Source organism: Cibotium barometz, chromosome 33 (genome assembly GCF_041138505.1).
Source record: "Cibotium barometz isolate CiBa-2024 chromosome 33, ASM4113850v1, whole genome shotgun sequence".
NCBI classification, from domain to species: Eukaryota; Viridiplantae; Streptophyta; class Polypodiopsida; order Cyatheales; family Cibotiaceae; genus Cibotium; species Cibotium barometz.
In genome coordinates this window covers 50,846,685-50,990,863 of record NC_141078.1, presented here as the reverse complement: position 1 = coordinate 50,990,863, position 144,179 = coordinate 50,846,685, and the positions used below count along the sequence as shown (strand labels likewise).

General features: G+C 44.8%; 1 protein-coding gene across 4 annotated transcripts; it reads right to left on the bottom strand.

The window, feature by feature from the left end:
- Positions 1–49,424: 49,424 nt before the first annotated feature.
- LOC147619691 (Acyl-CoA N-acyltransferases (NAT) superfamily protein) lies at positions 49,425–130,789 on the bottom strand. Of its 4 annotated transcripts, none has more exons than XM_086773381.1 (5): positions 130,398–130,789; positions 129,207–129,359; positions 102,121–102,228; positions 70,282–70,402; positions 49,425–49,838 (listed from the first exon to the last, which is right to left on the bottom strand). In XM_086773381.1, exons 1-5 carry the CDS (start codon positions 130,764–130,766, stop codon positions 49,663–49,665), a joined length of 927 nt encoding a protein of 308 aa, XP_086629507.1. In that variant the 5' UTR covers positions 130,767–130,789; the 3' UTR covers positions 49,425–49,662. The 4 variants fall into 4 exon arrangements, with proteins under 4 accessions (XP_086629507.1, XP_086629510.1, XP_086629511.1 ...); XM_086773384.1 differs by having other exon boundaries at positions 129,207–129,368; positions 129,607–130,781; XM_086773385.1 differs by having other exon boundaries at positions 129,207–129,368; positions 130,398–130,535.
- Positions 130,790–144,179: the final 13,390 nt, after the last annotated feature.

The following is a 144,179-nucleotide window of genomic DNA, read 5'->3' as shown; positions in this document are numbered from 1 at the left end:
GGATAGTCCAATTTGAACTCACCGAGTTGGGCTAGTACGCACCCAATAGCATAGTTTGATGCATCGATATGCATATGAAATATGAGGTCTCAATTGGGAGGGTTGTATTATTGGCGCGCTAGCCAATGTCTGCTTCAATCGATCATATGCTTTTTGGCATTCCTCAGTCCATTCAAAGACAATGAGTAGCTTGTACAATGGTCTGGCAATTTTTGCATAGAAAATTATAAAGTGGCGATAATACCCAATGTGGCCCATAAATCTTTGCACTCCTTTGTAATTAGTGGGCCGTGGCAGCTCCAATATCAACTTGACCTTGCTATCATCCTGGATATACCGTTCCTTGAGATAATGTGTCCCACAATATCACGCCATGTTTGACCCAAAATTGGCATTTTAAAGGGTTTAGGGATATACGATATAATCGACATCGCTCAAACACCTTCCTTAAGTAAGCTAAATTGTATGCCCACCATTGAGAGTGTGCACACAGATCATTAATGAATACCTCCAACCACTTTTGCAAGTAGTATTTGAAGGCTGTGCACATCAATCGTTGGAATGTTGTTGGGGCATTGGGAGACCGAAGGGTATGACTTTGTATACAAATGTCCCCCACATTGTATTTAAAGTTGTCTTATATTGGTCTTCTGGTGCTATTGACACCTGATTGTAGCCTGAAAATCCATCCAAGAAGCTGTAACCTTCTTCACCAGAGCCACTCTCTCCAAAACATATTCCGTATAGGGTAATGGATAATGGTCTTTCCTAGTAGCTGCATTGACCTTTTTAAGATCGACACATACCCTATGTTTTCCATTCTTTTTTGGCACTATTATGATTGGCGACAACCAATCCGTGTGTTCTATCTCATAGATGAAATCCATAGCAATAAGTTTATCTATTTCCTCCTTTATAGTTGCTGCATACTTATGATTCATCTGGTATGGTTTTTGCTTGGTTGGTCTTGATCCTTCCATGATGGGAATCGTATGTTGTACTACCTCAGGTGGTACACCCTTCATCTCCTTGTAATTCCAGGGAAAACAGCCCTTAAATTCCTTAAGAAGGGTAACAAGGTCATTACTTAGGATTCATCTGGTATGGTTTCTGCCTGGTTAGTCTTGATCCTTCCATGATGGGAATCGTATGCTGTACTACCTCAGGTGGTACACCCTTCATCTCCTTGTAATTCCAGGGAAAACAGCCCTTAAATTCCTTAAGAAGGTTAACAAGCTCATCTTCTTCAGCTAAAGTCAAGTCCTTAGCAATATATACGGATCTGGCTTCCTCCCCTGGTCCTGCAATATAAACTTCCTTGACTTTCGCTTGGCCATCGTATAATGTGGACATCCCATCCTCCTTAACCCTTGTTGCCATCAGTCGGACCACTTTCCTTTCTGTCAACAGTGTAGGTTTTGAAAGTGGTCTGGTAATGAGAGTAGATATGGTTTATTCTCATTCTCATTTTTTGTTCATAACTTTTCTAGCCTCATGCTCGGCTTCTGTCAAAGCCTTGTTCCGTTTTCGACGCCCAGCTTTTGTAAGCTTAGGTGTTTCTGGTTCTTGAAGGGTGACTTTCTCCTTGTGTTTTCCATCTAGTGATATCTTACTCAATTCCTCACCCCAATCCTTAGAAAACTCATCGTGTACCTTAGTGGTTCAAGGTATCTCCTTGTGTTTTCCATCTAGTGATATCTTACTCAATTCCTCACCCCAATCCTTAGAAAACTCATCGTGTACCTTAGTGGTTCAAGATATCTCAGCCATTGGGCATCTATGGGTTTTCTTCGTAATAGGGCATTTCGCCTGGCAATATATCGTTCCTATTTTTGCCATCTTCTTCTGAGGCGTTGAGCGTTGGTATGGCCTTGTGTTACGGTCCCTTCTATGCTAGAGGCCTCCTCTTCTAATAATTCATCAATGATTTGCCAATTAACCATACAGACAAATGTCATAGAGACAATTTCAGATTCCACATATTGGGCCCCCTAGGTTGCATCACATCTATGGTAGCTAGCACATGCATCCAGTTTTCACTGAAGTTCGGAGGAGGAAGTGATGCATACATTTCCGTTTCCTCTTCTTCCTTGGAATTTTCCACCGTGGGCTAGCATATTTGTATGGATGTGGTTAGCTCCGTTGTGACCGAATCATTACCGAGCAGTTACCCTTCCATGGGGTGTGCTCTCCGTTGTGACCGAATCATTACCGAGCAGTTACCCTTCCATGGGGTGTGCTCTCCACGTTCTCAGATCTATCTTTAAAATTTGTGAATTCCTACGCACATACATGTGAGCTAATGCCCAATCATGCACCAATTTTGATTCCCTCATGAAGGGTCTCCCCAATATTATGTCATATGAGTGAGGTTGGCGCAGGAAGTCCATTACCACAAATGTATGATGGTAGTGAAATGTAAAGAGTTTGAGTTTCACATTCTCCAAAAGTTCAATGGGTCTTGAATATGTATCGTCTACCATATTAATGATTAGATTTTCTCTTTTTAGATCAGGGTTTTCCCAGTTTTCCCAGTAGCATTTTGTGATGATACTAACCCTCGTCCCACCATCCAGAATAGCCATTGCCTGGTACCCGTCATGTGATGAATCGAGATTGTAGCATTTGTGTCGTCACTTTCGTAATAACGTCCCAATTGATTAACTGGTATCTTTTGCTGACTCAGGTTGCCCCTATGTATTTTAGGGTTCTTTTTGCCACCAGAGGTGGTAGAACCTCCTTTGTAGTGTCGGCTAGCCTTAGTCCATCGACCATTCCTTTATGTCTGTCCATAGGGTTGGTGAATTGCATAGCAGTTTCCCCAATGGCATTTGCACAAGCATGGACAATACATCCCGCGAGACTTTTTATGTCTCTAGGTTCTCTAGAGATTGAAGGTTCTCCCCAGGTGGGTATCTCATATTCATTCCCGAAGGAATGGATGGACTCACCCTGCGCATTTTCTTCAAACATCCTAGACATTGTGTTTGCTTCAGATACCTCTTCTGTTTCTTCTGGAATTGGAGTAGGTATGTCCAATTCCCTTTCCCTTGTTGGCTCGTTTCTTGGATTCATTGTATCCCTGACCCAGTTAGCCCTTAGCTTGGCTTCATGAAGCCGTTGACATTCTTCTACTAAGGCCCTGGCATCTTCGAGCTTCCTTATCTCCTCTTCAAAATTTGGGTACTCACTGACTCCTTTAGGAGTTGATGGTCTCTCCCTTTGCTCCTCTAGGTCCGGCTCTTAGTGGTGGTTGATCCCTTGATTCCCTTCTTCCCTCGATTGGGTGGATCCGGGTTTGATCCTATCCTTTTTGGATCCATCTTGGATTGTGACCTTGGTGTCACCCTTACCTACTTTTTTCACTCTTCTCTTGTGACCAATTCTAGAAATGGCCGCCTCTGCTCGGTTCTTCCCCTTGTCTCCCAATTGGGCTTGGGCTCGTGTCAGGACATTGAGTGGTGTGATATTTCCAGGCTGTACACTAATGGTTTGGATGGTGGCCTGATTAGAAGTGGAAGTCAAACCACTTGTGCGGTATGGAAAATCCTTGATCAAATGATCAATACCACATTTAGTATAAGTGAGTACTGGCATGTCATTAGGCAAAGTAGTCAATTGTTGGGGTTGGTGCGTATGAACCACATTGTTGTTTGGGCACTCAGTGATTTGATGCCATAGCCAAAACATTGTAGCGGTCCTCTCCTCATGTTCGAGTTCATGTCCTTACCCTTCCACTGTACTGTGGTTTGAAACAAAGGTACTGGTGTGTTATTCTGTAGGACATAGAATTCAGGTGTGACCTCCGCAGCTTCCTCATAGTACTCTTCACGCTAGGTTCTGTACCAAGAAACATCCCCCTAGGCAAATAGGAAGAGTTGGGTTGTCTTGTAGCTATAGTGGTTTGTCCAGGTGGTGCAGGTAAAGCCAATGGATCTCTAGGTGCCAGCAGCTGTGCAACTATTTAGAACCTTGGATATCTGCACATTGAGGTATCATGATTCCCTAATTTTACATAGTGTGCACAATAGAGTAATGGCCTTGCTCTTAATTGTGTACATTCGGTGGTAGTGTGATTCAATCTGCACATAGAGCACCACACCAATTCCCTACGGGGGTAAAGATGGTTATGCCCATGCCCAGATGTTTCTCTTCCCCTACTTTACCTTCAATTTCTCTAGTATTGCATTATTGAGCTCATCCACAGTCATGTTTTTGACATGCTTGCTCTAAGTTCCAATCTCTTGGTAACTTGAAACATGCGAAGTCGTTGTTGCCAAAGATACTCTAACATCTTTTGGTTGTGTAGCAATTCCAACATATTATCTTCATATTCAATTGCCAGTTTGCAACACGCAGAGTGGCTGGTCGGGCTAGTACTAGATAATCATGCATCTTGTGGTCTCTAACTCCTCTCTCCGAAAGCAAGGCAAAACTGATCATCAGTTAACCTCTCTCGTAGTTTGCATGTTGAATTTAAGTGCTTAAGTTGAGACACATAGTCTCTTATCTATTCCATTTCCTTTTGTTTAATATTGTGCAGCTGTGCCACATGGCTCCATCTGTCACCACTTTTGGCAAAGTTGGTGGGTACAAACACATTCTTGAGTCATGTGAAGTTAACTTTATCCTCGGGTTTGAGGGTTCGAAACCATTGATGCACTTTCCCTTCTAGGGTCAGTGAGAAAGCATGAATCATTGTCACATCATTGACAGGCCCGCAGGTTTTGCATGTGGATTCAAAAATCTCTACATGTTGGATAGGATCTCCGTCTCCCGAGAGAATTTTCGGACGAGTTTGGAAATGATGTGTGGCTTCATCTGGGAGGGTTGGGATTCTAGAGCAGTGCCTAGTTCCCTGACCATTCCTCGGCCCATTTCTGTGGCCATATTCAACAAGTTCATCCTTGTGGTTGCATTAAGATCAATGGTTGGATCCACCCTTGGTCTTTGGGGAATCCCCCCCCCCCACCGCCTAGACCTTGTCCTCTTCCTGCGTTGGCTCTTCTAGGTATCTCTGGTTCATGGAATGGTCTTGCCATTGCACCTTAGAGTGGCTCATCATTAGTTACCTCTTTACGCCTTTGAAGAATTAAAAGTTCCATGTCCTGTAGGAACGTAGGATGATTGATTATCTACTCAATGTCTTTTTTGGTGTATAGACGATCATCCACTTCACCCACTGCTTTTGCTAGATTATCCTCTTCTTCTAGGGTTACAAACCCTTTCTCAGCTCTGGGCTCTTCATTTATGGGTTCTAAGTTTGGAATTTCTCCCTCACTTCTTCCATAACTAATTCCGGCTCCTTACCTCATTGATTGGAGTAAGTTTAAACCTCCCAGCTCTTTTTGTTAAGCTCTAGCCCTTCGAGTATCGAGTTCTTATTTCCTTAAGCTCAACTCTCATAGTTGTCGTTCTACCTCGATCCATTTTAGATCTAACTCTACTTCCTTTGAGGTGGGGAAGAATACTTGACCCGTCCTGGCTGCACTTTCCATGTCCCGTCTCATTCGGGGGGTGTCGGTGCTCAACAGCCTTGAATTTGATGTTTGGATGGGCACTTCTTGCCTTGGACCAAGTCCAGCGCTGGTTGACGGACCCATGTCCGCAGATTGCGCTTCTTCGTTTATATGACTGGTTTGGAGACCAAAAAATCCCCAGGCGATATCAAGGATACCATTGGATCTGGTTGGGGAGGGTGGTTTCTCCTCTTCCCTAAACCCACAGTACCTCAGCCCTTCTTCCATGGACTCTTCACTACTAGTTTCAACGGTGGTCAGATTCCTTAAGACACTCAAGTGAGTGCTTACTGAGTGGCCTGAACACACACTTTTTTAATAGGAATATCTTGGGTGATTTGATGCATTATCGTTAGGTGTAAGATCATCTCTGATGAGCTTTTCAGACCTTAAGTGCATGTATGTATGATTTGATAAGATATTTTGTTGTCCCAATTAAGTTTTAATCAAATTCTGTCAACCCGTTCCTGAGGCCGAAAGATAATTCTTATTTCCAAAAATTTTGCCATAACCTCCTTTGTATGGCTGACCATTTTTCAATTTTTCTTACTTAATTTTGTCTTAAAAATTAACTCTAATTGATTTAGAGTAATCTATACTAATCAAAATTCACTTATAAAAGAGAACATTATAAAAAGTTTAATTCCAACAATTTTCACTTAACATAAGGGTTGATTCTAAGAAGAGAGAGGGGAAAAGCCTTTCGATCAAGGCATAACATCCATTTATCACTTCAAACAATCATAAACATTAGAAAAACATAAAATCAATAAAGAAAAATACAAGAATATCTACGTACATAATTTCTTGGAGCTTCCTTTGGCTTGATGGTTTGAGGGTTCAACTCTTGTTTGTAACAAGAGTGGCCACCAATCTTTGGAAGAGGGAAATGTCAAAAACTAGTGAATTATTAATAAATTCACAGTTCTTGGCTTGGGAGGAGCAGAGTAACAGTGCATAAAACACTATTAAGTTTCAACAAAGGGGATGGCTTCTATTTATAGGAAAAAGTGAGCCTCTAACCAAGCCAACTGATTCTAGAAATTTTCAGATCACTTTGGTCAATTTTTGACCATTTTTGGGTCAGTTTTGGTCACCTTTTGGATCTAGTTGAAACAGGAGAGAGGAGAGATGAAAATATCTCATTATTTGGGAGTTTAAAACTCATTCAAGCATGTGAAATAGGCGCCCTCTTCATGAGGGGAATTTTCCCATGCAGAGGTGTCAAAAATGCATCATTACTTCTAAATATCTCCCTTTTTTAACTATTAACCTTGTCCTTAGTCAACTCTTCATCTTATGTGAGTATTTACTCATTTTTGGGAGATTTTTCTTTTATTTCTTCATTTATCTCCTCCCTACATTTGGATGAATCTTATTGGTCCATAGGAACCTTAATTTAAAATTTCAAAAAAATCTTCACTCCCAGGATAATGCCTCTTGAACAGATTATACTTAATTTCTAATGCACCTTCTGGAAATCTTTTTGAACTTCTGTTTCAGGGAAACTTATTTTAATAAGATGAGGTATTTTTCTATCCAAAAATATTTAAAATTTGAATATTCTCTTTCTAGAACATTTTCTCTCTCTAGGCCAAAACTGGTAGAAACAAGATCTTTTATATTTCTGAAGAGGGATTTGATTACAGGGGAAGATACTGGACATCCTGAGAGGCTGGGGGAGGAATCTTACAAGAGGTTCCAATGCAAGTAAAATTCCAATTTGAGATTGGTTCCAAAAATCCTTTTTCCATAATTCCTAATGAGGATCCTTGATCTCTCGTCAGGGTAATCTACCCATCATTCAGTTTGATTGTCCAACTAGATTCTTGGTGAGTTCGGTCAAGAAAAACTAGTTTAGTTCCGGTAGACTATTCTTTGTGATTAGAAACTGGAATTGGTCCAAGAAGTTTTTACTTGATTCAGATTATCAAGAGATGGACAAGTAGGTTTACTGTCTATCCCTCTCTCGTAGTCTAACCAAATTTATTCAGTTTAGTTCTACAAGGATTCCCTTCAGATAAACATCTAGTTCTACAAGGATTCCCTTCAGATAAACATCTAGTTTTGGATAAATATCCATTTAGTGATTTTACCAATTCAAATATCCAAAGATATTCCTTCTATCACATAATTTCCCAACCATAATTCATTAGGTAGAATTATGGTGGAAATTCATTTTCTGACACTAAAATTTAATTCAAATCCATCTTTTCTTAATTATCATAAAAATTCTTCTTTTTAACTAAATATCATACCTTTTTTTTGGAGTAAACTTGAAATCTCTCTTTTTCTCATTTTAATGAGTGCAATCCAATTATCATGGGAATTCCTCTTTTACCATAAATTAAATCTATTTAAATTTCTTCTTAAAAATTACATAAAAATATCCATTAATTCCATTAAGCTAAAAATTCCACTTTTCTCATTTAAATATTTGAATTCTAATATGGTGGGAATTCCTCTTTCATCATTTAAACTTATCTATACAAAAAGATAAATTTAACTAAGTTTTCTCTTAAAATTTAAATAAAAATCTCCATTAATTCCTTTACACTAGAAATTACACTTTTCTCATTTAAATATTTGAATTCCAATATGGTGGAAATTCCTCTTTCATCATTTAAACTTATCTATGCAAAAAGATAAATTTAACTAAGTTTTCTCTTAAAATTTAAATAAAAATCTCCGTTAATTCCTTTACACTAGGAATTACACTTTCCTCATTTAAATATTTGAATTCCAATATGGTGGGAATTCCTCTTTCATCATTTAAACTTACCTATGCAAAAAGATAAATTTAACTAAATTTTCTCCTAAAATTTAAATAAAAATCTCCATTAATTCCTTTACACTAGGAATTACACTTTCCTCATTTAAATATTTAAATTCCAATATGGTGGGAATTCCTCTTTCATCATTTAAACTTATCTATGCAAAAAGATAAATTTAACTAAAATTCTTCTTTAATTTTTAAATAAAATATACATTATTTTAGCATCACAATTTTTCTCTTACTTCATTGGAATACATGGATTTCCATTGTCATGGGGATTACTCTTTTAACATAAAAATGGATTACTAGAAATTCCTCTTTTTGCTAATTAACTATTTATGCATAAACATAAAAATTAAATTTTCTATGATTATAATGAGAATCATTCAATTAATCTAGGATGATTAATCCTAGAATATGGTAGGAAGTCCTCTTTTTATATTATGAATGAAAATGATTCATGTGTTAATTTTTTAAAAATTTTACCATAGCTCCGCTGTGCTATTACTGATAATTTTCAATAATTTGAAAGCATAAAGTTTAGTAATATCTCTATGATTAGAACAACCATTAATTGGATCAATATCCAATTATGGACTTGATTCTTAATTTTTCCATAAATTAAATAGCATAAAAGCATTAAAAAGCCACTTATTTGGCCTCTAATTCGACAAGCATAGAAATTACTTTTAGATTAGAGAATTGCTTCATGAGAAGCTTCATTTGCATATAGAATAGGTCATAGGAATGACCATTCTTTGGGGGAGAGAGAGAAATGCTTAAAAAACATTATAATTTAAGCATAATGGAAATTTATGTGTTTTATCACTACAGGTCATTAAATAACTTCAATTGTATTCAAAAGCCATTCAATTGAATGCTTCTTAAGCTTGAGAGGGGTTGAGAAGAGAGAATCATTTGGAGATTAAAGAAAAAAGACCATAAACCACATTTTACTTAGATTGCTTGATTCTTTGATCAAAGTAGAGGCCCCCAACCAATCAATTGGTTTGGTACGTTGATGAAGTTTCCAAGGAAGATTGAAGAGAGAGAGAAGCTCCAATCTCTTCAATTTGTAGAGGGTTTTTAGAGGATAATGAAAAATAAGCTTATCTTAGAGTAATACTACCGGCATAGTTTAGTTTCACAGATGAGAATACAAAAGAATGAGGGTCTATTTATAGGTGAGCGAGGCCACTAACTGAGTCCAATTGAGTTCTAGAATTTCTCGCTTCAGTTGGTTGAATTTGGACAAGTTTTGGACCAGTTTGGCTCCCCTTTTGATTTGGTTTGATCTAGGAGAGAGGAGAGATAAAAATATCCTATTATTTTTGAGTTTAAAACTCATCCACACATGTATAGGCGCCTCCTTGAAGGGCCCCCTTCTCCTTACCAATGTGTCAAAAATGAATGATTACTCTAAAATATCTCATTTTTTATTAATACTTCATAATTTTTAACTAATAAATCTAGTACTTAGTCAACTCTTCATCTTATGTGGGCATTTACTTATTTTTGGGTATTTTCTTTTATTCTTTGGATTTATCTTATCCCAACACTTGGATTAATCTTATTGGTCCATAGGAACCTTAATCCAAATTTTTTAGAAAATCTTGACCCTTAGGCTAAGGTCTTCTAAATCATTTTTAATTAATTCCAATTGCATCTTGGAAAATCTATTTTGATTTTCTATTTCAGGGAAATATTTTTTTGATATTTGTAGAATTTATTTATCCAAAAATATCCCAATATTGATTTACCACTCTCTAGAAAATTTTATCTCACTAGGCCAAACAAGGAAAAATAATGTTTTCTTGTATTCAGAAACATAGAATGATTACAAGGGATTGAAGTAGAGGCTTATTTGTTATTCAGGCTGAGGAGGAATCTTACAAGGGTGTAAGGTGTATCATTAAAAGGTTGACTTTTTTTATTCCTACTTACCTTTTTAGGAAAATGCCCATACCCTTTTCATTTTAAATTCAAAAATATTCCTCCCCAAAAAGGAAAATTTGTATTTTCCACTCAACTCCAAAGAAAGAAGAAGAGAAGGAGGCGTGAAAAGCCAGGCTGTGAAAGACCAAGCCGTCAAAAGCCAGGCGTGAAAAGCCAGGCTGTGAAAGACCAAGCCGTGAAAAGGTCCGGCGTGAAAGTGGAGGACGTGAATGGCTTGGGACGTGAAAGGCTTGGCCCGTGAAAAGGTCTGCAAAAAAAATAAAAAATATATTAAAAAAAATCAAATTTAATATTTTGTGGAGTCCGGTTTACGGTGTGAACCATTTTCCTGGTGTTTCATGATGTGAAAGCCTAAGGTTTGACGTGAAAAAAAAAACTGTGATTGCTCATTAAGAAGCATTTAGGCACTTTGACATGGCCACCACAATAGAGGGATTGCCAGGGATTACACACAAGGACTGAACCCAATGGCTGACATTTTCGAGCCATTGAGATCTATGCCGCAAATTCACCTCCCAATATGCCGTTGGCCATGCCTATAACAAGCCTGTTATCGGGTTTTACATCCCCTATGACTTCGATCCCACTGAGCTTTGGTCCCTTGCCTAACATTTCGCAAGTCCTATAAGTACCAACCCTTTCTTGGATACCCACACCTTGGACATACTAACTAGTCTAGGAAGGGGGGTGGCCCAAGGACTCACTCAGTCTCTTCCAACAAGAGCACTCACATTACGGCCTCAATGATTCATACAGAAATATGGCCGTATGAATTTCCAAAATTATGGGCCAACATGACGGAACAACAGACCCTGTTCAATTTATTCAAATGTTTGAACAGAGATGTGAAGCCTTTGGAAATCCCAACTTCCCCACTAAGGTACATGCATTGAACTTATGCTTAGACATCATCGCATTGACGCGACGATCAAGACCAACTTCAAAACCTTGAAATCAGCCTTTATACATGGCTTTTCTAGACAAGGTGATCGGTGGAGTGCAGCAACAGAACTCTATTTAATTGAGCGTCAACCCAATGAATCAATTGGAGATTTTATCCTTTGGATAAAACTCTTGGACTCACATTGTGAGTCATGGGAAAAATTAAACGATGTTCAATTGAAGAGATGTTTCATGATAGGCTTAAAGAATAACAACTTACACAACTTGATCATTGTAACCAATCCGGAAACATTCGATCAATGTTGTAAAGAAACAATACATTTAGATGACAACATGGTAGAAGATGAGCATGCTACGAGGTGTTCCTTATCTAAACCAAGTGAAGCAATGGCAAAAGAAAGATTGATCTCAGAATTGACATTCCCAGAATTTTATGCAACCTTGCTTAAAACCTTACAGCCAACATCTCTACTAAGAGAGGATGAAAACCTTCAAAACCAAACATCCTTAATGCCTCTAAAAGTGAGGAGCGAAATGCCTTGTGTTGAATGTAATCACTACGACCATCCGAATCCTTATTGTGCATACAAGGCACCTGTCCTTCTATACTGCGTATATTGTAAAACCTTTGACCATGATACTAAAAAGTGTCCCGCTTCATCCACAATGGACTCAAAACCTCCATCTCCTGTGCACCAAACAAAAATAGTCCAAAGGGTAGAAATTGCTCACAGGAAGTAGTTGATCAGACACTTCAGTGTTTCTATTATCGTGGACCTCACAAGGTGGTAGACTGCACAGTTTGGAATACTTCCATGCCCATAGTCACTGACACCTTACGACCAATGTGTGAACGATGTGGCATTGATCACATGTTCCAAGATTACCCAGGACGAGTTGCTTTAATGCAACTTGTCTTACAAAATACAACTCTTAACATCTTAAGTGTACAAAACCGGCAACTGGCCACAGTACCATTGAATGTGCTTACATGCTTACAAGCCAAGGTATGACAAACACTCAAAAAGAATGTAAAAAACAACACCTCAACATGGGTAGAAGAAAATGCTTCAAAACAGAACCCAAAAGAGAAAACAAAACCTTCTAAACCCAAGAAAGACAAGGGACAAAAAACTATCGAAACCAAGGTCGAATTAAAAGACAAGGAAAAGGAGCCTGGAAAAGGACATAAACCCAAAAAGCGACATAAACACAAAAGAGCCAAAAGCTATACATGATGCAAAAGCATCCACCTCAAAGACCACCACACAAACCTCGACGCCCATATGTGCGACACAGAATACAAAAACCCAAAAGAAAAATCGATCTCTTCGCATGGGTAAACATAATGAAAAACTAACAAACCAAAGAGAAAGTTAGAGAATGAAACAAGTTCTAGTACATCATTAAGTGAGGATGAAACAAGTTCTTACTCTTCTCGCTCAGTGCACCATATAGACCAATCAAGAAACTAGAACCCACCCAACCACCCCAAATGGATAATGATAATCACATGACATATGTGAAACGCAAAAAGTAAGCTCAGGAGAGCATGCTTAGCTTGGTTGAATGTCTTACAGGGTCACCGATTGTGATTGAGACTCATAATGCCAATCCTAAAAGAGCAACCAAGATTCAAAGCCTAGAAGAGTACCACTTTCCCTTTCAAGAGGAAGACATACTCTCTACAGAAGAGTCATTTGAGATAGATTGTACGAACTATAGGCTTGAGAAAGCATGTGAGGAATTCGATAATTCCCTTACAAGATTAAAACAGTCTCTCAAAACCTCATTTGGAAGGAATGCTCTTCTCTCATTTAATAAAGCCAACATCACATTAGCACTTGCAACTTTAATGGCTCAACCTGAGTTATACAAGGACATAATGAACTACATAAAATAGGACTATGAGGATTCACAAGTTTCCAAACAGCGCTCATTAAGAATCGTCAGAGGGCCTAGTGTGCCACTGTACACATTGGGTACTCTTGAAAAAGCTGAGACCCAAACCGTGAGAATGAAAGTGAATGGGAATATGAAACAGACACAGGATCTAAAGTTGAAACAATAACCGAAACACCCATGGTTCCTTTGGAAGATTCTATCATTGTATGGTTGGATTTCCCTACCACCAGGAAATGATGTTTAGTGCAAACACGCATTCATTAGCCCTCGAGCAAGTCATAACATCATGACAATAGACACTTGGGTGTCATTGGGAAAACCTAAACTCATCCCTACAAGCAATAGTCTTGGAAGAGGAGACAATAGACAAAACATTGAAGTTCTAGGTTCCTTTAGATACACTACTCGAACAATCGATGTGACGATATGGAATTTACATTCCATGTTACCCTAGAATCCCTTGAGTATGATGTCGTATTTGGTGGACCTTGGATAAGTGAATCGTTGTATTCCCTAGATGAATCCATGCAAATAGTCACCTTGAACACTCCTGCAGGCAATGTACAATTGCTTTACGGGAGGAAGAAACCTTGCACGACCTGGAGCTTCCAACATACCTTACTGAAAAGATCCCTAGGATTTTGGTTGGATTGGAAATTTCAAATAAAATCACCATAGCGCAAGTGTTGGAATTAGGGTTGCAGGAATGCACACACAACTTCAAGAAGATGAGGAAGCTTGAGCACAACACAGTAGTGTATTATGAGTGCCAAAAATGAAAGATAACAAGCCCTAGAAGATAATGGGCGTATATACAATGCACGGGGGAAAAAACCTCCTAGTGAGGGAAAAAGTGCCCCGGCGGTCCTAAGTGTGTTCACACACATCAATACTATAATATGGTAACAAATCCCCCCTGGAGTGATGCGGTGAACAAGAGCTAGCACTCATGTATAGGGAAGTGTCTAGCTATGTGGACGAATCCACAAAAGGGAGTAAGCCCAAAGCTTTGCGAAAAGCTTCGAACTTCTCACGAGGCAGAGCCTTTGTGAAAAGGTCTGCAAGGTTATCCTGTGTTGGCACATAAGCCAAACTGATCTCTCCTGCAGAGAGTCTCTCCCTGACATAATGGTAGTGCACCTCAATGTGCTTCGTACGAGCATGGAACACTGGGTTCCGCGCAACTGCCAATGCGCTCTGACTGTCAGTGAAGATGGTGGTGGCAGATGGCTGCCCAACACCCAAATCAGCCATAAGGCGTCTGAGCCACACACACTCAACCGTAGCTGTGAAAGCTGCCCTGTACTCAGCTTCACAACTAGAAGTGGCCATAGTAGGCTGCTTCTTGCTCAACCATGATATGCATGAGCTTCCAAGCATGAAGCAAAAACCACTCGTGGACACGCGTGTGTCATAACAACCAGCCCAGTCAGAATCTGAAAAAGCATGTAAATCTGGCGGCAATGATCCCCCCTTGGGATAAAACAACCCAAGATGCCGAGTACCACTCAAATAGCGAAAGATACGCTTCACTGCCTGCCAATGCTTAATGCCTGGGCTATGCATAAATCTGCTCACCTGTGAGACTGCAAACTGAATGTCTGGCCTCGTAATGCATACATAAATGAGGCAACCAACAGCTGTCTGATAGAGTGTGACATCAAAGTGATCTCCAGCATCATGAAGACTCAACTTCAAACCTGTCTCCATTGGAGTAGCAATAGGCTTGCAGTCTTCAAGGCCAAATCTCCGCAACAATGTTTCAATATACTTTGTCTGACACAAAGCAATACCTCCATCACACTGCTTAAATTGTATCCCCAAATAATGATGCAAATGCCCCAAATCTGACATCTCAAAAGAGGCATTCAAATCAGCCTTAAAATCAGCAATATGACTCTTATTTGGTCCTGTGAGCAGCATGTCATCGACATAGAGAGCAATGATTAGATGTACACCATCCACACGTTTAACATACAAAGTGCTTTCTGTTGGACTATTCTGAAACCCATGTGCAGTCAAATATGCATGTATTTTTTCATACCAAGCTCGTGGAGCTTGCTTTAAACCATATAAAGCCTTTTTTAACCTGCACACTTTGTTTTCCTGCCCTCTTTGAACAAAACCACGAGGCTGCGATACATACACCTCCTCATGCAAATCTCCATTTAAGAACGCAGTCTTTATGTCCAGCTGATGTACATTCCAACCATTATGAGCTGCTAATGCACAGATGCTACGAACAGTGGTCATACGACATGTGGGAGCAAAAGTCTCATCAAAATCAATGCCCTTCTCTTGAGCATAACCTTTTGCAACAAGCCTAGCCTTATGGCGATCCACTGTGCCATCAGGCTTACGCTTCAATTTGTATACCCACTTAGTGCCAATGGCCTTCTTGCCAGGGGGCAAGTCACATAAAGACCATGTACCATTCTTCATAATAGCATCGTATTCTGCTTGCATAGCAGCCATCCAATTTTCTGAACTTTGTGCCTCATCAAATGAAACAGGCTCACTTTCATCGCACATACTAGAAACAGCCAATGCATAACAATCTGACGCATAAGAGGCACCATGAGAGCCAGAACGAGTGCGACTAGACAAAGGGGCATCCAACTTGCTGTCACGCAAAGTCTGCACCAGCCATCTAGGCATATTCCTAGAGCCCTCAATCTCTTGTCTCTCATCCTCAAGTGCATCATGCACATCTGCATCAGATATAGGCTGATCTGTGCCATCATTTAAAACCTGCATAGGCTGAAAAACTGCCTCATGAGGTATTGCACTTGACTGTGCACCACTGAAAAGAGGCAACAATGTATCATAGACATCACGTGAGCTGATATCTGTCTCCTTAGTACATGAAACCAAGGGCTGAACTGCATCTTCCACAAATACAACATCACGGCTAACCAAAATGCGCTTTGTCTGTGGATGATACAAACGATAGCCTTTGCTCTCAGCACTATATCCAACAAAAATACATTTGACAGCTTTGTCATCCAATTTTCTGCGATGTTGCACAGGCACTAATGCATATGCCAGGCAACCAAAAACACGTAAATGGCCAACAGATGGCTTGCGGCCATGCCAAGCCTCATATGGAGTGACAACCTGTAATGCTTTGGTGGGACACCTGTTTAGTACATAAGTGGCACACATGACAGCCTCAAGCCAAAAACCATGTGGTAGACTTTGACTCTTAACCATACATCTTGCCATTTCCATGAGAGACCTGTTTTTTCTCTCAGCCACACCATTTTGCTGTGGTGTATACGGCACTGTACATTGGTGTTTTATCCCACGCTCAGCCAGAAATGCATTAAATTCTGAAGACATATACTCCCCCCCTCGATCTGAACGGAGGGTGCCCATCTTACTTTCTGACACATTTTCAGCCATAACCAAAAACTGTTTGAAGCACAAAAACACTTCGGACTTTGCCTTCAAAGGATATACCCATGCATGCCTGGTAAAATCATCAATGAAAGTCACGAAGTAAAGGTAGTTTCCAAATGATGGAGTTTGCATGGGACCACAAACATCACTGTGAACAAGCTGCAATCTGCGTTCAGCTCTCACTGATCCATCTTTGGGAAAGGAAGCACGCTGCATTTTACCCAATATGCAGCCCTCACAAACATGCTTGACAGGTGCCTCAAGCTTAGGCAAAGAAGACACCATTTCAGATTTCTGCAGGCGCAGCAAACTTGCAAAATTCAGATGACCAAAACGTGCATGCCACAGTTTTGCATTTGAAATAGCCTGCGTATCCATAATAGCACATGCTGAATCCTCTACACATTTGCCATCCATATTGAGCTTATACAGCCCTCGACATAGTGAACCAGATGCTACAATGATGTCACCACAAGAGAGATCATGAACAGTACATCTGTCATCCACAAATTTTACAACCAAACCTGTTTTGGCAAATGCGGAGACTGACAGCAGATTCTTTTTGATCCCTGGCACATACAATGCATCAAAAAGTGTAAAGGTGTTGCCATTTGCAACATTCAGCACAATCTGTCCAACTCCTTTAACGGGATAAGAGGAGTTATTGGCACAAGTGACAGTATTCCCTGTGGGAGCAGACTCAAGGAAAGTGAATAAACTGCGCTGCGAGGTGATATGCTTAGTGGCACCACTATCAAAGTACCATACATCTGAATCTACTGCAGACATACATGTGTCATGCAAAGATGGGTCATAACTGCACTGCGCATTGAATGCCCATTCTGTATCTAGCACAACATTAGCAGATTCATTGTTAGAAGGAGAGGCATCTGCAACAGCCATACCAGCCTCTTTCTTCTTAGCCTCTTTCGCAGCCAGCTTAGGACACGCTTTGATGACATGATCATTTCCCTTACAGTACTTGCAAAATGTCTTCTGTTTGTCACCCTTCTTCTCATCTTTGTCTTCCTTCTTTGGTTGCGCAGCATTTGCAGATTTCTGCTTACTAGAAGAAAAGCCAGCTTTACCTTTCCCGCTTCTCTGACTAGCACCGAAAGCTTGATCTGCGACACGCATACTATTCCTGTTTTGCCTTGACTGGTCTTCTTGCAGCAAAACAGAAACTAACTCCTCAAATGATAAGGCATTGGGATTGCCTTTCATCATCAAGCGAAGAGTGGAAGCAAAACCCTGATAAGAATCTGGTAGACCATTCAAAACAGTCTGCACAAGTGAACTGTCTGACAGGATTTCATCTGCAGAAATGAGCTGCTCTTTGAAATCCTTGATCTTTGTCAAAAAGCTATCCATAGAATCACCTTCGTTCATATGCTCATTCTCCAACTGTTTTCGGAGATAAGCAACACGAGCCTCATTTCTTGCCTGATACAATGTGGCAAGTACATCCCAAGCATCCTTAGAAGTCCTGCAGGAGCGAATATGTGGGATAATGGTACGTTTGACAGACAGCGCAATCAAGGCATGAGCCTGCGCATCTCTACCATCCCAACGAATCTGCTCTGCTGAAAGTGGTGGTTCCCGAACAGCTGCTACAGCACTTGTGCCTGCACCATCATCAACAGTACCTGTTTCTGATGTGTTTGCAGCATTCCCAGCCACAATAGGACGTGCATCAATACCCTGCACAATGTTCCATAACCCCTTTGCTACCAATACATGTCGCATCATATATGCCCACAATGGATAGTTGGTGCCATCCAACTTATCCTCAGCAGCCAACATGCGGAATACATCATTGTTGTCAGCCATGGCCAATGACTGTACTACTAGATGTAAATGCTGTCTGTAAGAGGTAAACCTGTATAAAATCGACCTGTGCTATGCAGCACAGCCCAAAACAGACGAATGGGCACCTGTCCTGCAGATTTTAATCTTGACAGAAAATCTGCACAGTAGGACGATTTTGCCTGCGCAGTACTTGGAATGCAAAAACGGAGGGCGAAATGACTTCAGATCAAAATTCTGAAACGACCAAGCCCTACGGGCTCTCCCACGGCATATACTAACCTGCAGACGCTCGTGAAACCTCGTTGCAATCGGAGGAGATGAAGCGGCAGGTGCCGGTGATGCTGCCCGGGAGGAGGAAGCCTGCTCTGATACCAATTGTTGGAATTAGGGTTGCAGGAATGCACACACAACTTCAAGAAGATGAGGAAGCTTGAGCACAACACAGTAGTGTATTATGAGTGCCAAAAATGAAAGATAACAAGCCCTAGAAGATAATGGGCGTATATACAATGCACGGGGGAAAAAACCTCCTAGTGAGGGAAAAAGTGCCCCGGCGGTCCTAAGTGTGTTCACACACATCACTACTATAATATGGTAACAGCAAGCACAACTTTATCTAACACGAAAACACAATCTCATAACCCTCGAGCTACGGGATTTGTTAGGTCAACCAACACTCATGGCACATCCTGAAAGGATTAACTTTACACAAGACTTGAACATGCCATGTTTGGGGTACTTTGAACATACAATGTATATTGAAACTAACCCCCTCACTTGCAAGTTTTTGTGGTTAAGTATGTGTTGGAAGCAAATTTGATCTTGGGGCATAAATGGACTGTTGCTGCCCAAGCACCACTGTGCCTTGCTAGTGATAGAGTCATCATGATGGTCAACGACAAAAAGTTGACAATGCGATACTGCCAGGAAGAGTATCCAACTTTAATGGATATCTATGATGTTGAATGCAAAAGGATACAAGCCTCTTCCACAAAAGCCCCACTACATAATGACCTACCATCTGTATCAACAACCAACTCTGATAAAGCCTCTGCTCCTTCAACCCCATCCTCACCTACTACGAAGTTCAATGCCAAAACCTCGCAATCAACAACTATTCCTGAAGAAGTTCCCAAAGCCCAACCATCTATCTCTAACAAGGAACTCAAAGGAAAGACACCGGAGCCTATGCATCTTCATTCGACAAACCTCAACAAAGGAGACAACCATATGCTCAAAGGCCTCGTCATCGACATCCACTCCACAAGAGACTCTAATCTCATCATCAACAATGCCCATGAGTCTCAAACGTGGAGCCTCAGTGCTAACCAAAATCAAGGAGGGCCCTAAACATTCCACATCAGCCCTAAAGAAAACCCCACCAAGACTCCCACAATCACGATATCTTAATAGTATCAAAATGTGGGTGTGGAGAAGCAGCTACTTGTAGCTGAAGGCTACTATGAAGTTGCCAATCAAATTTGGGTGCCTTAACAGTCAAAACCTCTTCCTCAACGTAGCACCTAGAGGCTAAGGACGAAGAAGAGTACTCCACAACACCGTCCACAAAAGCCTATGCGAGTTCCTCAAAGAACTCCACCAATGCAACAAGTGTGGGTACCAAAAACACTGCTGCAAGCACAAGGGTCTACCAAAGAAATACCAAAGCTTGGGTCCCCAAGCGCATCACAAAGTCCCCTAAGCTTGCACAAAGAAGAAATCCTCAACACCAAGCACATCGGCCACCAAATTACAGTTTCCGTCTCAAAGATGGGTGCCTGTGCATGTACTTTAACAACAAGGATACTATGATGGTAATTCCATCATATGAGTGCCAAAATTGAACAATGTGAAGAAAATCTCACCCCCGACTTGAACCCCAATAACTTCACCTAAAGCTCGACAAGAATGGAGGCCTAAGCAATAGCAAGCAAATCACTCAACCACTCTCATGCATTCAGCACCAACATAAGAGCTTGTCTGTTCAAGCAAACAATCAACAATCTTTCCTATTGCCTCAACATCATTTTAGCAACAAAATTAAGAATCAATACAGAGACTTAGGAGCACATCAACAACAAAATAACAATGCTCTTGTCACCCCTCTAGAAGTGAGAAATTAGCGCACAAGAAGCTGTTGCTTGTAAATCATGACCTAGATGACCCATAAAATAAAATAAAAACCTCGAGATCAAAACTTGCAAATTCACGGAATTCCATCTCACAGAATTACAATTCACGGAGTTCCATCTCACGGGGTTAAGAACCTGCACTTTCATGATTTAAGCCCCATCACGGATTAAGCCATATCACACAATAGCCACTATATATTTGTTAAGCTTATTGCTTACTATTCTTTTGGCTAAATTAATGTAGTAGCTGCTCCATGAGTACGTACACATACTCATGCACTGGATAACATTTGCACCAAAGCCTCACCATCGGCAACTTCTAGGTACATCTCTGGATAGTGGGGCCATGGTGAGCGAAATCTTGGTCAATGGTACAACCCATCGCCTGGAATTTTCCTTCAAATTACAAATCTCTCCAAACGATGCCACCATCTTCACAAATCAATGATCTTCAATCCTTAGTGAAAATATCTATATTAGCCTCGCAAGTCAACATAATTCTTTCAATCATCACCAACAAGTAGCTACTTCAACACAGAGCAGTTCAATAAGAGTCTATATGACTTAATTCTTGTACTTCATGTAAATCTTCTTCATAAAAGCACTTAAATATACATAAAAACATAAAAAGCACATGGATAGAAGAAGACAGGATCACATCATACTCAACAACATTTCACAAGAATCCTGCCACAAAGGGACATCATCACAAGACAAATGATGAATGTTGCTTCAATGAATCAAATAAGGAACTGAGAATCACCATCTCGTTCTGATGATTAAGTCTACGTTCCTCCGGATCCTTCTCTCTCTTCTCTCCCATTATTAACATCTCTTAGTATCCCCACTAACAAAAATCACATGTAACCTTGCCGATGATTGCCAAAAACAAATTGAGCAAAAAAAAAGACACACAAATATAAAAATGCAATCATTCGCAAAAATCCCCACCTCCCAAACACCCTGTTAGGAATTCCCAATACTACACAACTAACCTCTTCATTCATTAACTAGCTTTTCTTATTCCTTCCGGAGGAACAAAGACTATTGAATGTCATTCAATATCAAAGCCATCGACAAAGCTTGTTCATTCTCCCCACACAAAGGTCTTCACTCAACGCGTTTACGCGGACATGATTGCCATCAAGAAGGGGGGAATGTTAATCCAATTCTAGGATTAACAAGAGCTACCGCCATTATCTTACATTAAGGAGACATGGTAGATACACCAAAGGGTCATACATTCAAGATATGAAGCAATAGTGTCCAAAGCTACAACTTGGACGGGCACCCGTAATGGTGCGACGGAGTATTTATGGCAATTCTCGCTTCAAGAGCGTGTGGTAGCAAGTTAGGATGATGTCCTAAGTGATATACCTCATGGATATATTATGAGAGTAGTCATTGTAATAGCATTAGGCCTCTTATGAGCCTAAAGTGCCCGGTCGGCCACAATTCAAGTGAGTGTGAACACTTATGGCCATGTATATAAGTGAATTTCTCTCATAATACAACATACTCTCCCATTGTGCAGTTGAGTCTTGCTCTTGCTAATCTCTCTCCCTAATGCATGCTAGTGAGTGTGTGTGAGTAAAGGGAGGTGAGAGGAGGGACGAGGACCCATAGTGCAACGCGACGGTGTGACAACAATCGCGGGGGGAGACAAGGTGGAATTGCTTCTCAAGGAGTTCTAGAGCTTGGAGACCTCAAGGGTTACGAGATCGGCCATTGGAAAGATCCTCATCATTACGACAGTTGCAGTTTACTAGGTAATCTCTTTTTGGATATGTTTCAAAGAGGGTTGGGGTGAGCCATAACATGAGTGTCCCCGTGGCCACTCTAGAGTTGGTGTTCGAATCCAGAAGCTCTGGTGGTGGCGGGTGGCTACATGTATCCCATGGCATTACATGACTGGTCTGATACCCTAGATTGTTGTCTTGCCATTCCACTGAGAGGAAAAATCAGCGAGAGAAACAGTGACACAAGGGCACATTTAAACATTAAAAAAACTAGTGGGAATAGAGAATAAGAAATAATAGGTCTACCTTAAGGCAGCATTGCAAATTCGATGACACTAATAAGCAAACCATGGGCTACATCTGCTCATTTGGCTGTTGTTTGAATGTTACCAAAGTGAGGAACGAAAGCAATCACTAGCCAAGGTTGTCAATCTCCTCACCCTTAGGACTAACTCCCGATTATCACCACTAACAACTTCTATCTTTTAACTAGCCTTCCCTATTCCTCAGGGGGGAATAATGACATTAATGTTCTAGTTGAGTGCATCTATAATGACATCAACTAGCAAGCTTCTTCACTAGCTTCCACCACTCTCATACATATATGTCATTTGATCCCAAGGACGAGATTGACAGGAAGTATGTTCACTACATTGGTTAACATGGTTCCTGCTGCTAAACCACTTTGATTAAGATGGTGATTAATAAGGTTTCACTCACCTATCCAACCATAAGGCCTACCATAACGTGCTTTGCCATTATGAAAGTCTAATTTTTTGTAAGATGGGATTGGAATCTATATAAAGCAGCCTTACCTTGTGCTTAATGCCAAATAGGGAAGTCACATACTTGTTTATATACTTGCTAAAGGCTAAAAATAGTGGCCTTGGACCATTTTTAAGTTATGGTCAACCAAGTGCAAACATTAGCTGTTTGTATATAGGTCAATTTTAACATTAAGCAATACATTTATTCCCTTACAATATAATTCTTGTGAGCTCTCTTCCCTCTTCTCCCTACTCTCTTGCATCGTGACTTCTATTGTATCTTTACATAGCTTGATGGATGCATGCTTAGATAGGTTTGATTGTGGAATCTCTCTTCCATAAGCTTCCCCTCTCCTTCCACCACTTGCAAGATTAATCAATGGTGTGAACAACCTTTTAGTGATCATCAAGGTGATTGAATCTCTACCTTTATTCCCATATCCATGGAAGCTCTCTAGTGTGGTTATGGGGAGAGGATACAAAAGACATGCTAGTGCACTCACACAAGAAGTTGCCTCTTGCACCTCTATGGCAAAGTACCCAACGATACATGTTTTGACATAGGCAAGGTAAGCTCTTGACTTGAACATATTTGGTGCCACCCCCAAGGATTAGCCTAAGACTTAGCTCCAATTTCCATCCATTCCTAGCTATTGGGTTCACCCAGCATCACTCGATGTTGAGTAAGGTGTCATACTTCAAAAAATATTAAGCTTTAGAGTCTTGGATGCATTTGACTTTGATGTTTTTTAAAGCTTGTTTTGTATACATTTAGACATTCTAATTGCATTTGATTTTGATGTTTTTTAAAGCTTGTTTTGTATACATTTAGACATTCTAATTGCAAATTAAAAATGAGAAACCCTAATGTTATGGCTATTTACATGATGTTTAACCCTACCAAGAGGCTTGGATTTAGCTATATGGAGCCAAGAGGTTGTACTTAAAAATTATGATTAGGAGTGTCATCCACTCTAAAAAAATTAGCTACAAGATCCAATTGTGTGGATTAGGGTTTGGAAGTTAGTTTCTTTTTGTTGTTCATGGATTGTTTGCAATCGGTAACATTAGAGAATATAAAATCAACTAAAAACAACCATTAAACATTCAATCACTTGCATAAACCCTCTTAAATAGGATTAGGAATATTAAAACTCCTCATTAAGTCCAAGAAACCTAAAAAACTAGGCCCAAACAACTCTCGGGTTGTTGGAGACATGAACCCATAATCACGTAAAAATCAGACGTAACATGAGATGTGACATGAAACCAACGAGATGTGACATGGAAAATCATTGAGACATGAAGTGGAACCAATAAGACACGACTTGAAACCAACGAGACATGATGTGAAACTCGTAAGACATGATGTGAAACTAGTGAGATGTGATGTGAAACCTGCTAGATGTGACATGAAACCTACAAGACATGAGGTGATCCTAAGGGTAGATGCACCTAATATTGTATCGAGTGATTTAAACCACCTTAAAGACTTGTAAGGTCATACCTACCCATATCTCAAGAAGATTTTCTTGTCATAAAATCTATACCAACCTCAATTTCCAAGGAAAATTCTTATCCTTTTCAACAATCGAGCATAAAGATTTGATTATTGCTTACCAACCCTATCTCGCAAGCCTCCCCTCCCCCACTGGACCCCAATCCATGCCCTCCACACTTGTCGGCGGCATCACCCTCATCACAGCTCGTAGTGCACACACCCCTCCCCCTAAATGGCCTTTTGTCATGTTTAAGAGTCAATCATTAAAGTTAGGCCTTTGATTGTTTTAATGGGTTTCTTTTTGTGATTCTGTCAAATACATATTTCTCTTGTGGGTGAGCCAAAGCGGTGGATCTGGCTGTGCAATATAAGGAACATTTTCTTTTACAAGAGGGGGACTTTGTGCAGGAGCAACTTCTTGCAGGACGGGGACTTTTGTTGAACCTCCTTCTCTCTTCTCTCTTCCCTCTCTCTCTCTTCTTTGTCTCTGTGTGTGTCTCAAATTTTCTTTGGGGTTTTTAATTTTGAGTGTTGGTATCACTAAAAGTAGGATGCATAATGGTTGTGTCTGATAATTTCCATAAAAGGTTTCCATGAGGAAAGAAACATCGTGTTGTTGTTACATGACAACCTACTATGCTAGTGTAGTAATGTTTATGTGTGTGTTACACTTCTATTATATTTAGACAAATTATTTGATATATATATATGTATATATATATATTCAGACAAATTATTTGATATGTATTAAACAACCTTAGAACATGAGTTCCTCCCACCCCCTCCTTCTCTTCCTTCTCTCTCTCCCTCCCTCTACTCATTGATGAGTGAACCCTTTGAGGCTTTTTTTAATTATCAATAATTATATATATATTAACTTATAAATTATCCAGAACCTGCAGTACAACCAAGTAAAATCTAAACTATTGATATTTACAAATCATTTCTGTCTTCGTTTAGAATTTTACACAGAAAATCCCATCTCTCCTCCTCCATAAAAAACAAGACTGCTCCCAAGATACCTGATACCCCAGCAGGATGCTAGCCTCCACCATTGCTTATGTGTAGTGCATTTATGAGGGGATTGTTTTTCCAACATTCCCCCCTTCTTATACCAAATCTTGACAGTCGGTCTGATTCCCACAGGGTTTTCTAAAAAGGCAACGAAAGTATGATCAGCCTGCTTTACTTTACGGTACCACCTTTGAGTTCTTGGTCCAAATTTGGGAGGTCTCTTCTTCCCTTCCCAATACCTCACCTGCAGACATACAAATCAACATTAGGAACTTACTCCTAGTATGTTTAAAGCTCCACCAAACCTTGGGTAGGACTCAGATGACATTCCTTTGCAGATTCAGTATCAGCATATCCAGCTCAATGCACCTCATCTTATTCACATTGCATACAGACTAGCACATGCACACACACTTATGCATCAAGTCTAACTCTTGCAAGCCAGTACATAAAACCTTCATAAACACAATGGCATTCTTGTTAGACCAGATTTCCCACAAAATGCAAGCTCTGATGATATTAAAAAGCAAACCAATATGTTCATCAATAAAGGACCATTTACCCAAGATCCAATCCCCTAGAATGTTTGAATGCCCAAGCTCTTCTCAATCCATTTTGATAGCTTGGACAAGGTTCCTCTGATTGCTTGGCAGTCCCAAAACACATGTTTACCATCTTCAAGTGATGACCTGCACCACCTAGGACAAATACCACTAGAGATATTTCTCTTTTGAAGTTTGGAGCCAATAGGCAATTCCCACATACATACCTTCCACATAAAGACCTGCAATTTCTTAGGAATTTGGCTATCCCAAAGGAGTTTCCACCTCTTTTTCCAATTGGGGAGGCTTCAATTGACTTTTTAAATTTTATTGCAATACACCACATTGGTATCCCCCTTTATTGCAATACACCACATTGGTATCCCCCTTTATTGCAATAGTATCCCCCTTTGTCATTAGTGAGTACAATTCTCTGGTTTTGCCATCCTTTAGCTTGATACCATTAAGCCAAGCCCAATCTTTAATCCAGGCTGAAACATCAGTAGCAGTAGAGCATAGCTCTCTTTGAGTCAGATCTAATACTACCTGGGCTACGAGATTTGAGGACATTAATAAGTGTCATGAAAAGGCACTATAAAGGTTGTACATTATGAGATATTGGCCACCCAAGGCCTAGTGAGTAAGTTTTGGGCGCCCAAGTGTTAATAAGGGCCAATTGTATATAAGGCATTTTCTCATAAAAGACACAATCCCCTTTATGCTATTGAGAGCTATCCCCTTGTGATTTAAGAGAGAGACTGAGGCGTGAGAGCATTCTAGCATTGTGGCTCTTTCATGCTTGTGTACTTATGCTTGTATGAGAGAGCGAGAGAGAATGTGATTGGTCTATGTGATGGTGTGAGCGACTCCACAATGACAGTGTGGAGGTGGGGCTTGGAGTTTGGAGCTTGACAAGCGAACTTGGAGGCCTCAAGTGACTCGAGATTGAAGCATTGGTAAGTACCCCATGACGGTTATGATTTATTGCTCATCCATTAAGTGAATGTGTAGAGTTCCCTCTTGGAGGTATGGTAGCCCATATGTGATGGTGTGAGCGACTCCACAGTGTGACAGTGTGGAGGTGGAGCTTGGAGTTTGGAGCTTGACAAGTGAACTTGGAGGCCTCAAGGGATTCGAGATCGAAGCATTGGTAAGTACCCCATGACGGTTGTGATTTATTGCTCATCCATTAGGTGAATGTGTAGAGTTCAGTCCAATCACGAGGAAAAGAACTTGAATTTGTTACAGGTAGAAGTGAGGGAGAAATTCTGAACTTGGAACCCATCAACCAAAGAAGAAGAGGGTAACCTAGCTAACATGGCTGTAGAAGTAGAGGACCGGCTCTATACCAAAAATGATATTGAGCTAATGATCAGTAACCCTACATTCTTGCAAGACATGGAGCTCTTAATTACACAAAGACGCATAGAGGTGACTAATGGGGAATCCCACCCGGGTACAACAACTGGACCATTCCATGAACTCGAGATACCTAGAAGAGCCAATACTACAGGCAGGGGACGAGGTCTAGGAAGGGGGGGGAGAAATTCCCCAAAGGCTTAGAAACGATCCAGCCATGGACCTTAATGTGGCCCCACAAGGGTAGACCTGTTAAATATGGCAGCAGAGATGGGCTGGGGGATGGTCAGGGAACTAAGCTCTACTCTAGAACCCCGACCTTCCCAGATGAAACCCCATATCATTTCAAAACTTGTCCAAAAGTTCTCTGGGAACGGGGATCCTATCCATGTAGAGATTTTTGAATCCACATGTGAAACCTGCGGATCGGTCAATGATGTGACAATGATACATGCCTTCTCACTGACCTAAGAGGGAAAAGCTCATCAGTGGTTTCGAACCCTTAAGCCTAAGAGGAGGATAAGGAGAGGAGGATAAGGTAAACTGCACAAGGTTAAAGAATATTTTTGTGCTCAGTTTTGCCCACAGTGGTGGTGACAGATGGAGCCCTGTGGCACAGTTACATAACATCAAACAAAAGGAAGATGAGTCGATGAGAGATTATGTCTCTCGTCTGAAGCACTTAAATTCAAGGTGCAAACTCCGGAAAAGGTTGACAGATGATCAATTGTTTCCTTGTTTCCGGAGAGGGGTTAGAGACCATAAAATGCATGATTACCTGCTGCTGGTACTAGCCCGACCAGCTACTCTTGATGCATGCCGTAAATTGGCAATCGAATATGAAGATAATATGTTAGAATTGCCACAACCCGAAGATGTTAAAACATCTTTAGCAAACATGACTTCGCGTTGTCGTGCCACAGCACGTCTATGGTGTGAAACCATGCATGTGAGGCTATTAAATGCAAATCCAGATGCATGGGATTAAGTGCCTGTGTACATATGGATGTATGGCGTGTGGAGGGTTTTGCTTTTGAGGGCGTCGCCAGGTGTACAGGTGAAATGGTTTGGTGTTGAGCTTGTTACAAGCCTGTTCGGAATATGGTTGGATGGAGGTGGTTTTAGCTGTTTGGTCGCCTTGAATTGTGTGCACATCCAAGAAATGAGTGGACACTTGCAGATTGCATTTGAAAGTGTGGGAAGTGGGGAGCAATTAATATTGGTGTTGCCTTTGCTTTGGTGTGAAAAGAAGCATATTGGGGTGGCCATCTTAGGCAAAATAATATATATATATATATATATAATATTAAGTGGCAAGGGGGGACGTGGAGGTTCTGGAGGCGGCCAGCACAGACATCTCGAAGGGTGACGGCCTCCAGAAGGTTGGCGGGGGGATTCTGCAGAAGAAAAAGCGGACGAGCAGCAGCAGATATACGGGGGGGAAGACTCTCTGCACAGGGGAGATATACACAAGAGGGCCGCTTCTGGACAAAAAAGTGCTGGGTGGAGCAAGTAGGGGGTATGATCACCTTGCAGAAGAGCGGCAGATGCAGAGGTATGGGGCCCCGTGTGTGTGGCTGTGATTAGCTGCAGCCACAAGCGTAGAGGATGATGGGCGAAGGAACCGCCGTGTGAAGAATCGGAAAAAAGGTGCTGCTGTGTGTGCAGCCGGGAGTGTGTGCAGTGGTGGAGGCTCTCTGGCGCAGCTGAGGAACGCAGAGTGTGGTAGCTGCAGGCGTGAGAGCAGGTGGGCGCAGCACGCAAGCACAGAGAGAGTGAGAGAAGGCTCCGTGTGAAGGGAGTGTGGAGTACGGGGGCTCGGATCGAACTGCAGAAGAAGTCGGCAGGGGAGCCGCCATGCTGCAACCAGAGAAAGGCAACTGGCTCCCGTGTGAAGAGCAGCGCAGCTGCTGACTGAGAAGGCCAAAGGGAAGACAACAAGCGTGGTGGAGTAGCCGACTGAAGGGTTGGTGCAGTAGACAGAGGCGTGAAGAAAGGAGCATAGCCGCCTTGTATGACTGAGAGCCGCCTGGGGGTCATTCTGAAGGAAGCCGCCTGACGGAGATTAGCTTGAACTGTGAGAGAAGGAACCTGCTGCTGTACCATTCAAGAAGAAGCTCAATTGTGCATCATGATAGAAATCGGGCTTGGGAAGAGCTGTACATCGCACTGTCGTGTCTGAGAAGAAGTGCTGCAACCATTGAAGACTTTGGTGTGATCGTGGGCATGAAAGAGTTGCAGCTGGGAATGAAGGGGAAACACTGCTGAAATCACGCTGTATACCATAGAGAGAGAAAGCAAAGGATTGATGAGTAAAACATTTCCAAGGTGAGTTTGAGGTTTGTTGCCAGGGCTCGCAGCTGAGTATGCCAATGTCTGGTTGGAATGAGTTGAAAGCTATCTCAAAGGAATATGATTATGACAAGGGTTTTAACATTTGTTGGCTGCACATGTGTGTGAAGCTTGGAATCTAACTCTTGGCAAATATTGTTGATGTGTCTATGATCCAAGGAATGCAAAGTGAATGCATAAGCCTTGAAGGCTCAGTATTGTGAATATGATGTGATGGTTCATAAAGCTGAGGTCCTATGTTATGACATGCTATGATGATGTCAGCCTTGTCTTGATATGAACTATGGTGACAATGCTGGCCGTGAATCTTGGATGTATATACCTATGAGATGTTTTTCTGGGGTTTGATGTGTTGAGTTTTATGAATCAAGCTATGTTAATGCCAGTTTTTGGCTTGGATCATGAGGCTTTCGTTTGCTCTGACTACCCATGTATGGTTGAGTCTTAAATTTATGATGGTTCTAGCTTTTGCTGGTGATGTCCCTTGAAGTTCAACCACTTACTCTCACAGCCAGAAGCCCCGCGCTTTCCCAGCGACACCGCACACGTCATGACAGCGTGTCTCGAGTCACCAAGAAATTAGAGCTCGAAGTAAGAAAGTCAGAAACATGACTGTTGATGAGCTCAGCAATGCCATATTAGAAAACTTAAAAGTCAGGGAGGGAAGAGAGACATCTGGGCATGGGCATAACCACCTTCACCCCTGCAGGGAATTGGTGTGGTACTCTATGTGCAGATTAAATCATACCACCACCGAATGTCCATAGTTAAGAGCAAGGCCATTACTTTATTGTGCTCACTGTGTAAAATTGGAAAATCATGACACTTCAATGTGTAGATATCCAAGGTTTTAAAAAGTGGGAGCCCCATCGGCTTTGCCGACACCACCTATGCAGATCACCGCCCACCACTGCTGGACAACCCAACTCTTCCTACTTACCTAGGGGATGTTCCGGGTACAAGACGCTTCACCCGGACCTTTACAATGCTATGGTTGCAATGGGCCACATCAAGTAGTCGAGTGCCCAAACAAGAATATGAATCATACACACCAACCACAACAAGTGACGGCTACACCCAATGACATGCACCAATGACATGCCAGTGCTCACCTATACCAAATGTGGAATTGATCACTTGATCAAAGATTATCCCTACCGAGCAAGTGGCTCTACTTCTACTGCTAATTAGGCCACCATCCGAACCATTAGTGTACAATCTGGGAAGATCACACTGCTTAATGTCCTAACACGAGCTCAAGCTCAATTGGGAGAAAAGGGAAGAAACCGGGCAGATGTGACTATTTCCAAATCTGGCAGGAGAAGAGTGAAGAAAGTAGGAAAGGGGGACACACAGGTTACAATCCAAGATGAATCCAAAGAAGATACAATTGATACCGGGTCCACCCAATAAAAGGAAGAGGGGGGTCAAGGGATCAATCTTGGAGGATTAGACCAGGAAAACCAAGGAGAACAACTAGCAACTCCTAAGGAGGGGTTGGTGAATATCCCAATGCTGACGAAGTAATAAGAAAGCTCGAAGAGGCCAAGGCCTTAGTCTAAGAGTACCAATGACTTCATGAAACTAAGCTAAGGACTAGCCGAGTAAGGGATACCATCTATCCATGAGATGAACCAACCCGGAATAGGGTATTGAACCTGGCAACCCCGATTCTAAAAGAAATAGAAGAGGACTCCCAAACAAACACAATGTCTAGAATGTTTGAGGAAAATGATTTGGGGGGGTCTATCCATTCCTTCCCCATGGAAGAATATGAGACACCTACATGGGAAGAACCCTCTATATCCAAAGAACCCAGGGATATAGGAAGCCTCGCGGGCGGTACTATCCACGCTTGTCCAGATGCCATTGGGACAATTGTTACGCAATTCACCAACCTTATGGACAGATGTAAAAGAATGGGTCGAGGCCAGCCGATACTATGGATGAGACTCTGCCACCTTGGCAGAAAGAACCTTGAAACATACAAAGGAAACCCGAGTCGTTGAGATACCAGTTAACCAACTGGGACGCTACTATGAAAGCGACAACGTTGAGCATCGGTGAGAAGGTCATGTCCGTACCATTATGGAACTCAGCAAACCAAGGGAAACAAATCAATGCAGAGGCAACACCTCGGCAAATAGAATCTGCACCCATTTTGCTGAGTTTGCCTACACAATACCCAACATACAAGGGTACACATAAATGGGTGCTCAAGAATCAACTTAAGGATCAACCAGATAGAAAAGGACACAATGAGTACTGAAAGGATTGAGGGGAAAACACAATTCAAAAGTCTGGCCTTGCCAACACCTACCAAGTGGCAGAACTCCAAGCATCCGAAGAGTCCTTATGAATGTCGTTAGCAATGGGTCTGAAAGGATCTATTGCGAGCACAAGGCTACTATCAAGGCAATGTAGCAATATGGGTACCCAAACCCAAGTCCATGGCCAAAACCACAAACGGTTTGAGTCAACAAACAAAGAGATGTGATGGCTTATAGCATCAACTTCCCGGTCGAGAGCCAACACCACACCTGGACGAGAAAGAAAATTCAGCCAACTGAATTGAGAATGACCAAGGCAACACCAATACCTACTCTGACTGCTGCAGAATTGAACAAGAAATGTGAAGACAGAAGCAAAGAGGTTCCAAATGGAATCCATCCACAACCAGACACAATAACAAAATTGTTTAGTTGGGTGGAAGGAACAATAAGGAGCTCCCTTATGGAGCTAAAAGGACTGCATCAGCAAATGCCCAAAAGTACCCAGGTGAACCCTTGGTTTTCATGGTGATAGCAAAGGGACAAGGTAAGTAATGCATCATCATATGCATGTGTGAGTGTTTGAGCACAGTAAGAAAAAAAAATAAAAAATAAAAAATATTTGATCTTATGCACTCCACGTGAAACTGTAGAAAAATGGTTCATGCCATGAACCACACTATAGTCGTTCACGTCGTTGATTAGCGTTTCATGCCATGAAAGAGTCTGAAGAGTTTCACGCCGTGAAACGATAAAAACTTCGACAGCCAATTATGCAATGACATGTGGCTTTCTTCATTAAACGTAGCCACCCTGTCCAACGGCTGCGTTATAAAATCAAATTTGCTTCTTTCTCCATGGTCATTTTGCATCGTGTGAGAGCTCTGTGAGTTGTTTTCGATTCATCACTGTTAAAACCGTAAGATCTCTCTAGATAATCAACATGCATAAACATGCATAAATCAGGCCTGAACTCTACCACACACCCAACCACCCCCGAGCCCAAGGGTTGCACACATGAAATATAATGAAGTACCACATACCTTAACCTTGGTGTCCCATACCACCAAGAGGTATGACTCCAATACAACATCACTCAGCTCTATAGTGAAATGGCAAGAATGTAGATACAATCCTCTACACAAGAGAACATCCCTTGAGTGTGCCCCATGCCCCTATTATATAGGAGGGCCCTCAAGTGACTCTTCACTCTCCATTTCCCATGTGTGACCTTTGGATGCCTGACCTTAACCTTAACCCTTAAGGTTAGTCCTAACCCATGCTCCACTAGAGCTTGTTCCCATGCTTCCATGCTCACAAGCCTAATGTGGGTTAGCCTCCTAGTATATAATTAAGGTCTAATTAAACATGTATTAATCATAATTAAGTTTAATTATGATAAATATTTAATTAAATTATCCTATTAAAATGCGTTCACATGCACGAGAGAGAAATAGAAGATAAAAATTCAGATTTTGGGAAAGAGAAGAACTTTACGAACACGGGAGGGAACCCAATGCATCAATTAACTGCCCCACACTGCTCATCAGCAAAAAATTGGCAGAAAATCGAAAAGATACCCGCGAAAAATCCACAAAATGCATTAAAAACACATTTTTAACCATAAAAATGCTCAAAATGTTTCTTAAAAATTAGAAAAAAATTCTTAAAAATTCTAAAAATTTAGGGAATCCATTCTACCAAAAATATCCACAATAAAATACGTGGTATTTTGGTAAAAATTTCTATTAATGCTTATTTTAAACCACAAAAATAGGAAAAAATAGCATTAAACTCACGAAATTCTCCCGCAACATCGATTCATCCATTGAGTAGTAGTAACACGCGTTCCAATCACCATATCGACGATCCACGTGTAAAATCACCAAAACAAACTAATAAAATAATATTTTTATTTAGTAAATATAAAAATTTACTTTTAAAAAAATACCAAAAATTGAAATAAGACAGAAAAAACAACAACAATTAACTAGAGATTGCTTTGATACCAATGTTAAAACCCTAAGATCTCTCTAGATAATCAACATGCATAAATCAGGCATAAACTCTACCACACCCAATCACCCCCAAGCCCAAGGGTTGCACACATGAAATATAATGAAGTACCACATACCTTAACCTTGGTGTCCCATACCACCAAGAGGTATGACTCCAATACAACAGCACTCAGCTCTATAGTGAAATGGCAAAAATGTAGATACAATCCTCTACACAAGAGAACATCCCTTGAGTGTGCCCCATGCCCCTATTATATAGGAGGGCCTTCAAGTGACTCTTCACTCTTCATTTCCCATGTGTGACCTTTGGATGCCTGACCCTAACCTTAACCCTTAAGGTTAGTCCTAACCCATGCTCCACTAGAGCTTGTTCCCATGCTTCCATGCTCACAAGCCTAATGTGGGTTAGCCTCCTAGTATATAATTAAGGTCTAATTAAATATGTATTAATCATAATTAAGTTTAATTATGATAAATATTTAATTAAATTATCTTATTAAAATGCGTTCACATGCACAAGAGAGAAATAGAAGATAAAAATTCAGATTTTGGGAAAGAGAAGAACTTTACGCACACGGGAGGGAACCCAATGCACCAATTAACTGCCCCACACTGCTCATCAGCAAAAAATTGGCAGAAAATTGAAAACATACCCATGAAAAATCCACAAAATGCATTAAAAACACATTTTTAACCATAAAAATGCTCAAAATTTTTCTTAAAAATTAGAAAAAAATTCTTAAAAATTTTAGAAATTTAGGGAATCCATTCTACCAAAAATGTCCATAATAAAATATGTGGTATTTTGGTAAAAATTTCCATTAATGCTTATTTTGAACCACAAAAAATAGAAAAAAAATAGCATTAAACTCACGGAATTCCCCCGCAATGTCGATTCGTCCATTGAGTAGTAGTAACACGCGTTCCAATCACCATATCGATGATCCACGTGTAAAATTACCAAAACAAACCAATAAAATAACATTTTTATTTAGTAAATATAAAAATTTACTTTTAAAAAAAATACTAAAAATTAAAATAAGAAAGAAAAAACAACAACAATTAACTAGAGATTGCTCCGATACCACTGTTAAAACCCTAAGATCTCTCTAGATAATCAACATGCATAAATCAGGCATAAACTCTACCACACCCAACCACCCCCGACGAGCCCAAGGGTTGCACACATGAAATATAATGAAGTACCAGATACCTTAACCTTGGTGTCCCATACCACCAAGAGGTATGATTCTAATACAACAGCACTTAGCTCTATAATGAAATGGCAAGAATGTAGATACAATCCTCTACACAAGAGAACATCCCTTGAGTGTGTCCCATGCCCCTATTATATAGGAGGGCCCTCAAGTGACGCTTGACTCTCCATTTCCTATGTGTGACCTTTGGATGCCTGACCCTAACCTTAACCCTTAAGGTTAGTCCTAACCCATGCTCCACTAGAGCTTGTTCCCATGCTCCCATGCTCACAAGCCTGGGTTAGCCTCCTAGTATATGCACATATAATGTGCACATAACAATCACGCATCTTCGCGCCTAACTTCAAACCGCCTACCCAAGCCCTTTGAGGTGGGAGCTTAATCTTTTTTCTTTCTTTTCTTTCCTTTTTTCTCTTTTCTCTGATGATATCAATTGATTGTATGATTCAAATCATGTTCTCTTGCGTTTGAATGAATGATGATATCAATTGATTGTATGAGTCAAATCATGTTCTCTTGCGTTTGAAATGAATCAATTGAATGAATGATGACTGTCATCTTGTGTTTGATATGAATCAAATTCATGCATCAAAACATGTCATCTTTCAATATATGAAAAACTCCAATTCACGGCCCATGTCAGTCCCTACAGTTTCACATCTGCAGATTCACGCCTGCACAACCATGTCACAGTGTTTCATGTCCCATTGTTTCACGTGGATATGTTTCACGTCGCACAGTCTCAAGTCCAACTGTTTCACGTCTATAGTTTCACGTCTACACAATCACAACATAGTGTTTCATGTTCCAGAGTTTCATGTCTGCAGATTCACATCCCACTGTTTCACGTGGATGTGTTTCACGTCCCACTATTTCACGTCTGCACAATCACGTCACAGTGTTTCACGTTCGAGAGTTTCACGTCTGTAGATTCACATCCCACTGTTTCACGTGGATGTGTTTCACGTCACACAATCTCACGTCCCACAATTTCACATTTGTATAATCATGTCACAGTGTTTCACGTTCCAGGGTTTCACGTCTGCAAATTCACGTCCCAATGTTTCACATGGATGTGTTTCACGTCGCACAGTCTCACGTCTAAGTGTTTCATGCCCCACTGTTTCACGTCTGCACAATCACGTCATGGAGATTCATGTCCCACTGTTTCATGCATATGTTTTTCACCTCTGCATATTCACGTGGATGTGTTTCACGTTATATTGTTTCATGTGTAAATGTTCATGTCTGCATATTCACGCCTCAGTGTTTCACGTCATAATCCTGCAGTTTCACGTCTAGTAACTAATCACTAAAATACTAATACACTAACATTCTCTTCATCCAAACTAACCTACTTCCACTAAATTACTAACCCAAAAAAATAAAAAGAAAGAAAAAAGAAAAAAGAAAAAAGAAAAAAGAAAGAAACAGAAAAAGAAAGAGACAATTACCCACCAGTCATTCGACTGATTGTATATGCCTGATAACAGATGTCGGTCTCAAAATCTGAAGTCCGCGAGCAACCATCCACAACTCAAGCAAGCAATGCTACGGGGTCCCCAGCCAACCACCGACAACAAGGATCAAGTAAGCTGAAGACAAATTACTTGGGCCCTTATGCCCAATCATTCCAGAGGGCACCCTTCGAAAGGAAATCATCACACCCCACGGGAAGGTGACTCTCCACCAGTGCCACAGCCGAGAGTGTCTCCACTTATTAGAAGATGCGGCAGTAAAGGCCAAACTCGACAAAGTAGGCCTTGGCAAAATGGTGGAGGTACTTCCCCGCACAATTGACACAGACCTCTTCGCGGAGTACTTGAAGACATACGATAAACAAACAAAGAGAGGAAAGATTACAAAGGTTGATGGCACCACACACAACAACTCCTCATCACAAAGGGACTTAATCAGAAACGCCTTACAACTCCCAGCTGTAATGAAAGCCCACAAGCACAACATTGGTACGATGCCCATAAATGATATGCTCAAGAAAGATTCTTATAATTCCAATGGAGTAGAATACGACAATATTAGAGAGGAAGCTACCAAAAAAGCATGAAGAGCAATGTCCCTCATGATGCAAATAAAGCCTGTAGACAGATACAACAGAGTGGGCTTAAACAGGATCGCCAAGGCTTATGAAGAAAAGGAGGAGGATTGGGCTTTCTATCTGCATAAAGAGATGGAAATTACTTGAAGGCCCATCAATCAAAGATCGGCAATCCATACCTCCTCACACAGGTACTTAACCATGTAGCAAAGAGTGTCTCCACTTATAAGAAGATGCGGCAGTAAAGGCCAAACTCGACAAAGTAGGCCTTGGCAAAATGGTGGAGGTACTTCCCCGCACAATTGACACAGACCTCTGCGCGGAGTGCTTGAAGACATACGATAAACAAACAAAGAGAGGAAAGATTACAAAGGCTGATGGCACCACATAACAATTCCTCATCAAAGGGACTTAATCAGAGACGCCTTACAACTCCCAGCTGTAATGAAAGCCCACAAGAGCAACATTGGTACGATGCCCATAAATGATATGCTCAAGAAAGATTCTTATAATTCCAATGGAGTAGAATACGAACAATATCAAAGAGGAAGCTACCAAAAAAGCATGCAGAGAAATGTCCCTCATGATGCAAATAAAGCATGTAGACAATACAACAGAGTGGGCTTAAACAGGATCGCCAAGGCTTATGAAGAAAAGGAGGATTGGGCTTTCTATCTGCATAAAGAGATGGAAATTACTTGAAGGCCAATCAATCAAAGATCGGCAATCCATGCCTCCTCACACAGGTACTTAACAATGTAGCAAAGAGTGTCTCCACTTATAAGAAGATGCGGCAGTAAAGGCCAAACTCGACAAAGTAGGCCTTGGCAAAATGGTGGAGGTACTTCCCCGCAAAATTGACATAGATCTCTGCGCCGAGTACTTGAAGACATACGATAAACAAACAAAGAGAGGAAAGATTACAAAGGCTGATGGCACCACATAACTCCTCCTCATCACAAAGGGACTTAATCAGAGACGCCTTACAACTCCCAGCTGTAATGAAAGCCCACAAGCACAACATTGGTACGATGCCCATAAATGATATGCTAAAGAAAGATTCTTATAATTTCAATGGAGTAGAATACGACAATATCAGAGAGAAAGCTACCAAAAAAGCATGCAGAGCAATGTCCCTCATGATGCAAATACAAGCATAATCACAATTAGTAAGACTAAGAAGACGATGATGCACAAGGTGTATGCATGATAAGATGGTACACTTTTTGGCCTAGTTAGTGGTCTCTCAATAGTGTCATATTAGGGGCCAAATAGTGGATGTGAAAATGTTACGCTGCCCAAAAGGTTCATGTCCTCGGGAACCGCGCGCGCAAAAAAAATCCCTTGAAGGCTGTCAGCGTGAAAAGGGATCCGTCGGTAAAAAAATAATAATAATTTATAAATCTCATGAAGGCCGTCGGCGTGAAAAGGGGTCCATCGGCAAAAAAAAGAAAAAAAAGAAAGAAAGAAGACTCTAGAAAACACCCCTGTTTAGAGGCCCGTATCTCCTGTACCATATATCTGATGAAGACGCTTTAGGGCTCATTAGAAAGCTGACATCGAGCTCTATAACTTTGGAATTGGCTGTCCGAAGTCAAAATCGACCATTTTGGCCTCTGACCAATAGCCTCAAAATTCGTGCTGAAAATCGAGGCCAAGAACAGCCCAAAAATCACGAAAAATCATAAAAAATAGCGGGAAAACGAAGACGAGCCATATTCAGGCTACTTTTTGAAGGTCTAAACGAAAAAATCACGATGACTTAGGGAAACAAAGTTGTAGTACTCCAAAAATACTACAACTCCCTCATACAGAGTTTTTCAAAATTCCTTTTGGAACACCCTAAAAAACGTGTTGCGAAACAGGGAAAAAACTCTCGGAAAATGTTTTTGTCTTGAGACAATGATGGAAAATAGGTTTTAGGACCTCCTCTTCCATTTGGGAAGTTACTAGCATATGCTTTTTCTGGAAAATTATCTCTAAGTGATCGTTCATGTGTATAGCACCTAGCTAATTAGGGCAAACGGACACCCGTTTGACCCAACGAAGAGTACGCCAAGCCTCTTGAGGCTGTAAAAATAGACTGTGGGAGAATATAAAAAGCAAAAAAAGAAAAAAAAATGTGATTACTCATTAAGAAGCATTTAGGCACTCCGACATGGCCACGATAGAGGGATTACCAGGGATCACACAAGGACTGAACCCAATCGCTGACATCTTCGAGCCATTGAGATCTATGTCGCAAATTCATCTCCCAATACCATTGGCCATGCCTATAACAAGCGTGTCATCAGGTTTTTTTTCCCCCTATCACTTCGATCCCACCGGTCTTTGATCGCTTACCTACTGACGTCTCCAAAAATCTTATAAGTACCAACCCTTTCTTGGATGCCCACACCTTGGACATGCTGACTAGTTTAGGAAGGGGGGTAGTCCAAGGACTCACTGAGTCTCTTCCAACAAGAGCACTCATTTTGGTTGTCCCGCCACCACACTGAGAGCGATCCCACACGTGTTCCTCCCACAAACGCTTGGTACGTGCCTTCCAGCGGCAAGACGCCATCAGGGTGGTTTCTTGGCCATCAGGGGGGGTTGGTTGTAGGCATTGCAATCCTCAATATGTCCATTGCAAAGTTTGATAATCAAAACTTCAAACTTACTTTCCTTTGTTTTTTCAAAGAGAAACCATACCATAATTTCCCTATGGCTATTCAAGCTTTGAATCAAAATAATATAACAAAAAGATGAAGAAGATCACATTATCCTCTTACTAAAAAGATCAAAAGATAACTTATTCATTTGTTGTGTTTATCTCACGAGAAGCATAAAGAGTCCCTCGAGATTGAACACACTAGCTTTGATACCAATGTAATACTCCTTGCATTATAAGCTTGAGGACTTGTAAGACTAGAGCCTTGATTCTCCACCCAACCATATCCCAAATAGTCCCTTACCTCATGCTTATATAAGCCTAAGTGGTGCATGACCTTCCAACTTCAGCCCCTTAACCTTTCATTGGCTAGACATTGCCTTTTCCTTGTCCAATGCCTCTTCAACTACCCCTATGTCCCTTAGGCTTCCATTGTGCACCATCTATTTCTCGTTTTACTTTAACTTTAATGCATATTAACCATTGTGTACCATCTACTTCCCTTTTTACTTAACTTTAATGCCTATTAACCACTGCTTAGGTATTTCCTATTTGAAATCCCCTGAACCTTATTTATATGCAACTTTTTACATATAAATAATCTTTCATAGTCTTACCTTTTGGTGTTACTTGTCAGTCTCATAACAATTAGGGTCATCATATGAAGCGTATGGCTCTTTGAATGTGCTTCTTTGACGTCGACGGGGGCGTCATATAATGCATGTGGCTCTACGTCTGGGCTTCTTTGAGCCTTCTCGTCTCGCTGAGTACCACTATGTCCCTGAGGTTGTACTAAATAAAGTACTCGAACACTTTCCTCAAATCTTCCTCTTGAGGCTCGGTAATCTCTTTGAGTTTTTCTTCCTTCTCTACCTTGGTTCAAAGTTTCAGTTGGCTCCCTAAACGAATGCTGCACTTAGCATGAACAAGGAGATTGTTCATCTTATAGTGCAAAAGATTTTGTTCCAAGCTTGGTTATTTCCGTCCCATCACACAAACCTTATTCCAAGTTTTTGTGGAAGAGTGTTCATGGTTGCCAAGAAATGGATCCAATCCTCAGAGTCCTCAAGCTCTAGGAGAGGCTCGTAGTCCTGGTTCTCATCTTCACTATCCAACAACTTGTTGCAAGATTTACACATGCTGAGACCGAAACGGTTCGGACAGCTGTGTCAGACTCATTGGTGAGAATGCCTTGACCCATGGGATAAGTCTTCCTAGTCTTCATGTTTATCTTCAAGGACTGGTAGTTTACCTTTGCATATATAAAAGTGATTGCTTTCCCAATCATGTACCAACCTTATTTCTCCCATGTAAGGACTTCCAAGGATCATCATGTATGATCCTCTTCTCTAAAAATGTTGTGCCAACTATGATGACCCATGGAAGGCTAACTTTCACCTCCCACTTAGTCCTTCTTCACTGCATCTAGGAATGGAGGGCTTGGTTGGATTGGTTCCAAAGATAAGGGCTTCGAAACTAGTTTTGTTTGTGACATCTTAAGAAAGGTATTCGATTGGCTCTAGCATAGGATTTGGGATATGCTCAAGCAAGGTCAGTGGTTCGTACTCAACCACTTGCTCTAGCTTCTTCTTTCATACCTCTAGCTTTGAGTCATTAGCCTTTTTAGAGGCTTTTGCAGCCTTTGGTCCTCAAAGTCTTTTGTTGCTTTGGTTCGAAAGTTGAAGCATGGGCTTTTTGCATATTGATAGCCTAGGATGTTCCTTCGACTAATGTCCTTGACTTGGCTTGCAGCCTTGTTATAGCATTTAGAGGGACTATGTGAATAAGTCCTCCTTCTACACTCAACAAGTTAAGACTCATTTTTTGAAGACCCAATAGAATGCTAATCATGGAGGTGATTGTCATTCTATTAGGATAATCCTTATAAGCATGGTCGAATCCACATTTACAACATGTACCTCTGTAAAGAATCACATTGCAGTTTGGCACGAGATTCAGAGTGCTTGGAGCTCCATGGATTTGGTGCAAGGTCTTTGTGATGGCACTTCGCAATATGGTGTAGACATTTCCATTGAAAGAATTGCATCGCTAGCCTACATAAAGAGGCATAGTTTGTATGTAAAGCCTATTCATGATACCCATAGGGATCATAATGTTGCTGCTTATATGACTCTTGTGTAACTGTCATGTTCCTAGGTTTTTGTTTCTGGGGACAAGTTTACCGAGTACTGTTAATCCTACTCCTACTCCTTCATTGGAGCTTCACCCAAAAAAGAGTGCAGTTCAATGCTCTCTTCACAAAATTTATGGCATTGTTTACAGAGCTAGCTATTGAATTTGAAGCTAGGAGGACCATGGTGGCTCTTGTTTACAAGTGCTCCATTGTTCCTCCCCTCATGTCTACGTTCTGTTGGCTCATTTCTTCCCAAAGCTCCTCGCTTGATGTGAATCGAGAGGAGTCTAGCCTTCTTTACATGGGAGCACTCTACTTAGTGTATTGATCATTGTTTGTTGGATTAAACTTAGAAGGGCATTTATGCAACGAGTGGGATGTAGTCCTCAGAGGATGAGAAGAGAGAAAAATTCAGTCAAGGTTGCATACTATCATCCAACACAGTCTAGAAGTGTACGCTAATTAGGCAATTCAACACTTAATGCATTAGCAATAGTAGCCGAGAACCTACACATGAAATGGCCCACAAACAAGCAATTTTGAAGGTCATAATAAGGGTAAATCAAAGGCTGGTTATGACCGAAAAAAGGGTGGACAACCACCTAAGAATGTGCCCAAGGATGCCTGAGATGCAACGATGACTCAACTAGTAAGCCAAGGGGAAAACACCATAACTTTGGGCTATCCAAACAGCAATTTGAGGATTATATACGTGATGGGAAATGCTTTAAATGTCACAATAAAAATCATTGTCAAATGCTTAGAAAACCCCAAGAATATGGAGGCTAATGTAAAAAAGCCTCATATTAATGTGGTGGCTAGTATACATGGCAATACAAAGCACACACCCAAAAGCAAGGTGATATGTAGCACAGAGCAAAATTGAAGGATCATTCCATTTTGTTTCTATTTGATGATGCCTCCATGGATAGAGTTATGTATGTGCAAACGGTTGTTGCCATAGGCTTTACTACTATGGAGGATATTGGCATGCAAATCAATGCAAATGCAACCTTTGAGGACAAAGAGGTGGATGTGATATCTATAATTGAAAAACTTCACATACAAAATAGGACTATCTTATAAATTATTGGCCACTCTCCTCACGTGTTGTGATGTGGCATTTGTTGGGAATGCCTTGGCGTCACCACCTAGAGCCAAAGAAGGCTTTCAAGGAGGAAAAAACTGACTCTGTACATAAGGTTGTGGGCGCTCTATTAATAGACGTACGACGGGGGTACCAACAATTAGTCCAAATCGGGTTTGAATCAAAGATCTTTAGTTCCGTTGAATCAAAACAAAAGCTGATTTTTTGTTTTACTAGGCGCACACCTCCAAGTTCTTGCCTTTAGACTCACGCCCACAAGTTCACGTTTGCACATTCACATCTCCGAGTTCATGCTTCTAGCCTTGTGTACGTAGGTTCAAGTATGCACGCTCACGTATCCAGGCTCCTGTAGTATCCACGTTCATACCTCAAGACTCTCCTCTACAAGAAGGAGTACCTTTCTCTCATCCCCGTGATAGGTGGTGCTATCGGGAGAGTGATGGAATCCCCCTCCACCGCCACTTTGGTTCTTGCTCGAGTCATCGGGATTCCATCCCTAGGTATCTACATAGCCTCTCCGAGGACAATGCCACATGCCATATCTCTTCCTTGCCTCCGGGGAGCCCCTATTCTGCAGAGAGTGGAGTACTCTCACCTCACAAGCCAATGCCTCATATGCACGTAGACGGGACATCTCACTAGAGCTTGTCCTCACCGTTAGTCCAAGAGACCGTCCCTAGTGGTTTCCTCCCCAGCCCCAACTTAGATCCTCTTCAGGGAGGTGGGAGGGAAGCTGGACCATAGGTAGCCAAGCACCAAGATCCAGCCACGACCGCCACTCATGCAAGATAGTGGTAGACCGTTGGCCTGAGACGGAGCCACCAGCCAACTTCCAGAGCTGAGCGAGTGCACCAGACTGGCAGGGCACAGGAGGATACGGTTTCGTCAGAGAACCATTTATCTCAACAGCAAACCCCCCCCCTCTTCAAAGTCACCTCAAGGAGCCCACCTCCAGCCCTACCTATTTGGAGATTGTTACCTCACCAAGATCCCTCTCCGGGTTTCCAAATTCCCATGAGACCCTCTCGCCCCACCGAGCCTTCGGCGGACCCTTCCTCACATCCCCAGCCTCCCCCTCCCTCCTAGGCGGATTCCTCCCTTTCTTTTCCTCATACTCACAGGGGACAGAAGGGACGAGGGCTTGGAAAACGGAGGGACGCCGAAACCGAACGGACCGGTGACGGGGACGGCAGGGGACGGACGGACGTCCTTTAGGAATCGTCACTCACAGGGGACGGGGATGCCTTCAGGAACGGGGACGCCGGTGGGGGACGGCTCTATGGGGGGACGGGGCAAGGAGCCGTTGCACGATTTTTTACCCGTTTCTAGCCGTTTCGTTCGCCGTTTATGGCTGTTGGCTTGGCCGTTTGGGGATGGCTTGGGCCTTGGCCCTTGAGCCTTGAGGCTTGGCCCTCTCTCTCTCTCTCTTGCCCTTGAGGCTTGCCTCTCTCTCTTGCCTATCTATATAAGAACAAGCCTCTACAAGGCTACAAGCACACACAACTTTCAAGCTTTCAAGCTTCTTCTAGCTTCCAACTTGCAAGTTCCAAGTCTCTCCACAAGGCCTGCAGGCCGCCGCCCTACTATTTAGACTCTCTCTCTCTCTCTCTCTCTCTCTCTCTCTCTCTCTCACCTCTCCCTCAAGCCTCTTGAGTCTTCCAACTTCCAAGCCTCTAAGCTCTAGGCCTCTCTCTCTCTCTCTCTCCCTTTTTCATTCCTCAAGGCTCAAGAGTCAAGCCATCTTCAACCATGGCATCCTCCTCACGTGCCGGGGATTCCCGTAGAAGGACAACGGGATGGACATGGTAGGAGGAGGTTAACTACACCCCATCCGCTCATGGAGGCGGTTCTTGGCCATGGGCATGCAAGTTTTGTCCGTACCGGCCAACGGGTGGCGCCGACAAAGTGCGAGTCCACCTCTTGCATGAGAGTGGGCATGAGGTGAGGTTTTGCACGAATGTCACGCCGGAGAAGAGACGGGAACTTCTAGACAAGCTTAGCATCTACGAGGCGGTCAAAGCGACAAGGGCACCACGAGTGGCCGTGGATCCCGCGACGATGGGGAGAGGAACTCAAGCCTCTACAATGGAGTCATGTGGTGGATCGGGATCATGCACACCATCACCTTCACCATCAAGTCGAAATGTTACTCCATCCATGACGCCGGCACCCTCCATCTCCACGGCCTCTCAACCATTACATGGCCCATGACGACAATCTACACTTGGGGAGAATTGGAACCCCAAGTTGAAGGAGGAGGTGGATATGGCAGTGGCCCGCTTCTTCCACGACCACATCGCCTTTCAAGTGGCTAGGTAAGTGCAATCGATCATTGCCAATTCATCATTTATGTTTTCATCATCCTAGTCCCCTTCTCATTAGTAAATTACTTTCTTGAATAGGTCGGAATACTTCAAGGTCATAGTTAAGAAGATTAGGGAGTATGGCTCAACCTATACGCCCCCCTCATCCGAGAGCTTGCGCACTACATTGCTCGAGAAGGAGAAGCGCATTGTAGAGCAAGCGGCCGACAACACAAAGTGGCAATGGGAGAGGAACGGAGTCTCCCTCATTGTGGATGGATGGAGTCACCCGCAAGAGGAGTATTCACGGCGTGATTTCATATTCCCGCAAAGAGATGTACTTCATCTCATCTCATGATGCATCCAGCACCACCGGGAAGAGCGCGGATGTGCTTGCGACGGAGTGCGCTACCACCATGGAGATCGTTGGCCCCGAGCATGTAGTGGGCTTTGTTGCAGATAGGAAGCCTTCCAATAGGGCGGCGGGAGCTATTCTCCAAGGTATGTATGGACATGTCACGGTGTCCTTTTATATGGCTCATTGCCTAAACAACCTCCTCAAGGACATCGGGGCATTACCATGGATCAGCCCGCTCATTGAGAAGGCCAACACCATGGTCTCCTTTGTCCTCAACCACCAAAGACTTCGGCATGAGTTCAACAAGAGGTCCTGTCTCTCTCTCCTCAAATATTAGAACACCCAGTTTGCCTACAACTCTCTCATGCTGGGCTCGTTGAAAGATTGTAGCGATGCTTTGAGGGGGCTTTTCCTTAGCGACGAGTTTGTGGCCATGCAAGAGTCTCATACAAACACTGGCCAAGAGTATAGGCTACGAGCGGATGACGCCTCTTGGTGGGAGCGTGTGAAGACCACAGATGCTATGGTGAGGCCCATAGTCCACCTATTGAGGATTGTAGACGCTATGCATAGGCAAGGTCTACGAGGCCATGGATCGCATGATAGAGAAGTTGAAAGACTTCGTTCCGCCTCACGAAGACAGATACGAGGAGATCCATGCCTTGTGTCTAGGAAGGTGGAATTCCTACTACTCTCCATTGCATGCAGCAGCTTATGTGGTGGACCCACAATTCCAAGGCAACAAGCAGGAGAGCGACCGGGAGGTGAGCGCGGGATGGAGGATCATCTTGGATCGCCTTGTGCCTAATGCATTGGTTAGGCGCAAGATCAGGGACCAGCTTTCGATGTAAAGGTCATTTCATGGCTCCTATGGCTGTCATGATGCACAAGTTGACCGCTCCAAAGTTGGTGCTACTCTATGGTGGGAGGACTTTGGTTCGGATGGACCAGAGCTGCAACAGCTTGCCATCCGCATACTCAGCCAGGCCGTCAGCTCCTCTTGCTTGGAGCAACTTTGGAGTACCTACAACCACATTGCCTCTAGGAAGAGGAACCGACTCGGGGTAGAGCGTGCCAATGACCTTGTCTTCGTCAGCGCGAACTTGCGAATGCTTTGCAAGAGCGTGACCAAGAAGGCAGATTCTTCGAGTGGGAGATGAGTCAACAAGAAGAGCAACAAGAGGATGAGGTGCAGGAGTAGCATGCCATTGAGGATGAGCTTGATGCTTCTTTGGCACAAGCTACCCGTGACCAAGAAGGCAGATTCCTTCACCGAGTGGGAGATGAGTCAACAAGAAGAGCAACAAGAGGATGAGGTGCAGGAGTAGCATGCCATTGAGGATGAGCTTGATGCTTCTTTGGCACAAGCTACCCATGACCATGAGGCGAGCACTCCACCTGGATGATCATTCATGGATCATGATTCATGGGCCTTACTACTTAGCACTAGATGGATCTTCACAGAGATGCGGGCTCATGGCTTTAGTCCAAATTTTGAGGACAGATTTGTTGACATATTATTACAAGCTTGGAATCATCTCAAGACAACCCTTCAACAATCTATTCCAGTAGCCTCCAAGGAGCGTCTCTCACAACCCTTGATCTAAAAAGCCCTAATATGTTTACCTAATGGTCACATGTTAGGGGCTCGCCCTCACATGTCCTGGGGAGCTTTGAGCATGGGCCTTGATAGGTCCCTTGGAGATTGACTTACATTCAAACACCTATTCCCAGTGGTCCAGGAGCAAGGCAGCAGTGTTCAAGTGTCCAAGGAGTGGTCGCCCTGATTGTGCAGGTCACGCATAGCAATTAAGTAGTTCCAATTGGGTAGGCAGCTTGTGTACATCAGGGTGGACAGCAGGTGTGGGCATACCAGCTGAGGGTGCCCACAAGTATGAAGTCATGTGAGGGCAAAAGGACAAAAGGACCAGATATACGAGAGATCAGAGCAAATCAACACAGCATGAAATGGATGAGTGAGTGTATGTATAATGATGAATAAAATCCAGTACAAGAGACCCTCTGAAGTGAGGAGACTTTGAGTAGAAGACCGTTGAAAGAATCAAAGACGAGGTCGGAGTTGAACCATGGTTAGTGTCGAATGTGCAGAGAGGGCTGCCGTCCTGATGTCGAATGATAATGAAAAGCAGAGAGGGTTGCTGTCCCAATGTACCTGCTCCCTACAGGAGGCCTACAAATCGGAAGACAAAATACACATTTTTAGATCACCTAACTAATATCAAGTGTCACCAGCCTGAAAATTTCCCAATATGAAAGGGGTCTAGTGGACTCCAGGATGTCTAAATATTTGGAAAGTACAAGCTTTGGGAATGGGGGATTATCCTAGAATACAAAGGACCACACTCCTAAAATTTAGGAGAGTTGCTATTTTTGGCTGGACTCCGATGGAAATTCTATTCGCGTCATTACATCTCGAATTGAGCAGATACTAAGAGTTGGCAAAGTGCCTATGACAGAATGTCTACCAGTTGGGATATTTTTAGAGAGAGTTTATGGAAGGACCCATCTCTTAGATTGGGATATGTGGCAAGAAAGTGGACCAAAGTGAGACAAGTGGCCTGACACTTGTTAGAAAGTGGACCAAAGTGAGACAAGTGGCCTGACACTTGTTAGAAAGTGGATCAAAGTGAGACAAGTGGCCTCACTCTTGTCACTTCAGCTATTGTGTGGCTCTCCACTTGTCATTGTAGCCTTCTTCTACTAGTCACTTGACTCTTGATTCCAGCCAGAGACGAAAGATTTGAAGTAGCATTGCCACATGGTACATCTAGTGAGCACGATCTAGCGAAGCCATCGAATGCACCCACAACCCGCTTGCGGAGTCCATCAGGAGCATCTCGCTCAACATCATTCATACCCTCCGCGGCTAGTGGGGGAAGCTTCAAGGTGGTTCTAACCGTATGCAAAAGCGTCCGGAAGCCTTCATGAGGATCTGGTCCTTTTCTCACAGATGGTAATGGTGAGCCCCACTTGGCCCTATAGACCACCTGTGTGGTTAAACCCCCCCCCCCCCCCCCCCCCCCCCCCCCCCCACCCATTGTATGAGATAGGCTTCTCCTCATAGAGCAGCCAGCTGGAGGAGAGGTGCTTCTTTCCCCCTTTTTTGTTCTTTGATCCTCGCTCCGTACATGGAGGTGAGTTTGTACTTAGTCTTTTAAGGCTGTTTTTGTTAACTAATAGAAGGATCTTGTTTCCGCGGGAAAAAAAAAGAAGGCAAAGCGCCTCGGGCGGGCGAAACCATGTTAACCTATGGAGTGGTTGACATGCATCTTAGAAAATGCATGTCACTGTTTATTGTATTAATAGCGTGAAATGGAAAACTTACAACAAGTCACTATCCTTGTTTAAATAAATCAAGGGACACCCCAATAAGATGAGCATTTGGTGCAGTGTATCTTCCAAATCAGTGAGTTTTCAATGACCTGCATGCAAACAAGCAACTTCCCTACCATTATTAATTGTAATGGATTCGACATGACCAGAAAGTCATTAGCTATCAAAGTCATTGCTTACCGTGTAGACACACAGGCCTATATTGCACATGTACGTACATGCTAATGGTGTAACCATGCTAGTAAGATGGGTTCGTCTCTTGGCTGCGCATGAGTGGTAATGGTTCTAATAGCTCACCCATCAGTAGTATACATAGTGATGCCAAATGTATGGCCTCGTCTTTTGTCAAGTCCATCCAAAACTGAAATACATAACGTGGATGTACACTTGACGTACACGAGAAAGCAATCATGAATTGACAACCTCGACTCTGCAATTATTGCATGCATGTTAGAAAACCGATGTAGATCTTACTACAGATAGTATACAACTTTGAATTATATGATGATTTTCTTAGGCTAGCGATTCTTGGAAGACGTTGCGAGGTCCATCCACAGTAGTAGGCGTGGAGGCCGTCCCATCAACCTTGCCTGCGATGCCTTCTCTTCTTTCTCTTTTACAAAACCACTCTTCTCATACAATCTTTCTGCACTTTCATTTCCTACTGCTACATGAGTATACAGGTCACTAATACCTGGTCAATAGTCACAAAAGAGCCAAGTGTGAGAAGGGTAAATTGATGATGCTTATGCTTTCTCTTCCACACAAAAAAAAATGTAGATGCAGTTTTACAAGGACCATTTCCTACATATTACAACTGACAGTTTCATTCAGAGACCAAGGTGTTTATAGAGGTGCATGTGACATATTCCAAGGATTGCCATTGGTCAGATTAGGGTCCAGTCACACAGTTTTGAGATGCATGATAGGGCTATATGAAGATCCGCAGTCAGGAAATGCTCCCAGCATTTGCCAACTATGTGAAATAAGGAGATTGAGATGGGTGTACTACCTGTCTACTATGTGATCCCGATTCCCAAGGCAGTATCACTGCTTATTACAGGAAGGTTTTGGAACTCTTAACACAATTTACTGAAAATCCTGATCAGTAATACATGGGCCCCTTCCTACTCAAGATCAAACCGGCCTTGGGAAGTCTCAAAGGAAAATTCGCTAGCTCTCCTCAGCGTCATCACAGTGGCTGCAGACGGCCGGCTGGCCAGCGACTGCCAGCCATGCGCCCACTGCAAGGCTCCTGTATGCAAACAGCCAGAGAAAAAGTGACACCTTCCAGGGCCCGAAACTACTGCAGAGATGCTGCCAGAAATCCTCTATAAAGGGTGCAGGAACTCCTTGTTCCTGCCAATGGGGAAGGATTGCTGGGGTACCATCAACTGTCTGCAGAAGGATCCATCTGCCCATCGGGTGGAGTACTCGAAGTAGGGTACATCATGGTGAAGCAGCAAGGTTGTGCCACTGCCACTCACCATAGGGTCCTGCTGAGCATGTGCAAGGGGTCTATTCTCCCAAATCCAGAGGCTCCAGACGTGACACCCCAACCTCAAGAGGGGGAGGACCGATGAACCAGTTCTTGGGCCCGATCCCACGACTCGGCCCCGCTGCTCAGACGCGGGCGGGGGGGGGGTGGGGGGGGGCAGGCATTTCCGGGCGTCCACTGAGAATTGGTGAGCTGCCCATGGGGAGCCACCACCGTGAATCCATGTGAGAAGCCAAAGGCTACTAGTGGCACTCCTGTACAGGAAAATGAAGTCATCCAAGCGGCATCGAGGGGGTCCTCTGGTGAAAAAAGCCAATCCGGAGGAATGCATGAATCGATGTTGAGGCTCATGGTCCTTAAGGCATTTATGCCAAGTGTGTGGTGATGGTGGTGGGCACCCTCTGCCATCATGTGGCTCCCACCTACCATGCATGGTCACCTACTCCAAATACCATCCTCTCCTAAGCCTCTCCTGGCTTTGGCGCCCAGACCCATCAGTTCTACCTGCACGCCCCTCTCTAGCACCTGTTGAATGGAAAGCTATGTACCCACCTACTGCACGGGTGTATGGCATCTGCTCCTGATGTCAGCTGATGTACGACCACCTGTACAGACCATCCCCGCCTGCTGTTAATGCCGACCACCACCTGTATGGCGGCTGGCCACCTGAAGCTGTTGTACAGCCTGTACACAACCTTGTATGGCCTGTCCCTGCTGCTGGTGCGTTCATCGGTGGGCTTCCAATGTGCCTGGTTGCTTTGGAGATGAACCAGTTGGCTGCTACTGGTTCCTCGACGTGTTGAAAACCAGGGATCGGGTGCATCCTTGCCCTGGGCTTGGCCTGCAAGATCCACGTAGTAGTCTACGTGAGACTAAGCCTTGCTTGCTAGATTCACATAGGCTCCAACTTCCCCTTGCATTGGGCTTGGCCAGTGGTCTCCCCTTGCTAGTGGCTTGGGCGGGGTGGTTCTTTTGACTCAGCCCTAAGGCTAGGGTTTGGAGCTACTGCTTCATTTGTTTTCATATATGGTGCTTGGCACCCTCATACTTGTATCTGTAAAATACTCTTTCTGGAAAAGCAAGCGCTCAGTTCTCAGCAAAACATTCATTCATCAAATCAGTCTACAGCAGCCTCAGGCTTCTAGCGCATACATTCAGCATTCAGCACTCGATTTTGCTATAGCCCCAAGGCCGCCATGAAGAGCATTCAGCCAACAAATGTGCATCCCTCAGTTTTGGGCTTGCATAGTGGTCATTGAAGAGCTATTCAAAGGAGCTTGGACAGTATATGGTTTCGCCTACTTCGTCCTTGTGTTTGGCAAACCTCAGTCGTCATTCATACTCATTGTACAAATTTCTCCAAAGAAATATAAGCAAATACTCTACTTGCAAGGGATGAGGGGGTTGGGGGAGAGGGCTTCAGTGGGTAATTGGAACCCAATACTGTGTTGACTATCTACCTTCTCTCTCTCTCTCTCTCTTCTCCTCTCTCTCTAAGTGGAATTGCATAAACTCACGTGTATAAAGAAGGCTTCGTTGCACGTTAAAACGATCAACCTATTGCATGCTACAATAATACAGCGGCACAACCTGCAAATTTACCATACCCTTTAGCGGGAGACCGGCTAGAAGCCCGAGAGCTAGGACAGTTGGGTCACCCAAAAACACTCTGGACGAATGTAGCAAGAGGCTCAAGGCTATAGCAACCCGTGGCTTGCTGATTTGCTCAAGATCCGCATCATCATGTTCATGATTGCCCATGCTTACAAGTGATGGAAGCGGGAGCATTCAGTAGAGTCAAGGGGAGGCTATGAGGAAATACAAACAGATGCTGATGGACCAGGTTGCAATGGACAACTTTGGTATCCAGCCTGCGTGGAGATTGCCATTCCTTGCCATCAAGGAAGATGTTAACATACACACAACATCTCCACGGTACCTTCGTGTTGACCCATTGTATATGCCAATCAAATGAAGGTTTACTGCCAGGAGTTCCAAGAAAGGTGGGCTCGTGATTCCCATTTCATCCATAACTTTCCCTACTTCGAGCACAGCCTCTTCGACACTCTCAACAATTGACAGTTCATGCTCACCACAGTGAATGCATGAAGGCGATCCCCCCGATCCAGCAATAGTGGCCACTGTGCAATTCTTCAAGCTGATCATCCTTCTTATTGATATTCAGGACGAAGTGAATCACTAGGCACCTGCAATCTTGTACATGGAGGCAAACTCCTTTCTGGTAATCTAACCTGAAAGGGAAAGAAGGGGAGGGGACGGGTGTGTTGGCCTATCTTCAGCCCCTAGTGTGGTGTACTGTGCAATTTCTCTTTTGTGGCTATGTTATATCATGTTATGTGATCATAATCTTGTTTAAGGGTTGATTCAATTCCGAAACATGCACCCGCTCATTATAAAAGAGCCACTACATCTGCATGTGCCCAGTATATTGTAAGATCTGGGGTTCGCAGAGCATCATCATCTCCACAAGCTGTCCGCAGCCTGTACGTCGTTTGCAACAGCCACCCGTTACCTGCTCGTATAGCCCCCCATGGTGCCATCTTCACGACGTTTTCACTGTCCGATTACTACCCATGTGAGCCTGAGCCTTTTAAAGTTTGAAGGCTTATCAAAGCCTTAATAAAAGGCTTGACAGCCCGCACAACAGAGCTGTGCAGAGAAGAAGGTACGACAGGACAGAAGGTCGCCCACAGTCAGGGCCAGTAGACAGCAGCGCACAACTGCCAGCGCAGCTCATTCACAACACGCAGAGGCACCAGCCATGAGCTGAAGGGGGAGAGAAAGAGAAGCAGCAGGTCTCCCCCTTGGCGTCAACAGAGCAGCAGCAGCAAACGTCGACCTCCAGAGAGTGGCAGCCGCACAATGTGAAGAAAAGTTCTTTTCATAAAAACCCTAAAAACTAAGGTTTAAAAAATGACCTTATGTTTTTTTGGTGTAAAGAAGATTTAACCTCTTTTTAAAAGGCTTTTAAGAGGTGTGTTCACATGGGGAGAGGGGAAGCACTTCCGGGCTTCATACATTTTTTATCATGTGTCCCTGCGACACCGGCACGGGCGTCTACATCTACTTTCAAAATATTTTTTGCGCTCAGGCCCCAGCACTCAGTGCCGTGGAAAAGTTGCCAGAAAAAAGGCGACATATTTGGCATCGAGGGAGAATTCTACCCTGCCTTTACATATATCTAATGTTTATGTGTGTGCGTTCGGGTTCTCTGCGACCGCTCCCTACAGGAGACCTATAGATCGGAAGACAATATACACATATTTAGAACACTTAATCTAATTATTATTAATCAATGGAAACAACATCAGCAACACAAACACTGGAAACACTGAAAAAAATACAAATGACACCAGCACTCGGGCCGGAAAGAGGCGGCCCCCCCCCTCAATACTTATTGTATTTCTTGGAGTATTTATATTTGTACAAGTGTCATGGGCCTGAAAAGGCCAGATTCCTCCATTAGGGACTGCAAACAACCAAACAGATCTGGTTCAAACCGATGAAGAAAGTGTTGGTCGGAGTAGCCTCAAATCACAAGCTCGCTTCCACCTTCACTGGGTGTACACTTGCCTTTCAGTGGTCTTCCAGGACCGTGCACAAACGGGCATGCCCGTACTCACGCAGGCAACAGTGTACACCGCGGAGGGAACGTTTCCCGGTTCTCCCAATTAAGCTTTATACTTGGTTTTTCCTCATACCCTCTTGACCTTCAGTGGCTCCTCTATAAATGAGGGCGCGGTCAGGGCAGTCATGGGAGAAACCTCTTTCCTCCAGAGTGTATGCAACTAGAGAAGAACTTACCTACACAAAGCTTGGAATAACAGCATTTAACTTGAATTATTATCTGAATTTGAGATAAAATATTGAAATAAATACCTCGCATGGATTTTAATTCAAATCTCGGTAGTGAAGACCATTTCCCTTGTATTGTACTCCAAAATGGAAGCTTCAACAAAACAACCAGCAGGTACACAAGACAGGTACATCAGGTACTTATGGGCAGCCTACAGGTACAGCAGGTACTACCAAGTACACGTGGACAGCCAGCAAGTACTGATGGGCAGCCAGCAGGTGGTACTGTCAGGTACCAGCAGGTACTGAAGATGGTACAGCAGGTACACACAAGGTAGCAACAATACATAGGCTGTAGCAATTTGCAAGTGGTACAGCAAGTACACGGGCAGCTAGCAATTGCAGGTACAGCAGGTCCTTGTTAGGTACAGCCAAATACAGCAGGGAGAGCAGGTACAGCCAGTACTAGGCAGGCTCAGTCAGGTACAGCTGGGCAACAGGTACAACCAGGCGTGGAGAAGATAGGTACAGCCAGGCGTGGCTGGGCAGTAGGTACACCAAGCGTGGAGATGATAGGTACAGCCAGGCGTGGGGAGAAAACGAGTGAAAAAACCAGGAGTGGAGAGACACGCAGGTACAACAAGTGATGAAGATGGCAAGTTAATCCACCAACCCACACATGGGAATCTCCATGAAAGCCTTTTTTTTAAAGGTTATAAAAGCTTAGTTCATCTTATTACTTTGGGCCCTCCTCACATAAACAAGTGTCCAGCCCTTTTTTAAATTGAGTGTGAACACAATACCTTATAAATATTAAGGCTCACTCTAGTTTATGGATTTCACCATTTTAAAAGGCCAAAACAAAAATACTTACCACCTCTTCATATGCCACACTACCAAGTCAGCAAACAGCACTCTACGGTACACTCGGGGCGTCCCCGTCCAGTGTACATGCACGACATAACAGGCAGACACACGCAAATAAGTCATGCAAAACAAATTTATGCATGCAGGCATAAATGAATGTGCATAAATAATGGACGAAATCTTCCTTTCATGAAACTTGTACAAGAGGTTCCTATCGGGCACAAAACTGGCGCGACAGATATAAATAAATATGTCCTGGTCTTCCTATGGAGTGACAATCCCATAGGTAAGACACTATCCTGGCCATACACGGGTGGCGCCAACAGGCTCCCGTCCATACAACACGAAACAAATCACACGGGTGGCACGAAACCGGTTCCCGTCCATGTGACGCAGCATTGGTCGCACACGGGTGTGGCACTGATCTGGCTCCCATCCATGTGACACCATAAAATTGGCCCTTTCACATGGGACACTGGCCTGGCCCCATGTGAACATGGCACAAATCTGGCCGCTCTATGGAGTGACAGTCCCATAGAAGTGGCTCCAGAAATGGAGATGGACCAAATGGTGACATCCCTCCGGGCTTCTAAACAGTTGACCTCAACTGAAAAGCCTCAAGATATGCCTGCAAAAGCTGAGGGTAGTCAACAAAATAATCCTCATCTACCCTCTTTGCATCAATTGGCAAATAATTTTTAAATTTTACAAGGTATCTCTGGGAAAGCTTCCCATGAGGTAACTTTCTCTCCTTGTGAAATACAATCTGCTCTAGCTGAAGGATCTCCTCAAGCTCATCAACTTCTGGCGGATCTTCTGTGATGATAGGCTCCTCTGGATCTAGCCCCACATACTTCCACAAAAGACTCACATGAAAAGCATTGTGAATCTTCCAATGGCTGGGTAAAGCAAGCTTGAAGGACACTTGATTGATCTTGTCAATCACTTTGAAGGGTTCATAATATCGAGTAGAAAGCTTTCGATATGATCCCTCTCGTCCTGGCCTCTTCCGGAGCCTAGCTTTCTCAAATTTCAGTAATACTCAATCACCTTCCTTGACTTGCATGTCTCTTCTATGCTTGTCAGCAGACCTTTTATGCTTATCTTGTGACCTTGCAATGGCTGTCCGCACCTGAGCAAAGGCTACATCCAAGTCACGCACATACTCATCAGCTGCAAAAATCTCATCCTTTGTACGAAGGATGGGTGGCAAGACCACTCTGCCATAAATAATCTCAAACGGGGCCTATCCCGTGGAGACATGAACTGTGTTGTGTTGTAGGCAAACTCTACAAGTGGAAGATACTTCTCCCATGCAGTCTTTTGATATGCCACATAACACTTCAACAAATCCAACACGGTTGAATTTACAGCTTCACTTTGGCTATCCGTTTGGAAATGATAAGCTAATGAAAACTCAAGTTTAGTGTCCATGTTATCAAATAAAGCCCTCCAGAAGAGGCTCGTAGTCCTAGGATCTCTATCCCCAACAATGGACTTAGGCATACCATGATACTTGAAGATGTTAGCAAGAAAAAGCTTCACCATATAATCCAACTTTAATGGTTTTCTTGACGGGCAAGAAGTGAGCTTGCTTGCTAAACCTGTCCACAATGGTCCAAATAGCATCATTCCCATGATGGGATCTAGGCAAGTCCATAATAAAGTCTATAGTAATACTTTCCCATGGCTGCGAAGGAATAGGCATTGGGGCTGAAGCAAACCTCGAGGCTTTTGCCTATCAAATTTCACCTTTTGGCAAGTAAGACATGCACGTACATATGCCTCAGTGTCTTTACGCATGCTTGGCCAAAAGAAATATCTCTCAATCATGCGTGTTGTAGGCATGATACCTCGATGACCAACATAAGGTGGAGCATGACATTCCTCCATAACCTTTGGACGCATTTCCTTCACCACACATAAGCAGTTATCCTTCATAATATAACCATCTTTGATCACATAAGAGGCATGTGAGTGACCAACCATCAAATCAATCCATATATGGCAAAAATCAGCATCCAAATGATACAAATCTCGCATGGCAGATAAGTCCCCATGAGAGGCCACTGAAAAACTGCAGCCACATAAGGCCTCCTGGATAATGCATCCGCCACCACATTTTTCTTTCCCGAAGTATGTACAATCTGAAAATGAAACATGGAAAGAAAGTTTGCCATTCTCATTTGCTTCTCCTAAAGCTTTGTTTGTGATAGAAAGTATCTCAAGCTTTGATGATCTGTCTTGACTACAAATTCAGTCCCAAGAAGATAATGTTTCCATATCTTTAAGGCATGAATTACAACCAAGAGCTCTTTCTCATAGATATCCATATGAAGCTCGGCATCATGCAATCGACGGCTCTCATATGCAACTGCATGACCACCTTGATTTAGGATAGCCCCTATACAATCGCCACAAGCATCACATTCCACTATGAATGACCTTTGTAAGTCAAGAACAATCAATACGGGTCCACATATGATAGCATTCTTGAGTTGCAAGAAGGCATCCTGCTCCTTTGGGGTCCATTTAAAAGTGGCTTTCTTCTTCGTGAGATCATGTAGAGGCGTAGCAATCATGGCAAAATGCCTTATGAAGTGCCTATAATATGAACATAAACCCAGAAAACTACGTACGTGATGTACATTTTGCAACTCTCGCCAATTCCGAATGGTTTCAACCTTGGCAGGATCCATTCTTACACCATCCTTGGATACAATGTGACCCAAATAGTGTATCTCTGAAAGAAAGAACTCACTTTTCTTGGCATTAATGAAGAGTTTATGCTTCCGCAACTCCTCAAACACTGTGGCCAAATGAGTCCTATGCTCCTGCTCATTCTTGGAGAAAACCAAGATGTCATCAAAGAATACACCTGTGAATTTTCGATGGGGTCGGAATATCCTATCCATCATACAATTGAATGTGGCTGGGGCATTGGTGAGACCAAAAGGCATCACCAAAAATTCATACAATCCAAAAGCTGTCCTGAATGCAGTTTTGTGGACATCCTGTGTGACACTACTCATATCTGGTGATAACCACTCTTCAAATCAATACGGCTGAAACAAGCTGGCCATCAAGTTTATCCAGAATGTCATCAGTACCCGGGATTGGAAATCTATTCTTGATGGTGAGCTTATTTAGAGCTCTATAATCCACACACATGCGGAATGATCCATCTTTCTTTTGAACAAGAAGCACGGGAGAGCAATAAGGTGAGGAACTTGGCTGAACCAAACCTTTCTCCAAAAGCTCATTAACCTGCTTCATGATCTCTTCTTGTTGTGTAGCACTCACATAATATGCAGGTTTGTTAGGTGGAGAACTACCTGGCACAAGATCTATGCGATGATCCTCGAGCCTTTGAGGAGGTAGTTCACCTGGCAATGCATCAGCAAAACAATCTTTGTATGCATGAAGAAAATTCAGCCCATCCTGAGTCAAAACATCCACATTTTCATAACTTGGTTCAATGCTATCACGAACAAAAACCAAGTACGCAGAAAGACTCTTTTTCATTGCTTTATTAATTTGGATGTGAGATACAACTGGGATAGAATCCCCTTCCTTGCCAGCATCAATAACATGCATGCGGCCTCTATGCATAAAGGAAATCCTGTTTGTCTTGTACTCTTTGCGAGGCTCAAGCCTATGGTGCCATGGCTTGCCAAGCAATACATCACATCCATTAAGTGGTGCAACCAAGAAATGCTCATGATCAAGGTAATCCTGAATATGTATGCGCAACTTTCCAATAAGTGGGGTAACCTGCACCTCTTTACCAACAAAGGCAGCTTCTAAATCAATTTGAGGCCCCATGTCCTCAACCTCAATGCCCAAGGCGGCTGCCATTTGAATGGAGATGAAGTTATCTGTTGCACAATCATCAGATATAAATAGAGCAGGTTGATCCTTGATTTGACCCCATGCTTTGCATACCATCCTCTCTTTACCATCATGCTTCGTGTTTCCCTGCACATCGGGAACTGCATGCACATTTGCCTTGGGTTGCTTGTCCTCATGCTTTTGTTTGCAGTTGGGGCATTGTCTAAACATATGCTCTTTGCTGCCACAAGAAAAGCATTTCCCCTCCTTTGCATATTGCTCCCTTTGCTCGGGGGTCAAGCCAAATTTGTTCTTCTTTGGCCCATGATCCTTGGATGAGGTATTTTCAGCTTTACCTCCCTTCTGGACATCTCGGAAGCTCTTTTTAGGTGGTTGTCCACCTTTTTGTAAGTTTGGGATAGCCTTCTCTTTGCACTTGGAACCACCTTGATCTTGCTTGATTTTGAGCACCAATTGCTCCGTAGCAAGAGCAGATGCTATAAGTTGCTGAAGAGTGTGTTTCGAGTGTAATTCAATGCCCGAACGATAGACTGGTTGTGACCCGGAACGAAACTTCCTCTTTCTTTCATCCTCGGGAGAGTTGCATAAAGGGAGTTACCTCAAGTAACACTTTCCAAAACTTATTGACATACTGCTGCACACTTTCATTATCTTTTTGCTCAAGTCTATCCCACTTTTGGGTGAGTTTGCTCTGCATTAGGAGACAAGAATTGGGCATAAAATCTATCCCTAAACTCTTTCCAAGTGCAAATGGGATCTTTGGCGGTCTTTTCAGTGATCCACCAATGGGCAGCTGTCCCCTTCAAGAACATGGTTGCATGACAAATTTTGGACTTCTCAGTAAAGTCCTCATTACTAAAAGCAATGTCAAACTGTGCCACAAAAGCTAGCACCTTAGAGGCATCATACTCTCCATGAAAGGCATCAAATTTCACGGACTTGTCCCCTGCCTTGAACTCCTTGAGCTTCTTGGGATATGGTACATGTTCTTCTCTTTTTCTCTTCCCCTTATCTAAGGGCGCAGCCCTCTCTGCATGGGCTTCATGGGCAACCAAAGATGTTTCAAAAGGCACGGTGGCATGTGCATTATGAATCTATGGCCCCGATGCATGTGACCTCCCCAAATGATGCAATGTCTCACCACGAGACAAATCAATGGGCAAAGTCTTTCGGCTTGCATGCCGACCACTATCTCCATGATGTACATTCTTGGAATCCAAATGGCCTTGAGCATGCATAAATATGTTTCCTCCTGTGCCATGAGGAGTGGATGCATGGCGAGAGGTGACCGAAACTTCTTCTTTATGCAAGTATGATCTCAACCTTTGAGAGGCTGGGTCTCCATGCTGCAAACGGGGTGGATTCTTGAACATAAGTTGTCCATCCTCTCCCTCTTTAAGGTCACCCTTGCGGATAAGATAAGAGAGTGCCAGCTCCCTTGGCTTCTCGCCCACCTTTCGAGCCATAGACTCAAAAGTCATGTCCACCATCACATCAGCTTTCTTGGCTTCTATGACACTTTGTACATGGGGGTCCTCATGCAAGAATTTCAGCTCTTGCTCTTTTGCCTGCAAGAGCCTCTTCATGTGCTCCAACTCAGTCCTCAATGCATTGGGCTCTTCCTCGTGCATGGGTTCTTTACCACGTGATGGCTATCCCATGTATGCACTGTCATGGACTCTCTCAAGAGGCTTATGCCTTCCATGCAATGCATCGGAATCCCGTGAAGCACTTGATTGGCCCCTCGAATTCGGCACTTCCAATGGGTTGCCCTGGCTGTCCATTGAATTAAGTGTTCGTCCTTGCTTCCGATCTCAAGACTCCGTGTCTCCTCTTGAGAAAGAGAGACGACCGGACTCTGATATACCAATGCGACCGCTCCCTACAGGAGGCCTACAGATCGGAAGACAATATACACATATTTAGAACACTTAATCTAATTATTATTAACCAATGGAAACAACATCAGCAACACAAACACTGGAAACACTGAAAAAAATACAAATGACACCAACACTGGGCCGGAAAGGGCCGCCTCCCCCCCCCCTCAATACTTATTGTATTTCTTGGAGTATTTATATTTGTATAAGTGTCATGGGCCTGAAAAGGCCAGATTCCTTCATTAGGGACTGCAAACAACCAAACAGATCTGGTTCAAACCGATGAAGAAAGTGTTGGTCGGAGTAGTCTCAAATCACAGGCTCACTCCCACCTACACTGGGTGTACACTTGCCTTTCACTAGTCTTCCGGGACCGTGCACAAACGGGCACGCCCGTACTAACGCAGGCAATAGTGTACACCGCGGAGGGAACGTTTCCCGGTTCTCCCAATTAAGCTTTATACTTGGTTTTTCCTCATACCCTCTTGACCTTCACTGGCTCCTCTATAATTGAGGGCGCGGTGAGGGAAGTCATGGGAGAAACCTCTTTCCAATGATCCTCCAGAGTGTATGCAACTGGAGAAGAACTTACCTACACAAAGCTTGGAATAACAGCATTTAACTTGAATTATTATCTGAATTTGAGATAAAATATTGAAATAAATACCTGGCATGGATTTTAATTCAAATCTCAGTAGTGAAGACCATTTTCCTTGTATTGTACTCCAAAATGGAAGCTTCAACAAAACAACCAGCAGATACACAAGACAGGTACAACAGGTACTTATGGGCAACTTGCAAGTACAACAGGTACTGTCAAGTACACGTGGACAGCCAACAAGTACTGATGGGCAGCCAGCAGGTGGTACTGTCAGGTATACGTGGGTAGCCAGCAGGTACTGAAGATGGTACAGTAGGTACACACAAGGCAGCAACAATACATGGGCTGTAGAAATTTGCAGGTGGTACAGTAGGTACACGTGGGCAGCCAGCAATTGCAGGTACAGCAGGTCCTTGTCAGGTACAGCCAGATACAGCAAGGAAAGCAGGTACAACCAGTATTGTAGTAGGCATGTTCAATCAGGTACAGCTGGGCAGCAGGTACAACCAAGTGTGGAGAAGATAGGTACAGCCAGGCGTGGCTGGGCAGTAGGTACACCAAGCGTGGAGATGATAGGTACAGCCAGGTGTGGGGAGAAAACGAATGAAAAAACCAAGCGTGGAGAGGCAGGCGGGTACAACAAGTGATATTACTTTGGGCCCTCCTCACATAAACAAGTGTCCAGCCCTTATTTAAATTGAGTGTGAACACAATACCTTATAAATATTAAGGTTCACTCTAGTTTATGATTTTACCATTTTAAAAGACCAAAACAAAAATACTTACCACCTCTTCACATGCCACACCACCAAGTCAGCAGACAGCACTCTACGGTACACTGGGGGTGTCCCCGTCTAGTGTACTGGCACAACAGGCAGACACACGCAAATAAGTCATGCAAAAACAAATTTATGCATGCAGGCATAAATGCATGTGCACAAATAATGGACGAAATCTCCCTTTCATGAAACTTGTACAAGAGGTTCCTGTCGGGCATATAAATAAATGTCCTTTCATGAAACTTGTACAAGAGGTTCCTGTCGGGCATATAAATAAATGTCTTGGTCTTCCTATGGAGTGACAATCCCATAGATAAGACACCATCCTGGCCATACACGGGTGGCACCAAGAGGCTCCCGTCCATACAACACGAAACAAATCACACGGGTGGCACGAAACTGGTTCCCGTCCATGTGACGCAGCATTGGTCGCACACGGGTGGCACTAATCTGGCTCCCGTCCATGTGACATCATAAAACTGGCCCTTTCACATAGGACACTGGCCTGGCCCCATGTGAACATGGCACAAATCTAGCCGCTCTATGGAGTGAGTCCCATAGAAGTGGCTCCAGAAATGGAGATGGACCAAATGGTGACATTCCTACCCGAGTAGTCTCCCAAAATATGAATAATAATGTGTGTGTGGGGTACTCTGCCCAGAATAAATCCGAAATGAGATGTAATAATCAGTGTATGTGTGCTTTGAGTCAATCATCTCCCATAATACTCCGTTATCCCTAATCAAAACAAGGAGGGATTATTGTGTATGAAACCAATATAGGTCATGGTTTAGTAACTCCCAAAGTTATCTTGGCTCCTGAGTCTAAGTTGGGGACAAGCTACATGAACCTCTGAGCCATGCTAGTGTTGCACCTCTGAGCCTGTTGGACATGCACACCAGCCTCTGAGCTTGTTGGACATGAGCTTCAGAGCTAGCAACCATGACCATGCCAAGTTTAGACCAAAGATGGAGCATGTGTATTCTTGACTATTAGAGGTTCCTCATCACACTCCCACCTTTGCTCCGAGGGAAATTTGTTGGGAAATCGGAGCTTCATGTGTGTGTTCACTTTGTGTGTGCATACCCGTGTTTGTGTATCTATGTATGTGTGTGAACACACTAGATATTTGTGTGATGACATAACAATGATGTCAAGAAGAGAATCTTTGCACTTATAAAAGGTACATGTACATCGTTGAAATATTAATCTAATCTACACATCACTAAGTCGTGCAATTCACTCTATCTCTAAGGGGCCCTCAGCCTTTGCTCGCCTCATTTCTGCTGCCCATCATGCCTATCATCTGTGCGCTAACCCTAACTCGCCACTCTCTCTCTTTGCCAGCGCTTTCTCTTTCTTTCTCTCTTCGCTACCTGCAGGTCCCTCGCCCTCTCGCCCTGATTTCGTCACTTTCTCTCTCTGCCTTCCCACCCACCCCCTCCGCCTCCGTTTCGCTGCTGTATCTAGTGCCTTCCGCAGTTGGGCGCTGCGCGCACCCACCCTTCTTCGTGCTGCGCGCACCCGGCCCCTCCGTTGAAATGTTAATCTAATCTACACATCACTAAGTCGTGCAATTCACCCTATCTCTAAGGGCTTTGTTTCTCTCTCTCCGCCTCCCGTTTCGCTGCTGCCTTCCGCACTTGGGCCCCTCCGCCTCTCAGCCTGTTGCTCGCCTGCTTGCTGCCCGCCATTTCTGCTGCCCATCATGCCTATCATCTGTGCGCTAACCCTAACCCGCCACCTTCGCCAGCGCTTTCTCTTTCTTTCTCTCTCTTCGCTACCTACAGGTCCCTCGCCCTGTTTCGTCACTTTCTCTCTCCGCCTCCCGTATCCCACCCACCCCCTCTGCCTTCCGTTTCGCTGCTGTATTTAATGCACCCACCCTTCCTCGTGCTGCGCGCACCCGGCCCTTCCTCAGGCCACCAAGGCATCAACATAATTTTCTCTTAGGCCCCCAAGGAGGCAGCAACATAATTTTCTCTTAGGCTCCCAAGGAGGCAGCAGCATAACCCCCCTCTCTCTCGAGGCAGCAGCATAACCCCCCTCTCTCTCTCTCTCTCTCTCTCTCTCTCTCGCCTACTTGAGCGGCAGTGCTTCCAGGCACATTTCCAAGAGCACCCACCCTTCCTCAGGCCCCCAAGGCAGCAACATAATTTTCTCTTAGGCCCCCAAGGAGGCAGCAGCATAAACCCCCCCCCCCCCCCCCCCCCTCTCTCTCTCTCTCTCTCTCTCTCTCGCTTACTTGAGCGGCACGTATCGCACCCACCCTTCCTTAGGCCCCCAAGGCAGCAACATAATTTTCTCTTAGGCCCCCAAGGAGGCAGTAGCATAACCCTCTCTCTCGAGCTCTCGAGCTTACTTGAGCGGCAGTGCTTCCAGGCACATTTCCAAGAGCCCAAGACGAAGGGCTGGCTTTTTGACATCCTCGTCACACCAGCCTTGATGTATGGAGCAGCTTTCTGGGAGCCAGATTTATCCAATGAGGATTGGCAGCGAGTTGAGAGGCCCCAGGTCATGATGTTCTCCCGTATAATCCGCAACAAACCATCAGTCCCACACCACATTATCCAGGCAGAGTTTGCTGCAGCTCCGATGGTAGTGGAGGCACTCTTCCAGACAATCACGTACCTTCATCGCATCAGTCACATGGATCCCCACAGGTACCCGAGGCTTGCCCTGGAGTTCTCCAGGCAGCTAGCACTTGAGGGACACTCTGGAGTATGGTATGCACTGGTTTCCACTTGGTTCTCAGTATACGGGCTCTGCATGGACCGCCTCATAGTTGTCACGGTATGAAAATACGATACCGTACGGGAATATTCGGTACGATATGAAATTTTGGGATACGGTACGATAAAATACGGTTTTTATTTTTTACACTTACAAGCTATGGAGCTTCAAGCTTGAATGTGAGGGAAGGTTGGGGGGGAGGAGTCTACAGTGCTTGAGAAACCAGTACATGGATATGCGTCTCTCCCGGTTGGATCTCCCGATTGTCTCCAAAAAAGAACCTGGATGGGTAATGCAATACCAAAGGTCTCCCAGTGTAGCGTTTATGACTAAGGGACCGTCCTTGCACAAATACGAGGAGTGCATCTAGGGTGATAAGTTTAGGGACTCCTCTCTAGATCAAAATGGCCATGTCCAAATGTTTTCCCTTGTGCATAACTTGAGAATCTAATTGTCTAGCCTACCTATACCAGGGATCCCCAAGTGATGTAGCAAGATTCTCTCATCCTACCAATCAAGTGTACACTACCAGTCTACCTCGCCAGATTTTTTAGGTCTCTCCACAACCCCATATGGAATACTAAGTGGACACGAAAGTTGCGAAGTATTGCGAGCATTTGGGATCTTCGTAAAGCAGGGTTTCTATTTTTTTTAGCATTTGGAATTTTTTTTTCAAGGGAAAAAAATTTTCGGGGGGAAAAAAAAAAAACCTAACTCGTATCGTACGATATCGTACGAATTCGTACGGTATCGTACCGTACGACTCGTACGTACGAATAGGTTCGTACGCGTACGAGAAACAACTATGGACCGCCTACCCCCCTTCAGTATAGTTTGGACTTACCTTTTTTCCGGCTGTCTCACGAGGATACCAACCGGGTTATCCGGCCAAATCTTCTTAGCCTCTACACACATTGCACATGGATCACACCCCCGAAGCTCCCCATGAAGATGCACTTTTACAGAGACCACTTCTTCACACTCACTGAGGATGGATTCATCTAGTAGCAGGCTACTTGAGTGTTCACATGTCCATGCCATGCGGATTGCGATTGGCCTGATACAGGTTTCTTCCCACCGCCTCAGAGTGGAGACAGGTAGAGCTGAGTGCATCTTCAGAGCCGGGAAGCTCGTACACGGACACCCAGAGAGGAGAGGATCTGCCAACTATGCCACACAGAGGTTGAGACGGAGGAGCATTACATATGCCACTGCCCAGTATACTATGAGATCCGCAGGAGGTTTCACTGTCTATTTCGTGAGGGATTCGGTCCACTCTCCAAGATCATTGACGTCCAGGACCAGCGTTGCCTGGGCCTCTTCCTGCTTGAGCTCCGTAGACAAAGGGACACCTTCTTGAGACACAGGCCCCAGCCACCCCGCTCCCTCCCTTGGAGGCCAACCATCACCAGTTTCTTCCGGACCCAGGAGGTGGAGGAAACCGACATAGTGGATCTTGTGGACCCTCCAGGTCTTTGGACCTACCTCGCACGAGAGGAGTTACCTCTCGGACCGAGCCTCTGCACTCCAAGGTGCCCGACGCGCCACTATATGTGTTGTACCAGTCCTTGTACTTGTTGTACTTGTACTAACCATTGTACCGTCTGTACCAGCCATTGTACACGTACTGGCTGTACCAACCACTGTACTGCTGTACAAGCCCCTGTACCTGCTGTACCAACCATTGTACCTGCTGTTCCAACTATTGTACATGTTGTACCCGCTGAGTGGAGGGTGTACCAATTGTTTCAGATTCTGTAGCTGCTGTACCAGCTCTATTGGTGCTTCCCTGACTTGTTTTGGTTGCCCATGGTGCTGTCCGACTTGTTCATGGTGATGTATATTGTATATTATTTGCTTCAGTTGAGTTTTTCACTTATGGCATCTTGAAGACCCGTCGTGATGGGGGAGATCAGTACCCTCACGGGAAGAGGTGGTTTACACACATTCATGGTATTTGGGGGTTTCTTTTAATGATAGTCCGTGTGTTTGGTCCAATGATGGTTGTATATGGATAATCTGGCAACTCCCATGGGGAGAGTAAGGCCCTCAAAGCTTGTACATGATATTATTCTCCTTGGGTAATATAATACTCCGCAGGGGGGACCGAGGGGGGGGGGGGTGTGTCGGCCCAATCAGGCCTCTATGCGGTGTCACGTGCAAGCTCCACTTTCAGCATTTGTGGATGTTTTGTCTAGTTGTTATGTTTTATGCAAAGTGATGATGGATATGTGTCAAGGATATGACCATGTTTAAATGTTTTAATATGCATTGATGGTATCAACAAGTGTGTCAAAGGCCCTAGTCCCCCCGGCACTGTGAGTTACACCCTCCGTTTCAGTATGATGAGGACCATCCGACCATGAGACTCTCGTGTGTGGAGAGGAACCGATTGATACGTCAGGATTTGATACAGCTATACACTCGTCATATGGTCCACAGCCTCTTCCTGTGAAGAGGCAGCACTAACACGATCATTTCTTATAGCTCCACAGAGGATGGGTTTGTGCAGAGACCGGGGTACATGGATGTATATGTCTCATGCCATGCGCACTACTATTGGGCAGCTTTGGATATCTTCACTCTAGAGATAGAGGCACGGAGAGCTAAAAGAGCCCCGAGGGAGACGTATCTGCAGATTGTGCCACATAGACATGGAGACAAAGGATCATTATGTTTGCCATTGCCCAGTATACTATGAGATTCGGGGGAGATACCAGTGTCTCTTCAGGGAGGGATTTGGTCCACTCCGCCAGAGTTATGAAGTTTTATGATTAGAGATGCTTGGGGGGGATTTTTTGATGGAGTTACGACGTCATAGAGAGCGGCTATTTCAACAGTTCCCACAGCAGAGGGATACTCAGACACGGATCACTACCTTCTTCTGGCCACTCAATGGCAGGACATCCTCCACAGTTCCTTCAGTCCAAACCTGGGTCACTCAGAGACGCACTATCTCTACATCTACTAGTAGAGGAGTGAACATCAACCTGAGCGAGAGAGCCACGATCCAAGAGATGCCCCCGCCCACATGGCCCTCACCCCCCAGGTCTCCACCAAACACTGATTGATGAGATCTTGAGGAGACATAGCAGAGAGACAGACCCCAGATTGATCTAGCACAGATTGGGAGATATCTTGCCCCCTAACCCAATGTATGACATCCTACACCCAGTCATTGGAGCTAGATGCTTTATTGGATGTATTTACCCCCCTCCCTCCCACCCACCCCATAGTAGTTAACCAAAGCCCTGTATGTGATTTATCTCCACATTATAGAGTACTTTGTACTTTTTCTTTTGTATCCATTTGATGTCCATTGAGACCTGATGATGATGTACACAAGTTTTGTCTCATAGGATGTTTTTTGGCCTTTAGAAGACGTTAATAAAATCTTTCTTTCTTTCTTTCTCTCTAGAGTTCAATTTGTTATCTCTCTACAACATTTAGCAATGAAGGTTTTTCATCCTCCTTAGATTAGAAACTTGGCCCTAATGTTGTTTTCATCAGTATGCACTGTGAGAGAGGGGTGCAAAACGCAGTAAAGATAGATATGATGAAGCTACTGAACCCATCTCTCTCTCTCTCTCTCTCTCTCTCTCTCTCTCCTCTCTCTCTCTCTATATATATATATATATATATATATATATATATATATATACTAACCAAAGCAATTACAGGTCGGCCACCCTACTAAGATGATAACAGACTAAACAAGCGACTTATGATCTTGCCGCAACTTCCACACCCATTCGAGGTCATTTGGGCACCCATCCAGGCCCTACAACCCGAGGTCCGATAGGGTATATCAACCCGTACTTGCATGTAGCCTATTCGACATGATGCCAAACCAACCAAAGTCATCGCTTAACCATCTAGCCACATATGCCCATCCTTGATGTCTAGGTCGGGATTTGTTGGGTGTCTGTGCTACTCATACACAAAGCAGCTTCTCCTCATAAAGGGGGCCTTACAATGTAGAGGTACCCATGCGGTCAAGATGACGAGGGTGGAGCATTGATTTCCAACATAACCATCGATACAACAGAATCACGTCCGTGAGATCCTACAGAGACACAAAGACCCCTCCCCCCCCAAAGTGGAGGTGGACATATGAGATCACCGAGGTTCCCCCCACACCAATGATCATATGACAAATGATAGTTTGTATCTTATATGAGCCAGGTGGCCAGTTTTGTACTGTGTTGAGAGGACTATCTTCTGTCCTCACAAAACCATGATCACTATGTATATATAGCGAGTCATTTCATCTTCATTTTCTTTTCTGCAATTTAATTAATCTCATGGAACTATTGTAAGACTTTTTTCGGTCTCATAGACCCTTAAGGTCTTCATAAACTTTTAAAAAACATTCTTTCTTCCTCTCTTTCAAAAGTACCAGCACTACATTTCATGCATAGGACCATCACACAAACTCTCCTTCTATACAAAAGAGGTTGTAAAGTGCCCCACTACTTGTCAAGGTTTGCAATCTGCACAGTATCTGGTCATTCAACTAAGCTCTCATTATTTGAGATGTGAGACTGAGCGATGGCATGGTGGATCTGTGTCTGAGCCATGGAGTGCAGGAGACAGCCATGGAGTGCAAGAGATAGAGCAGCATAGTTTCATATAATGCCCATCTTGTGCTAATATTTGTGCATACTTGCCTCATGTCCTTTAGCATCCATCCACTTCTTTTGCAAAAGAGGAAGACTTGCCATTCTACTTATATAAAGGAGGTGCTATATGACGCTCAGTATTGGATAAGACACAACATCTGATCATAGCCTAACGCTAGGACCTCCTAATTTACCTTTTCATTTTATTGTATAGATATGTACTTTGACTGGGTCTCATAGGCGCCTCAAAAGACAAAAACATAATCTCTCTCAATGGTCAGGCTATATATTCTTTATATATATAGTGGATGCTCATTCATTGTCTTGAAGGTGTTATATCCAATGTTTCAAAGAAAGAAAAAAAATTGATGATTCTTTTGCTCTTGTTGATTTGCCTGGACAGGAAAAAATAACTACATACTCACCAAATTCACATACAAGCAATATATGCAAACATGAAAACACTATAGAATATGATTGTTAAGTTACCTTGCAATAGTGCTAGCCTCTTTGCATGCTTAATAAGATTTGAACCAACACCCTTTCTTTGCAACTCTTTTGCAACACAAACATTACTGAGATATCCCCTGCGATGTTGTGCTTCAGTACCCTATACATAAAAAAATATCAAAACCAAACGAGTGTTTCAATGTTTTATATGACCTTAAACATATACATAGGATAGTGTTACCCAAACAGTGCCGGTACACAAATGTCTTTCTCAATATTTGGCATCATTAGTCATCCATGTGGCTGCAATAATGTAGGAAGCCTTACACAAAGCCTAAGGTGGTTTGTTGGACCTATCCATTCCTCTATTTTCCGGTTATCACCATTGCATCATGTATACTGTTGCTTTGATCCCATCTATTCGGACGTTTGTAGAAGCTCCAGATCATACCTGACATCATTCAGGATGTGATGGCCTTATATGAGGTAGCGACTGACCAACTTCGTGCACCAAGTGAGTACGAGTTCCAATGAGAGAGTAATCTTCCATTGAGGTAGCTTGGGAAGGGATCATGCACAAGGAAGCATTCCCTTGGAGATGAATACTTGATAGAGAAAGTAGAGTAGCTTGATAGAGGGAGTAGAGTAGTAGGAACTTGATTCCCTAAACATAGCGTAATTGGTGCCACTTTAACCCTCTAGCAAACCTCCTCTTGAGTTCTAAGGAGGTTTTCTAGAAGTCTTTCGATGGAGTTATTGAGGAGTCTCTGGAGGAGTCGCTCGATCAGTCTCCCGCTCCTAAATCAACTTTTCCTTTATAGCCTTGTCTTTTCTGTGACACCCATTTGAGCTCACAAATCTAATCTTCTCTCATAATCAAAGAACCATATTAGGGAATGAGCACTTGTGTGGAAAGATTTGTATGGATGTTATACCCGTCACATGGTCAAGAAACAAGAGGATCAAGAGAGTGAACCTTATGAGTAGGACTAGGTAATCTTGTGGTGGAATCACCAATTGTGTAGAAAGATTTTCATGGACAGAATAGATGTCACTTAGTCTCGGAAGAAGAGGATCGAGAGAGTGAACCTTAGTGAGTAGGAGTAGGTAAACCTGTGGTGGAATGACCAATTGCAGCTTTGCTAGCTTTCTTTCCGTGGCCTTGTCTCCTTTATGATGGCTCATAGAGTGAAGATATGATCCAAGGTGGAGAAAATCCTTCTAAAGAATGCCTGACCTAATGCTCTATACACCAACCTCTCAGCCATAAAGCTGATTTCTTAGTCTAGCACTGCACCATGGATCTTGGCCATTGTATGGCCAATCATGATAGCACTATATATACCTAGATGAATCCAGGAACATGCCTAAATTCACCTTTTAGAAACATGCATTGGGCTATATGAGTTCTTGGTCATGCCCTTTGGCTTGACAAATGCTCCCGCTACCTTTAATAGGATGATGGACAGGATTTTCCGGCCTCATAGAGTGTTTGTGGGCACATTCTTTGATGATATGATTGTGCATTCACGCTCAGAGGAGGAGCATAGGAAGCATTTGGCCATTGTGTTTGAAGAACTCCGGAATCATAGGTTTGTTATTAATGGCAAGAAAAGTGAGTTCTTCTTGGGAGAGATACACTTCTTGGGACATATCGTGTCTAAAGATGGAGTCCGTATGGATCCTTCGAAAGTGGAAGCAATTCTCAATTGGCCAGATTTGAGGACCGTGCATGATGTACGCAGCTTTTATAGGCATATGCTCACTTATGGTAGTGCTATGTGTGAACAGGGCTTAACCAAGGGCACTTTTTCCCATGTGGTTTTTCCCCTTGGATATCAAGTGTGAAAGGACACTCTACATATAATATTTTGTACTTCTATATTATATGGATGTGGCACACATGCAAGGGTTGACTTGCATTTTAGTCAACCCACAAGACTAAATAACTATCAACTCCAATATGCATAGTATGGACTAGTGTCATGACCCTGTGAAATTGGTGCAGCATAAGTGTGAGCATGGTGGTCGCTGAGTAGGATAAATATTGAAAGGTTCATACTTGGGCCTAAGGTTTATTAACCCATGTGTGGACAACCCCAAGTGTGAAGGGGACAAAGAGAATTAAAGCTAAAAGGTTTTATAACCTTTGGTGCCAAGAGAATTTAAGTTTAAGATTTATAACCTTTGTAAAACTCATTTTTAAAGGATGGTGGCCCCTAGGCTAATTTTGGAGGCCAACACCACTTTTGGAGCACACATCTCCCTCTCTCTCTATATCTCATGCTTTTTGGAAAAAGGGTGCGGGGGGGCAGCATGGAGTTCTGATTTTCTGAGAAAAACAGATACAGGCAGGCTGCGCTTCACTTACTCTTGCTTTTTGAAGAACTGTAGGCAGGCAGCGCTGGATTCAGTCCTGGAAAAACAGCTGGAGGGAGATCTGCGCTGCTGGTCACAGGTTGCTTTTTGGAAGAGCTACAGTCGGATGCTGCAAAGTGCAGAGGCACAGCCTAGTACTTATTTACACATACTTTTAGGAGATTAAAGTTGGCTGCTGTGCTGCGCTACAGGGCAGAGACACAGGCCTACTTCTCTCTCTCTCTCTCTCTTTGGCTCTTGGAGGATTGGTTGGCTGCTGTGTGGCTGAGTATACAGGCGCCTACAGGATTTTCCTCTTTTCTCTCCTTTGCTCTTGGCAAGAAGCTGACTATAAGCTGGGAAGCGTGGACTGTAAGAGGGGAATACAAGGCTGGACAGCAGGTTCTCTCACAAGCTTTCTCTCTCTCGGTTGCAATGACAAGAGGGCAGGACAGTACGGGGCTTTTCCTCGCGTCTTTTCTCTCTTGTGAAAAGCGACATAAAGACTGTAAGTTTCTCTCTCTCTTTGTGAGCAAGTGGGACTGCAGGAGTTGTCTTATGGAGTCTCTCTTTTCACTGGCTCGTGACTGTTCCAGAGTGGTTCTCTCTAGCCCTTTGTGAGAGGAAGGGTTTGGCAGTTCAGAGGGTGGAACAGGACAAGATTGTGGGCTGATTTGGAAGAGTTTGTGGACTGTTTTCATGGCTGAGTTTGTGGCTATGTGCATGGTTCAGTCAGATGCATATTCAAGGCCTCTAGGATGTATTGACTTAGCAGATTAGAGGAGATAACAGTGTGGTGTTCTTGGGACACAAAGCTATGTGAAACCTCTATGCTAAGAGGTCCAGAGGATTGGCAGATTGGACTTGCAGACATACAAGCCATGAATGGCCATGTTGTAATCATTTAAAACTTTTCCATTGAAATTGAATAAAGAAATACCGAAAGGGGCGCCAAGCTTTGGGGCCAACAAGTGTTGTTCTCTTTCTTGTGTTGGAGCACTCTAGCTCCTGATTATTTGTTTATTAACTGGACTGCAATTGAATTGGGTGACTGCTAGTCTACCACACTTTGGCTTCTACCAAAGACCAGTTTCAAGGTTCCGTTGCCAGGACCATCATCAACTTTCTTAAGGGGGTGAGCTCGTGGTAGAGGACTGAATCTGAGGATGTACTTCCAGGAGAACAGGCTGCAAAGGATGCACGTTATGTGGATGTAACGCAGCCAGAAGACATGCCAAGTAAAGAGGAAGATGATCCCCAGTTTAAAGCTCGTTTGGCAGGGGCAGTGGATGTGTTTATGCAACTCACGCAAAGTGAGAAGTTTCTTGAATTTATGAGAGCCCCTTCTGAGCCTAAGAAGAAGAAAGTGCGTTCTAGGAACCCACCTCAGGGCAATAGTGGTGCCTTCCCACAGGATCCTGCTTTTGGACAGTTTCCTAACATGCAGAACACTTATGGTGCAAACCCACAGAGTTCCTTTTTCAAATAGCCACCTACTCCGCAGCAGTCTATGCATCCAGGCTATTTTGGCGGTGGTTCCGTGTTCCAATCTATGACTAGGGGTCAGGGAGGCATGGGAATGCAAGGGAATATTGGAGCTAATTTTCAGCTTGGTATGCAAGGTAATATGTATGGTGGTAACGGAATGCAAGGGAACATGTATGGGGACATGCAGCCCGGAATGCAAGGAAACATGTATGGGGACATGCAGCCCGATATGCATAGTGGTATGTTTGGAAACATGGGAGGATCATCAGGAATGCATGGTATGCAAGGTGTGGGAACTGGCACTGTTGACCCTATGATGGGCATGAATGCAGCGGGTAGCAATCTTGTGAGGCCACTTCCTTACGATAATCTAACGCCTGTGGGTAAGGCGAAGGATTATAAGGAAGGGGGAGCTGCAATAAATTTTGACACATTCAGTGGGACCAAAGACAAGCTCAAGACACTTACCTTTTTACAGCAGTTTGATGTTGCTTTTTTTGGTGGAAATTACACGGAATCCTCGAAAGTGAGAAAAGCTGCGACTTTTCTCAAAGGCAATGCATTGCAGTGGTGGTCCACTCTTCTTTTGCAGGGCATAGCACCATCTACTTGGATACAATTTAAACAAGTGTTCTCTTCCGTGTGGCTCACATCTACATTTGAGGTGGATGTAATGACAGCATGGCACAAGTTGGATGCATCGAAATGTGAGAATCTTGAGGATTACAATAAGAAGTTTTGGGAAGATTTACTCCCAGTTACTTCTTATCGTGCAGTGCCATTGTCTGAGCAGGTTGAGAAGTATTGTTGTGGATTGCCCAAGGAAGTGCGTGACTATTGCATAAAGACTCGAGTAACAAATATGTCGCAGATGATAGAGGATGCCATGACAACAAATGCATTACTCACTGGAGTTCATCTGGATTTAAAGGGCAACAAAAGCACAAGTAAGAAAAGTGAAAAGTCAGGGCATGCTTCGCGTGATGCAACAATGCCTACAGAGAAGCGGTATAAGAAGTTACCAATGCCCAAGAGAACTCCTGAGGAGAGACAGGCTTTGATGGATGCTAAGAAATGCTTTTTTTGTATTGAGGAGAGACATATGTCTTTCAATTGTCCCAAGCGTAAATCCAAAAAGGACTCTGACACTAAAGGGGAGCCCAAGTCTAAGAAAGCAAAGCCTTCTGCAGGGTTAGTTCCTGATCTTGTTGGGGAACAGCCAGGTGGTGAGGAGACTGAGTTGTGCAGGGCATGGGGCAAAGTTAGAGATCAGAATGCTTTGATTTTCTTTGATACAGGTGCTAGAGCCAACTTTATCTCACTGGATTTAGCAAACAGATTGGGGATCCGTGCAGAGGAGATGGGGTCTTTGTATGAGGCTAATATGGCTTGTCCTGGGTATGCAGAACCCGTTACCCCTATTATTGGGAAGTTGAGGCTTCATGTGCAGGGTTATGTGGACAGTGAGGAGTTCTATATCATGCCACTTGATAGGTGTGATGTTTTGTTGGGTATGCCATGGTGTCATAGAGTACATGCGGTGGCGGATACGTACAACAGGAAGATTACTTTGACTCATAGAGGGAAAGAGCCTATTTTGGATGTAAAGCTTAAAGTGGAATCCTTTCCTATTGTATCGGCTACGACCATTTCATCAGTAATGAAAAAGCATCTTTTTGCGTACTTGGTTTTTGTAAAGGATGCAAAAGATAATGAGTCTAAATCTAATTTGTCTATGTTAGATAAAGACAGGACTAGTTTCCTAGGTGAGTACCAGGATTTTTTTTACAAATCATTGCCAGGAGAACTTCCTCCGAAAAGGCCAGAAGATCATGCTATTGATCTTATTCTGGGGAGTACCCCACCAAATAGACCGTCGGACCGTGTTAGAGCAACCCAACAAGAGGAAATTATGAGCTAGGTACAAGAGTTGTTGAAAAAGGGGTTGATTCAGCCTAGCTCGTCACCCTTTTGCTCACCTGTGCTCTTAGTGCAAAAGAAAAATGGTTCTTGGCGCATGTGTATTGACTACAGGGCGCTAAACAAGAACACCATCAAGAATCGATTCCCTATTCCGAGGATCGATGACATATTGGACCGAAAGATGGAGTCCGTATGGATCCTTCGAAAGTGGAAGCAATTCTCAATTGGCCAGATTTGAGGACCGTGCATGATGTACGCAGCTTTTCTGGCTTGTGTTCCTATTGCAAGTAGTACATACGGTATTTTGCTGAGATTACTTCGCCCCTTCATGCTTTAACAAAGAAGGGAACTCCGTTTCGATGGGCTAATCGGGAAATTGCAGCCTTTAAAAAGCTTAAAGAAAAGCTTACTTCGGATCCCGTATTGTTATTACCGGATCTCCGAAGCCTTTTGTTGTCCAATGTGATGCATGTGGCAACAGCATTGGGGCAGTTCTCATGCAGGAAGGACATGTGATAGCCTATGAGAGTCGTATATTACAGAATGCCGAGAAGCATTTACAAGTTTATGAGAAAGAGATGTTGGCTGTAATTCATGCTCTTTCTACATGGAAACACTATTTGCTTGGGGCTGATTTCACTGTGTAGACAGATCATCAGACCTTGCGTTATTTCCTCACGCAAACTAAACTTTCTGAGAAGCATATGAGATGGGCCAACTTTTTGTATATGTTCCACTTTTAGATTGTAGATGTGGAAGGCAAAAAGAATGTTGTGGCAAATGCTTTGTCACCCAAGTCACAGGTCTCAACAGTTTCACTTGCTTATCATCATGAGCTTGATGAGATGAAAGAGCAGTATGCCTAGGATGAGGATTTTGGCAGGGTCTATGATCAGATGTCTGAGGGTCAGCGGCATGATCATTATACTCTCAGGGATGGCTTTTTGTTGATGCATGGTAGACGGTGTGTTACCAGGCAATTATGACTCAAGGTTATGATTGAAAGTCATGCTCCGCCAAATGCAAGTTGTAGAGGTATTGACGCCACAGTAAAGGCAGTTGAGGCTTTCTTTTATTGGCCGACCTTGAGAAGAGATGTTGATGCTTTTGTTAGGCAATGCATCGTATGTCAAAAGGTGAGGTATGACCGTCAGAAGACACCGGGGTTACTTCAGCCTTTACCTATTCCAGATAGACCATGGGAGAGCATTGCCATGGATTTATATTTGATCTTCCCAGGACACAAATGGGGAATGATGGCATTTGGACTATCATATGCAGGTTCAGTAAGCAGGCTCATTTCATTCCCGTGCGCAAGAAGATCAAATTTGATCACATGGTGAAGTTGTTCATGGCGAACATCTTCAAGTATCATGGAATGCCTTCGTCTATCATTAGTGACCGTGATCCACGGATGACGAGTTTATTTTGGAGAGGGTTGTTTAACAACATGGGTACAACTCTCAAGTTTTCATCATCATTTCATCCACATACAGATGGGCAGTCGAAAGAGGCTAATTCCACAGTGTTAGATCTTCTCAAGTGTTATGTGTCAGAGCATAAACAACAATGGGAAAAGTATCTTCCTTTGGTGGAGTTCGCTTATAACAACACCATCCATACCTTGACGGGCAAGGCGCCTTTTGATATTGTGGAAGGAGGGAAGAAGGTACCACCCATTTTACACACAAAGGATACGATCTTTGAGGCTGACCAGTATGTGGAGAACATGGATGAAGCTTATAGGAGAGTTACGTTGGCACTCCCAAAAACTCAGCAAAAGCAAATGAAGGCAGCTGACCGTCACAGACGTGCATTAGAGTTTGCATTGGGTGACTGGGTTCTTTTGCGATTTGAGAAAGCTCGGCTCAAAAAGATGAAGGGTAAAGAGCGCTTATTTCCTAAGTTGAGCATGCGCTATTATGGACCTTTTCAGGTTTTGGAAAAGATTGGTGAGGTGGCCTATCGTTTGAAGCTACCAGATCATTGGAGGATTCACAATGCATTTCATGTGAGTCTACTTAGACCTTTCCGTGGGGATGTGCCTGAGGATGTATCAGATGAGGCTCAGTCGGAAGTTGAGGAACTTGATGACGTTCTTATTCCAGAGCAGATACTAGCACATAAGGAAAGAAAGGTACGAGGTACAATTTCCCGTCGCTATCTTGTGAAGTTCAAGAACTATTCACCGATGGATGCGAAGTGGATGGAGGAGGGTGACTTAGCAGATTCACCTCAGGTATCGCAGCTTTATCTCGATGCCTTTGAGTTGGAGCCAACTCTTGCTACGGCTCATTCAGGTTCAGCAGAGCATGGGTCTGGGGCATTGCCTGATGCTCAACAGGGGGGTAGCACCTCCGCTCCCTTGATACAGACAAGTTCAGATGTCATCTAGAAGTCGCTTGTTGTAGCTTTTGTCTCACCCGAAGGTACTGACACCTAACAGTACATCTCCTTATGGGAATTCTATGATATATGTGTACTAGTCACATTGGATGTTGTGGTTGTGTATGGTTCACAGTGGTATACAACTTGGACTATTACTACACCATTGGTTTGTAGTGAATGTTGTTACATATGCATGGCTTAGAGAGATTGGGACGCTGATCTTGCCATATTGTACATTTCACTATTAGTTGGATCACATGGCTGATATCTTACTGTATTGGGCAGCTTTTGTTATCAATGTGGTTCCGCTTTGGATGACTTGCTGTATCACCAGATTGCAATCAAGGACGCGAAGAGGGGGGCTATGTCATGACCCTGTGAAATTGGTGCAGCATAAGTGTGAGCATGGTGGTCGGTGAGCAAGATAAATATTTAAAGATTCATACTTGGGGCTAAGGTTTATTAACCCATGTGTGGACAACCCCGAGTGTGAAGGGGACAAAGAGAATTAAAGCTAAAAGGTTTTATAACCTTTGGTGCCAAGAGAATTTAAGTTTAAAGGTTTATAACCTTTGTAAAACTTATTTTTAAAGGATGGTAATTTTGGAGGTCAATACCACTTTTCGAGCACACGTCTCCCTCTCTTTTTCCCAGTAACGTCATCAATGCCCAATAGTGGGTGTAGAATTCTGTATCAAGATATGCTCTCACACACGCACTCCTACACACACACACACATAAAAGCATATCTTCACACAAAGCCCTTCGAACTGAGTTTCTGTCAAACGTTATTTGGATCCATGGGGTCTCCTACTTTGTGGATGGAGACAATCATGTTTGTGGTCTAGGAGGGGGGAAAGCCTTCACAAATGCCTCAATCAAAGAGATCTGCGAGGATGGGAGCAAGCAAATGGTGCCCATGTGCAGAGAGTTCTGCTTGTAGATCTTCATGATCTTTTGCTCTCCCATTATTCAACTTTTAGAGAGCCCGAGTGACATTGGTGGCATTAAAGAGGAAAGTCAATGTCGGTCACAATGTGCAGCATTTGGATTGGCATATCATCATAAAGGTGTCGTGCATAGACCTCCCAAAGGCTAGGACCTGTGATGGGTGTGTGGGTTCTTTTTCCCTCAAGAATGCACCAAGTGTCCGAGTTATCCTTGCTCAAAGAAGTATTAGTAAAACTCTTGTTCTCGCCTAGGGAGAAACGCACGCTCCTTGCCGGTGAGTCGATGAAAGATTTTTTGCATCTCACATGTTGAGATCAATCCATGTTCTCTCTCACATGGTAGTAGGTGGAGCCTGTGGCTTTACATTCCTCATTATACCACTCGTTTTGAGGCCTGGAGACCGGCAAACTAGCTAAGGAGCATGTGGTGTGGTGTGGACGGAATCATGAATGATGATGGATGAAAGTGGGGTTGTGACTCTGGATATGGGCAGGGAGAGGTCAATGTTGAAATCACAGAGTTAAGGAGAGAAACGGGCAGAAATGGCTCCTCAAGAGGGCTGAACACGTTTCACACTAGGAAAGGGTCTGAAGGGCGTTTTTGTCAACAAAGCATTTCAGTAACCCCGAAAATGCTGGGGCAAAACATTTCAGCCACAAAAGGAAACATTTCAGACTACTGTTTCCTCTACCAAGCGTTTCGGAGTTTTTTTCTCCCAGATCAACATGAATTTGGAAGAAAATTCCCATTTCATCAACTAACAAGCATTTTATTCCCCTTCTATTCTCATAAACCTTAAAATTCATGTCATATGATCACGTGTGTGTACAAACAACCATAAACTTTCAGCCCCTCACCTCCCTCAACCCTACTTGATTACGTGGTGTCACATGCACCCTGCACTATGGTGCTATGTGACACACTGGCTCACCATTATATGTACCATCATACAGTATTAATGCCTTTTTAGGATTATTTATCCTATGCCACGGCCCCATTGTGAGCCCCAATCCGGGACAGGTCAGGCACAAGCTACGTAGGTCAGTCTTCCAAGCCTTAAGAGTCTGCATGTGTCAACCCACTTGGGGAATCCATCATGTAGAAGCATGTAGAAGTCAGCCTAGCATTAGATCAGTCATATAGAAAGCATTTCAGCATCATCTAGGGCATGGGCCAGCCCAAAAGGCTCCCCACATTCGGGGATGCCTTGTGCATGGTGTTCACACACCATACACCCCTTAAACAGCCAGTCAGCCAGCATATAAACAGTCGGCCAGCATTAGATAAGAGTCGGCCAGCATCATATAACAAGTCGGCCACCATAAAATGTCCATCATAGCATTTAATGCTAAGCAATGGCATTTAATGCCTCTTTTCCACAAGTCGTGGGCATTCGCATTTGGCTGACAGCCCTTTTCCTCCACCAACCAGCAGCAAATAAATCATATATAAACAGCCCATGGTCCATTGCATAAATCACTTCATTCATTCAGAATTCAGCAAAGCAGTTCAAGAAAACACGTGTGCTTGAGATTCCTGGGTTCTTGGAGCATACAAACAGCCTCAAGCACTCCGTGCTGGTGTCAACTCTCAACTTCTCTCTCCCTACTCTTCTCTCTTGAAGTAAAGGGGATTGCATAAACTCACAAATTTAAAGAAGGCTTTGTTGTGTGTTACGAACATCAACCTATTGCATGCTATATTGGTATCAAAGCTGCACGTTGTGAGTCGTGACCCAACAACACAAAAGTGAGAGCATCTGTGGATGGTAAAATTGCGGTCAGGAAAAACCACCCAGGCCTCCATAATGTCGGGAGAGACTTTTTCATAAATCTACAAATTAGACATGGAACGAGAGATCAACAAAGAAGATACCACCACAAAAACGCTTCCGCAGTTCAATGAAGATTTGGTCAAAGCAATCTTGGAACAAAACAGATTGCTCGGGCAACAAATTGAGGCTCAAGAAGAAGAAGTAGAAAAAGCCAAAGAAAAAAAAGCTAAAGAGGAGGCTGAAAAAGTCGAGTAAGTAGTTGAAAAGCCAAAAGAACTTTCAGTACGGGAAAGATTGTTTCTCATCATGGAGCAAGAAAGACAAAAAGAAGGCTGAAGAATGAAGGGCCAAGGAAGGCCGACGTGATGATGAACGAAGGGCCAAGGACGCCAAACGCAGGGCTGAATAGGACCAACGACGGGTAGACCAAGCAACTCGAGAACACCAACAAAGGCTTGAACGAGACACTATGCAACTCCAAAACCAGCGGCGGTTGATAGCATCTATGCAAGCAAACATGCTGTCAATTCTCCCTAACTTGGCGTAACAAGGTCCTAGTTCCTCCATTTCCCCAACCACCACCATCATACGAGGTCAACCAAATTTTAGTAAGTATGATGGTAAGTGTGATCATGCTACAGTTATGCAATTTATTCATCAATTTGTGGCATACTTTCCTTTGGCTAAGCTTTCAGATCCTCAAGACCAAGTCAACCTGGTAACACCTCCCCTCTCGGGCGAAGCAGTTACCCGGTGGCAACATTGGTCCAGTCTACATGTAGACCTGATCACACGAGCTCCGCAGTATGTTTCTTCCTCCTCAATACATGACCAATCTTAAGGATGAGTTCTACACTCTCCCAAAATGGGTCTCCAATACTGACATACTCTAACAGAGTTACAGCGTCAGCACAGCAGTTGGGGATATCCAAGGAGGATAATTAAACAATTCATTAGGGGGTTGCATACTAACATTAGGTTCATCGTGCGTAATTTTGAGCCACGGTCATATGACAAGGCTCTTACTCTCGCTTAGAATCAGAAAATGATGCTAAACGGAGCTAAGCCCAAGCAGATCTAGGCTAGCTCCAAACCCCAGCAACAATCATCCACCACCCCCAGCAGTCATCATCCCAGTCAAGGAAGGGAGCTCATAATAAAAAGGATAAAAAGAAATATTCCCATAGCACCTCAAGAGGCAAGAAAGATAGGGAATTCATACCTAAGAAGACACCTGAGGAAAAGGCCAAGGAGGGCATTACTAGTGGATATCTTGAACCAAACAAGCAAATGCGGTACAAGGGGGAGAACCGATGTTTCTTCTTCTTTTCTTTTCTTTTCTTTTTTTTCCGAGAAAAGATCCTTTCATTAGTTATATAAAAAACGCCTGCAGGGCTACAAAAGACCCTCTCCTGCTCATAAGAAAACAGAGCAGAGATCCAAGCAAGGCAGCTAGGGAGACTCTCCCTAGGTGCCAAAAAGTACAAATATCAGTACAAAGAACTGAGGGGCTATATCATACAATAGGAGGGGGGGAAAGCCAAACAGGTGGCCTGTAGTGCCAGTGGGGGGAACTCGCGTGTAGGGTATAGAAGGGGCCACTGCGCCAAGTGGTGTGAAAGGCCTGGCGCCGCAAGATCGCCTCATCCGAGTCGCCCCGGATGCGGTCATACTGTCCTCGCAGGGTGTGGATCAACTCGCGTGTAGGGTATAGAAGGGGCCACTGCGCCAAGTGGTGTGAAAGGCCAGGCGCCGCAAGATCGCCTCATCCGAGTCGCCCCGGATGCGGTCATACTGTCCTCGCAGGGTGTGGATCAACTCCTGCCAAATCCCCCGAACAGTCTCTGCTGGTGGCTCCAGTCTCCCGTCAAAGGCCCTGAAACACCGGGCTCTCCAGGTGAACCAGATGGTAAGGCTGCTGAGGAGCTCCCATCGTAGATCCCTCTCATGTGTCCAGCCGGCGGACGAGAAATCCGGTGAAGGAACAAGGCGAGGCTGGCCCCTAATGAATCTGATGGCCTGGCTGTCCTGCTCCGTCTCATATCCCAGAGCAGGCCCCGACGAAGTCGACCAAGCAGCGGCACCCCACGTATACATGCCCTCTGGAGAGAGGGGGGCCAGAATGCGCAGCATCTGCACCCAAATCTGCTGCGCTTGAGGACACTCCCATAGGCAATGTCTCTGTGTCTCCAAAGGGTGGCCGCATCGGACGCAGGCCGTCGGAAGACCACTGTAGACAAGCCAGGTGCCAACTGCAGAGCCCCTGTGTGGGCGACCAGCCACTGGAAAGTCGAGATCCTGCGTGCCTGTCGACTAGCCCAGAGCCTGGTCCAAAAATCCTCCAAGAACTCCTGTGAGAGTCCCTGTAGCCGCCAATGCTCCGATGCAGCTAGAGAGACCATCCTCCTCGCCGTCAAAATATGTCTCCCCAACCGAACAGTGTACTGGAAAAAGGTGATCTCTGTGGCCTCAGGGAATGCATAAGGATCATGCCACTCGTACTCGCTAGGGTCCCACTGGAGCCGGGCCAAGGGGCGCGTTGCATACGCCCATATGCGCCAATCAGAGTCCACATCTGCAGGGTCTGGATCAATATGCCACTTCCGGGAAGCGGCGGCCACTACCCGTATCCTCTGAAAGATGCACTCTGCAACCAAAGGCGACTCCACCTCCACTCTCTGAAGTCTGCCGTCATCCTGGATCTCATAGTAGTAGCATCTACCATCCTCAGTGCAAGCTTTGACAGCAATCAGGATCTCGAACTGTGTAAAGGCTCCCATCCACCGTGGGGCCACTGGCTCGAGAGGCGTGAACCACTCCTCTGTGAGTGCCTCATGAATGTCATCCCTCATAATCAGCCCCCCTCTGAAGTGACTCAGCCTCTCCACCTGGATCTCCTCTGGGAGACTGCAGAAGGCCTGCCAGTCTCCAAAACTACATGCTGGGCCTGCCGCCAATGGTCCCCAAACTAGACGAGGCCGAGAACCCAGCATATGACCCTGCTCTGTGCGTACTGCTGGGCTCCAAATGAGCGGCTGTCTAGCCCGCTCCTCATCACAAGAAGGAGGTCTCTGAGAGAGCCCCGGTCTCAGCAACTCCCAAGCTCGCAGGATGCTCAAGGCAAATCTGTCCTCCCATCCTCTACTGAGGCCTGTCCTCCTCATCCCTATGAAGATCCATCGCATCTCTGGTGCCCAAGTGCCCCCTGCTGGGGAAGCCCTAGCCTGCAGCCGCTGAAAAAGAAGCTCTTTCCAAGGCTCAGCGAGGCCTGGAAGCAACCCCCGAACAATAAGCTTCCCCAATAAGGCTCTACTTTGATCAACTGGATCTATAATGCCCAAGCCCCCCTGGGCCAACGGAAGTGTAATAACTGCCCAAGCAACCTTAGCCCGGGCTGGCTGACCATCCCGCCTAGACCAAAGAAAGTTCCTGATCAGCCTCTGTACCTGGCTGATGCAAGAGCTCGGAAGATCCAGCAAGACGTGATGTACCACATGGTCGCTAAAAGCACCTGATTTGCCACCACCAAAGGATAGCGGAGCTGTACTCCAATACAAAAGCTTCTTCCGAATGCCCAGAAGAAGCGGGGCAATCTGCTGCTCAGGTGACAAATCTAGTCCAATCTGGCATCCCAAATACCGCACTGCTGTGCCAGGAGGAATCCTTTAAAACCCGGGTCTGGGCTCCATGCCGGAGTGGGAGCGCTACTGATCCAAAAGGCCACTGTCTAATTGATCAATGCTTCCGAAGCTGCACTAAAAACCTGAAGCGACTGCTCTGCCCGCTGAAGATTGGCCTCCTGGCCATGCAAAAACAAACCCGTGTCATCAACGAACTCAGCATCGAGCAGGTCCTCCCCCCGGACTGGCAGCTGGAGTCCTCTCAAACCAACCTCCTCTGCCGTGAGATACATGCTCATAGCATCAACAAAGAAGAGAAAAAGAAACGGGGCGAGAGGACACCCCGGACGGACTGATTTAGTCAACTCAAAACTCGGCCCGCGTCCTCCTGCCATCAGCACCTGGCTATGAGCTGTGGAATATAGAGCCGCCACTCCTCGAATCCAAGCTGGCTCAAAGCCCAGGCGAAGCATAGTGCCCTCTAAGAAACCCCAATCGACTCTATCGTATGCCTTCTCAAAATCGAGAAGCATCACGACCAGGTCCTCACCAAGAAATCTAGCTCGGGCCGTCGCCTCCCAGAAGGTGAAAATGTTGTCAAGGATACTGCGCTCCTTGACGAATCCTGTCTGGGTAGCATGAATCAACTCCCCCAGGAAGGGCTGGATCCTCAAACTCAAGGCCTTTGCTAAGACCTTGTAGACAGTATTGAGGATCGTAATAGGTCTCCAATGCCGAATATCATCTGATACTCTCTCCCCCTTGGGGATAAGAAAGATCAAGCCCTCTCAAAAGCTCTGTGGCATCACCATTGTGTCCAAAACATACTGAAAGCCCCTGCGGAGGCCTGGCCCCAAAAGGTCCCAATAGCGCATAAAAAAGGCAGGCGTCAATCCGTCCTCCCCAGGGCAACTATGGCGCGGAAGGACCCTCAAGGCCTCAGCAAGCTCAACCTCTAAAAGAGGCTCACCCAAAACTGTGCGCATACGATCTGTGACCCTCCTCTGCACATGGGCCCACACAGTCTGTCTGCAAGCATCCCAAGCCTCAGTGGCTGGCTCCGCTGAAAGCAGGTCTCTATAGAACTCAGTGGCAATGGCTCTGATCTCCCCGGGCTCAGTGGCTACCGATCCGTCCTGCCTCCTGAGCTGGCGAACTCCTCCTCGAGCAAGGCGGGGTCCAGTAATCTCAAAAAACTCCAAGTCACTCTATCACCAAGTTGCGTCCACTGAGAGGCCTGGCGACGATAGTAGAACTCATGTCTCTGCTCCTCTGCCTCTCTAACCTCCTGGCGTGCCTGGCTCAGCTGGGACGCCACCCACTCACATGTAGGCTGCTGCTCCTGAAGGCGCTGGAGCGAAGCAAGGCTACGTCTCAACCGACGCTCCCGCTCGCGAGTCTCTCCCAGCCGTGTCAAGGCTACAGCGTGCAAAAAAGAGCTGAGCTCGATGAGTCCCTGGGCACACTGGCCTGCTGCATCCTGGTCAGAGCTCTGGCTATCATGCCATATCCTCTCAATGTCCTCAGAAAGACTAGGATCTGTAAGTACCCTCTCTGGGATCCTCAACTGCAAGCTGGTCTCCCGTGTCCTCTCCTCAAGTGTCAAAATAACTGGCGCATGGTCTGAGAAAGAGGTGCCAGCGAGAATGCCAACGGAGCCCCCACGCTCCCCTAACCTGTCGCCCACATAGAAGCGATCAATCCGTGATAGATTAGTCCCTCCCTGCCGGCGATCCAACCGAGAAAAACTAAGACTGTCCTGAGAGCGGGAGAAAGCCTCATGCTGCCATGCATCAGTGATCCTCAGTGTCATGCGAAATCGCTCCCAAGCTGCAAGCTCCATGCCGTGCACTGTAACATGACTGCCTCCCACCCTATCGGCCGGGTCCTCAAGCATGTTGAAGTCTCCCCCAACACACCAATGTGCGGCCTCTGGCAATGCATCCGTAACCTGGGTCCAGAAATCTGCTCTGGCACTAGCATGGTTGGGCGCATAGACATTGAGCACGCCAAAGAGCTCATCATGCATCCTCAGAATGACATACTGTGCTCTACCAGGCACAATGATCCCGCGATCCACAATGGCATGCCGCCATACATCCGCAATGACCATACATACTCCTCCCTGCCCACCCAAGGGTGCTCCTGCATCATCAGAATATCAATACTGCCCCCAACCAGGCATCTCTGAAGCTCCTGCCTCAAGCAACCACGATAACGTACATAGTGTGCGCCGCCAAGGCACTGTACATTCCATGAGATGATCCTCATGGATGACCTGCTGAGGTGGAGGCTGTCTCAGCCATACGGCGGGCCTTCGCAAGCGGCTTGGATGGAGAATAGTCCCCATCCGAGCGGCTACGAATCTGCCCACCCGGTGTGCAGCAAGAATCTCGAATCAGGCGGCGCCAGTGGCTGTGTCCCATGGCGACTGCCTCCCGCTCAGACAGAGCAATCTCGTGTATGCATACATATCCAGGGTCGCGTACTATGCGAACCACCAAATGTCGAATCTGTCAGAATATGCAGCGGAGATGATGACCAAATCTGGGAACACGAGCAAAAACGCAGGCAGAAAAAACAGCACAAAAAGAGAGAGATGTAGGCGTGTAACTCTGCTCTGATATACACAAGAAGATCCCGAATATGATACAAATGAGGTATGGGGGCTGAGGACCAATATATACCTCCCTGGAAGGGCAGTCGGCCAGCATAAAGAAAGCCCACGACTGAGAAAAATGTCCACGACTGCTGAAAATAGCAGTCGGCCAGCTACAGATGCCTACGCTTAGTCAGAACAAGTCGGCCAGCACTCTGACAGCCCACGACTGATGTAGATCCAGTCGGCCAGCTTCAGAGTGCTCCTGGCATCATCTGGCAGCCCTCCCAAGCCTCTGAAAAATGGAAAAAATAGGGGAAAAATACGGAGTGTGGGGAAAAATGGGAAAACACCTCATAAGGGCGGGCACACCCACAACAAAGGCCCTGGTGTATAAAACTGGACAGGAGATGACTTCTAACACCCCCTCTCAGCTCCTGGCTGTGTAACCAACCACTGGGAGCTGGGGTGCCGCCTGAGCAAATCCTGAGAGCGACTTCATGAAGAGGTCCACCGTACTGTCCTCCGTCGAACAGAACTCCAGCAAGATGTCATCAGCAATGATCTGTTCACGAACAAAGTGCCTCGGGATGACCATGGGTTCCTCCAGTGGAAGCCCAAACCTACAATGTAACCTCCTGCTGCTCCGTAAAACTGCTCCTGGGCTTGAAGTAGATCCCCTCGTGTTCGGATCTCCTCCCCAAACCGAGTCACTCCTACCGCGGAGTCGGACTCCATCCAACAATCCCCCTCCTGTGTACAAGAGTCCATGATCCTTCGCATGCCGCAGAAACCACAGGAAACGCAATCCTGCCTCACAAAGAGACATCTGCAACCAAGAGCTCAACTGCCTCATCAGGAAGCTCCCGTCCAATCCGGTGTCCATCAACCAGATCAATGAACCATACAGCTTCTGAGTCACAGAGACATCACACTGCTCACAAGGATCAACACCTGTTACGGTGCACAAACAAGTCCTGGAAACCTGATGAAACCTGTCAACCACCCCCTCTGAATCCGGAACCACAAAGCCTGGAGAAACCACCTCCTTCTGCAAGTAATCACCTGTCACCCGCCTGGCTTTCCGAAAGGTCCCCGTGGAAAGAACATCCTTAACTACTGGAAGTTCTATGTCCCGAACACGACGAGACATCAGAGCATAAGTGACCTGTTCAGCTTCCTCTGACTCACGAACACAAGAACTACCAACCTCAGTACTGGAAAGTTCCTGCCAACTGCTGCCATCTACTGGCAAGCTATCCACCACCTGGTCTCGGAAAGCCCGCTCCTGCAGCATATCCACACCTGAGTAGAGCTATTACCACACTGCCACTCATCACAATCTTGAGGACCTGGGAGAGAGAGTGCTGAAAGCCTGTAGACTCCATTCTCCACTCCACCTTCCCAAACCAGTTGGCCTGTTGCTTTGTCCCGGAGAGCAACAAAATGCTCATCAAACTCCACCCGTACGCCAGTCTTGCAAACCTGATGCACTGACAACAGATGAAAACCAAGTGCCGGAACATACAACACCTGGGAGGAATGCTTCCCCCCTCTGCCATCGGGAACTATCTCCATCCTGCCCTCACTGTGAACTGGGATAGTGGACGTATCCCCAGTAAGAATATGACCAGAAAGCCTGCAGAGATCCTGTATACCGGAATGGGAAGGAGTCATGTGCCTGGAAGCACCACTATCGAGAATCCACTCCCGAGTATCCGTTGCGGAAAGTCCTCCAATCTCCTCCCTGCCTGAAGAAAATGAAGCATCGGTGTCCATTACCTCCAGGTGCACAAAAGCCGGAGTCTTCATGATTGCTGAGGAGTTTTCACCCTTCTCGGTCTTCCGCTTGGGACACTGCCTCCAGTAGTGGCCTTTCTCGCCACAATCATTACAGGTCCTCTCTGCCTTTAGCTTCTCGCGGTCAGCGTCGGACATCTTCTCAGAAGACTTCTCCGATGAAGCCTTCCCCTTGCCCGAGTTACGGCCTTTCGACTGTTGGCCAGTAAAGGCCTCCGAACCTCCACCCTGAGGAGGGTTCGTGAATCGTTCCTCCTGGTCCAGGACCATGGGCACAAGCTCCTCCCACGTGATGGTGCTGAGCCTGCCACTGGTAATCAAAGACGAGTAAAATGCTGAGTACGAAGAGGGCAAATGTGACACCAACGTGATGGCCATGGCCTCTGACGATATCTCCTTCCCAGCCTGAAGAACCTCCTGCTGAAGAGCCTGCAGCTTGTTAATATGCTCCCGCATCGTCGACGACTTTGCAGGGCTCATAACCCGCATCTGTACTTCCAAGGAAATCCTCTTCATGGGCGATACCCTGTTGTAAAGTGAGGCCAAATGCTGCCATATACCTCTGGCCAGCGTCATGTGCCTGACATGATTGATTACCTGCGGTGTGCAGTTGAGGAAAATAAACGAACGGACCCTGGCGTTGACGCGATCCCACATCTGTGTCTGGGCCTCCCGGTCCTTTCGGGTTGACGGTAACTCCCCTTCCTCTACTTCCGGCCGTGGAACACCAACAACGACGAAATCGGCGAGATCGTAGGACTCCAGAACGGATTCCATCATCACCTTCCATATGCCGTAGTTGCTCCCGTCCAACTGACGGTCCACCGGGAACGTGGGGAGTGTCGGGATCTTCACATGTCTCTCGGCCATCTCAAACAGATCTGCCATAGCGGGGATGTACTCTGAAAAGGGTGGGTGGATGGGAACAAAGAAGAACTGATACCTGCAAGTGGCTGTCCAGCAAATCAGCCCGCCTTCCTCTTGCTTCTCCTCTTCCCGAACAGTCCAGAACAGTCCACCAATCAGCCACAAAACAGCCCCCCTCTTGCTCACACAAATCCCAAGACCTATCTAGAGCCTAGGGCTCTGATACCATGTCAGAATATGCAGCGGAGATGATGACCAAATCTGGGAACACAAGAGCAAAAACGCAGGCAGAAAAAACAGCACAAAAAGAGAGATGTAGGCGTGTAACTCTGCTCTGATATACACAAGAAGATCCCGAATATGATACAAATGAGGTATGGGGGCTGAGGACCAATATATACCTCCCTGGAAGGGCAGTCGGCCAGCATAAAGAAAGCCCACGACTGAGAAAAATGTCCACGACTGCTGAAAATAGCAGTCGGCCAGCTACAGATGCCTACGCCTAGTCAGAACAAGTCGGCCAGCACTCTGACAGCCCACGACTGATGTAGATCCAGTCGGCCAGCTTCAGAGTGCTCCTAGCATCATCTGGCAGCCCTCCCAAGCCTCAGAAAAATGGGAAAAAATAGGGGAAAAATACGGAGTGTGGGGAAAAATGGGAAAACACCTCATAAGGGCGGGCACACCCACAACAAAGGCCCTGGTGTATAAAACTGGACAGGAGATGACTTCTAACAGAATCCCGGAGGCATCCACACTCCCGGTATCAAAGAAAAAATGAGCCAACTCCCATAGTCGGCCTATCACGTCTATCACCTCCAGATCGCTCACATGGTGAGAAAACTCAACTGCCTGAGTCTTCAAAATGCTAAGAGCGAGATCCAGAGTCCACTCCCGGTCGCTAGGGCCACAGAGAGGGAATGAGAAGGCCACCGCTGAATCAAGTGCCTCCTCCCCTCGGGCCGGAGGTATCACTACATGAACTCTCATGGGTACTGGCTCATGGAGGCCCTCCGCTCCAAAAAGCCGTGTGAAGGAGTAATCAAAAGCCTCCGAGCACTGTCTAGTGTCGAGACGACTCAGCCTACTGCGGATAGAGGATATCCGTGAAGCCCGAATCGGCATGGTAAGTCTCCTCTGCGGTGCTCGAGCAAGGTCGGTGCTCAGTGTCCGCCGGACTGCAGGTGAGCGCCAGGGAACTGCCAGGGCCTCCCGGGGAGCTGAGGCGAGCGGAGGGGGAGGAGGGGGTGGAGAAGGAGCCGCTGCCAAAACCGGAGCGGGAACGGAAGGAGGCGAAGGTGGAAGCGAGGCGGGAGGGGGGGACCGGGGGGGGGGTGGGGGCGAAGGAGGGGGTGCTGGCATCTCCTGGTCCTCAGTCGGCGCTGGGGTCTCCTCCTGGAGGGGAGCAAAGCTGTTCCTCACGCGAACCCAGTGATGCTGAGACTGTGGCTGCTGCTGCATCGATATCTGGGCGTGCTGCTGTGGCTGTCTCCCTCTACGGCACCCCTGTCCAGGCTGCCACTCCGAGGTCTCTGTGGGCTGAGCAGGTGTCCCGGAGGCTGCCTGTCGAGCCGCATCTGTGGGCGGGCCATCGAGGGCCTGCTGCTGTGGTGAAGGTCGGGGTCTCCTGCGAGGGCAGGCCTTGGCCATGTGGCCGACCTGCCTGCAGATAAAACACTGGTTCGGGAGCCCTGAAAACTCCACTCTCTGATCAATCCATCCCCCCCCTATCCTAGGTAGCTGAATGACCTTCGGAAGGGAGGAGATGTCAGGAACCAAAACTCTGACCGAAGGTTGCCCAGCTGCTCTAGCCACCACTGAAGCTGCTGTGGGGCCAGTCTCAAGCACCAAGCCCACCAATGCTCCTAGCCTAGAAAGGAGCGGAAGGTACTCACGGCGGAGTCCAGGGAAGCAAACTATAACATGGAATAGGCGCTCTCCCTGCTCGGCCGCTGCTGGGTCAAAGCCATGCTGCCAAGGTCTGAAGAATGCCCGAGCGCCCCTAATGTCAAGGGGACTCATGGCTAGGACCTCGGCCACGCTCTGGGCTGTCTCAAACTCAATCTGGTAGTGTCCACGGCCCAGTAAAACTGAACGTCCAGGATCTTGCCCACATCTGCAAGAAGGCGGGCCTAGAGAAGATCCCGGATCTCCCCTCTGCTGGGGCGAGTGCCGACTATACGGCAGATGGTGGAATGTGCCTGGAGGCGTTCCACCTTTGTGACGAGGCTCGCTTCCTCTTCTGGCGAAAGAGAAAGCCTGATGGGTGTCTCCTCAGGGGCAGGAGAGGGGGCTGCGGAAGAGTCCCTCTGAGGTGGGGCGGGAGGAGCCTCCATCAGTGTCTGAAGCTATGTCGAAGAGGCGGAGCGAATGCGGAGAGTCTTGCAAGAACCGAGCTGCACAAAAGGCGGAGGAGGAAAGGCGGAACGCAGAGAAAAAAAACCCAGGGGATGGAAAAAAGTAGAAAGAAGTGGAGGGGGGGGGTAAGGCGGCGGTGAAAACAAAAGCAGGGGGGGAGGAAGCAACGCGAAAGGGGGTGGGGGGGGAAGAGAGGGCGGAGGCTGGCGGAGGGGGGCGGGGCGCTGAAGAAGGGAGGGGGGCGCGAAGGAGAGGAGAAGGGGGTGGCGGGCGCACAGCGCTGGGGCGGGGTGCGCAAGAAGACCAGGCGGGGGGGGGGGGGGGAGCATACGCGAGGGCGGCAAAAACACAGGGCAGGCAGGGGGAACAGACGCGAGGGCGGGAAGGGGGGAGGGCGTGCAGGCTGCAGCGCGAGCAGGGGGGGGGGGGGGGGGGGGGGGGGGGGGGGGGGGGGAGCGGAAGCTTCACCGAGCGTTCACCTCTGAGCCTGTGCACGTACTTTTGGACACCAATAACCTAGCCAACCGATGTTTCTTCTACCACACCGTGGGGCATGGTAAGAAAGATTGTACAAGTGGCAGGCTGCACAAGCCTCCAAGACCTCTGCCTCCACAGTAGCCACCACTACAACTACATCCACACCTCCCACATCGGCCCACTAATGCCATCCAACTCTTACCCACCTTAAACTCAGTACCAACAATGGTATTTGACGATAAGCAAAAGGGTGAGGTTGAGGGGCAAAAGAAAGCCCTCATTCGTGCCTATGGCACAAAGAAGGGACAACAATTCATTGTCCTCTTCGATATGGGCAACTCTGAGGATGCCATTTCTCCTAAGTTGGCTAAAAAGATGAGTTGTACGCTTGTACCCCATCATCTCAACGTAGACAAGTTCACACTTGGTCTACGAACTCATATTTCCCATAAGGCTCAGCAGTTTGAATTCAAGATTCAAAAGGCCACATTTCAACAAGATTTCATTATCTCACCTCTCTTGGGGTGTGATATGGTTCTCAGCATTCAATAGTTCAGGGAGTATGCACAAATTCCTGATTGGAGATAGGACACTTCAGAATTGTTGACGGTGTTCCTCAGCCTATCTTGATTCGCGAGGTAGGAGCATTCCCGACATTCCACTCATCTCCCATATCCAGGCTCAAAGAGCCTAGCCCCACAAGTCTAGATTTGGTATCAGAGCTTGAGTTTGCGCATCTTCCCTGTGCTGCAACAGCAATTGAGCTGTGCGCAATCCTATGCAGCTGTTTTTGCCGCTTCTGCCAATGAAGAGATCGTAACCCCAGCTGGGTTAACAATGCTGCCTCATCAGCATCGTCAGAGCCAATTGTGTCTTACTGGTCTATCTGCGTCTGCGTCTGTGTCTCATGGGCTGTTATCTACAAGCAACATAGCTCTCGTAACCATCCTATCTCCCCATTTCATCTATAGCACTGTGCTCATGTCGGGGGCGCTGGTGCGTTGATTGTGGCTGTGTACCCTAACAACAGGCTTGTAACCAACTGGTCTGTGGGTGAGGGGGTCTATGTACTCGGGCTTGCACTGCATGAGAGCCAAAAGAACCTCTGATAGAAGCACAAGAACATTGGCAGCCAACCGCAGCCCCGACTGAGGTTGCGGGTCGCTTCAATCTGCTTCAAATCTATGCGACAACCTGCCGCCCGTGAAGCTGCCCACGCTGCCACGTTAAAGAGGATAAGCTCCTATTGATGAAGCGGCTGCCACGACTCCTCTGCTATAGCACAGTACACTCCTGCTCCCTTCCCTGGTGCTCCGGCCACACGTGGATGTTGCACGCCTTGCCACATTTTTGAGCACGATGTAAAGCAGACGACCGTTGGATGCTATCTAGATAAGGTTTTATTTTTATATTAATCTTTTTTAAAGAAAAGAAAAACAAAAAAAAAGGAGGGATGGTGTTCACACACTATTAGCTTTATCCCCATTGGGCTGACTCTTTTCGTGTCAACCACATGACCACATTCCATCGCCACATTTTCGAGCGAATTGAAACTCAAACTCCACGGCTTAAAGCTTCTTTTGTTGAGCTTCACAATCGATTTTGAAGGAGTTTTTGGCACACATTATTTCAGTGTACATTTATGCTTTTAATGTAAACGGAATAGGCACTGCCTATCAAAGCTAAGATCCCCGTGAAATCATTAGCTTTTTCACTGAATTTTCAATCAAGGGAGGAAATTGTGTGAAGTGATCTCAAATTTTGTAAACTTAAATTTTGTAAAGGATTTAGACACTGCTCTTGACCTATAAAGAGTAAGACCTATCCTCATTCATTAGTCATAGGCACTCTTAAGCAAAAATCAATAAATTTGAAGAAGAAGGCTTCCACACCTGCAAACGAAGATTAAATTCATCCTTATGAGAAAAGGGATGTGGATGTTGAAAGCCTTGCCTGTAACATGCAGCAGAAGTATTCGTATTGGAGGATCCTATCACACAAATGCTCGCACTGTCTTCTATATCCTGAGTTTCACAAGTTTAGCAATCCACTTTAATGACTTCAAACTTTAAAGAGATATGGGAGAGAGATGAGAACTGTACACCGTATGGGGTCCCGAATTACCCACTGAAGGGCCCCCTATCCCGTTACCGAGATAGTATTTGCTTTATTATCTTTAAAGAGACTGACGGTGTGACTGACGATAAGCCAAACGCAAGATCTCTAAAGACCAAGTGTTGGGCTGAACTGTACACTGTTGTAGAAGCACCAAAGCTCTTCCCAATCGAATGAGGGAGGGATGTAAACCTAGGGCTGAGAGAGGGGCTGTTTGGGACTGTTCTAGACTGAGTATGAATGCTGTAAATGAATGTGAATGCTGCGTTTTACCTTCACCAAGTGGCTGGAGCAAAACGATGAATGGATGAATGCTGAAAACTGTATGGATACAGAAAACGCAAGGTTTACTGATGGGTAAATGCTGAGAACTGCTGCGTTTGCTAATGGAGCAAGCATTGATGCTCCTCTAGCTGTAGGATGACACGCTTCTCCAAAAAGCATAGGGCTGAAGTGAATGCAAGGCTAAAGACTGATGCGCCTGAATGTTGATTGCTGAGTATGATTGAATAAGAGAATCATTATGCAAGGACTCTATTTATATGGACACATGGAGCCAGTCGGCTGGCTAGTGAGCTGGCCGACTGCTCATGTCCAATCATAAATACATAAATGTGTATAAAATGCTGAAAATGATGGAAAAAATACCAAAGAAATCCTAGTAAATATCCTGATAAATACTGGATGATATCTGGGGTTCCCGCAATGGTCTACATGCTATGCATGAATGATGTGCAATATGCAGAATGCTTTCTGATGCAAACCCTAAGGTTTCTACCGACTGTATATGCATGAATGCATCTCTTTAAGTGGGTTAAGGGACTTAGACTGACTGACTGACTTACTATGGCTCAGAATGACCTACGTAGCTTGTGCTTGACTTATCTTGGACTGAGGATTACAATGGGGTCACGGCGTACGACAAATATCATCCTGAATGGTACTAATATTGTTACAATGTTGCACTGATGATGATGAGCCAGTTTGTCACCATGCACTACAGTGCAGAGTGCATGTGACATTGCCACATTTCTGAGCACGATGCAAAGCAGGCGACCGCTGGATGCTATCTACATAAGGTTTTATTTTTATATTATTATTGTTTTTTAAAAGAAAGAAAAAAAAAACAAAACAAAACAATAGGAGGAATGATGTTCACACACTATTAGCTTTATCCCCATTGGGCTGACTCTTTTCGTGTCAACCACACGCCTACATTCCATTACTCACTCCAAGCCACATTTTCGAGCGAATTGAAGCTCTGACTCCGCAGCTTAAAGCTTCTTTTGTTGAGCTTCACAATCGATTTTGAAGGAGTTTTGGGAACACATTATTTCAGTGTACATTTATGCTTTTAATGTAAACGGGATAGACACTGGCTATCAAAGCTAAGATCCCTCTGAAATCATTAGCTTTTTCACTGAATTTTCGATCAAAGAGGGAAACTATGTGAAGTGATCTCAAATTTTGCAAACTCAAATTTTGTTAAGGATTTAGACACTGCTCTTGACCTAACAAGAGTATAACCTATCCTCATTCATTAATCATGGGCACTCAAGCAAAAATTGATAAATTTGAAGGAGAAGGCTTCCATACCTGGCAGACGAAGATTAAATTTACACTTATGAGAAAAGAGATATGGAATGTGGCAAATGGAAAGGAGAAAAAGTCAGCAACTCGAGAAGGAGAAGTTGCTTGGCTAGTCAAAGACGAGAAGACTCTTGCTATCATAGCCTTAGGATTAAATGACTCATTCATCCATTAAATTGACGGGTGTGATACATCACATGAGACTTGGGTACATCTTGAAACCGTGTTTGGTGCACAAGGAAAGTGCTCCAAGTTTAGCTTGCTAATAAAGTTTTTTGAGGTTAAAAAAAAACCAAGAGACTCTCTCTCCTTACATTTAAACTCAATGAAAAACATGCTGACATAATTGGTAAGTATCAAAGCTGCCATAGACGAAGACATCACAATTGCAGTCTTACTCAAAAGTTTTCCAAATGAAGAGTATGGTAATATTGTTACCACTCTTACAAATCTACTAACATCAAAATTGGTGGATATTGAAGCTTTTCTCTTAAAGGAGGAAAGAAAAATCAAGCAAAGAAGTTCCAGCTCCAACTACAATGAAGGGGGGGCTTCTTTTACGAAGCAGAAGCAAAAGGGCTACACCAAGTCTACAAACTCTGAGTCAAGCAGCTCCTCTTGCATGCGGAGAGGGAGACGCAATCCCAACATTGGAAACCTAACCTTTACAGGAGAGAGTTCGCAGTTAAGTCAGATCATACTTAAATGGCTAAAAACCATGCCTAGTGCCCAATGGAGTGATAAACAAGCCAGATGGAGTCAAATCTTCCAACGATTTGGAGGTATGATTGAATACATTCCTGGCAAGAATAACCTCGTTGCCAATACTAGTCGCAAAGGTACCATTCAGACTCTAGAAGAGTCCACTCTACTCGAAATACACGAAAAAGATTCAGACGGTATAAAGGCACAATATGAGGATTCTTTGGAATTCGGGACTCAGTATAGATTGGCTCTTCCTTGAGAACCGTGTCACTATACCATCCAAGATGGCTGGTTGTTTTACAAGAACAAATTGTGCATACTAAGGAAAAAGCAACAAGCTTCACGATGCCCATGACTCTCTTGACAGAGGTCATCGCGGTATCAGCAGTACATTGGAGAAGTTAGAGCATTCATTTTATTGGCCAAAAATGATAAGGAATGTCTATCAACATATCCAATCGTGTCAAATTTTCCAAAAGGTAAAAGTTCCTCATATTATGAAGCAGGCAGGGTTGCTACAACCTTTGCCAGTTCTTGAAGGACCTTTCCAAGACATCGGCATGGACTTTGTAGAACCCCTTCCAGCAACATTTGGATCCAAGAACACACAATGCATGATTTTTGTGACCAATTTAGTAAATTTTGCATCCTCATTCCATGCAAGTAAACGGCCACAACAGAGGATATCGCTTGCTTGTTTCTTCGCCTTTGGTACCCCGTATACGGTTTGCCAAGGACAATTACATCTGAAAGGGATCCGAAGTTTACTTCACATTTTTGGAGGGCATTATTCAACAACTTTGGAACCAAGTTACAATTGTCCACCACATTCCATCCTTAAACAGATGGCCGGACAAAAATATATAATCAGGTATTTGATGTTCTCAAGTCATATTTCCATGATCAGCAGTTGAAGTGGGAACATTATCTTCCTTTGGTACAGGCAATCCTAAATGATACTCCCTCATCCAGTATTGGTCAAACTCCTTATGAGGCAACATTTGGCCACCATTTCGCATCACTAGGCAAGTCAACAAGAAGTCTAGAAGAGATGTCAATTACAAAGAAGGGGATTGGGTGTATCTCCAAATCATGAAACAAAGATTGAAGTAAGTGGGCAAGCGTTGTCCCAAGCTCTCGTTTCGAAGCTTTGGCCCTTTTCCGATCATCCAAAAGCTCAGTGATGTCTCAATGAAGCTAAAGCTACCAAACAGTTGGACTATGCATAATGTCTTCCATGTTTCTTGGTTGAAGCCCTATGTTGAGCCAGCATTGTAGGTGGTCTCCAACGAGCAACACCTAGAGATGGTTGATGAAGCCAAAGTCATAGGGCCCAAGCAGATTCTCCCCCACAAATGGAAGCATGGTTCCGGTCCAAGACAAAGACAGTTCTATATGAAGTGTTTAAGGAGAGAGGCACTCATGAAGCCATATGGCTAGATGAAGAATTCTTCCAAGAGTACCCACAGATATTGTAGGACTACTTGGAAGCCATGAACCTACCGCCAAGCTAACCAGGAGGGAATGTCACATGCACCCTGCACTATGGTGCTATGTGACACACTGGCTCAGCATTATATGTACCATCATAGAGTGTTAATACCTTTTTAGAATTATTTGTCGTATGTCGTGGCCCCATCATGAGCCCAAGTCTGGGACATGTCATGCACGAGCTATGTAGGTCAGTCTTCCAAGCCTTAGAGAGTCTGCATGTGTCAATCCTAACTCCTCTTACCCCCTTGAAGAATTCATCATGTAGAAGCATGTAGAAGTCAGCCTAGCATTAGGTCAGTGATATAGAAAGCATTTAAGCATCATCTAGAGCATGGACCAGCCCATAAGGCTTGCCACATTGGGGGATGCCTTGTGCATGGTGTTCACACACCATACACCCCTTAAACAGCCAATCGACCAGCATATAAATAGTCGGCCAGCATAAAATGTACATCATAGCATTTAATGCTAAGCAATAGCATTTAATGCCTCTTTTTCAGAAGTTGTGGGCATTCACAACTAACTGACAACCCTTTTCCTCCACCGACCAGCAACAAATAAATCATATATAAGCAGCCCATGGTCCATTGCATAAATCACTTCATTCATTTAAAATTCAGCAATGCAGTTCAAGAAAACATGTGTGCTTGAGATCCCCCGGGTTCTTGGAGCATACAAACAGCCTCAAGCACTCAGTGCTTTAGTCCAAGGCAGCATAGAAGATCCTCTCATCTTCAGCCAGCATATGTGCATATCCTCATCAGTTCTGGATTTGCATAACTGGCTTCATAGAGTCTTCTACAGTGCTATTGGTTCAACATATGGTTTAGCCTGTGTTTGGTCTTCCTCATCCTTGCGTTCAATCTTCCTTGTCCTTGCGTTGGGCAGTCCTCAGTCATCATTCATTATCATTGTACAAAGTTCTCCAAAGAAATACAAGTAAAAAATACTCCTGCTCGTAGGTAAGGGGGTGTTTGGGGGGGGGGGGGGGGGGGGGGTTGCGTTTCACAAACAATTGCGGCATCATTACCATCATCAGCACTTCATACCCAAGCATGGACTCACTTGCTCACAAAGGCCACTAGCACAATCTCTGGCCTAATTCCCCACTTTCTCCCAATTTCTCCCAACTACCCCAAATCCCCACAATTTCCCCCAAGTCCCAACTATGGAGCTGATTTCTGGCTTATATTTGGGTGCAACCAACTGGATGAGTTTTAAGTGAACATTCATGGAAGACCCAATTACCCAGAAACCCCTTCTATAACTATATCCTCCTATGCAGAGGTCATATCTCATGCATGCAACACACTGGGACTGAGGAGCTAGAGAGCATCCCTGACGCTCAGTTTCTTGTGGAGTCAAAACCCCCATGACGTCTGCCCTTTCTTATGGGTGACAATGCAGCAACCTTCACTGTAAGGGTATAGATGGCACAATTGAGTAAACCTAACATTTGTCACCAATGCTTCGCTCCTCTGGAGACAGAAACACTCCTCACAGAACTACCTTGCACCTCAACACGTGTGCAGCTGGCTGGCCTATCAATTCCCAAAAGGTGTTGGGAGCTGTGAGCTTCATCAGTAGGGACTCTATTGCCTAAAGCATGGAGACTGAAGAAGCAGTCCAATAGTCAAATGATGGTTGCTAGCCTGCACTTCACACTCAGCATCATTAGAAATAGTACACAAAATCCACCACATATCCATAGCAGAGTGGGGATCCCTCCCTCACCCTCAAGACTCTTACTGAGAAATACCTAGAATCCTCACAGCATGGCGCACTTCCCATGCCAGCTGAATAGGTGACCATTCATTAGTTTGCGATAACATACTGAGTGCTCCAAAACATTGACAGTTGCGGGTTAACCTGTACCAACAGCAAACTATTCATTCACCAGTGATGCAGCTATCCCCGGGTAAATCATAAGGTCCTCCCAAGCATGCATCTCCTAATTCAGTAATCTATCTTGCAAAGAGTCCACGCAGTTGAAATTTCTTAATCACTAGTTTGGCAGTGTTAAGAGTTGATGAAGGAGCCAATGCCAATTTCAGAAGCAGCACCATTAGAGTACTCTTTTGGTCCACTGTTTCAAGATTTGACTTTAAATAGGCTGCATGTCCATTCCTTCAGATCCTCCCCTTTATCCACACTGTTTTGACCTTTCTCAAACTCTCTTAAACAGAAGTAGCAGCTTTAGCTAGTTGGGATCTCCAAGAGTAAACTCAGTTGGCCCAGAAATCAGAGAAACAGGTTGATTTCTGGTAGTCCAAGAGCATATTTTTTGGCCATAACAGGTTGATTTCTGTTAGTCCAAGAAGCAGGTTGATTTCTGATAGTCCAAGAGCAGATTTTTCGGCCATAACAGGATCGTATCCATCAATCTTATACCTTGTCTTTTTATCAATAAACCCCTAGCATCTCAAAACTTATCTGATTAATATATCTGAGGTGGCCTACAACCATGCACAAATCCTGCCACCATCCTCTTGCTCATCCAACGCATTGTCATCTAAGCCATTAGTTCACTCACATAGGGCTTACCCTGTTGCGCCTTAGAAGGGCCTCGACTACCACTTCCACGAGTTTCAGCTTGCCTTGCCTTGGATCTTCTCCATTCTGATTCTTAGCCTTGTGTGCTTTCATGACTTCTACCATGCCAATTTTCCTTTGATCAAGCTGTAATGGTGTGAGATCTTCCCCAAGGTAGACCTTGAGAAGGAGCCCTTTGTTCAAGCTGTAATGTTGCAGGAAGGCCTTCTGTGTTTGTGCATCTTTGAACTTTGAGGAGAGACGCACCCAAGCCCTGCAGCTTCTCTAGCAGACATAAAAGAAGAAAAGAAAAAGCCATAACTCTGTTCCAGAAAATCTTTCCAATACAGTCATTTTGGTCCCTTCATTTCATTTCTACACCAGAGAATCTTCTTCCAATGTCACTTGGCCACTTTATTCACCAGTCATTTTGGTCCTTCTATAACCAGAACTGGTGTCCCCTGTCTTTTCCTTCCTCAACAGTAATGTCTCATGGACACAATTAACAAATTTCTTTCTTTCTTTCTTCATATTGATATCTATGTGTTCCATCATCCTTGTGTATCCCCCACTTGCTAGGCTCTCCCTTTTGCTTCCACGCTTATGCAAGGAAATTGTTCATTTCCCAAGTTTTTAGTTCCACCCCTAGGGAGTAGGCCCTTGACAAATATACAACCAAACACATGCCCAGTCTTAGCTCACTTTAGATCACAGTCTCTACACTAACTATTAAATTCCAGAAAGGCATGTTGGTAGCAACGAAGCCTAATGACCACATCTAGATATGATATACAGATACAATATACAAGTTCCAAAGCATCAACATAATGTTATCTTACCTCAGGGCGACTTCCACTTATTTCATCAGGCAACTTTGCAGTTTGATTCAGGTCAAGTGAGCCCACCACTACCCGGTCTTCAAATACTTCATCCATCTGCCCATTTAGCTGACATCAATGACACAAATGTGTTTAGTGAGCATACACCCTTCAAAACCAAATAAAAGGAAAGGCCTAGAGGCCAATGTGACCTCTTTCCCATTATTAAATGTGAGTATAACTTGGCAGTGCTGCGTGCAACAAATAATGGATGTATTCACCAACACATCCAGAACATGCACTGCAGTGCAGTAATATAACAATCCCACATAATGATCCTTCCACATGCTGTTTACAACATAGATAAGATGTTACAAAAATCATTTCTTTAACTTACTTGTACAATAAATGCATAGACCTCAACATGCGTGTACAGTGGTTGAGGACTGTTCATGGCTGCAGTAGGAAGTTGCTTGTAGATGGACCTTGTTGCTTGCTCAAGATGAAGGGGTCTGGAGATGAAGGGGGCTGGATACTTGCAAGGCTAAGGGGCTGAAAAATGAAGAAGGGAAGAAGGAGGGGTAAGGTCTTTAAATAGGCCAAATATGCAGCCAAACCAAATCCAGCTGCTGGTGAGTCATGACCGCCCTGTGTTCAAACATCTAAAACACCACATGAGCAGCTAACCAAGGCCCTCCTCACATGGAGCCCATTTAAATCCCAAGGTGTCCTAAAACAAAGCCAGAGGACTTCCCAAACTACAGCCTGATGGTGACCATTGCTGACACAGCAGGCCGTGATGCTCATTCGCTTCTTGCTAATTGTAGGACTCCACCTAGCGCCAGCTCTTTTTCCCAACCTGACATCACTCCCAAATTGCTTCTAATTTTCATGAAACTATGGTTTCATGAGAAACCATGATAAACATTTTGTCTATTTAAAACCCTTATGTCTCAAAGCCTCTACCAATGGGTGTATAGCCTAGTAGTGTGGGTTTGTGACCAGGAAGGGGAAGGTCCCAAGTTCAAATCCCCAGCGGCATCCAGGCTGCTTGCGGTCACCTTCAGGCAGGAGATCAAGCCGTTTTTGGGTGGTCACTCAAGGTACCACATAAGGATCTACTCATGAAAAAAAGTCTCAAATCGTCTTGAAGGAATGCCTTTGAGACAGACACCTTAAGCTTCAGACAGAACATGTATCTATATCTGTATAAGCATGTGTGCATACCTTCACACACACACGACTTGACCTACACATATACGTAGCTAAATGGTTGTGCATAAGCCCAGCTAACAAGACAAAGAATCATTAATGTCAAGTGCACAGCTGGGATGACTAAACTCCAGGCTAATTCCTGAAGTGGGCTGCAGATAAGTAGGAGTCTAGGGCAATAGCAGCCTCTTATAGGCACCGGAAGACAGCTTTGTGGACCAAGATCAGGTCGGCCAGGCATTGCAAGAGGTTTACCTCAGGGCATCTCACTCCCACTTGAGGGTCAGGTCATGGACAGGACCCTTGAGGTCTAGAATAGGTCTATCATACAGTCCTATGGACAGCTTTGTGTACTATATAATATACTGAAAATACAGCTCTCTCTCTCTCTCTCTCTCTCTCTCTCTCTCTCTCTCTCTCTCTCTCTCTGTGTTGATGTTGTGCATCAGGGTTCCCATCTCAGTTACTTAGGGCTGGAAGAAGAAACACAGAGCTTCTATGCATGTAACACTTAATTAAAGAGACACATAAGGGAGAAATAGGTCAATGTTTGATGGTACTGTTTTGAAAAAAAAAAGGCTTCTATTAAGCTATATAATAACATACAAGGATCCAATGTCATCCAATAACGTGCACCCATTGAATTAGGGTGCCACCTTGACATAAACTTCATTCAATACACTCGGAATACCTTTTCTAATAGGCACTATGCATGTTGTGAGCCCTTGTCCAGGGACATGTAACCAAGCACTATCTAGGTCATAAGAGTCAAGTCAGTCTCAAGTCCATGTGCAAGTCCCATACATAATGATACAACCTACTTTGTGTCACCATTTGGCCACCCAAATGGACCACCCTTGCATTTGAGCCTTGTGCTTTGGACTGACACCCGTTGGGGTTACTAGATCCTTATTTGGATACTAGGCGATACGACTTTCCACTGGGCCTGAGTGACTTTTTTCTGTGCCCGAAAACACCTGCAAAATTTACTAACTTCGTGAACGGGGAATGTCCATGACAATGGTGCAATGCATACATGTGTGCATGGTTGGAAATTGTTTTCGTGTGCTGTTTTACATGCTTGCTTGGTTTGTGTGTGCAATTCCGGGAAGGGGATGCCCGCTCGTGAACCGTGGGTGTATAATTGTTTGCTGGCGAGTTCCCATGGCATGTGAACAGTTGGTAAGTATTGTCCAAATATTTGTTTTTATATTAAAAAGGCTGTGTTTGTGCTTATAACCTTGCAAGATCACACTTCATCGAAGTTATAGTCAGAGGGGTTTCCGGCTGAGTGGACGATGCACACTATTGTGCCGATCCATAAAGCGGGAGATGTACTAGACCCCGGGAACTACAGGACCATCATGATTGGCCATATATTGGCCAAACTATACGGGGGCAGTTTTGGAGGCAGAGCTGCGCACTCATGCAGAGGTTGGGGGATTGAGAGCAGCAGGCCAGGCAGGCTTCCGTCGAGCCTTCTCGACCATCGACCACATTTTTACATTGAGGTGCCTGATTGATCAGGCCAAGGCACGGAGGCAACGGCTCTATTGTTGCTTTGTGGATTTTCGCAAGGCATTTGATACTATGCCCAGAGAGCGCCTCTTTCGGCGACTACAGACACTAGGCATACCTTCAGACATGATGTGGGGCATATATAGGCTATATGAGCAGGTCTTTGAGAGAGTCTGATGCCCAGGAGGCTTGTCCAACACAGTTGCTAGCACCATTGGTGTGAAGCAGGGGTGCCCGCTCTCCCCCACGCTCTTTGGGCTCTATATTGATGAGGTGGTCGATTACATCACACAGGGAGGAGGCTCCGGGGTTGAGCTATCAGGTATTACTGTCCATGTTATGCTTTATGCTGATGACATCGTCTTGGTATCCGACACGCAGGTTGGGCTTCAAAGACACCTTGTGGCTCTTGATGACTTCTGCGCACAGCAGGGGCTCACAGTGAACCTTGGGAAAACCAAGGTTATGATCTTCCACACTTCACCCGCAGTCAGGAGCCACACTACTCTCACATTAGCAGGAGGGCGGGTCGTGGTGGTGAGCTCTTATGTTTACCTCGGCATCACATTTACTAGCTCAGTTGGACGCTTCTCCATGGCTCAGGCAGTCCGAGACAGAGTGACCTGGGGGTATGCAGCTCTTGCTCGCCTTGAGCGTCAGTGTCATCAGGCACATTTTCAGGAACCCCGCACGAAGGGGTGGCTCTTTGATACATTAGTGACACCAGCCTTGATGTATGCAGCAGCGGTTTGGGCACCAGGGCTTGCAGCCTCCACATGGGTACAGCTGAAGAGACCACAGATCTTGATGCTCTCGAGGATGATACGCAACAAACCATCCGTCCCGCAAGACATTGTTCGAGCTGAGTTTGCTGCACCACCTATGGCAGTGGAGGCATTGTTCGAGACGATCTCCTTTATATACAGGATGAGGGAGATGCCCACGGAGAGATTATCCCGTCGAGCTTTTGAGGCATCTAGACAGCTAACCGAGGCTGGACACACTGGATCTTGGTATGCACAGATGCTACAGTGGTTCTCACATCATGGGATAGACATTGAGCGGTTGCCACCTTTTCAGTATGATCAGTCTGCTCCACGGGGTTACCTCTCTCACAATGAGAGGAACAGAGTGATGAGACAGGACATATGGCAGCGCTACATACAGGAGACATGGACAGCACCAGAGAGCCAACTACCACCGAAGATGCTGTATTTCAGAGACCACTTTATGAGCATCTCAGGGGATGGGTTTATACAGCGACTGCGGTATATGGATGTATACATGCCCCACAGCTCTCACGTTGCTATTGGACAGCTACGAGTCTCATCACATCAGCTAGAGATAGAGGCTGGGAGAGCGGCACGAGTTCCCAGAGCCGAGCGGATATGCAGGTTGTGCCGCGAGGAGGTGGAGACTGAGGATCACTTTGTATGTAGATGTAGAGCCCACCAGGGGGTCAGAGATAGATATGCAGGATTGTTTGAGGAGCACTCTTCACTACATCAATTGATGGAGGCCTCGGACCAGCGACAGCTTGGCAGACTACTACTAGAGCTTCATAGTTCTCGAGAGAGACTCCTCCAGACACCCGCTCCCACTAGGGGTGGGAGACAGTCCCAGCTCACAGATTTCTTCCAGAGAGCTATGCCAGTGCCAGCTGATGTACCACGTGGGGTGACCGCACAGAGAGCAGAGGAATTGAGAGCCAGGAGGAGACCTAGACAGACTGGACATAGAGCACCCCGACTCCGTCACTGAGAGATAGCAGCTATCCGAAGGAGACACCAGATGGAGACACAGGAGAGGCTAGCTCGCTTTCATTCAGACTCAGGGTACATGTTCATGCCATTCACAACCTCAGCATCGGCGATGTATGATATCTTATATCCCTCTTATGGCACTGGATGGAGTTAGACATAGATCTGATAGCATGCTTGTACTACCCCTTCAGCATATAGAGATGCATCTTGCCTTAGCACTCCATCCACATCCCCACCCCCCTTATATTGTTTGTATATGGGCTCCATCGATCCATGATGATTCACAGTTGTATCCAGACACATGCACACTTTTTCTTTTGTTTCTTTTCTTCCGATGACCGGAAGAACACAGTTGTATTATTTTTTGTCTCATAGGCCGACTTTGGCCTCTCGTAGACGTTAATATCTCTTTCTCTCACTCTCTCTCTCTCTCTCTCTCTCTCTCTCTGCCTGCCTGCATTTCGCCCGCCTGCACCCTTGCTCCTTTCTCCCCACCCACCCTTGCTTAGGCCCCCAAGGCAGCAACATAACTCTCCCCTGCACCTGTAGCTGAGCATCTTGTAGGTCGCATTTTCTGAGTCTCTCCCAAGGGGAGAGGGTACCCTTGAGGGGGGACTCGTTCCACCAACAGCCCTCTCCTTTATCAGTAGCAACACATGGAAAGTAAGAAGTCTTTTGCCTCAGTCACCGCGCTTCACGATTACCGCCCATTCCTCCACCCGTGAGCAAGCCGACACCATGGGAAGCCTACCTCATGCAAGAACTGAAGAAACTCCAGGGAGAATTAGCAGCACTGAAACACGAGACTATCAAGAAAGATGAACAAATCAACGAACTGAAAGTGCAAGTGCAAGCCATGAAGACGAAGCAAGAGGAAGCACGAGAAGGACCCATACCTACAACACTACAAACAGAAACGACAAACCATGTTTCAAAGGTAAATTCAGTTAACTCACAAGATTTTGTTAAAGAAGTCATATCAGCGGTCAAAGAAAAGGAACGAATGGAAAGTAACAAAAAGGTAATCAAAGTCGGTGGTCTTCCTCAAGGCTGGGATAGGGCAGACATAGCTCAAGAGCTTCGAGAAGAATAAAGTTAAAGAAGCAAGAAAGAATGGCAAATGGGCAATATATAGAAGAGGACAAGCAATCATTAAAGAATTCCGTACCCCACCCCCCTCAAGAGCAAATCCATCCATGGATGAAATATAGCTATTTTTATTTTGAACCTCAATTTCGAACTAGATGCAATAGAACCCATTGTAATTTAAACTCTTAAGAGTCTTAAGAGTTCATTTTGAGTTATTTCTTTTCAGTTTTATGCCTCTTTGGCATCGATACCCAGAGTGGAATGTAAATGGATGTACCTGATCTGTCCCATAGGTCGGATTCGGCCTCCCGTGGACGTTAATATAACTCTCTCTCTCTCTCTCTCTCTCTCTCTCTCTCTCTCTCTCTCTCTCTCTCTCGCCAGCCCTCCGCCACACACTCTCTCTCGCCAGCCCTCCCTCCCGCCAGCCCCCCTGCTCGCCGCCCTCTCCTCTGTTTCGCTTCTCCCGCCTCTCTCCCTGTTCGCTGTTTCGCCCCTGCTCGCCGCCCTCTCCTCTGTTCGCCGCCCTCTCCTCTGTTCGCTACTGTCGCCACCGCCTTCTCCCTGGGCCGCCCCTGCTCACCGCCGCCTTCGTTGTTCCTTGTTCGCCGCCGCCTTCTCCCTGGTTCGCCCCTACTCACCGCCACCTTCGCTGTTCCCTGTTCGCTTCCGCCCTCTCTGTTCGCCACTGACGGCCAGTACTGCTGGCAATATGCTGGGTCACCTCCCTCTCCGCTAGGGTGTGTGGTGACCCTTGCTCAGGCCACCCTTGCAGCAGCATAATTCTCTCTCTCTCCTCGATCTCGAGGAATGGCCCCGAGTCTCCAAGAGAAACTCGAGGCCCTCGAGACGGCAATGAAGGCACTAATCAAGGAGAATAAGAAGACATCCAATTCCAACTGTAATATGCGGAAAGCTTCAGAGAAGGATCGGTACTTCAAAACTCAAAAATCAGCACTCTCTTCGCGACGGCAATTAACGCACAAACTGAAAGGAGATGTGCAGAAAAATAGAGAGAGAAGGGGGAGATGGAGAGGACACAGTATTGGGTCCCAATTACCCTCTGTAGGGCCCCCACCACGGATGGTGTATTTGCTTTATTAGAATGATGTAAATCTGAAAACAAATACAGGAAACTTGACCTTTTCTTGGCTGGAAAATCCTGCCCTTGACCTTCAGAAGTCCACCCCTTTGCTTGGCAATCTCCTTGGCTTGACTGGCCCTTGATTGGCTTGAGCACTCGGTGAAAACTGCGATGAATGATGGGATTATGGCCTCCACTATATATACTCCTCCTGAGGAGCAGTCGGCCAGCTGAAAAAACAAGCTATGTCCCACGACTGGTGAAATTCAGCAATAAATGCTGAATTAAATCCCAAAAAGTACTACCTTTTTTTCCTAACAGGCTGAAAGTGATGCGCCTACTTCTGATTGGCTGGACACCACTTTTGTCCACAATCCCAAGGCTGGGCAGCCTGTATGGGCTGCCCCATACATGCCCTACAGCCATATAAAGGCTGTAATCTCCTGGAGATTGCCTTATCTGTGCCCTAGGGCTGTCCTACAGCCCTTCCATGGCTGGTGGGTTCAGCCTGGGCCTTCTTGGCCCTCATGGGGGTGGTTCTACACCATTCCCATGCCCACACTCAGATCCGGGGTAGCCCTATGGGCTGGCCCCTTGTCCTAAACATAATCTACTCAGTGATCTGGCATCCGGTACCATACCAGATACACAGAACCACTGACATCATTCTAGAGGGAGACTCACAGCGCGGACTGGCACTGTTTCATGTGCAGGACAGTGCACACCTGACCTCGGACGACTGAGATGGATCCCTGGCTGACTCGTCCCGGACTGGGCTCACATGGGACCAGTTCACCATCCCAGGTCCTGCACCTTCTGTACAGAAATGTCTACGTGGCATCCAAGTGCGGGATGCACGTGACATCCCCTTCTGCTTAACTTGACGGAAGTTGCATAGCCTCCAAATAATCCGTCAATAATGCCGGATAGTCTTCGAAAAATTCTTTGTCGAGCCATACCGCTTCATGAGTTCCTCGGTCCTGAAACTTCGTGAGGAACTGTCGTAGTCTTCGGCCTGAGCCATGCTTGAAACGGTGCAGAAGGATCTGTTCTGGAACCATTACTTCTGCTTCATCAACAATGTCTGGTTCCGCTTCGTCTTTGACCTTTGAAGGAGGTGGACCTGCATATGGCTTTAACCAACTGACATGAAATACATCGTGCATAGTCCAACTCGGAGGTAGCTTTAACTGCATAGACACCTCATTAATCTTTTTCCGGATGGGAAATGGTCCGAAGCTCTTGAAAGACAACTTTGGGCATCGTTTGCCCACCTGCTTCAATCTTTGCTTCATAATCCGAAGATACACCCAATCCCCTTCCGAAAACTTCATGTCTCTTCGGTCTTTATTGGCCTGTCGAGTGTAGGCCTCTTGCGCTTTAGCCAATCTGTCTTTAACGGACTCTAGGATCTCCTGGTAAGACTCCGTCACTCTGTTTGCCTCCGGTACTGAAGACGAAGTCCTGGTTAACAACGAATGGAAAGGCCTTCCAAACGCTGCCTCATATGGAGTCCTGCCAATAGCTGAAGAAAAAGAGTCATTCAAAACAGCTTGAACTAAAGGCAAAAACGATTCCCACTTACCTTGCTGATCGTGGACATAACACTTCAGCACATCAAAGGCCAACTGGTTGTATATCTCTGTCTGGCCATCTGTCTGTGGGTGGAATGCACTGGAAAAATTCAACTTAGTACCAAAATTATCAAACAATGCCCTCCAAAAATGACTGGTAAACTTGGCATCTCGGTCTGACACTATGGTTCTAGGAATCCCGCCAATCGGGTACCAATGCCGAATGAATAGCTGGGCAACATCCTCCGCGTGTTACATTGGTAACAGAGCATCAAGCTCAGCAAAGCTAAACACTGATTCAGTCCCAGATGATGGTGTACAGGTCCAAGGTACAGGAAAGTACACGGATTCGAAGCCCAAGGCGAGGAGCACAGAAGCGGGAAGAACTCCCAGGAGGTTTGTTGGTGGTGTTCCACAGTGCCAGATGGGGATGGCAGTGCCGTGAGCCAGATAGGTTCTCAGGTAACGGTCCCAAGGGAGGTTGATCCTCCAAGGGTGATGTGAGAGTGCCAGACTCGGTTCCAAGAAAGAAGACCAAGACGGTGTTCAGAGCCAGGGCAGGAATGGATTGTGGACTAGAGGAAGACCAGATGCATAGATCTTCATCACAGACAGAGTGGTTTGGAGAACACGCCGGGATTTCAGAGAAAAGGGTTTGCCATTGACGGATGATGACAGAGGGACTTCGGGACAGGATTGGGATGATGACAGTCATCCAAGAGCAGGTTGGATTCCCGTCATCAAGTTTAGCAAAGGGGGATGTCATGTGCATCATAGATGCCATGGACATTCTCAGGGCTAGATCCAGAAAAGGCAACCAGATAAAGAGTATGAACCCAGTAGAAGAACCAAGATGATGGAGCACAGAGCACAGAGCACCTCTGCAGTGTAGACTGAAGCAAGGCTTGGAGAAGAACCAAAGGGATGCTGTCGGCTGCTCACAGAACCAGTCGGCTGAATCAGAGGACTTGGGCAGCATCAGGCGCATCATAAACAAGCAACAGATCCAGTAGGGCAGAGTTTATCATCAGTCGGGCAGCGCTAAATATTAGACTTTAGTATGGACATGGAACTGGCGGACCAGCAGTCGGCCAGCATAAAAAGGGGTCCAAGACCCATATAAAACGGCCCCCTTGCTCTATGTTTCATTCATTCAGCCCACTAGGGGTTTGGATCAGTAGGGTCCTAGTCTAGGGCAGAATTTTGGGTGTTTTACCAAATTACCACCTTTTCAGAAAGGCAGCCAAGGGCTGCAGACATGTACCCTTTTTGTACCATAGTATATATTGAATTAACAGCACTTCTCTCTCTCTCTCTCTACTCTCTCTCTACCTGCGTTTTTGCATCAGATGGTGCGTTTTTGCATCAGAAGGTTTTCAAGAGTGTTTGCCTCCGGTACTGAAGACGAAGTCCTGGTTAACAACGACTAGAAAGGCCTTCCAAACGCTGCCTCATATGGAGTCCTGCCAATAGCTAAAGAAAAAGAGTCATTCAAAACAACTTGAACTAAAGGCAAAAACGATTCCCACTTACCTTGCTGATCGTGGACATAACACTTCAGCACATCAAAGGCCAACTGGTTGTATATCTCTGTCTGGCCATCTGTCTGTGGGTGGAATGCACTGGAAAAATTCAACTTAGTAACAAAATTATCAAACAATGCCCTCCAAAAATGACTGGTAAACTTGGCATCTCGGTCTGACACTATGGTTCTAGGAATCCCGCCAATCGGGTACCAATGCCGAATGAATAGCTGGGCAACATCCTCGGCGGTCACATTGGCCCTGCAAGGAATAAGCATAACAAATTTGCTGAACCTATCAACAATAGGTAAACACTGTGTATTACGCTTACTCGGACTGGGAGGCAAATTTGTGACAAAGTCCATCGAAATGTCCTGGAAAGGACCCTTAGGAATTGGCAAAGGCTGTAACAACCCTATCTTCTTTCCACGAGGAGTTTTCACCTTTTGACAAATGTCATAGCGTTGTACATATGTAAACACATCACGCCTCATCTTTGGCCAATAGTATTGCCGTTCTAATTTCTCCAGAGTCGAATTCATGCCCCTATGACCACCTGTAATGGCGTCATGGGCATCATGGAGAAGAGCTGCCCGGAATGACTTCATGACACATAGTCGGCCTTTGTAGAAAAGCCAACCATCGCGTATCAGAAAATGACATGGTCCTGTGGCATCCAATGCCTGTTCCCACTGAGTGCCGAATTCTTCGGAATCCGCGTACGTGTGCTTCATGTCCTCTAGTCCTGTACCAACAAGGTCAAGTCTAGTGGTCTGAATTGTAGATACTTGTCCCTTCCTGCTCAAAGCATCGGCCACTGGATTGGCCTTTCCTGGAAGGTACTCAATCAAACCACCGAACTGCTGGAATATCTGACTCCAGCGGTGTTGTCGATCACTCCACTGTGCACTTGGCATCGTCTGAATCCAGCGCAATGCCTGATGGTCAGTGCGAACCTCGAAGTCACGGCCATACAGGAAATGTTTCCAATGTTTCAAGGCCTGTATAACTGCTAGGAGTTCACGATCATAGACTGAGTAATTCTTCTCGACGGGCAATAACTTACGAGACATGTAAGCTACTGGATGACCATTCTGTTGCAATACACCTCCAATTGCGATGTTACTCGCATCGGTGATCACCTGAAATGGTTCGTCCCACGAGGCAAGGGCTAAACAAGGCGCTTCTGATAAAGCCACCTTGAGGTTCTAGAATGCCTCCAACACTCGTGGAGTCATTCGAATCTTTTGCCTTTTGGTTTTCACTCCCTTTAGCAGATCGGTGAGATCTGCCGAGAGATCAGAAAACTTGTCAATGTGGGTGGAATATGCCTGGCATATACCCACAAATGATCTAATGTCATAAGCAGTCTGAGGTACTTCCCAGTTAACAATCTCGGCCACTTTAGCCGGATCAAGTCGAATGCCTTCGGCACTAATTATATATCCCAAGTAATGTACCTGGAACAGATAAAATTCTGACTTCTTTTCATTGACATAGAGCTCGTTGCTTTCCAGCAACTTAAGGACTTTCTCCACATCAATGTCATGCTGCTCAACTGTAGCTAAAAATATGAGTATGTCGTCCAGAAATATGAACACACACTCTCCAATCAACTCCCGGAAAATACGCATCATCATGCGGTTAAATGTAGCTGGGGCATTCGTCAATCCAAATGGCATGACCACAAATTCATAGTGGGCCCGTTCTGTACGGAAGGCTGTCTTGGGGATGTCCCCCTCAACAATCCGTACCTGGTGGTACCCACTCTTTAAATCCAGTTTTGAGAACCTTTGCTCCATTCAGCCTCTCGAGAATATAGTCAATTCGAGGCATCGGAAATCTGCTCTTGATAGTCAACTTGTTGAGTGTACGATAATCGACACACAACCGGGAAGACCCATCTTTCTTCTTGACAAACAAGATCGGTGCTGCAAATGGCGACACGCTGGGGCGGATGAAGCCAGCTTGCAACAATTCTTGGAGTTGGCGGTCCAACTCCGATTCCATTGCCTTAGAAAGGCGATACGGAAACTTGCTCGGGGGTTCCGAGCCTAGGAGGAGGTCAATCCTGTGATCCTCCGGTCTGGATGGGGGGAGCTGGGGAGGGAGACTGTCCCGAAGAAAAATCTTCTGGAACTTTTCATGGAGAACCGAGTACTTCTCGGAAGCACTGGCCACAGTCTGGGCTGTCTGGATGTAAATCATCGCACACTGTGCGCCTTTCCTGACTGCTCGCTTAGCCTGCAAGTGGCTTATGAGCGGAAAGTTCGGAATACCGGGCTCACACTTAATGGTCACTGGGGTGTTTGACACATTCCGATTGATCTGGAACGTGTGCTTGTCCCACTTGACATCAGGAAGAAACTTGTGAAACCACTGGATACCCAAAATTATGTCTGCTCCTACAAGAGGGACAACCATAAAGTCACGCACAAACTCTATGCCCTGAATCACTAACTTAGCACCTAGAGCTTCATACTTGACGCTCGTTGTCATACCTGTGCTAAAACCCTCAACCTGTTTGTCCACCGGAGTCAGCTCGAAACGGGCACGTCTAGCGGCCTGTTCCGTGACCACATCCTCTGTGCTGCCGCTGTCAAACAAGACAACGACTCTCTGGCCACCTATGTAGCCAAAGGACTTGAGCAATTCGTTGCGCTCATACTCCTGGTCATGGGCGCCCTTCTGCTTATCTTCGAGCTCCCGGCTAATAATTGCTCCAACTGAAGCACTGGGGGTTGAAGAACTAGGGGTAGCCACTGGGGTCTGTGTGGGAGCTGTGCTCACCACGGAAGCTGTGGAGGCGGCGGTGGCCTTTGGAGGCTTCTTCGGACAATCCCGAGAAGTATGTCCTTTTGTGTGACAAAAGAAACATCTACCCTCCTTCTTGTACTGAGAAAGCTCCTCAGCACTCAACTTGCCACCTGTCTTGCCTGCCTCCGCTTTTTGGTCTGGAGTAAGCTTAGACGCATTGTTCGAGTTCTTGGAGCTAGTGGCTCCCGGGATCTGTCCTGGGGAAGACCCTGTCTGGTTCTGGCTTTTGCCCCCCGAGGCGTTAGCCTTGGGAGAAGCCGGCTGGGAAGTCTTGGGCTTGCCACCATTGTGTTTCATTTCTGCACTCCGCGCAAGCGAGAGTGCGTCCTCAAAGGTGGCTGGCCTAAACATACGCACCTCCCATTGGATTTGCGTGTTGGTCTTGACATAGATCACCTGCCACCTTTCCAGTATGATAGACATGCACCACACATCCAGCTCTCTCACAGTGAGAGGAACAGAGTCCTTCGGCAGGATTTATGGCAGCGATACACTCAAGAGACTTGGATTACACCCAGTCAGCCTCTACCGCCGAAGATGCTATACTACAGAGATCAGTTTATGCGTATCTCAGCGGATGGATTCATACAGAGACCTGGATACATGGATTTGTACATGCCTCACAGTGCCCGAGTGGTGATTGGCCAGCTCAGAGTGTCATCACACCAGCTTGAGATTGAGGCAGGTAGGGCAACACGGATCCCCAAAGCAGAGAGGATATGCAGACTATGCCAGGAGGAGGTTGAGAGTGAGGAACATTATGTATGCAGATGCACAGCATATAGTGTCATTAGAGAGAGATACACCACCATCTTCAGTGGACATCCCTCACTCTGCCAGATCATGGAGTCCGCAGACCAGCACAGATTTGGCCAGTTCTTGCTAGAGACAGCGCCACAGAGAGACACTGCTACGAACTCATACCACAGGGAGAGGTGGGCGACAGCTCCAGCTCACTGATTTCTTCCAGAGATCTATCCCAGTGCCTACCCTGACACAGGAGGGGGTTACAGTGTACACTTCAGCGCACTGCGGACCTCCGAGCCAGACGGAGACCGAGAGCACCAGGCTACCAGACTCCTAGACTACAGACTACATCAGAGGGAGATCACATAGATACGGGCTCAAAATCAGCACCATATCCACGAGCGGCTAGCTCACTTACACTCACACCCGGAGATCATGCTCCGAGGTATTTTTGCCTCGCCATCGCCTATGTATCACATCCATTATGGTACTGGTTGGAGCTAGACAGATCTGCATTGCATTCTTGTATACCCTGCGCATATAGGTTGCATACTGAGCCTCTAGCAGTAGTGCTCCATCCATCACACCCCCCCACTAGCTCAATACTTTCATAGTTTACTTCATGTTCATTTTGTCCTTTTTTTTTCTGGACATCCAGAAGACATTGACAGTTGTACATTGATTTGTCTCATAGGTCGAGTTCGGCCTCTAGTAGACGTTGATACAGCTTTCTTTCTTTCTTTCTTTCTTTCTCTCTCTCTCTCCTGCAAAAAAAGTTGACTTTCTCCATAGCTGTTGAAGAGGACTGATGTTCAGCACCAAACTTGCTGTCCCTTGCTCCTGCCTGCTGCCATACCTTGTTGCACACAGCTGAATTTTTGTATGGCTGTTTTGTGCATGATTGGCTGCCTCGTTGAGCTAATCGCAGGTGCCCAAAGCTGACCGGTGTACCACAGCTACTGCTCTCTGAACTGTACCTGTTGTACCAACTGCCACGTTGTCATTAGATACAGCTAAACCAGCTTTATACACGGTTGTACCTCCTGCTGAGAGAGGTCAACCAGCTCCTGTGAAGCCCTGCTCACAGCCAGGGTGCCCATGAATGCACCCTTACTCAGAACTCAGGGGACGAAAGACTGCTACAGGCGTCCCATGAGCAAATTGAGTCTGAAACCAGCCGAGTTAACCCCGAGCGAAAAGTGCTCATTTCTGCAAACTTGTTTGTTAAAAGGGGATCTTTTTGGAATGGTCAGAGAGAGACTCACTACACCTCTTGTCACAGGAGCCTTGCTTGAGCCCATGGGAGAATACCGCCCAAGACCAGTACCTACTAGAGAAAAACAGCACACGTGAATAGTTCCGCTGCAAACAAATTTTAAATGCAAGGTAAGCTCCTATGAACTTTACGGGGGTGTGAGATACCTGTGAAAAGCACCTGGTCCAATGAACCCTCCGAAGGTGTGAGAAACCCTTGCAGCATATCTTTGTCCTATTGCTCTAGGGATTGGTTCATGCTTAATGGTGCATGACCAAAGACGAGTACAAGGAGAGAGAGAAAGAAAGAAAGAAAGAAAGAAAGATATATTAACGTCTACGAGAGGCCAAAGTCGGCGGCCTATGAGACAAAAAATAATACAACTGTGTTCTTCCAGTCATCGGAAGAAAAGAAAAGAAAGAAAAGGAAAAGAAAGAAAAGAAAAAGTGTGCATGTGTCTGGATACAACTGTGAATCATCATGGATCGGTGGAGCCCATATACAAACAATATAAAGGGGGGTGGGGATGTGGATGGAGTGCTAAGGCAAGATGCATCTCTATATGCTGAAGGGGTAGTACAAGCATGCTATGCAGATCTATGTCTAACTACATCCAGTGCCATAAGAGGGATATAAGATATCATACATCGCCGATGCTGAGGCTGTGAGTGGCGTGAACATGTACCCTGAGTCTGAATGAAAGCGAGCTAGCCTCTCCGGTGTCTCCATCTGGTGTCTCATCCGGATAGCTGCTATCTCTCGGTGATGGAGTCGGGGTGCTCTGTGTCCAGTCTCTCTAGGTCTCCTCCTGGCTCTCAATTCCTCTGCTCTCTGTGCGGTCACCCCACGTGGTACATCAGTTGGCACTGGCATAGCTCTTTGGAAGAAATGTGTGAGCTGGGACTGTCTCCCACCCCTAGTGGAGGAGTCTCTCTCGAGAACTATGAAGCTCTAGTAGTAGTCTGCCAAGCTGTCGGGTCCGAGGCCTCCATCAATTGATGTAGTGAAGAGTGCTCCTCAAACAATCCTGCATATCTATCTCTGACCCCCTGGTGGGCTCTACATCTACATACAAAGTGATCCTCAGTCTCCACCTCCTCGCGGCACAATCTGCATATCCGCTCGGCTCTCGGAACTCGTGCCACTCTCCCAGCCTCTATCTCTAGCTGATGTGATGAGACTCGTAGCTGTCCAATAGCAACGTGAGAGCTGTCGGGCATGTATACATCCATATACCGCGGTCGCTGTATAAACCCATCCCCTGAGATGCTCATAAAGTGGTCTCTGAAATACAGCATCTTCGGTGGTAGTTGGCTCTCCGGTGCTGTCCATGTCTCCTGTATGTAGCGCTGCCATATGTCCTGTCTCATCACTCTGTTCCTCTCATTGTGAGAGAGGTAACCCCGTGGAGCAGACTGATCATACTGAAAAGGTGGCAACCGCTCAATGTCTATCCCATGATGTGAGAACCACTGTAGCATCTGTGCATACCAAGATCCAGTGTGTCCAGCCTCGGTTAGCTGTCTAGATGCCTCAAAAACTCGACAGGATAATCTCTCCGTGGGCATCTCCCTCATCCTGTATATAAAGGAGATCGTCTCGAACAATGCCTCCACTGCCATAGGTGGTGCAGCAAACTCAGCTCGAACAATGTCGTGCGGGACGGATGGTTTGTTGCGTATCATCCTCGAGAGCATCAAGATCTGTGGTCTCTTCAGCTGTACCCATGTGGAGGCTGCAAGCCCTGGTGCCCAAACCGCTGCTGCATACATCAAGGCTGGTGTCACTAATGTATCAAAGAGCCACCCCTTCGTGCGGGGTTCCTGAAAATGTGCCTGATGACACTGACGCTCAAGGCCAGCAAGAGCTGCATACCCCCGGGTCACTCTCTCTCGGACTGCCTGAGCCATGGGGAAGCGTCCAGCTGAGCTAGTAAATGTGATGCCAAGGTAAACATAAGAGCTCACCACCACGACCCGCCCTCCTGCTAATGTGAGAGTAGTGTGGCTCCTGACTGCGGGTGAGGTGTGGAAGATCATAACCTTGGGCACCAAAGAGAGAGAGAGAGTGGGCATTGCCCAATTTGACATAGCCTTCCCTAATGAGGCATTCACGGAGAAATCTAAAGTTCACCATGCTAGTATGTTTCTAAAACGCACAACTGTCCACATTGATGGATATCCAAAAAGTTATCACATCGACCTATTTCCACTTGGGAGGAAGAACAATTCTATGCTCAATTCTTGCCTCCAAATGCCATACAAAGCTTACACAAAAGTGGGACAAAATAGATCAAAAGGATCATGAGACCGTACAACAACATGTGAACAAGTTTTCAAAGATGTGTTGTTAGAGGTCTCACCTTTTATGCATATTCTGAGAGAGAAAAAGAAAGAAAGAAAGATATATTGCGCATCTACTAAAGACCCAATGGGCCTATGAGACCAAAGTGATACGATAATGTCCATGGAATGAAAAATAAAATAGAAACAAAACATAGCTCTCTCACTAGGGTGATACAAAACTGTCCGTAGAAACTCATCATGGAATACTAGGAACATGATGAGAAGAAGAGGAAATTTCAGTCACGCCTTCATCCAGCCTATCAATCAAGCATTGAGTTGCATCCTAATCATACTTGCAGCTCATAGCCTCCCCCCTTGCTACGGAACAATTGGAGTTAAAGCTTAAGCAATCCAGTAAGGAAAGGGCAAAGACAGGTCTAGTCCAAACCTGCAGAAAGGCGGACATCGACCTAAAAGGGACCAAAATGATGCCAAATATGGTCCAAAAGCTGAAAATAACAATGACAAGAAACAGCCTTTCCAAAAGGCTGACTAAAACAAAAAACAAAAAAAAAAAGTCAATATATGCGCAAAGGGAAATGCTTTACATGTGGTAGCACCGAGCATATGTCTAAGAAATGCCTAAACAAGAAGAAAAGTGAAGATGCTAAGGGTGCAAAGCCTACCGTGCATATTATTCCCAATGTGCAAGGAAATACATCACATGATAACAAGGATATGGTTGTATGCAAAGCATGGGGATAGCTCAAGATCTATGTTTGATGATTCTACAGAGCAGATAATTCCATATGGCAGTTACTTTGGGCATTGATATAGGGGCTGCCTTTGTTGGCAAAGATGTACAGGTTACGCAAATCAATGACAAGTTGCGCACACGCATTCAAGGGTATTTGGATCATGAAAACTTTCTTGTCCCTTTAGATGGCTATGATGTATTGCTTAATTAGCCTTGGCATGCGCGTCTTGATCCACGCAAGGTTTAGAAGGCCAATAAGATCACTTTTATGCATAGAAGCCAAGAGCATGTCATAGATGCTTGTTCAGAGGGAAACACTATTCCCATTGAAACCCGTGTACAAATTGAAGAAGAGTATTTCCCCGTACATGCTATTTGTAGTACGAGATAAAGTTAAACATTCTCATGAACATGTAGGCACTCTTTCTTGTGATAGGCTAAAATTATTGCATGAGTTAATGATTTTTTGCTGATGAACTACCAGGGGGGTTAAGTCCTTAAAGGATCAAAGATCATTGCATTGCTCTAGTGCCAGGTAACACCTAGTAGGTCACCACCTAGTAGGCCACCTTACTGTGTGTGTAGCACAGCAAGAACAAATTATGAAACGGGTAAATGAGCTATTGGAGAAAAGTTTAGTTTAACCAAGCTCTTTGCCATATTGCTCACCAGTCCTCCTAGTACAAAAGAAAGACGGATCATATCGTATGTGCATGGATTATAGAGCGTTAAACAAGCTCACAATCAAGAATCAATTTTCACTTCCACACATTGATGACATCCTGAGTAAGTTGGATGGATCGGTTTGCTTTAGCCGTATAGGTCTTAAGAGTGGCTATCACCAAGTGCATGTGGTACACCAAGATAAGCATTCTGCACAACTTTTGAACTTTTTGAGTATCACGTTATGCCAGATTCACAAATACCACAACCACATTTAATCATGTGATGGACCGCATCTTTCAAGAGAATAGAAAGTTTACAAGTGCTTTCTTCGATTGTATTCAGTCTCCATAGCTTGCTCACCTCTGCGTCACTTTCTTGCCCTTTACCCTGAAACTCAGGGTCCACCACATAGGCTACTGCATGCAAAAAGGAGAGGAGTAGGAGTTCCACCTACGCACACATAGGGCACGGATCTCCTTGTACCTGTCCTCATCTGGCTCCAAATCCCTCTGTCATGACCCTGTGTTTTTCTCTGGACAAGATGCAGATGTGCACGGGGACATGGTGGACAGTGTGAATGGCATCAGGTGGGAGTGAAGATGGAAGCCCATGTGTGGATAACCCCATGTGTGAAAGGGGGCAAAAAGATTTTAGCTTAAAAGGTTTAAAAACCTTTGTAATCATTTATAAAGCTTTTCATTAAAGAAACGTGGCCCTTATGCTATTTTGGGGCCACGTGTGCTTTTTGGGAAAGGAGTCGTGGAGGAGCCTTGAAGCGCATGTTCTCAAGCGTGGAAAAGGAGAGGAGAAGGGTCGTTGGAGAAGCCGTGCTGCTGTTGCTGATTTTCTGAGTGCAAACCAGCCGTACAGCACTGTACGGTCAGATCTGCTGCAAATACCCTCTTTTCTCTTCTGTTGCTGGCTGCGCATAGGAGCTGCTGCAAGGATTTCTGCTGCACACAGGGTCTGGTCAGGCTGTACCAGCAGGTACAACAGCAGTACCATACTGTACGGCTGCCGTACAGTGTACGGACAGCCAGGTACAGCAAGTACAGTTGCTGCAGGCGGTGCAGACAGGTGCTGGACAGGCCTAGTTACACAGATTCAAGCGACCAAAATCAGGACAGTAGGCTGATTGTGCAAGTACAACTCCTGGCACGTATCCCGAGGTGGTACAGACGGGTACGGGGCTGTTTTTCAGATCTGTACATTCAAGGACAGCATAAGAGTGAACAAGGGCTGGATATTCATGAACATAGACATCATGACGATGGCGTTCAACTGATGAGACTTTCAGCCTTTTTATGCTTTGGATTCGGGACTGTTTTGGGACAGTTTATGGGCTGTTTTTGTTTGGTTGCAAATTCAGCAATGTACTTGGGTTTCTGGCTACAAGTACAGGTCATGTGGTTATGTTTCTTGGCATGGGAGTGAAGCAAGCTCGCATGGCTGCGTGCTCATGGAGCAGATTGTTTTCTTCCAGCTAGAAAGGAACAGTGGGAACTACAGTTATGAGCATCTCTATGTTGCCAGATGTTTCATGAGGGAACAGGTAACTAGATGCATGGGAAACAGGACAGAAGTTTCAAAAGGGAAACAGGCCTAAGGGTTTCATGTGGAAACAGGTCGTAGGTTTTCTCGAAGAAACATGTTTTTGGGTTTCTCCAGGAGATAGGTCACATGCAGGCAGAAGGTATAGGAATGGACACATGCTTGGTACAGCCTTGCTACTGATAGGACAAGGGACAGGGAATCCATGACAGAGATGGATAGTACCCTTGGAACGTAGAGAGGGTTTGTACAGGTGTGTCAACTGTATGGTATGCTGTGCTGTGATACGAGTTCTCTTTTGAGAGACAGTTTGGGAGTCTGTGTTGTGATGCAGAAGCACTGGATGTGTCAGGGTGTGATGCTGTTCATAGTGTGAGAGGCTATGGATGGTTGTGGCAGCCTTGATCATGGGAGAAAGCTTCTGTATGCAGACTCAATGTGAGAGAGTCTTTCGATGTGAGCAATGGCTGGATTTGTTTGTGGATGCCGAGTGGACAAGAAGCCAGATGCAGGTTCTTTGCAGGCTTCAAGGGTTCTACTGCGACGGCTGAGCTACCAGCCTTATATTGTAATCAAAGCTCTTATAATCAATTAAAGAAATACCGCAAGGGGCGCCACTGCGTTTAGGGGCCAATCGGTGTCCGTGTACTGTTTGCAGGAGCACTCTAGCTCCCCCTGTTTGTTTTCCTTTTCTAGGTCTTCAATGGCGTTGAAGTGTTTTATGTGCGAGTGTTTGTTCCACCGCCCTTTGCTCTCTGAAGGCCGGTTTACAAGGTTCCGTTTGCCGGGACACATCGTCGACTTTCTCAAGGAGGCGAGTCCGTGGTTGCTTTGGTCGGGACAATCGCTAACTTTCCTAAGGGGGCGAGCTCGTGGTTGTCGCATGAGAGTCACATCAAAAGCTTCAACATGAGGAAAGTGAAAAGGAAGTGCAGGACACAGTGCAGGGTTGTGTGTCTTTGCCTATATGAGGTGAAGAGCAAGAGCTGAAGATGAAGCTCGAGAGAAAAGACACCAAGGACACGAAGTAGTCGGCCAGGAACAAGAAGCAATTGAAGTGTTATGGTGCAGGAGATGCGTTGAAGGCTATGGCTTTCGACAGTTTGTCACCGGTGGTATCTTCATAGCGGCTTCATGGGTTCGAAAGACAGTTTCTTTCTATGTTTAGCAGTGGTGATCTACTATGCTTCATCAAGGACTTGTGCTTACCACTTGGGTGGAGTGCAAGCAGGTTTTGGGTGCCTGAGGATGTATCAGATGAGGCTTAGATGGAAGCGGAGGAACTTGACGAGGTTCTTATTCCTGAGCATATACTGGCACATAAGGAAAGAAAGGTACAGGGTAAGGTTTCCCGTCGCTATCCTGTGAAGTTCAAGAGCTGTTCACTGATGGATACGAAGTGGATGGAGGAGGTTCACTGATGGATGCGAAGTGGATGGAGAAGGGTGACTTAGCAGATTCACCTCGGGAGTTGCAGCTTTATCTTGATGCCTTTGAGTTGGAGTCGACTCTTGTTACGGCTCATTCAGGTTCAGCAGAGCATAGGTCTGGAGCATTGCCTGATGCTCAAGAGGGGGGTAGCACCTCCGCTCCCTTGTTGTTACAGACAGGCTCATTTGTTATCTAGGAGTCGCTTGGTGACATCTTTGTATTCACCCGAAGGTACTGAGGCTGACAGTACATCTGCTTATGGGACTTCTATGATCTTGTGTTCTAGACACATGAGATGATGGTTGAGTATGGTTCACAGTCGCGCGCACCTGGAACTCTAACTGCAACTATGGATAACTCTATGGAGGACATAAGTCTTGCGAGCAGTCCTAGAGTTGGTTTGGTTCATGGAAATATGGATCGAACTCTGTTTGTGCATGTATGCATACACTTTTTGAGGTAGAGGTATTTTTGTATTCTGGTGCCATTGGATCCTGGTATCATTGAGAATACATTGGGAAATACTCTGCATTGTGTCATGTGCTGCATGTATGTTGGTATGATACATCAAGTGCTTTATTATGTTCATGGATGCACCATTGGGTGTAACTCCTGCGGGATGGCCATGAGACATATGTGGGAAAGTACTTGGTAGATGTAGTGTTTGGATGCATTGAGTGCTTTCATATGCTCATGTTTTACCTTCAGTCATGGGTCCTGCGGGATGCCCATGGGCGTAAGGCTTGCGAGCAGCCCTAAGACTGTTACTTTGGAGTAGGTAGAGCATTTTGAGGAGCATATTGTTTGCGAATGCATATATGTGTCATGCATATGTTTGTCATATGTAGAATGATGCATGGTTTTGTTTTTGGCTAACACAGTTAACGTGTTTCCATTTGGTTTTAGACTTTTGCTGTAGGTTCTGAAGGAACAAGCAAGAGGACAGTGTGGCTTATTGTGCAGGATGATTATTTTATCACCCAGATGCATTGGAAGGCCATTGTTTTTGTCATATGGGGTATCTTTGCTCATGAGATGCTTTACTGTGCCATTGAGTGCAATCGAGGACGCTTGCCATTTTTCAAGAGGGGGGTATGTCATGACCCTGTGTTTTTCTCTGGACAAGATGCAGATGTGCACGGGGACATGGTGGACAGTGTGAATGGCATCAGGTGGGAGTGAAGATGGAAGCCCATGTGTGGATAACCCCATGTGTGAAAGGGGGCAAAAAGATTTTAGCTTAAAAGGTTTAAAAACACAGTTGGCTTCACCGCCAAGGATACTCAGGAATGGATTCTTGATAGTGGTGCTTCCACGCACATGACTCCTACCTGTGACTTCTTTCACGATCTGAAACAGCAGTCAGGACGCATTTTCATTGGCGACAATTCCACCATACCGATACACAGTGAGGGCCGGATGGAGATCATTCCCAATGGCAAAGGGGGGAAGCATTCCTCTTTCCTTTCACAGAAGGACCAAGCTTTGCTCAGTTCAAGGAGTGGCATGTGATGGTGGAAAAAGAGTCTGGCTTGCAGACTAAGACACTTAGGGCTAACAAAGGAGGAGAATTTTCTTCCAATGCCTTCGTTCGGTTTTGTGCGGAACATGGCATCAAGCGGGAGCTGGTCAATACAAGTTCGCCCCATCAGAGAATAGAGTAGTTGAGCGTAAGAACAGGACTGTGGTGGAGATGATGAAGACGATGCTGAGCATCGTGATCTTCCTCGTCCACTTTTGGGAGAGGCTGTGGCTACAGCTGTCCATATCCTCAACCGTTCTCCGACTACTTCAGTACCGAACATGACTCCCTTTGAGGCGTATTTTGGCAGGAAACCTGATGCATATGTTCACATCCCAAAGAAGCAGAGGGGGAAGCTCGACTCTAAGTCCCAAAAGCTTGTCTTTGTGGGATATAACTTTCTTTCCAAGGGATACAAGTTGTATGATCCAGAGAGGAACGAGGTTGTGGTCAGCAGGGATGTGGTTTTTGATGAACATGTTCCGGTTTCCGCTGTTGATGAGCCGCCACTTCTTGGTGACCCAGATGATTTTGATGATGATTCCCAGTCGATTGTTCCAGCTGGACAACCTCAGTCAGTTGAGGAGGTTGAGCCCGCAGCTGGAGATGAGCCCCCGCAGCAGCTGGAGATGAGCCCGCGTTCTATTCGAGTACCCAGGTGGTTGGTAGACACCCTTTGGGAGTCGGGTGTTACGGAGCTTCCCTCCGAATGGACCACAGAGGACGGCGGACCTCAAAGATCGCATAGAGTTCATGGAAAAAAGTCATTCAACGGAGCTTTTACAGGTAAACTATGCTTTGATGTCTCGTATCGTGCGGGACAAAGAGCCCACTTCCATCAAGGAAGCCCTTGCACAGGACACTTGGAGGAAAGCTATGCAGGTGGAACTAGATGCCATTGAGAAGAATAACACTTGGGAGTTGGTTCCGAGGCCGAACCAGTCTGTCATTGGTGTCAAGTGGGTCTTTAAGACCAAGTATACGTTAGATGGGTCGGTGGACAAACACAAAGCCAGACTTGTGGCTAAGGGTTCTGCTCAGCAGCCTGGCATCGACTATGAGGATATCTTTGCACCGACAGCGAGGATGAGCACGATTCGGACCTTTCTTGCCCTTTCTTCTTCTCACCGGTGGCCCATATTTCAAATGGATGTTAAATCTGCGTTCCTTAATGGTGACCTGCAAGAGGAGGTGTCTGTTGAGCAGCCTCCAGGCTTTGAGGTTCCAGGATCAAAGGGGATGGTTTACAGGTTGCGGAAGGCCTTGTATGGTCTTTAGCAAGCTCCCAGGGCTTGGAATCAGAAGATTGATTCCTTCTTTCTATGGACTGGATTTCAGAGATCGGTTGCAAATCCCAACCTATCTCTCTTTCGAGAACGCGGTATGGTCACATTGATCATCCTTTATATGGATGACCTCATTCTCACCGGCGGTCATATGGAGCACATTGCAGTGATGAAAGTTGCCTTGTCAAAGGAGTTTGAGATGACCGATTTAGGCTTACTCCACTTCTTCTTGGGATTGGAGATCTGACAGACCCAAAGGGGGTTCTTTGTCTCTCAGCAGTGGTATGTCCATGAGTTGCTTGAGGCCTTTGGAATGGAAAACCGCAATCCTATCACGTCACCAATGGACCCGAACACCAAGCTTACAGTGAATGATCCTTGTGAGCCGGTTGATGCCTCTGTACACCAGAAGCTGGTTGGTTCATTGATCTGGTTGCCGAACACTAGATTGGACTTGAGCTTTCCTGTGGGGCTGTTGAGCTCATTTATGCAAATGCCGTTGAAGTCTCATTGGGACGCAGGATTGCGGATCTTGCGGTATCTGCAAGGTACGAAGGATCTTGGACTCTTCTACACCACTGGAGGTGAAACAAAGGAACGAGTTCGACTCCAAGGTTGGAGTGACTCAGATTGGGGAGGAGATCCAGACACGAGGAGATCTACATCAGGCTACAGTTTTTCCCTCGGCTCAGGAGAGCTGTTTCATGGAGCAACAAGAGGTAGCCAACTATTGCCTTGTCATCAAAACGGAGGTAGAGTACCGGGCTACTTGTGGTGCTGCTTGCGAGGTTGCGTGGCTGCGGAGGTTACTTGGCGAGATTGGGTATCCACAGAAGGAGCCCATGGTCATCCAGTCCAGTGCGATAACCAGAGCTATATCGCTATTGCTCGGAACCCGGTCTTCCATGCCCGGACCAAGCACATAGAGATACAATATCACTTTGTTCGTGAGAATATTTTGGCTGGTGACATCTTGCTTCTTTATTGTTCGACGAAGGACAATGCAACGGACCTCTTCACGAAGTCTCTACCTCATGCTATGCTCCGGCCGCACTCCAACTCACTGGGGTTGGTTCCACATCCAGGAGCTGAGAGGGGGTGTTAGAAGTCATCCCCTGACTGTACACTATGGCAGGACCTCTGTTGTGGGTGTGCCCACCCAGTTTTGGTGTTTCCCATTTTTACTTCCAAGTATTTTTTTTCCCATTTTTCTGGGTGTGGGAGGGCTGTCAGCTGTCTCCTTTTGCTAGCCAACTGGTTGTTGATACAAGACCTGCTGTACAGCCCTGGCCGACTGCCCTTCTGCTGGCCGACTGGGCTTGTACTGGTCGTGGGCTGTTGTCGGCTGTCTTTGGGCTGGCCGACCAGCAGCCTGGGGCCACATAAAATGGCCCCTTACCCCCACACACTCTCCATTGTGTATTCCGGGATTTATTGGTGTATATAGCAGAGTTACACTAGCTTCTCTCTCTTTCATCTGTGTATTGCTCTCTACAGCAGTTGTCTTCATTTTCGCTGTGCATTCTGACAGTGTCACTGATGCGACTAGCCAATGGGCCGACCAGCCCAATGGTCCCTCTCCCAAGGGAAGAATTCTCTCAAAAATGAGCCTCAACCCAACTATATAGCCCAATAATCCAATTCACACTAAGTAAATTGTCCAATCTCATGCTATCCTCGTTATGTTCAAAGAACGGGATATAATAATCTCCCCCTCCACACAGAGGAGACATAGACAACCATGTAGCTACATGGGAGCAGTTGTCTCCCCCTTTTAGACACCATGTTGCCCATGTTCTAGATAGGGAGTTCAAATTGACTCTCAAGTTAAGAAATAGTCTCATTTGCACAATCTCTCCATTTAATAATCCACTCAGATTCCAGAAACCATACTATTTCGAAGGGTTGGTCCTTACAATCAACAACCACAAAAAAGATATATCCTCAAGTCTTGCAAGCTCTTGGTAAGACACCAAGCTATCTCCTACACCCAGCACCTCTTTCAGTCTATTGATACGAGAAAGACAAGATGCATGTGAAACCCCAGCACCACAAGGATCTAGGCTAAAATCCATACATTAGCATAAAAGGGCTCATCTTAGTAGCCGAATGCTCAGAATTATTCTAAGCAAATCTACTAGTGGAAGATACTCTTCCCAATCAAACTCTCCCAGAGACACATGCACACAGTATGTGCCCAAATGCCTAAATCGCACGCTCTGTCTATCCATCACTATCACAAACAACTTTAACTGATAAGCAATAAATACTCTTCCCAATCAAACTGTCTCCCAGAGACACATGCACACAGCATGTCCCCAAATGCTTAAATCGCACACTCTGTCTATCAAACAACTTTAACTGATAAGCAATAAAGGCTAAACAACTACTCGGCAAATAAATGTGCAAATCAAAGATGTGAAGAAAGGGAACGCATGAGTGATGACCAATGTTATCATGATTTCTTAGACAAGATCAGCGCACAACAAGTTGGGGCAAAAAATGTGTGCATGTTTAGCAGGCCTGGGCTTGGTAAGGTCAATCACCATTGACAGGTTGCAACATGTCATCATTGCTGACATCAACAGAGTGGTGAATAACACAGGTTGAAAAAGTGTGCGCAGCGGGGCACCTAGGAGACTAGCAAGCAAGGTCCCTGTCATGGGACCGAACGAGGGTACCCAGCAGGGCAGCCTTACTTATTCATTTCACACCCAACATCCACCGCAAACACTCACAAACAAGAACTGCCCACACACATTATTCCAACAAAATCATGTATCTGCATTCATTCTCCCTACTGAACTGTGTTCTTATTAAGATCTACGGGGTCAAGTCTGCTACAGGAGGCATGAACCATCACCATCAATATCTCAATAGTGTCTCTAATATATCTTAATAGTGTCTACAAATAGAAACTTACTTACATTGTCTCTCATGAAAGGACATCTCATAAATGAGTGAAAAAGGGTGCTCAAAATAAAACTAAAGGCGAAAACCATGACAAATAAATAATGTGGTGCTTACCTTGCACAGTGACAACTCATCCTTGAAATCCACAACATCTGAGAGAAGCATAGTCGCTAACACACAGCAAACTTTCCCATATCCTGGTCTTTTACCCTCAATTTTCTCCTTCAGTGCTTCAAATTCAATCGTTGACCAAAATCGATGGTGCTCCTAAAATAACTTGAGATTCATCCACATTCAGTTCCAAATAAGGAAATAACCAAAACTAGCAATAGTAGAGATTGACAAAAAGTTAACCCTGAAACATCAATGTAAAACTTATGCCATGGATTAATGTTTGATTCCTTGCTATGCATTTCATAATGGCACACTTTAAGGTAGACTTATCAGGAACACTCATGACCAGACTCAACGAGTCCTTTTAAAGACTGTTGCAAAGCATCATAGTTCTCATTACCTTGGAGTTAAGAGCAATCATCCTGATCACTGCTTCTCTCACAAAAGTGCAAGCACAGTCTGGATTTCAAGACAGCCCTCAGTCTTCTCTTGTCTATCCCAAAAAGAGCGCACCCACTACTCATCGGCCGGTTCTTCTTCAAGATATGCATTTCGGACATACTTTGGAAAGACTCACAATAAGAAACATAGAGCGCAATTCCTCTCTACTAGGTCAAGTTGTTGCTATGGCATAAGTGGCAGCACCACATACCTTAAACCATGATTTACAGGTTGGTATGAGGCTTCTTTTGTATGTCATCAGAGAAATTAGTATGCTCGATATCGCAATTTGCAACTAGAACGCTCAAGATCTCAACTAGAATGGTATCAAAGCTAGGATTAATTAGAGAATAGCCCTGGGGAGGCCATTCCAACCGCCGAAAATTGGGAGCCACATCTCATTTTCCTAGAGGAAATGGCTGACCCAAGAGTGGGGAGGGAGCAACAATTCAGCAGAAGGCCAAAAAATTAGTATGATGTCAATGGCAGGCCCGTTCTCTATCTGACAAATCAACAGTCTCTACAAAATTCCTGGGGCGCTGCTGTGTGAAAACCGTGCGCTGGACAGCCTCAACCTCTGCACTGCACACCTGCGACCATGGCATTGCTGGACTGATGGTAATCTTTTCCTTGCCCTACCTAAGGTCTAGGTCCACCTGTAGGTCTACTAGCCACTCTCTGCCTCCAAGAAGATGGTTTGCTGTAGGTGTGCTTTGGACAAATGCCGGAATGTTATCCACTGTCCCTCACCTCTATTCTGTAAGCCTTCCGGAGACTGTGGAATGTCCGGACGCGGAGATTGCAGACGGCCTGGAGGTGCGCATCGCAGGAAGCTTGGAACACCGAGATGGGAAGGGCCGCCCCACACTCTCGCGCATCCACTTTACACATTCCTTCGCTTCTTGAAGCCGCCATTTCGAACGATCTGAGCGCGGGAGCAGGCTCGCTCTGCACAGAGAGGCATCCATATCCGCGAGCTCGAGGATGAGAAGACGTTGAACGTGCTGGCTCGCTGCTACAGAACAAGGGCATGCATTTTGATTGCGCATTCCCAAGCACGCGACAGGAGACGGCGGCTCCAATCATGGGAAGACACTCTACAGTGCTGCGATAAGCCATAACTCTCAAACTCCCATCATCCGTGGAGTATTCAACCTCTTAAAACGTTTGTGGCAAGTACTATTTTCACACTTGAAGTGTTTAGAAAAATAAATTGAAGCTAAGTCAACCATAGTGTGTATATATATGTACTTCAAAATGTTTTTTCTGGTTTCCATTAAATATATTAGGTGAGATTCTCAAGAATAAGAGTGTTTTTCTAAGGTTTCATTTTAGTATGTAATGATTAATGTTTGAAAAGTCAATGAAATGATGACCCCATATCTTCTCTATTTAAGGCAATAAAATGATGGCCCCCATATCGTTCCCTTTTTTTTGGATCAAAAGTTATATATTGATTGAAATTCTTTACATCAAAGTATCCAGAACTTCTAAGATCAAAATACCAAATCCCTAGTACATCTATTTATACATCTATTTATAGTCAACAAACCCTGTTCAGAAGATCATTAATCAATATCCATCTCTCATCCTCAAACACAAAGGAGGATTTCTCCCATGAAATCCGATACCCAAGCTGAATGCAAGCTTCCATTAAACTTTCTGTTGTACACCATTTAGGTGATTGCTCCTCCAAAACCTCCCCTTTTTTTTTACCATACTTTGACCATTGGTCTGGTACCTAGAGGGTTCTCAATGAATGCTACAAAATTGTAATCCATTCGTTTAACTTTCTTGTACCACCTTTAAGTTCTTGGCCCATATTTCACTGGCATTGTCTTTGTCTTGGGCTTTGTACAAACCTGAATGTACCAGCACAACAAAAACAGTTAGGCTCAGCCTAGTATGCCTGCAAGTATCCCCTTTTCATAGGTGAAATCAAGAGATAACTGCCTGTAGATTCTGTATCATTTGCATCATCACAACCTTGTTCAACTTATTTACCAAATGAATAGACCAACACATATATACACACTTATACATCAATCCTGTTGTGTCCAAGCCTATATCAATAGCTTTTTGAAAAACAATGCAATTTCTGGTGTTCCAAATTTCCCACAGACAGCAAAATCTTATAATGTTAAACCCAGAACCAATACATTCCTCATTAACAGTCCATTTGCCAAGCAGCTAGTCCTCCCAAGATCCATGTATCCCAATGCAACTATACACCCATCTACATATTTTGACCCATCCACCTCTAATAGATGGACAGTCCCAAAATGCATGTTTCCCATGTTCAATAGCAGTTATGCATCTAGGACAGCATCCACTAGTCTTATGTATTAGCTTGGCTCCCAAAGGAAGGGCTCCCATACAGACCCTCCATAAAAATGTTTGGGCCTTAACAGGAATATCCAGCTCCCATATACTCTTCCATCTTTTCTTCCAACTGTGAGGACTCCAATTTATTTTCCAGATCTTGTTACAGTATACCACATTATCCTCAGTTTTCCTAAGCTCCTTATCTTATATACACAATTAGTGTTGGCCAGCTTAGTCCCATTAAACCAGATTGAAATCCTCATCCATCTGTTCATGTTCTTTTCATCCCACCAAAACCCTATCCCAATAGTCAAACAGCTTCTTGAGCCCTTTATTATTTAGCCTCCTAACAGTTTTAAGATCCTGAAGTGCAAGAGGAGGATTGAACTTATGAGTCCACCATATCCCAAGACATAGCAAAGAATTCCTTGAGGCCCTAGTACATCCTTCCCAAACTGTAAGAATCATGATCTCTTTCCACTTGCTACACTGAACATCTTAGCCAAGGTTGACCCTGTAATTTTCAAAGGAGCATGTGAAAATAACTTGTGTTTCCAATCTAGTCCTTACCAATTATCTCCAGCCCAAACTTTGATGATCTTCAACAATTTCCCTAAACATCTTTGCCCAAATTTCCCCTTATTGTAGGCATTTAGGAAGTAATAGTGCAATTCTGGCAATTGTGTGAGAAGGAAGGTGAAGAATGCCAATGCCTCCTTCTTCCTTGGGCAATGTCAGTCTATCCCATGCTAGCCAACCTAGAGTCTTCTTACCAAAGTTGCCATTCCTCCATAGAAACTCTCTGATGGGTTTTATAATCTTTTGCCAATGACTTTTCCGAAAATCTAATATTGGACATAAAAACATAATATATGCATTTAATACTGTATTACTGATGGCAACTCTATCATGAAACGAAACTCTAATACCCTCCCACTTCCTAAGTTTATGTTGAAACCTATCCAAAGCCCATTCAGTAAGTTGTTTGTTAGTTACATCCACTCCAAATGGTACCCCAAGGTGCCTAAGTATTTGTCCTCTTCCAGGTAAAAGTTATTATCCTCAGATAAACTTATGATTTTTGACTTATGAATATTGCATTTAGATCCTAAGGCATCAGCAAAGTCTTGAACGATCCCCAATTCTCTCTTAACATTCTCATTATCTGCTTGCAAAAATAAAAGAGAATCATCAGCAAAACATTATATTATCAACTGCTCCCCATTATTCAGCTTCAAACCAATAACTCTTCCTTCCATAGTGGCAGATTCCATAGCCACAATCAAAGGTTGAGAAGCAATAGCAAACAATAAAGGGGCAAGGGGACAACCTTGTCTCATAGATCAATTTACTTCAAACCCTCCAATAATCCTGCCATTCAGCAACAACTTAGATTGACCTCCAAAAGTGAGAGTGTATATACATGTAGCCATCCTTATCCCAAACCCCAGTTTCTCCAACAAAAGACCAATGAATTCTATCACATGCTTTCTCTAGATCCAACTGCATCATAATACATTTATGCCTTGTCTTCGAAGCCAAGTCTCTGCCCAACATTGCAGCATATATGTTATCATATATAGACTTGCCCCCTTGATAAAGCCATGCTGTCTCTTAGAAATAATATCATGAAGAGTAGGAGTAATCCTGATGACAATGACTTTAGCTAGGACTTTGTAGATCACAGTCATCAAAGTAATTGGTCTCCAATTATTAAATCTCTCACAAGCAAATTGTTTGGAAATAAGCTTGATTAATCCCTTCTTTAAGTCCCTTTCCAAATTGCCTATTCTAAAAGCTTATTTACAAATTCTCCCAACAATATCCTTCGGGGAAGGCCAAAAAGCTATGAAGAAATCTACAGAGATCCCATCCCAGCCTGGTGATATTTCCTTTTGCAGCTTTTGAAGGGCATCCCAACATTCATCTACTTCAATACCCCTCTCTAGCCATCTAGCCTTGTCAGAGTTTCCTTTTATTTATTAAATCAAGCATTTTGTTTTCAACCTGATATCTCTTTGTAGACTAGTCCTCTCTTAGGCTCAGAGTAGACCCCAGAAATTTTACCCATTTCTCAGCTATCATTCTAATGTCCTCAACCTCATGTCCATTCTCATCCAACACTTTCCCCATCACTTCTTTGCATCCTTTAGTCTCATTCAGTCTAAAAAAATACCTCTCAGGGGTCTTGTTACACCTAAAAGTTTTCCATTTGTCTCTACTCTCAGCTTTCCTAGAGCAATTCTCATCCTCCACTTTAAGCCCTTCTTGACATTTGAGATACCAAATAACCTCTTCTTCAGACAACTTCCTAGTCTTTTTTCTTTTTTTTTTTTGTAATTGGCTAAGAAGATCCCTCAATCTCCCTCTTTCTTGTCTCTTCTCCTCAACTCTCAATTTACCCACTCTCCTAATTATCCCTTGCATCTCATTAGCAACGAGTCTCCAAGACCCTTGTGAGGTTCTCCTCTTCAATCTCTCTATAGCTTCTTCACTTTGTGATCTTAATAACTCATCTCTCAACAATGAATTATTAACTCTAGATTTCCTAGTTGGAAATCTATTCAAATCATTCTCATCCCAACCCCTGGTGTGCCAACTCCATCTAAGAGGCATATGATCAGATAATGCAGTACTAGAATCTATTGAAACCTAAGGGTATGAGGAACCCAAGCAACCTGTTGATTGAACAACATTCTATCTAGCCTGGATGAAGATCCAAAATACTGTAGGCTGAAATATGTGTGTTCTGGATCCAACCCCCAGTCTCCCATTTCCCACCCATCCCTTAAACCCAATCTCCCTCTTAAACTTTCCCACCACTGCCTCTTCTCATGGCCCATCAACACAGAGCTCCCCCCACATCTACCCTTTGTCTCTTCACCATGTTGAAATCTCCCATTATAACACACTGCTTTTGAATATTCAGGTTATTAATCCAATCCCACATTTCACTTCTTAGTTTGTGATTATGAGCCCCCCCCATACAAGTTACCCTCGCCTCTTATACCAAAATTAATACCACTAATATCCTCCCATTAGGATGATGAGCAACTATACTAGGCATTAGAGAGCTTTTAATAATGAACATAACCCCGCTATATCCTCCAACCAACCCCCCATAATACCACAGTCCAATCCCTAAACTTATCCACTTATGCCCAAAAAGGTTATGTTCTTGGATAGCATAGATAGATAAATCCCACTCCTTTATTAAATCCCAAAAAGCCAAACTCTTGCTTTTATCTTTAATGCCTTTAACGCTCTAGGTGCATCCAAATATTCTTAAATTATTGTTCATGCTAAAGCACTCTCAGGAACTATATCTACTTCCCCTTTCCCCCCACTAGGCTCGCTTTCTTTATGAATTATTTTCCATGCTTCATCAACCTGCCAATTAAATTTTTGCACAGATGATGACTCACTTTCCTCTTCCCCTAAAGGACTGAAAGGATTGGAATAAATAATAGGGCTCCCACTCCCAGAAGGTCTGCTTCCTGAAATGATCTTGGAACCCTCACCAATGGTACCCTTCCTTGCTTTTTTAATGATTGGCAAGAACAACCTACGTGTGTATATTGCAGGTGAAGAAATACACTCCTTTGTCACCTATTCCCTCCTTCTTGGTCTTGCAACTCCAGTGGCCACTCCCCCTCCATGCATGCGAGCCTTCAATACGTCTTTGTGTACAAGGACATGAACCGCACACGTGTAGAAAATACCCTCCTACGTGCCACTCATGTTAATGATCGCTCCTCGCCATCGCTACTACTTGCACCCAAACAAAAAAAAAAGATTCTACCCCCCATATCATTTCTATTTACATGCATTCACCCATATGCTTTCTATTTACATGCATACACCCATATGATTTCTATTTAAGGTCCACAATTCTCTGAGAGGAGAATTGACGGGTGGCACATGCATGAGAGAGTGGGTTAGTGGCCTATTAACTCCACACGTGTAGTCGCATGCACCCAATATGATGACGGGTGGTCGACGACTCGGGCCTTACATGGCTGAGCCACCTAGTGGGTGGTGTCAAGGAGAGGAAGAGGGAGCGAATGGATGGGGGGATTGGGATCTGGAGGTTGGGGAGGAGATGAAGCGTCATGGAGAAGACATTGAGGCAGAGAGCTCCGAGAGAAAATGTGTGCCGAATTGGCTTAATGAGAGACTTTGTTCACATGTTAAAACAAGGTATGTTTGAAGCTCAACCAAGAATTCGTTAGAAGCCCGATAGGTCTATTCTTAATGTGCAGTGTATTCCTTTTCTGTCCGGGTAAACCTCCGCCCAAAGGGAAAATAGGAAGATGGCTTCAGGAGAGTATTCTGCATGATAGCATTGTATCTAAGATTTTCTATTTGGGAAAAGACGTCTTTAACGTGCTCTTTGTCAAGGGTCAAGTAGTCTCTGAGCTATCTGCTAAAGGGCCTCTGTTTTTTGGGTAATGTTTGGTGCATGTCTTTCTTTTTAATCCATTGTTTGACGTTAATAAAAGTATGCAGAGTGCATGCCCTGTGTGGGTGGAGGTGGTCAGTCTTCCCCCCTGGCTCAGGCCTACTTTGCGAGATATAACCCAAGCTCCAGGTCTAGTGTCATATGTCCCTAACGACAAGGTGGGAGGGAGGCAGGGTAGCAGCATGTGTATCAGCTAGAATACCTCCATTGAAACCCCAAAGTCAATTGATGTGGACCTAGGTCAACTGGGTACCCTGGAATTAGGTCTTAAATTCGGTGCATTCCCAGGTGCATGTTTTAGGTGTGGAGGTTTCGGCCATATTGCCAAAGATTGCCCTGACCTGATGGCTAAAAAGGAGGAAGTAAAAGAGGATAATTTTAGTGGAATGGATAAAGCTAAAACCTCGTTTGAAAGCCAGAAGAACGAGGAGAAAGGTAAAGAAGTAATGAATGAGTTTGGGAAAGGCCCCTTGGAAGGGGAATGGGTTAAGGTTAAAGGGAAACCCAATGGTAGATAGGCTAAGGCAGAAGCTAGGAAAGCTCAACCTAACCGGGGGTCAGAGGGTAGAAGGTTGGATCCTCGTGGGAATCTGAGCCTTGCCTATTACTCTAATCCTTTTAGTCCACTTAATGATAGTGATAACCGCCCCTCGTCTGAACAAAGATTTGACTTTATAATAGGGGAATCTTGGAAAGGAATCTAAAATGAACATAACAATACAAGGAATGAAGAGGAGGTTGAGATGGTATTGAAGACTGCTCTTTCATGAAGAATTATCTAGAGTTTACTAGATATATGTGGAACGTTAAGGGCATCAAAGATAAAAAGAAGAACACCTTGTTTTGGGGGTTAGTGAAATCTTGGGGCTTCTCGATTTTTGCTATCCAAGAGCATAATCTTTTTGGGAAAATTCCTAAATTAGATAGGTTTAGTGAACGGGCAATTTTTTATGGTGGGATTAATTTTGGGTATAGTGGGGTTATGACCCTAGTGAGGAGAGATCTTAATCCCAGTGTCATTTTGCCAATCACCCTGAGGGAAGGATTTTGGTAGTTGAGGTTTTGTTAAACGGGGAAAGAATATGGATTATTAATATTTATGGGGCTCACAATCATCAAATTAGGAGTAATATGTGGAATTGGATTGCCAACCTAAATATTCAAGTTCCTTGTATTGTCCTAGGGGATTTATAATGGTGGAAAAGCTGGTGGGATAGATGTGGTGGAAGTACTATCCTCTTAGGGAAGGAGAAAGGGAAATGGGAAGAGCTTAGAAGGGGACTGGGCCTTAAGGACAGCTGGTATTTTAGGTGACTGGAGAGACAACCCGGGTCATACCTATTTTAGCCTCCAATCTCTATCCTCATCTTCCAGAATTAACATGGTTTTTTTTAGTCATCAAGCTTCGTGAGTGCCTCACACTTTGAAAGTCTCTGTAGATTGCAGTTCTACTCTTTCTGATCATCTGCCTCTTGAAGTGGGGCTGTAACATAAATCATGGAGCTGACATAGATCTCTCTCATTACCCAACAAGGAAAGTGAGAGTGAATAACTTGCTACTTAAGGACCCTCTCTTTGTCGATTATACGGAAGCAGCAAATAGAAAAACTTAAAAGGAGAAGGAGGGTTGATGGTGCCTGGAGGCAGTTTGCCAATGAAATGCAAGGGATTATCAAAGCTGTGGGTAAATTGAGGGTTGAGCAAAGGAGAGGGGAAAGAAGGAAATGGGAAGCCTTGTTAGAAGAACTCCTTGTTAAGAGACAAACTAAAGGTTTGGATGCTAAGGATACTGCATTGTAGTGCCAAGCTAGTATTAAGGAGGAGGAGGATAGATGGTCCAGAGAACAGGATAATCGGGCTAAATGGAATATCTTTAATAACAAAAGGAAACCAAATAGTAGCTTATTCAAACTTCCAAAAAGGCAGAGTGATGGTGAGGTTGTGGGAAGCATTCTGGATGAAGATGGGACCCCCTTGAATGATATGAATACTCTTGCTAAGAAGTGGGTTAAATTCATGGGATCTACTCTTAGCACATGAAGGAAGATTGCTCCTTGAGGAGGTTTCAAGATGAAGATAGGTTGCTGGGCTTACTGAGCCAAAATGTGGATCTAGACAAACCAAGGTGGTTAGAAAGGGATATTGATATGGAGGAATGTTGGTGTGCCTTGTCAAAACTGGGGAGAGATAAAGCCCCAGGGGCTGGGATGGTCTATCCACTTAGTTTTTTATAGCCTTTTAGCCTTCCTTGAAGGATTTTATGGGTGATATTTGTAGGAGAGCTTTCAATACAGGGCTTATGGATAAGGATTTTAAAAGAAGGGCTGGTGAAGCTTATTCCAAAACAAATTGCCTGTAAACAGGTTTGGTCACTAGAGGCCCATCACATTGTTGACATTGATTTACAAAATTCTAGCCAAAGTGATTGCTCTTAGAATTACTCCAGTGCTACAAGATGTTGTTTCCAAAAAACAACATGGCTTTATCAAAGGAAGGTCAATATATGATAATATCTTTACTGCATTGCTGGGAAGAGATGTGGCTATCAAAACTCATAAAAAATGCATCATGTTACAACTGGATTTAGAGAAAGCATATGACAGGATTCATTGTTCTTTTGTAGCAAGAGTGATGGAAAAACTAGGTTTTGGGACCAAAAATTGCAACCTGCATTTATACTCTTGCTTGGGGAGGCTACTCTAATGTGCTGCTAAATGGAAGAGTGGTAGGTGGGTTTGAGATTAATAGATCAATGAGGCAAGGCTGTCTTTTAGCCCCCCTTTTGTTTGCCATTGCTTCTCATCCTCTAGTGATTTCCCTAGAATTGGCCTGCAGAGATGGGAACATTACTAGGCTAAAGCTTAAGCATAGTGAACAACTGGTTATTCAATACTTTGCTGATGACTCCCTACTATTTCTAAGGGCTGAGAACAAAAATGTAAGATTGGCATGAGAGATAGTGCAGGAGTTTGCCAGTGCCTCTGGCTCTAAATGCAACATTATGAATTCTAGAATTATCAGCTTGACTAAGGACAATGATTTTGATATGCAAAGGTGGGGCTGTGAGGTGGTGCAAAAGGGTCATATTGTCAGATTACTTGGAGTCCCTTTTGGAGTGGGGGTAACTAATAAACAACTGGTAGATTGGGCAATAAACAGGTACTTCCTGTGGAGGAATGGCAATGGAACAAAAAAAGTCACTGCTTGGGAAACATGGGACAACTAACAGTTCCTAAAGGAGAAGGGGGCATCGGTATTATTCATCGACCTACTCACTGCATTGCAAGAACTGCTGCTTCCTAGATGTTTATCCTAGAATAATACCTGGGCACTAATGATGAGGGAACTGGTGAAGCTCTTAAATTCAAGTAACCCCTATTTAACCTTTAAAAATCAAATAATAGATATTGATGTTATACATGTGACAAGTCTTACACTCACGTGATACTATAAGATATGGCTTGTGAATCCCTCGGGGCTGAAAAGAAGACAGGTTTGTAGGTTAACTGCCTAAGGTTTGATGGAGGGGGGCAATAATTATCCAATGAGTTCAGTGAGTACTTGAGAAAGTATGGAATCTAGAGGCAATTCATGTGCAGGTACACTCCACAGCAAAATGGTGTTGTTAAGATGTAAAATAGGCACATTGTAGAAGTTTCTCATTCATTGATGGTTGAGAGGAGAATGCCTTACCATTATTGGACTAAAGCAGTTATGCTAATTGCAGTTTACATTTTGAACATGAACCCAATGTAGCAGTGCATGGTGTGTCACACTTAAAAGTGTTTGGATGCATTGCATATGTACACATTCGTGATGAGCTATACAACAAGTTGGATCCAAAGGATGAAAAATACATGTTCATTGGTTACTCCCTTGAGAAAAAGTGGTATAGATTTTATAACCCTATCACACGTGGGATGAGGGTGAGAAAGGATATTGTCTTTGATGAGATGAGTAGTTGATATGACATTGTGGACTGATGCTGCATAGGAGTAGAATACATATATCAGTTAACCACAGTCCATTGAGTGGACCAAGAGAGTCCTTTAGTAGCAGGGTAAGTTTGTTTAATAGACCATAGATTGGCACATGCTTTGTTAGAAAATTAGTCTTGTAGGTTTAACACTTAGTACATCACATAAAGGTAAAGAGAAGGTTGATGAGTCTCTTGGTATGCCTGACACTTTAGTAGGACATTTATATGTTAATGGAGAGTCTAGTAGCTCAGAGTAGATGAGTAGTTGATATGACATTGTGGACTGATGCTACATAGGAGCAGAATACATATATCAATTAACCACAGTCCATTGAGTGGACCAAGAGAGTCCTTTAGTAGCAGGGTAAGTTTGTTTAATAGACCATAGAGTGGCACATGCTTTGTTAGAAAATTAGTCTTGTAGGTTTAACACTTAGTACATCACATAAAGGTAAAGAGAAGGTTGATGAGTCTCTTGGTATGCCTGACATTTTAGTAGGACATTTATATGTTAATGGAGAGTCTAATAGCTCAGAGTAGAGCTTAGAGTGTCCGAAATCACCCCTTAAGGGTGAGTCCACATTGAAACTATCGAAGGGGTAGAAATGGAAGGGTAAATAAATGGGAGTAAACTCAAGAAATATTATGGACCCCTGACCCCAGGAAAGAGCATCTCCTAAAATAGAAAAAGAGCTAGTCAAGGACAAGATCAAACAAGCTCAAGAGGAAGCCAAGGCAAAACAAAGACTCCAAGGGAGAACGCTACATGTCAACATGGCTTCACTCACCTTGATTGATAAGGATGACTTGGATATTGAACCTGCATGACTCAATGTACAGGTCTCTACAAGGGAGGGTCATGCGACAAAGCATCACACTCATTAATACAGGGTTGATTTCCTATGAGACAAGGGTAGCTTTAAACAAACCCCCCTAGAGGCAACTAATGTTGAGGTTCAAAGTGTGCATCCCTTTGTTACACATACAATAGGACTTTTGAGTGTCAACATCTCTGTCATAAATAATCCCTTGGTCGGGAAGGTGTTTGTTATGCCCGCTCTGCAGAAACAATGGAAGAGGAAACACTTCTTGAAATTGCCACATGCAATGGGCCAAACGAGAAGTACAACTCAATGATGGAAAAGAAACCATCACCATACCCTTATGGAGTCCATTGAATAAAGGGAAACAGGCCATGGCATGCAACATGGAATCTCCACTGGCATAAAAAATAGAGGGTTTAACAGAACAAGCCTCATCATCGCAAGGTCTTCCGTCTTCAAGAGAATCAAAGCAAAGGTAGCAAAATCATCCATGAAAAAAGTAATGGGTTCCCAAGGCCCAGCTTCAAGGACAAGGTTACTATCAGATAGAGAAAGCCTCATGGGGTAGCAAAGCAAAAAATACATGCTACAAGCAAGAGACGAGAAAAGCCAGATAAAGACAGGAAGCTATATTCAAAGCAAGCTTGCAAACAACTCAACATTCAATATTGGTGGGTCAGGAAAGACTTACTAGCAGCAGAGGGCTATTATCAAGGAAACATAATAGTATGGGTACCAAAAACAAATTCAAAAACCATTTCTACAAGTTCTTCTAGCATAACAGAAGAGTACCATAAGCACATACAAGACAAAACTCTAGCTAAATCAAGTGCTAAGGAAGCACCAAAGTTGATCGAGAAAAAGAGGCTAATTCAACCAAGTAAGCAACTTTGGTGCTAAGGAAGCACCAAAGTTGATCTAGAAAAAGAAGCTAATTCAACCAAGGAATCAATGGAGAGCAACACTGCCAATGTCACCCATCAAGGAGGAAAAGCTAAACCAAGCCATTGACGAGAGTAAGAGAGACGTGCACTCATAGGATCAAGAAGAAAAACAGGTTCCCCAGGATTTGGTGGATGTACTCCTCCATTGGATGGAGGGAAAAATCAAAAGTTCTCACTTGGATCTTATGCGGTTACAAAAACACATTCCCACACAGGCCGCAAGGTACAACATAGGTTCCCGTGGCACTAAAAGAATGAAGGAGGAAGATAACGGCTACCCAGCTCCAACAACTAAGTACAAGGTAAAAAGGGTATGCTTTCCATGCTGTGAAACATGTTCATTCATTTCATGTGTACACTTCTACTCCTCAGAATGCATTACATGTTGCTTTGAAGTGTTTGAGCATAAAGAAAACATTAGGGTATCAAATTTTGTACGGATAAAGGTATGAGCCATTTCATGTCATGAACCAGTTCAGATGAACCAGTTCAGACTAGTTCACGTCGTGAATTGCTCAGGATTGCTTGTAAAGCAATTCAAAATGGTTCACGCCGTGAATAGACTCAAACCACTTCACGCCTTGAAATGGTAAAAAAACCCCCAGCAAATCTTGGCTAGACACGTGGCACACCTAATTAAGATGGCCGTTGGGGTCGACGATCAAATAATAAATACTTCTTCTTTCCCATTTTTGTCATTTTTCCATTGCTTGGTTTACTTCTAGAGATTCTTTGCATTGTCTGCCGCATTGCATGCGTCTTCTGTATGGTCTTTCCGATTTACTTGCGACCATTGAAATCCAGGTAGGATCTCTTCACACTCTCAATTTATTTTCATCAATGAAATTAATGGTTTCAAGTGTCTTCATGAAAACAATGATTGCTTGCACACATGGATTGAGTCTGTGTCAGCTTGTTTTCATTCATCTTCATTTTCATCTTGTTTTCGTTAAGCTTGTTTCCATTCATCTTCATTTAAGTTTAGAGACCAACATAGCTCCTCATAAATGCCCACAGGTTTGACCTGTGAAATAGCAGTCTGCTATTTCACGGAGTCAAATGCAAATCGCAGGTTTAGCCCATATAATAAAATGGCTAGGGTTGCATTACCCACATCTGGGCTACCCATCAGCACAATTAATCTAAAACACCTGCTCTTTGACGAGCAAAAACCTGCCCTTTCACAAAATAATGACTGCGCTTTCATGAGTTAAGTCTTTCATGGGTTAAGTCTTTCACAGCTTAAACCGTTCATGAGTTAAGCCTTTAACAGCTTAAGCCCTTCTCGGGTTAAGCCTTTCATGTGCTAACCCTTCATGGGTTAACATGTCAGACGGAGCACCTTTTGCTTTGAAATGAACACATGGCCAATTGAAAGAGGCACGATGCTTTACTATCATCGCCTAAGGTGTCTTTCAGGATACATGCATGTCATGTTTGAAGACATGGTCGACACTGGGTTTTGGACTTCTCACTTAGCATTCCAAAGAACCCTGAAAAAGCTTCAGTCCTGCCATAACTTCTATAGACACGAGTTTGGTGGCCAAGTCTTTTGACCTAGGTAAAGGTTAAGAGGACAGAACCTACATCCGCGGTAGGTGGGGATGTTAATCCCATTGTGGATTAACAAAGATGCTCCTCCAATTGAGGACATTAATAAGTGTCATATAAAGGCACTATAAAAGTTGTATTGAGATACTGTCCACCCAAGGCCTTAGTTAGTAAGTTTTGGCGCCCAATTGTGAATAAGGGCCAGTTGTATAAAAGGCAATTCTCATAATGAAATGACAAAATCCCCTTGTGCTATGAGAGATCTTGGAGAGAGAGAGAGAGAGAGAGAGAGAGAGAGAGAGAGAGAGTACTCTAGTGCATGTTCCTCTTTCATGCATGTGAGTGAGAGAGTGAGAGGTAGATTGCCTTGCATCATGGTGCAAGTGACTCCGGTGATAGCATGGAGGTGGATATCGGAGGAGTGGAGCTTCCAAAGTGAACTTGGGG

What these genes read in the sequence shown, in the direction of transcription:
- LOC147619691 (XM_086773381.1), bottom strand. Translation starts at nt 130,766, where the DNA reads ATGGCTTATCGCAGCACTGTAGAGTGTCTTCCCATGATTGGAGCCGCC. An exon ending in ATGAGTTGTCACTGTGCAAG is followed by an intron (nt 102,229 to 129,206) that starts GTAAGCACCACA and finishes CATTGATGTCAG; the next exon opens with CTAAATGGGCAGATGGATGA. An exon ending in GAGGCTAGCACTATTGCAAG is followed by an intron (nt 49,839 to 70,281) that starts GTAACTTAACAA and finishes ACTATTGACCAG; the next exon opens with GTATTAGTGACCTGTATACT.